Genomic DNA, 142,593 nt, shown 5'->3' on the forward strand with positions numbered 1-142,593 from the left:
AGGCTGTGAGCCTGATGTGGCTGATTCCCCGATGTGGGCTTGTAGCCCACTGCGTGCCTGTGGCTTGGGGTCAGGGAAGAGTCCTGGCAGACAAGAAGGACCCCAGTCGTTGTCACAGAGGTGGGGTGCAGGAGTCTCGTAAATTAACCTTGAACTGCTGGCCCAGAGCTCTTAGACATGGGAGGGATCACAAGAGATCATTTTGTCCAGACGCCCTGATTCTCCCAAATGGAAGGTTTTATTATTGCCATTTTATAGCAGACTCAACCGAGATTCAGAGAGGCAAAGAGACTTGTCCAGGGTCACACAGAATGGAGCTGAGCGATGCTGTCTCTATACCGGCCCCCTGCATAAGCCTGGGAATAGACAGATGCTTGGCCCATTCAATGACCGCACTTTTTGTTTAGGCCGGGAGAGAGGACTCACGATCAACTTCAACCTCTCTGTCCTTCAGATAAGGAAAACTGAGGCTCCCGAGGGTCAGGAATTTGTCTAAGGACATATGGTAAATAGGGCATTCAAAGACTAAAGAAAAGAGCACTAGATTCTAATCTGGGTTCAAATCCCGCCTCTGCCCCTCAGTCACCATGTGGCCTTGCACAAGACTCAACCTTGCTGGGCCTCAGTTTCCCCAACTTTAAAATGGCCATTAATAATGGTGACTCTCCCGTAGGTTTGTGAGAGAACTTGAGAAGGCACAAATGAAATGGTTCCTAGACTCCTGGTGCACACTGGGGTGTCCAATAAAATATAGCTGTTGTCATGGTCATTATAAATATTATTTAACTCTGACATTCTAGAGTCCAAACATCTTTACTGACATGGTTGGCCAAGCCTCCCATGCCCTGCCTGGAGCTCTGGCATGAGAGTTTAAGGGGCCTGGTGAGGCTGATCTCTTCGTACAGCAGGACCACAGAAGAATGGAGCAGAACAGATGAATGGATTCAAAACAGGGCTCCAGAAGCAGACAGGTCTGGCTTCTTCGTTCCCATCCTTTCCCCTCTCTCCCAGGGGCAGGTGGAGAAAGTTCCTTTGGCTTCCACCTCCCAGGTACCTCAAGGCACGAAGGAAGAGAAATGAGCTTCTGGGATGACATCAGATGCAAGCCAGCCCCAAGGGCTAATGATGGGGTGCACTGACCTGGATTTAGGAGAGCAGGGGCTGGGACCACAACTTCTCAGGAGGACTCGGGAACCCTTTGGAGTCTGGGCTCTAAGTTCAGCGTCTGAGCAGCATGCTGAGTCCATGTGTTGATTTGGCTCCTGGCTTAGGGGAAATTACCCACTGCTGACAGCCTTCTCAGACCACCTCCTGAGCAGCCCATGTATATACCCTCAGTGCCCGCTGCCTTCCAGACACACTGTGTACACAGCTTGGGAATTATTTGCACATGTGGGCTCAAGGCTGACTTCAGGGGATTAACTGAATGTGGGTGCTGGGCCTCTCAGCCCAGTGGGATGTAAGCAAGGGAGAAAAATTGTTTACGGAGCCACCTCCAGGGGCTGGAGCAATGTTTATGGGGAGGCACATGGGCTATCAGCCTGATGGATTTGTGCGCAGACTGGATGGCTGGGAAGATATTCAGTGTTTGTGCATTGGAACCATTGCTAGTGGTTGGAGTGGCTTTTATGACCTGAGTAGAGGGAGAGGTGTCCTCTTGCTGGGGACCTTTTGTGGCCGGGAACACCTGCTGGGAAGATGGCTGCAAGGACGGCCAAGTCTCCAAGAGTGGGGCTGGGCTTGTAAGGACGCACCCAATTCTACCTGGGGCTGGGGACAGGCCTCAGGCTCAGTCCTAGGGCACTGCAGCAGCCACATCATTGGAGCCTTCTCAGGACCTTTGATGACGAGTTGATCTTGAGTCTGAGAACGGTGAGGAGCTACTGAGGGATTTTCAGCAGGGCATGACAGGTTGGGGTCTGCATTTTGAAGAAATCTCTCAATCTATTAGGTGGAAAGTAAAATCAGTTGAAATGAGAAACACAGTTAGGAGCCCAGGGCAGTCATAGAGGTGGGCAGTAATGATGGACAGGTTTGTGAGATGTTTGGGAGACAGAATGGATAGGACTAGTTGATAGATGTGGGAGTGAAGGGGGGCAGGGCATTTGGTTTGCTTTATCAGTCAGGGTCTCAGCAGGAACAGTTGACATGATCAAGTAGGGTGATGGGTGAGAGCTCAGTCAATGGGGTTTACAAAGGGGTGACAGCATAAGGCGTGATGCAGCGCCCCCGGATGCAGCGTCCCCGGATGCAGCGCCCCCGATGCAGCGCTCCCAGATGCAGCGCTCCCGGCTCCCGGATGCAGCGCCCCCGGATGCAGCGCTCCCGGACCAAGCAGGGCGCAGAGACCTCTGCACGCCTAGGCTGGGGGGGTTAGAGGAGGGAGTCGTTACCAGACCAGAGATGATAGCTGTGGTCAACCCGTGGAGACCCGGGATGGAGGGAGCTGGGAGAATAAACATCAAGCCTCAATCTCTTCCTGCCCTACTACCCCCTGCTGGCACCTCTCCACCATCAAACCCAACTAGAGGTCAGAGGGCAAGGAGCCTGTTGGAGCGGTTCATACAGTCAGCCTGTAGGCACAGAGCCAGGAGGGGTGTGGAACCTGAGACAGGAGTCAGCAGGGAAGAAGGAAAGGCCCTTTGGATTCAAAGAGTCAAGCTCTAATGGGGTGGGGGTGGGGGTGGGGTGGAGGGGGTGGTGCCTGGCAGTGAATAGTTTGGGGGTCTCCCAGCTTCTCTGCTTTCATCAGCTGCTGTATGTTTCTTGGATCCTTCTGGTCTCAGAGCATGTGGGCTCACCAGATCCAGGGACATAAGCTCCTCACTTCTGCCCACTCTCACACAGACCCAACCTCACACAGGGCCCCCTTCAAACCCAAAGGAAAATGGAACAGCCTGTGAGGCAGCCAGCGGGGCCTGGACCACTGCGGTGACTCAGTGTGAGCTCCCGCATGTGTGGGCGTGGGACCAGGGAGGAAATTCTCTCCTGGACACAGCGCTAATTCTGTCCCAGGGCGGGCAGCCAGGCCCGCGGCTGCAACATCTGCTGGCGCGGTGTGGTTTTGAGGCTCCCAAGTCTCCGGAGCCCGAGATCCAGGGGTTATGACCAGCGGTCTTCCTGGAGCCGTCTGTGGGAGGCTCCAGAGGCGTCTTTTCTCTGTCCTGGAGGGGTGGGGGTGGGGATTTGGTGAATGGGACCAGTTTGGAGACCTGGACAATAGCAAAGACTTCACGGTCTGCAGGCTGCTGGCATGGTCCAGGGAGGCTAGATGCTGCCTGAGTTTGCAAAGTGGAGACTAGTGTCTTGAAGCACCAGCTGCTGACTGAGGTTGTGATCTTGAGCAAGAGTAAATAGCAAAGCTTTTGAGGTCACAGAGTCCTTGGTTCAAATCCTGAGTCCAGGCTCAAAGGCTGTGTGAGCCTAGGTTGGCTGCTCCACCTCTCTGAGGCTCCATTTGCAAATCTGTGCAGAGAGGTTGTGAGTCATGTGATAAGATGGGTAAGGTGCCAGGCACGGTTCTAGGCTCTGGAGACAAACGGCATACACAAGACAAGCCAAGTGTCTCCTCTCTGGCCTAGGGAGGCTCACCTACCCTGGGCCTCAGTTTTCCCCAGCTATAAAATGGGTCTTCTCTGAGAGGCTTTGCAGCTCCTAAAAGCCTTTTGGAGGCAGAGAAAGCTGGAGGAGAGACCCCCGGGCCCACCCAGCTGGGTTGTCGGGGTGGGCTGTGGGGGAGCTGGGAGATGGAGACAGGTACCAGACCTTACACAGCGATTTGCAGAATGAGGGAAGTTTCCAGTTTCTCCTGTTATGTTCCCACACCCACGGCCCTCATAAAGCCCCTGCACTGGGCCCGGGCCTGTTGCCCAGGAGTGGGCTAGTGAGGCTGAGACCGCAGAGACCAGAGGCTGGGTGAGCAGCGCTGGCAGCTTGGGTTGGTCCCCCGCACAGATGACTGAGCTCTTGAGCAAGGGAGGGCCTGCTGAGCCTCTCGGAGGAGAGGGGGGAGCGGGTGGGGGGAGAGGCCTGGGGAAGGCACTGGGGGGAAAGGGTGGGAGACAGGAAAGAGAGGAGGAGACTGAGACAGAGGGAAGACTAGGAGGGAGACAGGAATAGAGGCTAGAGGTGGGGAGACAGAGATAGAGAGAAAGAAAGGCAAAGAGACCCCGCCGGACAAGAAAGAGGGAGAGAGAGAGACAGGCAGAGGCTGGGGGAGAAACATAAGGGAGAGATACACAGAATGGGAGTGAGCCCACCGCAGACTTGGAGCGCCTATTTGGGGGCAGGGCCCGGGAATGACATGGAGAGGATGCAGGAGGCAAACTGCTGCCTGGATGCCCCTCGGCCCCGCTGTCCCCTGAGCCCTGACCGGGACCTGGCCCAGTCCAGCAGGGAGCAGCAGGAGGAGGTGGCACCACCCCAGCCAGCGCCACGACCTCAGGCCAGCACCCTCCTTGCCCCCAGCCTCAGACTGGCCCTGAGTGAAGTGGGTCTGGTGGGAGAGAGCTTGCAGGGTGTAGGGGAGGTTGAGCAGAGAAAGGGCTGGTGAGTGCCCCCGGGTCTGGTAGGGACCCACGGGCTGCACCCCGCCATCCACCAGGGCCAGGGTGCCTGGGCTCCCCATCCTTGAAGGATGAAGGAATGTGCCCGCCCCCCCGCCGGAATCCTGGTACATTTCCTGTTCTGGCCAGTTTGCTTTCAACTCGGGGCAGAGGGGATCTGGTGAGAAATGGCAGGAGCCCTACAGCCTCATCTTGCCCCATTTATAAAATGCATGAATCTTGAATCTATTGGTATCTTGGGGGCTTTCGGAGGTTCTACTGGGACAAAGGCCTGAAGGATTCTGGAGTGTTCCAGGAGGCGAGACACCTCGCTTGGAGGTGGACAAGGAAAGATCCGGTCCCTCAGGTTTGGCAATTCAGCAGGCCCTAAGGCCGAAGCCCTACACCTGCCTGTCTCAGCCTCCTCCTCCGTGTCCAAGGGCTCATTCAACTTACCTTACTCACCTGCGCCATCTGCTTGGCCTTGGGCAAGTTACTTGTGCTCTCTGTGCCTCAGTTTCCTTGTCTGTAACGGTGCCGAGAACAGGGCCTGGAATGCAGTGAGGGCTATGAACATGTTTGTTTAATTAAGCAAATAACATCCGCCTGAGGTTTTGTTCTCTGTAGCTGGAGGAACCAGATGTGACCTTGAGTCCCTGCCCTTCTCCAGCAAAAGGTCTTCATCGGGGGAGTGGGTGGGCCGGGCCATCTGCAAGGGTGTCTTCCCTCTTAACCCCCAGCAGGGGCCGGGAGTACCCAGGAGGAAACCAGCGTCTTGGCTGGGCGCACAGCAGACTGTGATGCTGTAACTTCTGTGGGCTAATCCAAGTTCATTCTCTGTGTGAAAGAGAAGGCTGGATGGACAGCCACTCTGAAGGCCCCCAACAAGTTCAAGGCTGCTCGTTTGACCCTTCGCTTGCCCAGTGTAGCCTTGTCAAGTCAAGGACTCAATGACCCAGGCACGGGCTAGGCATCACCTGAGTAGGAACCCCAGGCAAGGATTTGGGGTCTTTGCATGTTTGGGGGGTTTTCTGGACTCAGGAGAGGAGGGTGGGGATAATTATAACACTCAGTCCATCCTCATTTCCATTGTCGGTCTCTGGAAACACATCCACTTGTCTTATTCTTTTTCTTTGTTGCATTCATTTCTTTTTGGCCCCGCTGGCATTGCCCCTGCCCCATCTGCTCCCACAGAACCATTTAAATTTGTTCAGTGTGTATCTTGTCATTTGGCTATGTTCTTGCAAAACACGGATTGCTGTTTGGCGCGCGTGGCTGTTTGGCGTGTACTGCTGCTTGGTGTGTGTTGTTTTGTGCGTGTTGCCATGTGGCATGCGCTGAGGTGTGGCACGCTTGTGTGTGTTTTCACACGGCTGGTCTTATGGTACAGAGCTCATTTTGCGGCATGTTTTCAAGATGCCTCCACATTGCTGTGCGTATACCCGGTAATCTGTTGTTTCTACCAGCTGCAAAAAATTGCAGGGTGAGCACCTACCTCATTTCACCCAGCCCATCTCCCACTAGTGGACACACAGGGGGCCTCAGGCCTCCAGCCGTGCAGTGGATGCATCTGTGCCCTGCCCACACCCCCTGAACCCTTGACCATTTTCGTGTATGTCACCTTCCTGCGACTCTCACTCCGGACAGCCAGCATCTGTGGCCCTTTGTCTTCAGAGAGCTGGGCATGCTTGGGACAGAGCAGAGGGAAACAATTACTCAGCCTCCTGAAATGTGACCCTCACTGTTTTGAGCCCAGATCACCCTCCAAGGGAGTCACTTGATGCTGCCCCATTTACTGGCCTCCTTTTCCTCTCCTTCAACCCCACGCCTCCATGCTGCTCTAGAACACATGCTTTTTTCCTGCCAGCCCCTGCTCAGCACCTGGCACACAGGAAACTCCTAACAAGCCCAAGTGCTACTATCAGGGGAAACCATCATTTATTGGACTCTGTCTATGTGGCAAGTGCCAAGCTCATTAGAAATGTCATCACAAACTGTCCCCAAACAGCCCTGCAAGGGGTTGCTGTCTTTAGCCCCCACTTTACAGGTAAGGATCCTGAAGCTTTGGAAATGGCCAGAGCTTTTTTGATCCCTGTGCTGCTGATGTTGTTGTAGCTATTAGTGTCATTTTTCATTCTGGGCTTGGGCACAGACCTCTGCCCTGTGCCCCAGCTCTCGCCCATGCTGGGGCTCTTTTCCCCAGAATCCTCATGTGGAGATTTGCTTCTGGAGAATAAGCCCTAAGATATGCCCCCCACATCGATGCTCGTGGGGATCCTGGCAGGCGGCTGGTGCCCTTGTGGGGCCAGCCAGGGAAGCATTGCATGACCTTCCCTCCAGAGCAGGCCCCAGGGCTCCTGGCCTGGGGGCCAGCGCCCACACCTCACTCCACATAGTTCAGCTTTTTAATTCCTTCCAGTCTAATAGGGATAAAATGCTTTAACCTTGTGCTTTTCTCATTTGCATTTCTTTGATCATCAGATTGTCATATCCTGATTTGGGGTGTTTTCCTCCTGTAAATTGCCTGTTCGTGTTATTTGCCCATTTTAAAATTGGGGTTGCTGTCATTTTAGATTTGCAGGAAGGAGTTCCTCGAATATTCTAGGTGGTAATGCCTTTGGTTTTGGAGGTTATAACTCTCTTCCTTCACTGGAGGCAGGGAGTATGTGTGTGTGCTTGCATGTGTGTGAGGACATGATGTACGTGTCAGTATATATGCATGCACCTCTATTTGTGTGTATGTCTGTCTATGTGTATGTGTGTCTCTGTGTGTATGTCTCTCCATGTATCTGTGTGTGTCATTGTGTATATGTCTCTCTATGTGTATGTGTGTGAGCCGTATGTGTGTGTGTGTGTGTGTGTGTGTGTAGCCCACTCTACGGAGGCCTGGGGCAGAGGACAGAGGTCTGAGCCTAAGTCCAGAAGGTAATGACACTAATAGTTACAACATCAACAGCACAGGGATCAAAAGCTCTGGTCATTTCCAAAGCCTCAGAATCCTCATCTGTAAAATGAGGGAGAAAGACACCAACCCCTTGCAGGGTGGTTTGGGAACAGTTCATAGACTTGCCACCTAGACAGAATTATGGTAAGCTCTCAGAGTTATGGTAAATGCAAGCGGACAGTCATCATGACAGCACCGTGTGGCCCCCTGTGACCAGCCAGTAGCGGGTAGTGGGAAGGCCGAGGGCCCTTCCTGGAGAGGATGCTTGAATCTGGTTTTGAGGGATGAATCTCAACTCATAGAAGTTGAAAAGGAAGGGGAAGCTTCTATATCCTGAAAAAAAAATAAGCCCTTTTGATTTCTGGAGGTTGCTGCCAAACAAAAGTGTTGGTAAAACAAGATTTTAGGCTGTTGTTTCAGTTCGTGCCACCTTACCACTCCCACAAAGCAGAGCTCTCAGCCCTCCTGGGGCTTTGACCCAGACTCGGGTGTTTTGAGTCTTTCCCCATTATCCTCACCATTGAGACGAGCTGAGAAAGGACCTACAAAATGCGTCTTAGAGCCTCCCAATCCTGACTCCAAGCGTAGCCTCCCAGCAGCCCAGATCTCGTTCTCCTAGCAGCCCTGAGAGGTGTGTGGGGTGAGAATTGCCATCGTTCCCGTTTTGCAGCTTGCACTGTCGAGGCCCAGAGAGGGCAAGTGACTTGCTCAGGGTCATGCAGCACATCTGCCTCCCACATGTAGGATTCATTCTGCCACCTCCTCCCTGGCATCAGCTCCCCAGCAGCCCTGTGGAGGCCCGAGGTGAACTGTCCCAGGGAAAGGATCACCACAGCTGGCCTGGAGAGCTCTGTCACAGATGTCTCAGAGCAGACCAGCTCTGGGAACCAAGCCCGAATGGGCTGTGAGTTCAGGGTCACAGGCGGAACCAGGGAGCTGAGCCAGGACAACTTGTCTGCTTCCTGGGCTCTCTGGGGACCAAGGGCGGGAAGGAGAGCAGGCTTGCCCCATGCTTGCCTGCCCTCTGGGCTGTGATGGATGATGTGGCTGCAGATGATCCCCATCTGTGCCCCAGACCTCTGCCAGGCCAGCTGGGCTGATTAGAACAGCCCCCAGGGGAAGGGACAGTCCCTAGAAAGTGGGGAGGGTGGACTCCTTGAGGAACCAGGCAAAGGGAAACAATGAGGAGTGTGTCCTGGGACCTCAGAAACACCGAGATCAAACACTGAAAGATGCACTCCACATTCTGGAAAGCAAGGTGGCTAAGAGGACGCTGTACGCTGGAGTCATTGTTTGATTTGAGTGTGAAATTGCTATTGTCTGACCATGTGACATTAACCTCACTTTCTTCTTTAAAAAGGGAGCAAGAGCAGCCCCTCCTGGGGTTGTTGGGGATGTGCGAACTAATGAAATTAAAGCACTTAGTGCAGCGTTTGGACTTTTGGGTATACTCAATTATTATTTATCATAAGGAACTAAAAGCAATATGAAGTATAACTAGTTGTAGACATAAGGACCAACCAAATCTGCAGACCGAAAGGGTTAATGGGGTTGCGGCCTTTAACCTGCAAATGTGACTCTGAGCTTCCTTGAGGCCACGTCAAAAGGGGAAATGAGACCAATTGTAGAACTAGGATTATCAAGAGTAAGGAAGCACTTAATTCCTCAGGGGAAGAATGCTGTTCCTGGTTTTAAATTCTCCAGGGCATTTCTCACCAGGCAGGGGGCTTCCTAAAGGTCCCTTGAGGGAGGAAGTAGGCAACACTGCTCATTAACGAGGGCTTGTACATCACCACAGGCATGATTTTCATGTGGCAGCTGCTTGTAGGGAACTTGAGGGCGACTCAGAGAGGGCAGCTTGGAGGGAAGATCAAGAACATGATGAAGGTCTGGGATCTTCAAGGGTGAAGCTTAGAGGGCTCGGGGTGCGTGGACTGTGGACTGCTCATCCTTCAGGAAGAAGAGGCATCCTAAGAAATGTTTCATCTGGATTCTCGGAAGCCAGGGTCTCGAGGCAGACCGCCTCACTATGTGGTCTCAGGCAAGTCACTTGGCCTCTCTGAATCTCAGTTGTCTCTTCTGCAAAAGTGAAGTTGTCCTTGTAGGGCTGCTGGGAACATTACATGGAATCTTGCAGAGCCCGGCGCTTGATATGTAGTGAGTGCTCAAATAAATGCTGTGTGTCTAGCCTAATATAAATCTGGAGTTACACAAACATTGTTTGCGAGCTTCCTGGCTATGAACAGCTCAAGTGATACAAATAACTAGAATTTTGCCTGTCTTGAAAACTTAACAATTGACAAAGCATCCACTGTCATTTCACACGGCCATCCCAACAGCATGTGGGAGGGGCTCTTATTCCCACTTGAGAGATGAAAGGACTGGAGCACAGAGAAACAGAAACTGGCCCATGCCCCCATGACCTGCCCAGAGCTGGGGAGACAAGTGGTCAGGACCTCTCTGCTCCTCTGGCCTTCCCGCCCTGCTCCCATACTTAGGAGGGAGTTAAGAGTTGAGAGATAATAATAACATCACACTCACCCTCGCACAGTGACACCAACAAGGGACATACTGACTCAATTCCTGGAGAGGTGAGGGGTGAAGGTACACGGACAGGTATGTCCAGAGGAGGTCAGGGTCATGGAGTGCCCAGCCCAGCCTGGCCCCCACTCAAAGAGGAAAGGACATGGCCTCTGACCCTGAGCTGCTCACAGCCCAGCTGAGAGCCAGACATGACGTCATCTGTATCTCTGCAGACATTTGTGCAAAGTGCTCTCTCCGTGTCTCCTTTTCATCCTCCCTTTGGAGTCAGACACTGGTCCATTGGCAATGGGGGGGTGGTCAGGGGAGAGGTGGGGTAGGGAGACAGATGGCAAGACCTCCCTCCTCTCTCCTTCTTCCACCTTGTTAACTCATACTCATCTTTTAAGACATAGGGTAGATGCCACTTCCCCCAGGAAGCCTTCTTAGACTTCTACACTGGGTATGAACCTTGGCTCTGGGCTCCTAGGGGCATCTTGGGCTTGCCCCACCTCAGAACTTGTCTTTCTATCTTGTGCTTTGTAACGGACTCGTGAGCTCCTTGTGGGAAGGGACCTAACAAAGTCATTTCCTTGCCCCTGGTGCCTGCACAGGCCTGGCACAGAGAACACAGATGCACTTGGCGGGGGTCGTCTGTTGAGGCAGACCATGATGTTGAGGCAGTGTGGACCGATGTTAGAGCCCAGGTTCTGCAGACCTGTCTTCCCATCCTGGCTCTCCACCCCCACCTGAGTCTTGTTTTTAGATCATCTTGTTTGAGATCATCTATACTAAGTGCTTAGCACAGCCCCTGGCTTACATGAGAACTCAACAGACGCCACCCAGTTTATCATTAACACCAGCCATGTTTCCTTCAACTATGTGGTGGCTCCTGTGCCCCCATCTTTTATCCACATTCCAGTGTCACAGGAAACCCTCTGGGGATTCCTCATCGGGCACCTCTAGAACCTCCTCCCAGTCTACAGAGTGGGGCAATACCCAAGTTTAAATTGAGTTCCCAATGGAATTTTCCAACTGATTTTATTTTTTTATTTTACATGGGCAGGCACCAGGAATTGAATCCGGTCTTCAGCACGGCAGGGAGAACTCTGCCACTGAGCCACCATCACCCACCCCCAACTGATTTTTATTTAGTAAAAATAAAAATGACTATTATGTAACAAAATATCAAGCCAATGGGATCAAGCCGATTAAGATTCAGTAGTGATTTTATGTGGTGGAAGATTGGAGAGATGTATAATGAAGCATAAATGGACAATATCACTGAGCTGAAGCCTCTGGTTTGGAGCTCATTTGCCATGGTGGGGAGGGCTTGGGGCAGTGGAGTGTCTGAGACCTGGGTTTAAATCCCAGCTCTGTAGCTCATCTATTGTGCATTTCTGGGCAGTGATGATATCACTGGTATTTGTTAAGGTCCTACTATGTGCTAAATGCTGTACCTTCCTGATACTCTAAAGTTCTCACATTCACTCTGCAAAGTGAGTTGTTCCCATTTTACTGATGAGGAGACTGAGGCTTAAAGAGAAGAACTCATATGTCTAAAGCCGTACAGCTGACAAGTTGCACTGGAGTTATGCAAATGGCCACTGCCTCTAAGATCCTCCAAGCTTGCAGACTCTTCAGATTCTCAATTTGGTCTTCCATAAGTTGGAAAAACACCCAACGAGATTGCTATTGGGATTAAGCGAAGTACCAGACAATTGTCTGGCACACAATAAATGTTCATCAAATATATTCATGTCTATCTCTGCACCAGACCATGATAATAGCAGGATGCATGGAATAGATGTTTGAGAATGATGCTCCTCTCTCTGAGCCTAACATGTCACATTTATAAACAGGAGTATTAATGCCTGCTTGGAAGAGTCTCTGGGAAGATTAAATGAGGTGAGGATGGAAAAGTTCTTGGCACATAGTAGGTACTTGGGGCAGCTCCTTGTATTAGCTTACTAATGCTGCCAGAAAACAATATACCAGAAATGGAATAGCTTTTAAAAATAGAATTTAATAGGTTGCAAGTTTACAGATCTAAGGTCGTAAATATGTCCAAACTAAGGCATGCAGAGAAAGATGCCTTGTCTCAAGGAAGCTGATCCAGGAAGGCGTGGCTGGCATGTGCTAGTCCTTGCTCTTGATTTGTTTCTTCCAGCTTCTGATGCCAGTGGTTTCCTCTCTAAGCATGCATGGGCCTTCACTTAGTTCCTCTGGGATACAACTCTGGGTTAGCTTAGCTTCTCAGGGGAAGGCATATGGTGACGTCTGCGGACTCTGCCTGTGTCTGGGCATCTGCTCTCTCTCTATTGGTACTCCAGGCATCTCCAGACATCCGTGTCTCTCTTAGGTCTGAAGCAATTGTTCTCCAAGAATCTGCATCAAACATTATTTACCTTTTAAAGGACGCCAGTAAACTAATCAAGACCCACCTTGAATGGGTAGAGTCACATCTCCATCTGATCAAAGGTCACACCCACAACTGGGTGTGTCTCATCTCCATGGAGATAATCGAATCAAAAGGATTCCCATCCTACAATATTGAATCAGGATTAAAGGACATGGCTTTTTTGGGGGTGCACAACACTTTCAAACTAGCACACTTCTCTTCTATCTTTGTGCCTGGCCTGGCATTCTCAGGGAGTTGCAGTGTTATTGAGCCATCCACACTCTCCCTTGGCACTTCCCAACTCAGACTCATCCTTGGATGTGCTGAAAGGTTTGGAATGAAAGGTCTGACCAGCAGGGCAGGTCAATATGGGCTCGTGTCCCAGCTCCACCACTTCCCGGCTGTGTAACCTTGGGCATGTTACTTAGCTTCTCTGAATTTCTGCCTCCTCCTCTGTAAAATGGGCATAATGATGACAAATCCTATCACAAGGTTTGAGTCCACTCAGCCCTGTGGTTCTTAGACCTGGGTCCAATTGTTGCCTCCTCTTTCTTCCCTGAAGGTGTGTCCAGCTGTGCAGAGGAACTGATTGGCTGAGGACGAACATTGGAGCGCTTTGGATGTCATCACAGTGAGAGGTGATGGACCCTTGCAGTCAGAACAAATCCCTCCAAAGGGGACTATGGGGGGGTACCCTTGACTAGGCAGGAATATGGGAGGATGCCCCAAAGATACCCTTGGGTTCTGTAAACATGGTTAGGTCTAAGTTCCAAGCACCATGGCCCTCTCCTTCATCATATTTAGTCTACTTGCAATGTTTTCCATTCTTTAAGTGATTTTTTTTTGTATGCTGTATGGTGGGGGTCATATTTCATTCTTTTTCCATATAAGTGTCCAGTTATTGCAGCATCCTTTGTTGACTCTTTTCTTTTTTTTTTTGAGGGGGGATGTGTGCATGGGTCAGAAATTGAACTCAGGTCTCCCTCATGGCAGGGTGAGAATTCTACCACTGATCTACTCTTGCACCCCCATTAAATGATTTTTGATAACCGTCTCCACCACTAAACTATAAGCTCTGTGGAAGCAAGGAACAAGTCTGTTTTTGCTCACTGTTCCCAAAGTGGCAGCAAAACATGATTGTCAGGAGTATAGACTCTGAAGCTTGGGTTGGACTCCTGGCTCTGCCATTTCCTCGCTGTAGGATCCTGGGCAGGTAGCCTAAGCTGTCTGTGCCTCACTTTCCACATCTGTAAAATGGGATTTGTAACCTAACCACCTCACTGAATTGTTGCGAGAGTTATGAGAGTTCATCTATGTTAAGCCCTTGGAATAGTGCCTATTATTTATTTCCATAACATGGCATGTCAGGAAACAGTTAGACCACCAGACTGGCCTAGCTCAGAGCCAGGGAGGGCAGTATCAGGGTCAACGGTGCTGGCCAACCTGTTCGAGCCAGTTGCCATCAAGGTGCCCTTCATGACGCCTGCCTTTCCTTGCAGAGATGGAGGACGACGATTACAACATGTCGGCCGCCTACGATGAATATGATGATTTTGGCTCCATCGTGGTTTTGGAGGAGGTGCTTTCGCCAAAAGCCAAGGGGGCCAGGATCTTCCTGGTGGTGGTCTACAGTATCATCTGCTTCCTCGGGATCCTGGGCAATGGCCTGGTCATGGCCATTGCCACCTTCAAGATGAAGAAGACGGTCAACACCATCTGGTTCCTCAACCTGGCCATGGCCGATTTTCTTTTCAACGTCTTCCTCCCGATCCACATCACCTACGTCGCCATGGACTACCACTGGGCTTTGGGGACAGCCATGTGCAAGGTCAGCAACTTCCTGCTCGTCCACAACATGTACACCAGCGTCTTCCTGCTGACCGCCATCAGCTTCGACCGCTGCATCTCTGTGCTCCTCCCGGTCTGGTCCCAGAACCACCGCAGCGTCAGGATGGCCTCCACGGCGTGTGTGGCCATCTGGGTCCTGGCTTTCTTCTTGAGCTCCCCGTCCCTCATCTTCCGGGACACCGTTGATCTGGACGGGAAAATATCCTGCTTTAACAACTTCAACTTGTCCGCCGCCGGCTCCCCGCCGCGGCCCACTCACCCCCGGGGGGAGCCCGTAGCATACACGTGGCAGATGTTGGTGGCCATCACCCGCTTCCTCTGTGGCTTCTTGGTCCCCGCCCTCGTCATCACAGGCTGCTACCTCACCATCGTCTGCAAGCTGCGGCGCAATCGGCTGGCCAAGACCAAGAAGCCCTTCAAGATCATCGTGACCATCATTGTCACCTTCTTCCTCTGCTGGTGTCCCTACCACACGCTCTACCTCCTGGAGCTCCATCACACCGCCGTGCCTGGCTCTGTCTTCAGCCTGGGCTTGCCCTTGGCCACGGCCATCGCCATCGCCAACAGCTGCACGAATCCCATTCTGTATGTCTTCATGGGTCAGGATTTCAAGAAGTTCAAGGTGACCCTCTTCTCTCGCCTGGCCAATGCTCTGAGTGAAGACACGGGCCACTCCTCCTACCCCAGCCACAGGAGCTTTACCAAGATGTCCATGATGAACGAGAGGTCCTCGGTGAACGAGAGGGAGACGAGCATGCTTTGAACCTCACCTGAGGAAGCCCCAGTGGACCCTCCCAACTCAAGGAGGACCAAAGATATGCCTTCTGAAGACCAAAGCAGGGACCTCGCCAGCACACACCGGTGTCCACTACATTTGGCATGGTTTTGAACAATGTTTTGAGCTGGGAATCCAGGGGTTACGATCCCTTTCTCCTAGAGGGATGGTGGGTGGACAGAACATGCCATATTGCTCAGAGCCTTGGACCACCAGCCCATGGGTCTTGGAACACTAAACCTTGAGCAACTACAGGAAAAAACAAAATAATTCTCAAAAGCACTGCCTTCAACTGGGATTGGTGTAAGGCAACAGGATTAAACTATTTACGGTGTGCTTCCCAGGAATGACGCAAACATGTTACAGGTCCATTCTTGGTGTGAGCAGAGGTCAGAAGAAGTGTGATGCAGCTCACACCTTGTTCCCATATACCTATAGTAATGGCTGCTCAGATAATCCATCACTCAAGTCGTTCCTCTGGGGTCAGACATAGTCTTTATTAGACCCCTGTAGAAATATACAGGTTTCTTGGAGAGGGAGGTAACACCTTACCTATGGACACTTGGGTCCACTAATTCAGCTTTCAGATTAGCTGGAAAGACAGAGAACAGGTTCCAAGGGGATGGGGCCATGAGGGTTCTTTAAGAGGGCAAGACAAGTCGGAGGCTGCAATGAGGAAGGGATGGAGAAAGAAGAGATAGGATCTTGGGAGAAGGGTTGGAAAAAGAAAAGAACAGAACCTACCCTCGAACTTCCCCACGTGATGGTGGTTCAGGCCGTAGGTATTTTGGGGTTGGGATGGAGCCAGCTCCTCGTCTAGACCCTCCTCTCACCTTACACTTGGTACCCAAGGGCTGAGAACCATGGCAGGCAGCTTCCCCTGCAGCCCCCACCCCTCACAGGGATTCCCACCCTCCTACCTTCATCCAGTAGGCTCTGGCTGGAGCTGTTGAGAATAAAATACCCAGGGTGGGACTTCTCCTCAATTTTCTCAAAGCCTTGCGGGAGATGGGTCCAAAATACAGCTTCAGGAAGCAACCTCGAAACATCTCGCTGGAAGAAGAGCATGTCCCAGTGCTTAGTCACTGAGCATGGAGCAGGGTCTGGAGCCTGGTTCCTTGGCATTCCTCCTGAGCTGCAGGCTGAGGGGTTGCTCCAGGCACTGAGCATCTACTGGTGCAGCCATGTTTCATGTCTCATCCAGTATCGATGCCTGCCTCTGGCAGAGAGCATCACCATACCATTTATGAATGACAAAACTGAGGCTCATGACACCAACACAGACCTTTGGAGATGCAGAAAGAAAACACTCCCAGGGAAGCCATTTGAAAGGAAAAGCCGTGTGGAAGGAGAAGCCAGGAGAGAAAGCGAGCAGACATCAGCATGTGCCTTCCTAGCTGACCGAGAAACCCCAGACATCATCGGCCCTTTCTTGAGTCAAGGTATTTTTCTCTGGATGCCTTAGTTTGGACACTTTCATGGCCTTAGCCCTGTAAACTTGCAACTTAATAAATTCTCTTCATAAAAGCCGGAAAACCAAAACACAGAAAACAAAAAACTGAGGCTCAGAGGGGGGAAGCAACTTGCCCAAGGTCATACAGCTAGTTAGAGACAAAATCCAACCCTGCCAGACTGCAAGGACCCTATTCTTTCCATTTATTGGGAACATTCTAGACTCTAATGAGAGCCTACATTTATCTAGCTCTTTGTATGCTAAGCACTTTATATGTGTTATCTCATGTATGCCTCACAGCAACCCTGACACAATTATTATTCCCCTTTTACATATGAGGAAACAGAGGCTCAGAGAGGGCATATAACTTCCCCAAGAACACCCAGCCAGTCTCAGCCAGAGTCTGGATTTGAACCCAGATCTGCCTGGCTCCTAATGAGACTGCAGAGTCAGAAAGGAGCTAATGATGCTTGGAGTTTTAACCATAAGTATTAATTCTTCAGCAGATTAATTTGACCATCTTAATGGCCTTTAAACCAGCTTTGCCAACAGTTTTTTAAAATGACCCACCCTGGCGAAGAAAATGCACTTGGTCTCCAGCTCCCTCAGTGTCCATCAACATGCCTCCACTGCATCCCTCCCACCCTCTGCACTCCCTGAGATGTCCAGGGACATCGGTGGGGAGCAAGGCCTGGCAGGAGGCTGCCTCTGTGGCCCCGATGGCCTTGGGGTATCCAAGCCCCTTCATTGTGAAGCCAAGTCTTTCCATAAGATGCAACAGACAGATGTAATGTCTACAGAGCACTGGGCAAGTTCCCCTAGCCACCAGCTGTTTGGAATTGCATTCACTCAGAGACAAACTGTTTCTTTCCTTGTTGGGTCTTTATGCTTATGACAAGGCAGCAGTGGGTCGACCCCAGGCTGGGGCCTCCGACTGGGGGGAGGCGTCTGAATTCGGGCAGTTTGAGCAAGAAGGGAGTTTCAAACATTCCCCAATGCCCCCCCTCCCCACAACCCTGTCACCCCCCTTCCCAGGTTTACAGAAGGGACAACTGAAGCACAAAATGGTGTGGAGCTTGCTCCAGGCACAGAGATAATCAATCAGCAGTCACTTGAGCCTCCTGAGTCCCAGGCCAGGGCTCTTTCTGTGGGCTCCGTTTTCAGTTCTTCCTGGATTGCTTGTAGGCCAGCCTGGGTCTGGGAGCCAGAAATTCATTTTGTCCTTCGAAAAGCTGGGATGCAGGAGCCAGATTCAAACCGGCTGTTTTCCTCCTTGGTGACAGGCCTCACCCCCCCCCCCCCCTTTCTGGCTGCCCCAACAGTCTTCCTGTTGTGACTTCCTTTTAAGCCCCCCATGCACCCTAACAGCCCCTTTGATCCTGTCCTTACTCCTTATGAGAATCTGCACAAGCCACACATACATAGACAGAGACAGACGTGATGGCGAGAAGGAGAAGGGAAGGAAGTGGGAGTGCTGGACTGATAGACTGTGTCCCGCTGATGCCTGAGCCCAGCAAGGACAGAGAAGAAAAAATATGAGGGATCTGAGGCCATTGGAGGCCTTTTTTTGCCTTGCCAAGCTCCCTTGGAATCCAGAGCTAGATAATTCCCAAGTTACATGGAGCTGCTGTAAGTTGTAGGCTCCCTGTCTAGAGAGGAAATGCAGAGTGTGTGGCCTTCGGGCTCAGAAGGGGAGATGGACCCGGGGGCTGGCCAAGTGAGTTTTGCTCAAACCTGACCCCAGAGTTGGCTCTGGTGGGATCTGGGACCAGGATGGGTGAGGAAAAATAGAATCCAATAGTGACAGCCACAGGAGCCCTTTAAATCCATCTCGCTCAGCTCGTTCCCATTTTACAGATGAAGGGACTGAGGTTGTGAAAACTGCCCTTGGAGAAATCTGCAAAAGGAGCTGGTGTTTGCTTGGATGAAAGTGATTGATGATTCTTCAGCTCCTGCCCCTGACCTAACATGTTACACCCTTGCTGGAATTGGGGTGCCCTGGAGCTGTAGTTGCTGAACTCTGGATTTGGGAAGTTGCTGCTGGGAGAGGCATCCAGGACCAGGGAGGGCGGGAGGAACGGGGAAGCCACTTCTACTGTGAGACGATTCAGTAGGAGCCGTGCTTGCTTCTTCCCTTTGAGGACATAGTTTCTTTTGAATAATGAGGCTGAAGCAGGCTTATGTGGCCCAGTACTGGAAGTTCCTGCCACAGCCTCCCCCTTGCCCTGTCCGTCCATCTTGCAGAAGACCAGCTGAGGCTCAGAGGGGTGAAGGAACCTGTCCAAAGTCGCATAGTCATGTTGTGAGACAGCAGGCAAAATCCTGAAATCCCCAACTTGCCGCTTCCCCAGTTTTGAATTTTAAGGAATCTGCATTTTGAAAAGAATTTCCTTCCACTTATTTCATTTTTCTAGCAGCCAAGGATACAAGACGGGTAATGACCTACCCAAGGTAACAGCTTGGAAGACAGGAGAGGTCAAGTTAGTGCTCAGAACACCCACGTCTGGGCTCTTTGGCGCTCTGTCAAGCTACCCAAGGACAAATGTTCCCTTCTACATATCTACCCCCCCATTCGCCAACATCCACCTCCTCGTCCAGTCATCCATCCACCCACTCAGCCCTCCACTCATCCATCCTTCTATCCATCTGTCCATAATCCATCCATCTATGCATCCATTTACCCAACATCCACATACTCACACCCATCCACCCATCTTTTCCATTCATCCATATTTCTATCCATCCGTTCATCAATACACACTTCTATCCATCTACTCACCCATCCATCCACCCACTCATCCACCCAGCCACCCAGCCACCTATCCTTCGTCTATCTATCCACCATTCATCTACTCCATGAAAGACTGATTTAACACCTACTCTTTGCCAGGCCCCGTGGTGGGCACTGGGGATACATACACAGTCTTTGTCCTCAGAGCACGTTCATTCTCAAGTAGTAGAGGCATCCAAATATCAAAAGAAACACAGCCCAAATGGAAAACAGCACACACACATTGAGAGGATCTGACCATGTCTAAAGTCGAAGGAAAGCTTCTTTGAGGAAGAGCCACTCGAGCTGAGCTCTGAAGTGTGAGTAGGCATTCACTCGGCAGGGACACTGTGGGAGAGGGCTGCTCTAGGTAGGGGTAACAGCACGCAGAGAACTGATGTGGGAGTGAGCAGGGGATTGGATGGGGACAGGCGCTGCAGCACAGTAAGTAGAGTGAGCACAGGACCAGACGGGGCTGGAGAGGAGGGCAGGACGAGACTGTTGGATAAAGGGGAAGCCCCATGCAGAGAAGTGACAAGCTCAGACCTGTATATTGACATGATGTCCTGGCTGCTCCGGACAGATTGGAGAGAGGCAGGAGGGGGAGCTGGGAGACAGCTGCAGCAAGGATAGATAGAGCTCTCGAGTAAAAAGTAGGCGATTCAAGAGCTCTTTAATAGCTGCCCAGCCTTCCTCAGGGGACCGGTTAGTGGGAAACCAACCCAGGGCCCATTTCAGCTGCATGGAGACCTCGGTACGTTGCTTTATTGACAGAAATTAATTGTAAATATTATTCAAATTTACCTCCCAATGCACAATTATATGTCTCAAGGGAGCCTCCCAAGCACATAATAAAGCCCTATAAATAATACATATATTAACCTAAGAAGAAAGAGGCATATTAATGCTGCAATTGTAGGGACTGGCTGTGGGGGATTTATGCAGACAAAACTCCAGGGTGGACTTTGGGATTTAACCTTGGAGTCCACCTGAGTTCTCTGGAGGATACTGCAGGGCTCTCTCCCGAAGTGATGGGGATGTTTCCAGGCATGTCAGCAAAACTACCACTCAGGACACCTGGTCTTTGGTGCGACATTGTCCCAATGCATGGGAGCTGGGAATCACTGGAGAGTTTCCAGAAGAATCCCAGTCAAAGGGAAGGCAGGAGATCTTGACAAAACCTGCCACAGGGCAGAAACATGCTATGTTTGGGGCATAAACTTTCCCCTTCAGAATTGTCCTGGGTATGGGTGAGAGATGCTTGCTGTCTGCATCTGGGCAGTGGTTATATGGCTGTTTTCATATGTAAAAACTCACCTATTTGTACATATAAGATGAATGCACTTTACTGCATTAAGTTGTGCCTCAATAAAAGTGGTTTAAAAATGAAATAATGTACAGTGCCTGCAGGAATAGCTTCCTGTTTCCATTGGAACCTTGAACAGAATGGCAAGAGAGACCGAGGTCTCTGGGCTTCCCTCTGATTCAAGAGAGCAACTCAGAGGGGAGTGGCCCCTGCAAGGTCCATCCAAGAGCCTTCCCAGGGGTCACCCCAGCCCCACCCCTGAGTCAAAGGGCCTCTGATGGTTATGACACAGAATCAGGTGGGCTCAGGAGCCAGGTCATCTGGGATCAAACCCCAGCTCCACCACTTCCATAAACTAGGGTTAAGGTTAGCGTTAGGCTCTGTGACCTCAGGCAAGCTACCCAACACTCTGAAGATCCAGGTTTCTCATCATTAAAATGGGGATAACAAAAGGTTGCAGCTCACAGGATATGGTGAGGGTTAGATTTAATGAGATGCCAGGCTCCCAGTTTCATCTAGACATAATTCATACGTGACTTCAAAGATCTGGTCTGTGTTCCTGACTCAAAGGCCTTCCCATATGCTGTTCCCTCTGCCAGCAACACCCTTCCCTCAGGTGCCTGCATGGCTCCCTCCCTCCATTCCTTCAAGTCTCTGCTCAAATATCACCTCCTTGGAGAACCTCTTCTAGACCTACACACCTCCCCAGCTAGTCCCTGTCCCCAGCCACTACCTATCAGATCTCTTGTTTTCTTTTTTCTTTTTTTTTTAAATGATCTTTGATTTTATTTATTTTCATATGGGCACAGGCACCAGGAATCGAACCTGAGGTCTCCGGCATGGCAGGCGGGAGCTCTGCCTGCTGAGCCGCGGTGGCCCGCATCTTGCTCTTTTTTAAATAGTACTTCCATCTGAAATAATTTTTTTGTATTTACACGCTTTGTCTGTTCCTCCTATTGGGAGGTGAACTCCATCAAGGTAAGGACTGTGTCTCTCTGTCCACTGCTGTATGCCCAGTACCCAGAGCAATGCTCAGCATAGAAGGTGCCCACAACTTTTTGTTGAATAAATGAAGGACTAACCATAAGCTGACACTATTTTATCATCATCATCGAGTCTCATGACAATCACCATTACAGTATGCCTTCTCCAAAGTACTTTCACATTTTCCCCACCTCGATTATAAGCACAAACACCTGGGGTGGGGGGGATGGAATTATTCTCCCATTTCACATGTGTGAAAACTGAGACCTCATTAACTTAGTTCAACAGAAGAGGATCCACGGTTCTTTCCTTCGCAGCATAAGGACCAAAGACCAAGGCGGTTTCCATTAAGTCCTTCTATGTCCCTTGGCCTTTTCCTTTCCCCTTTGTCTGATTTATTGCATCCTGAAAATAAAGGAACCAGATGCCTCCCCCTTCCTCCCACCCCTTCTCCTATTGTTTTGTAGTTTTTTCCGGACCAGAAATCTGTTAAGGGTTTGGCTGGTAAAACCATGATCACAAGCTTCCTGTGTTTACCCATCCACTGAGAAATCATGAATGGACGAATCAACTGGGCATGAAGTCTGCACTGGACATTGGATGGTGCTATGACAGGAAAGCACGGCCAAATACCTGGTAGTCCCTCCTGGCCCAGTGGCTCTGTGCTGAGTTGCCTGGCACCAATAGAAGCAGAACCCAGGATCATCTTTTTCCTTGGTTCCCACCATGCAGAAGTTTGGCGCCCATAGAGCAAGCATCTGGATGATTGAATGAATTTCTGGTTTTTCAGAAAGTGGTGGAATAGGGGTAGAGAAAGAGGATGGGAAACGGGCTGTCAGCCTCGACGGGTGGATGGTAACGTCCGGTGAGCCCCTGGTTGATTGCAAATATTGAGGCCACTTCCTAAATTCCAAAGTCTCATTGGAAAGAAATGACTCATGGTGAGGTTTTGGGCGTGGTGTTGTTTCCTGGGGCAATTTCACATCTGTCATCCCATTTCATCCTTTATTAGAAGTTGGATGTTAGGTAAAAAACATCTAAACTTCAGAGATGAAGGAGCTGAAGCCGAGAGGGAGGTCAGTTTCCCAGAATCACACACATACCCATTCATCAGTTTTAATTGAGCATCCATTGCTTGCTAGGCAGCATGCTAAAATCTGGAGATACAGCAGCAGATGCTACCCTTACATTCATGCTCTTACAACTTGGTACCTGGTAGAGCTGGGATTCTAACTCTTGTGTGCATAATTTTAGGGTTTATACTCTTTCACTTCATATGATGCTTCCTGAGTTAAGTAAATTAGTGCAGCTGGAGAGAAAGACTCTCTGTAATGGAGCCTTGAACCTCTTGTGAACTAGAGAGAGAAGAGTCACATGTGGGCTGGAAGTTGCTGAGGTGAGACTGATTCTGGGAGCCAGGATATGTCTGTCAGCTCCAGAGCCCCCATCTCTGATCTCTCGAAATAGGAAAGTGATCCAACCCGATACCTTCCTATAGATGGGCTTCATCTTTTCTTCCTTTGAAAGGACAGCAGGGAAATGGCACTGCTTAACCCAAACTAGGGGTAAACCAATGACGGAATTGCAGACACCAAGGCAGGTTTCAGGAAGAAGAAACTGGGGGTGGGGTGGGGATTTTCCGGTCTCCCTCCATTCTTACCTCTTAGAGTCTGAAATATCCGCTCTCTCTGCTTCCTGGATTCCTCGGGCATGCCACCCTCTTCCTTCTCCTTCAGCCACAGACACTTCAAGGAAACAGTGTGTTCAATTTTAAAGTGTCAAAGATGAAAGGGCCCTTATGGTATCCTGCTCCAGGATACCTGATGGGAAATGAGTGCCAGAACCCAGACTTCATACCCAGCTCCAAACTTTCTCGCTCCACAGTGTGAACCCCCATTCTTTTCAACTGCTCAGTCTAATTTCCACATTTTGGTCCAGAGGCACTGTGATGGTTAATTTCATGTGTCAACTCAACTAGGTATGGTGTCCAGACAAGCACTGGCTTGATTGTTATTCAGGGTATTTTGTAGATGGATTAGAATTTATAGTCAGTTAATTGCACTAGAGCTGTTGCATCTACGATCAACAAAGGAGCTTGCCCTCTGCAATGGGGAGAGTCTCTTCATCCAATCACTTGAGCTCTTAAAGCCAGAACTACAGGATTTCAGAAGTCAAAAAGAATTCCTGCCTGTACCTCAGCCATCCAGCTTCTCCAGGAGAATTCAGCCTCACCTTCATGGGGGTTTCCAACTTGTGACCAGCCCTTCGGAATCTGGACATGCCGATCTCCACAGTTGTGCAAGCCAATTTCTATAACACATTTCTTAATAGTTACAGAATCTATTGGTTCTGTTTCTCTGGATAACCTGGGCTAACACGCACGTCAATCCATGTAAACTTGAGAAGCAGACGAACAGAAAAATCAGTGTATCTGAAAAAGCTGGCAATATAAAAGATATGAATAAAATTCCTGATAGTTTAGGCTGGTTAGCATCAGTCTTCGGACTCACATTCTGAAAGAAAACCAAGCAAAGCTTGACAGAAATAAGATTATATCATTTATGATGCATTTGGCTGCAAGTAATAAAAGCCTCAACTCAAAATGAGTGAAGCAGTAAGGAAAGCAGAGGCTTTCGCATAACAAGAAGGCCTGGAGGTTGGGAATTCAGCTGTTGAAGAATGACATCAGGGATCCAGAGTGTTTCCTTCTCACTGCTCTGTCATTTTCAGGAGAAGCTTTGTCTTCCGGGTGGCATCTCTTCTGGTCATATGGTAGCTTCCACAGTGGGTGTTAGGCACTGCTGTCACCAGCAGCATCAAGCAGATGAGAAATGGTTTGTTTCAGATGTTGCATGGGGATCTCTCCCCCAGCAAATCTTCCCTCACCTCTCTTTGGACAGAGCTGGGTCACCCAGCCACCCCAGACCAGTCACTGACAGGGCATGGGAAATGGGACATCAGGTTCTACCCAGGAGACAGGGGAGAGGAGCTGGCCTTCAAACATAATCAGGGTTGTAACCACAAAAGTGGCTGGGGGCAGGCACCCAGCTGGGTCCCTACAAAGAGGACAGGAGATGTTTCCAAAGGACAATGGATAACCTCTTCAGGTCACGGATTTGACGTCCCTGATAAGAGGAGACAGATATTCTCAGCTCTGAGCAAAAATGGGGTAGGGGGTCCTCTTAGAAATTAAGAAAGGGAAACTATTTCTTAGAAAAATCAACATGCTTTACCCAGAGAGTAACGATTTCCCCTTTTCTTCATATTATGATCTAGCAAAAAGAAAGGAAAAATTAAAGAAAAATCACCTATAAAGCTATGGATTCCCCCAGGGGTAAACACTATTCTCATTTTAGTGTAGAATCTACAGTCTATATTCATCTGTCCATTGTCTAGCAATCTATCTAATCATATATTTATATTTCTCCATCATCAATTATCCAGATCTGTGTAATCTGTGTATCTAATCTACCATCTATCTAATCATCGGTTTATGTCTAGATTCTGTATCTATCAGCTATCTCCGCCTTATCTACTTAATCTATATATTTAAACAATCTGTCATCTCTTATCTAACAAAAAGATTTGCTATATATTCTGATCTATAACGTGTCCTATTCACTTTTTTTTTTCTCTCTGCATGGGCAGGCACCGGGAATCGAGCCCTGGTCTCTAGCATGGCAGGTGAGACCCCTACCTGCTGAGCCACCGTGGCCCACCTTCTATCCACTTTTAAAATCAGGTCACCAAATGTTTCTCTACACAGCATTCATTATTTTTCCTGAATGTTTAGTAGATCTAGGAGAAAGACCACAATTTAGCTAAACCCTTACTGAGGGGCGTTTTTAAAAAGTGTTAGCATCATTATCAGCATCATCATTATTTTAATAATTCCTTGATGGGTCCTCCTTGGAGACCTTCTGGTGCATCTGAGTCTCTGAAGACCAAAACTCAGGTTCTGGGAAGCCAAAAGATCTGATGAACCTGAGCTTTCTGCCCGGCAGCCCAGTCTCCGGGACCCTGCCCCATCCTTGGAGCCAAGGGAAGTAGCTCTTGGGAAGCTCCAGGAGGAGACTGGCCAGCTTGGAAAAGAGGGCATGGTGAGGCAGCCAGTGACCACACTGCGAGTTTTGGCTCTGCCCTTCACCACCTGGCCAGGCAAATAACTATTCCTGTCTGAGCTTCAGTTTCCCCATTCGTAAGATCGGGGTGTAATGGAAATGTCTTATACAGGTGCATGAAGATTCAATTAGATAAGCCACGTAAAGAGCTTATCACACAAATATTATGTGCTTACAAAGTTGCTAGCTCATGCTGTTGTGATGTTCTATTTTTTTTTCTTTTTCCACTGAAGCAATAAGACTACATTTGCTCTGTTATCTCTGGAGGCCATGCCTAATCCAGGCCACTGACCCAGGAGGCTGGACAAATCTGCCTAAATTATGGATTGGGGTTGCAAATTTAATGCTCGCTGCAATTTGGATGTGTGAAGAAAATGTAATTTCTTTGTTTATAGCTGGATCTGGTCTTCTTATGAAGCTGCCCCTCCCCATATTGACAGAAAACAAAACCAAACAAAAATGAAATTAAGCTTTGCCCAGTTTTAAGACTTGAGTTCAAATGATAATATTACAAGTTTCCAAGGAAAGGCTCATCGTCTCCAAGGTGGCCTCATCTCCTGCTTTTCTCCTGGGCTGCAGAGGACAGGGTTTGAAGAGCTCAGGGGAGTGGGGAGGCATCTGGGGCTCACTGAGGGTACTCTGCCCACCCCCCGTCTGAGACATGTCTCCTTTCTCCCTGGGTGCTGCTTGCCCTGCTACACAGCTGGTGGCAAATGATGGATGTCGTGCTTGAGCCCTGGGTCTGGCTGACCGGCTTCCCTTTGGCAACCCCAGAGTTCCAGCCTGCCCTCCACCCAGCTTGGATCGGGGTAATGCATCCCAGCTTGCTGGAAAGTCACCTGGCCCTGCCTCACGCCGCCTGCTGGCTCTCAGCTCCACAGCTGCGCCAAGCGAGAGCTGCAGGGGGCTGAGAAAGCCAGGGGGAAGGGACTGTTCAGGGAGAGCCTACGAAGGGATACCTCTCCAGAAAGCCCTTGCTGCCCTGACTTTGCTGTATCGGGAGAAAAGCTAGGAGAGGGAAAACCAAGCAGACATCCCTGGGTGCTCCGCTCTCCTGAACCCCTCACCCCTTCTCCTTCCACAGTACCCTGCTTCTGGAGCAGGGGTGGTTTTTCTTTTAGTGTTCTATATCATCTTCTGTCATCCAGGGGTAAGCCTCCAAGTTAGTATGGTAGAACAGAGGGATCTGCTCCCCACACTGGCAGAATCCAGGAAGAAGCCTTCATGCGTTAAAGGAAGGGAACAAAGGAATTTGGAAAATCCACTCTCAAGCCATTAGCCTGACTTTAAGGCTATAGCCTTATGCTGCCCAATTCTATTTTGCATGTTAGAAAGAGCAGATCACACTATTTCTCCTCTTATATGACAAATTCTCATCTCCTCCCTCGTAGATAGATTCTTGGGGCCAATTGGACAAAGATCGGGTACTTGGAACACAAGCAATAAAAACCCCTTCTTCATTTCCACAAGAACCTCTTGATGCCTCTGCTGCTTCCAGCAGGCTGTGGGTCCTAAGCACTGGAATAGAAGAAGTCCTACTCATCCTTATTAACTCTTCAAAGTAGGTTTCACTGCAGATTTCAAAGGCAAAGAAATGGAGGCTCAGAGAGGTGAAGGTGCTTGCCTAGAGTTGATAAACCACAGGCTGACCAAATAATGCAGAGATGGGACTTGAATTCAGCTTGGTCTGACTTCTGAGCTATCATGGTACCACAGAGACCTTCATCTTTGGAAGGCTTGGTGTTGCTGTCAGCAGGCTCCTGTGCATCACACTTGTTTCTCTGCTCACTTCTGTGGATTTGCTTACTGGATTTCTGAGAAGCTAGGGATTGGCCAGGGACAGGGTTGGAACAGCTCCTTGGAAGGGGTGGTGCTTCCTGTGATCCCCTAAGGTTCTTAATGTTTCTGTAATAGGATTAGCACTGCTGGGAATCCTGGGCGTCTTCTCTCCTTTCCTGCATCTGTGTCCCTTGGTTCCAGGAGTCAGAATCCCCTCCCAGTGCCTTCGGGGACCACGAGAACAGATGCTCAAGCAGTTTCCCAAATGTCCCCTGTGTGACGCTGTTTGCAGTGGGATCTCTAGGCTGTGCTCTCTGGATTACAGAGGGCTGTGTCCTGCCCGACCTCACTTCACCCCAAATATTCATTGGGAGGAGGGGTGAGAAGCCCCATTTTCAAAGAGGGGGACCCAGGTACTCAGAGAGGTCAAGCCTCGTGCCCAAGCAACCCAGCTAAGAGACGGCGGTGGCTGTCCTCAGCTCAGAACACTGACCTCAGCATTGAATCCCAGGTAAGCAGCCTCTACGCCCTGTACCTCAGTCTCCTCATCTGCAAAATGGAGAGGCAGCATAGGGTCTAAAAAGCAATACTAGACTGGAAGGCAAGAGACTTGTGTTCAAGTCCTGCTCTGTCACTGGGTCTCTCTGTGTGACCTTGGGGAGGTCACTTTACCTCTCTGAGTCTCAGCCTTCCCTTCTGTAGAATCAGGAAGGAAAGGGGGATGAGTTTGGACAAGAGTGTGGTTGGTGGAAGTTAGTGTGCAACAAGTGCCTACTATGTGCCAGGTACTTTTCTGAAAACAGACCTCATTTCATGGAATCTTCCCCAAGCCTGGGGAGGGAGGCATGGCAACGCACGTTTTATAGAAGTGGAGACTCGGGTTTGTGTGTCTCTGCCCTTCTCTCCCCAACCCTCGGGAGGCTTGAGAGAAGCAGAGCTAAGCAAAGAGGCCACAGGATCTTTTCCCTCCCCAGCCAAATCCTGCCCCTCCCTCCACTACCCCCTTTCAGTTCTGCAATACCACCTTCAGGTTCCGGCAGCTGCATTTAATTGGATTTAACTTAATAATTTTATCGATGCCTTTTGGTTCAGGTCACGCAGAGGCCTCTGGGTAATTCGCACATCTTTAACAAACCAAATAAAGAGCTGATGTGCACAAACAAGTCCGTTTTAATTGGATTAAGGGGAGGCTGGGCTTGGGGGGGTGGGGTGCAAACCAGAGGAGCTAGAGGAAAAAGAATTCTTAGTGATGTCAAAGCTTCTGCCTCCTTGGACCTGCCGCCCCCCACACCCCACCCCTAACTCCCAGAGCATTTTGTACTTTGTACAGGGCACTGGTTTTTTTTTGGGAATTAATTACATGTTGTGATTTGTGTCTTTGTCTTATTTCACACGTGGAAGGGCAGCGTATTTACCCCTCCTGCTACACGCCCCCTTGACAAGTAGGTCAACCCACTCATGCGCGTTGGTCTCAGACTGAAAAATGTTCAAGCCCTGGCTCTGTCGACCTCACATGCCCAACTTGAGCAATTCAATCAGTCCGCTCAGCTCATTTCCCAGGCGAGAATGGTGATGACAGTGGTTCTTCTCCCGTAGGGTTGGTGTGAGAATTACCTGGACGCTTAGCAGGTTCACCAAAAAGGCGGCCAGGAAATAGCACGAGCCGGGTTTAGGGACCAGCTGGTGTCCCAGCCACGGACAGAGGCAGCTGCCCTGGAGTGTGGTAAGTGAAAGGTCACCTCGCCCAGCTGGGGCTGCAGGATGCCCTCCCAGGAGAGGGACGCTTCCCAAACTGTAAGGCGCCCGCGCAGCCCCTGGGAAGCTTGTTAAAATGCAGATTAGGACTCCACGGATCTGGGGTGGAGTCTGAGATACTGTAGTTTATCCAGATGCCAGGTGAGGCCAAGGGGGCTGGGGGTGGGGTGGGGGTGCGGGCCACACGTGACGTAGGAAGCGGTTAGAGGGGTGATTCAGACAAGACCCCAGGCCAGCCAGTCGGACTCCAAACCTGCGCTCTTAATTGCACTCTGTTTCCTCCAGAGTCCCCCAGGAAGGGGGGAACAGGTAGCCCCGGGGGTCTAGCCAGGGTGGGGTGTGGATATGGGGGTGAGGGAGCTGGTGGAAAGCGTTCGGGAAGCTCATCACCTGGGTGGGGAATTTTATTGACATTTCTTTATTTTATCTTAAACTCCCAGGTCTATTTTGCAGTTGACTCCACGCTATATTGAAGCTCATTTCTGCGTGTAAATAGCATTCTCCTCCCCGAATAGTCCTCTTTTTCTTCTATTTCCAGTAAATGCGATGCTCCAGGAAGCTGAGGCTTCCCACAGGGCTCCACCCTCTGGAATCACTGGGCAGGGCACCACGTGACAGGCTATTTGGGGGCTGGACTGTCCACCCCAGCCCCCCCACCCCAGCCTGGCCTGAATGCATTAACTTCTGAAAGTGTGTGCCCCGTGGCAGGGCACTGGGGGCTTTGTCTGCACACAAATTCCTGCCTCAGGAAGGACATTCTATAGGATAACTCCGTAGCTGCCTCCCATTGTCTTATCTCTAGAATGGCCTCAGCTTGGAAAACTTGGGTGTCTGAGCTCGGCTTCCTAATGCTCCCATCCTCCAGCAGAGGTGGCAGGCATGCAACAGAGGGGTCAAACCCAATTGTCCCGGGCACTTCCTGGGTTCTGACTGCACTGTATTTGCTGCCATCTCAGTGAGCAAAGCAAATTCGGATGACTGAGCCCAGAATCAGAGGAAGAAAGTTCTGCAAAGCCGCATGGTGAAATTCACAAGGGGAGGCGAAGGAATAGGGCATTTCTGCGGGCTTTGAGAATCTTCCCGATTTTAAACGGAAGCCTCATCTGAAGGAGGTGGCTTTTCCTATTTCAGTAGTTGGGCCACTTGAGCTCGGGGGCTCAGGACTTAGATGTATGTGGCAAAAGCACTGTGTTCTCAGATCCTCAGGCCATCGGGCTGTCGATAAAATACCTCTGTGATTACAAATATGCCTAGTAATCCTGAGGGTTCAGCTGGTAGCGTTCATATCTGTAAGTATATGAGACTGGAAGCATCACACCTAAAGGTTCATGGACCCCAATCCAAACTGCACTGTGTGTGGGGAGGGCTGACTTGTTAACTCAGAAACATGAGAGGATTGTTACACACCCATGCAATCAGCTGCATTAACAGTGGGACTTCAGTTACAGCTCTACTTATTCTGTTTCACATAAATTTCATCACGATAAAAGGAAAAACATAGAGACCGTTGGTGTAACTAGCAGAGGCTGGTCCTCTATTCCGCGTTTGCCTGCATGGGGCTTGGTTTACCATCCTGAGATCAATAACTTGTTTATTTGTGTGGCCGCCCACCATGGCTTTGGGCCATCGGTGTGCGTGTTTCTCACTCTTCTCCAGTTATTTGATTTTCTGGACAAGCTTGCATGTCCTCTCTTTCCTGGGTGCTGCTACCACTTGAAAATTTCATTCAAACAAAAGCCCGGTCAGACTATTCATGGAACGGTCAACCTCAACAAATTTGTATTGCTCTTTTTTTTTTTTTTTTTGGTTCAAGTCCTTCTTTCTTTTTTCTTTCACCTGGGTTAGAATTTCTGGGAGAGTTGGATGGGAGATCCTGAAGTTCCAAAAGGACCACTGGCGCCTCAGCATGGAATGTCAGTGGACACGATGTGGCCACTTGCGCAGCCATGGAGGACAGATCTGTTGCTTAATTTTCCTTTGTGTAGGGCACTGTGTCATTGTGGAAAAGTGATTAGGTCAGGTACAGCCACCACCTGATTGTATGTATATGTTTGTCAAAACTCATCAAATCACGCACCTGAAATTGGTGAATTTTGTTGTCTGCAAACTATGCTTCCAAAAAAACAAAGAAAATATTAAGTCCGTGGTAGAGGAAATACTAATATTGACAACGATCATAAATAATTGCCTTCCATGGATCAGGCACCCCACATATATTAGTCTCATTTTCTATACAAGGAAATTGACGCCCAGAGACATGACACAACGTGGCTAAGGTCACACAGCTGGGAAGTGGCAGAGCTGGGACGTGGGCCCGAAAAGGTGAAAGTAAAGCCCATGAGCTTCCCACGGGACTCCCCTGCAGGCCCCAAAACCAACCTACTGGCTTGGGATTTACATCAATCGCTGGGAAAGAGGCAAGGGTAACACCTGAGGGTCCCTGGTTTCTCTCTGGGAATTAGCTAACAATTACCAAACCTATGCATTTAATGAGGTGGAAAGCTACCTATGATAATAATAATTAGCACTTAACTGGGGCGCTTGTCAACATCAGCCTGCATTTGAGGCGAGTCTATTAATTAAATACTTTCTGCAGGCCTGGGAGGCTGGGTAGGGTGGCATGGCCAGCTTTCCAGGAAGGAAGGTGGGTCCTAAGTCAGCCTCCTGGAATCTCCGGTCAGAGCCGAGCGCTCTGGGTACATTTAGCTGGCCAGCAGGCAGGAAAAGGGCACTTGGTGGCCATCTGTCCTCTCAATCATGGTTTTGACAAAAGGGAAATTAGGTGTGAAATACCCTGGGCCCTGGGCAGGCCCCTCCGTGCTCCGGACCTTGGTTCTGCCACTGCATTGTGTGTGTGTGTTACCAGGCCCTGCCCACCCCCTGGTTTCCCCATTGCTCGGAGGCCCAGCAACCTCAGGGCAGTCCCCGTGCAGCCCCCTGGTTTTACAGAGGGGGAGAGAGAGGCCTGGAGAAGGAAATTGTTGTTCCATGCTGACAGAGGGTGGAATGAAGGGATTTAGGATGGAAGAGTTGCTGACAAAGCAACCACACCGAGGACCATTTCCGCCCTGCCCCTACTTCCCAGGCAGCCTGGATCTGAGGCAGGGTCTAGACAGCTTTGTGAGTTCTGCTGGACAAATAGAACTCAGCAGGGAGTGAGGGTGTGTTGCTGAGTCAACGTGTGAACCAACAGATTGCAAAGGAGTGGGCAAGGAGTGAAGGGATGAATGAAGAGGAGGCGAATGCATGAATGAATTGCTGAATGAGGGATACCAGAGAGGCTTCTAGCAGTTTCAGTTCTTGTTTATCAGCCAGCGTCCCAGTAGGAGAGAGATGACATACTCCGCTTAGGATAGTTAAAGGAGGGTTTCATGACAAAGAGATATTTACACCAGCATTGTCAGGATCAAGGGGGCTGTGGTAATTAGATTCAGTTGTCAACTTGGCCAGGTGAAGGCACCAAGTTCTGTTGCTGTGGTCATGAGCCAATGGTACGTGAACCTCATCTGTTGCTCATTGCATCTGCAGTCGGTTAGGAGGCGTGCCTGCTGCAATAAATGACGTTTGACTTAATTGGCTGGTGCTTAAATGAAAGAGTGCAATGTAGCACAGCCCAAGCAGGTCAGCAGACCTCATCTCAGCACTTGCAGCTCAGCCCAGGCCTTTGGAGATACAGAAAAAAGTCACCCCAGGGAAAGTTGTTGGAGCCCAGAGGTCTGGAGAGAAGGCCAGCAGAGATCACCCTGTACCTTCCCATGTAAACAAGAACCTCAGATGAAAGTTAGCTGCCTTCCCTCTGAAGAACTAACAAAATAAATCCCCTTTTATTAAAAGCCAACCCGTCTCTGGTGTGTTGCATTCCGGGAGCTAGCAAACTAGAACAGGGGCTGACAAGGAGGGTGAGGTGATGCCCAGGAGGCTGCTACCACCTCCGGGCCCAGAAAGAGGAGGAGGAATGGGCAGTTCTTGGAGCAGTGCCTTTATCCAGAGGGAGGGGCTGGGGAATAAAGGTTGTTCTCTCTCCCCTCCTGTCCCCTGGTGTCCTGTATGCTTTCTTCATTGGCTGAACCCTATGGAAGACAGAAAGAGGGGAGCAGCCCCCACAAGTCAGCCTGCTAGGCAGAGCTCAGGAGGAAGAGGAGGGTTGGATTTGGGGGGCAGGTGGACGTTCCCCAGCACCTCCAGGAAACTGACATCCACCTCTGATGCCCCCTCCCCATCCCTTCGAGGCACTTGCAGCAAATCCTAATGAGGCCTTCTTCCTAAAGCGCTCTGTCCCGCTTCCCCCCACCCATCGCCCCAACGCTGCAGGGCAGATTGTACGATTCAGAGGTGCGCCCCCGATCGCTCACATCTCACCTGCTCTTCTTACAATGCGACGTTAGGTAGGGTCTCTGCCCCCTCCCCTTACATCTGGGTGGACCTGTGACTTCTGAGGTGAGGCCATAAAAGGCCATGCAGCCTCCCCTTGGCTCTCTCCCTCCTGAGACACATGCCTTGTGAGCCCTGGCGGCCATATAAGAATTCCAGCCCTGATGCTTCCCTGCTGGAGAGACCACGTGGAGATAGAGATAGCCAAGGAGCCCCAGACATCCTGGCCCTCAGCTTTCAGCACCAAACATGCAAGGGAGTGAGCCTTCTGGAGATTCCAGCTAGCCTTCTGGTGGCCCCAGGCTGTCCCTGCCTAGACTGCAGCTTCATAAGCTGATAAAGGCATAAGCTCTGGAGTCAGGCTGCCAGGGTTTGACTCCTATTTCTGTCATCTATTCCTTTGGTGACTTGGGCAGGTGACTTCACCTCGCGGAGCCTCAGTTTCCCCAACTGTGCAATGCCATAAGGCTGCAGTGAGGCTTCATTTAGCTCATCCACAGAAAATGCTCAGGTTAGTGCCTGTACTGGTCAGCTCTTGATTCATGTCAGCTCTTCTTTATTCATAACGGCCACTGATTTTCCTCAAAGCAACATCCTCCTGTCATTTGGGCCCCACGGTCCCCTATAAAATAAAGGGTTTAAAGACAGTGATTTCCAAGATTCCTTTTGGCTTTGACTTCCTGGCTCTGGGAACATCTGGGCTGTGGCTGGTGTGCACCAATTGAAGCCAGGTTCACGTTCATTTCCTGTTAAGCATCTTTTGGCCCCTGGACCTCTCCGTTGCCAGGAAGTCTGGCTGCATCTTCTTTTTATTCTATTTTTAATATTTCTTTATTCATGTGTTAATACAAGTATGGATGTGTATTTGTTTATTTATTTTTTGCATGGGCAGGCACCGGGAATTGAACCCAGATCTCCGGCATGGCAGGCGAGAACTCTGCCACTGAACCACCGCGGTCCGTCCATCTGGCTGCATCTTGCGCGGCTTCTCGAGGCAACTCTCTGCCAGCGAGGTGGGAGCTGATGGACAGAGACACCCACCTGCTCCCAGCAGACGGTGCCAGGGGGTGGGCTGCATGCTTCCCAGGAGGTCCCGGGGAAAGCACAGCCTGTTGCCCAAAGCCAAGACTTTGATGATGTGCCTCACACTGGCTCTTTCTCCTTTTCCCCTCACTTTTCCTGCTCCCTGGGATTGCCTCTCAGTTAACCTACCTGCACACGAGTCCTTGCCTCAGGCTCTGCTGCCGACCCCAAGCAAAGACAGGCCACGTAACAGATTCCACAAAATCACGATTCACCCTGAAGATGCATGTCGGGGTTTGAGCAGCTGACTGTAGGAAGTGTAGCTATGCAGTTATGAGGTGGTGTTTTACCCAAACCACCAGAATGGATATGCCCACATAAGGTTGTCTGTCCTCTTCAAGGAATTCCTTGTGGCGGGTCTCCCACTTGCTCTGAAGTTGGTGACATTGTTGATAGAAGTTCACGAGTCCTTTTGGGCGTACCCTTCAGGTCTTGCCCACAGGCTTCATGGGGGAAATGGTGCCATGGCCACATTGCTGTGCTGTGTTTTCAGCTCACCCAGGCACCTCTTGACGTAATCATGTCCTTTGTCACTGGAGGTGGCCAGTAAAGGACACTTCTCTCCATTATTAACACATTGAATCTACAACAAAGGGCTCTCTCACTTGAGAAATCTTCTCTGATACCATTATTAATAATAGTAATAGTAATGATATACTATTTGCTTCTTCCCCATGCATATAGAGCATTGCACCTGGTGGACCAACTCCAGGAGCTACAGCCTATAATAACCTCCACCTTGGAGATGAGGAGTTAAGGGTCACAGATGCTTGGCAGCTGGTCCCAGCTCACACACTGGTGTCCAAGTGTAAGTCAGGTTCTCCAACTCCAGAGGAGCCCTGTGCCCCACTCTCTACTCTCCCCACTTCACAGAATGAATGAATGAATGAATGAATGAATGAGCAGCTTCCCTTTTATTGTACTGCATCAGGGTTTCTCACCTCCCCACTGCTGACATTCAGGCTGGATAATTGTTTGTGGTGGCGGCTGTCCTGTGCACTGCTGGGCGTTGGGCAGTGTCCTTGGCCTCTACCCACCAGATGCCAGTACCACTCACTCTTCCTAAGTTGTGAAGCCCCAAAACGTCACTGACAATTATTGCCACCCCCCAACCTGGGCTGGGGGTGGGGGTGGGGTGAGACAAAATCGCCCCTGGCCGAGAACCACTATATTAGAAATTGGGGTTTGACATTTGGTTTTCATCAAAGATTGGGTTCCACTGCCCTAATTTGGAAATCACTGGATTACATGATTTTTAATTTCCTAATTTAGGCCTGAAGGGGACTAAATGCTCCTGGAAACTATAAGCACAGTTCTGTGTGAATGTGTGCAAGTACATGTACATTTTTTTTCTGAGGGGAGAAACCAAGGTTTGCAACAGATTTTCAAGCTGGCTTGAGAATCCCCTTTATGCAATTCCTTCCTAGAATGATGTTCAGACTTAAGAAGTTTTAAGCCCCTCTTTCTCTTCTATTTTGTGCCCCCACCCACATTCAAAATTCCCTCCTCCAATGCCATAATGAAAGGGTTTCCAGTCATTCCTTCCTCCCCGGCAGTCTCACCTTGCCTCCATGGGCTGAGGGGCCGGAGATGGAAGTGGGGAAAAAAATTTCTATGGAACCACTGAGCTGTGGAATAAGAGAGTCGTGCTTGGCAGTTGCCATGGAAACCTATAAACCAACATTGCTGCGAAGAACCCAGAAGCAACCGCCCACCAGCCCCCCTGCTTGCTCCACTGGGGTGTCCTGGTTTCTACCCTCACTGAACCCCATGGGTCCTCAGCCCAAGGGGCCAACTTTTGTCATGATTTTTCTTCCTTCTCCCCCTTGCTGCAGTACTTTCTCCTGGCTGGATGTACCACCATCCCTAAACCCTTCCCTGATGCCCTATCATAGTCATTAGTTTCAGGTGTCAACTTGGCCAGGTGATGGTGCCCAGCTGTTCTGTTGCTGTGGACTTAAATCATCAGCATGTAACTCTCATCTTTGGCTGATTGCATCTGCAGCGGCTAAGGGGAGTGCCTTCTGCAATGAGTGATTTTTAATCTAATCAACTGGAGGCTTTAAAGGAAGAGTCAGAAGAGTGCTCAATACAGCTCAGTCACTCAGTACACCTCAGCTCAGTAACTCGGTATGCCTCGGCTCAGCGCTCAGAGCCAACACTGCTCAGACCCAGACATTTGGAGATACAGAGAGGAAATGCCCCAGGGAAAGCTGTTTGAACCCAGAAGCTGAGAGAGAGGGCCAGCAGACATCTCTGTGTGTCTTCCCATGTGACAGAGAAACCCAGATGAAAGCTGGCTGCCTTTCCTCCAAGGAACTGTAAATTTGTAACTGACTAAATCCCCTTTATCAAAACCTATCTATCTCTGGTATAAGGCATTCCGGCAGCCTTAGCAAACTAAAACACCCTGCCAGACCCACTTCTGGTCTTGGCTCTGATATAATTTCCCCCCTAAGATTCAGTGATTAACCAAATTAAAGTCCAGTTCTATCACTTTGCTGAGTGATGTTGACAAGGTACTTAATCTCTCTGAGCCTCAGTTTTCTTGACCTATAAAATGGGGGAATAAGAGTCTCTGCCTCCCAGGGTTCTGGCAATGATTCCGAGATGTTATGCGTATGATGCCCCTAGCACAGTGCCTGGCATATAATTAGTACTCCATAGATACAAGCGATTATCATCCCATGAGTGATTCCTCATTCCCCTTTCTTTTTGGCCATTTTCTGAGTAGGTGGGTCCTTCCATTCATTCACCCCAAAGCTTTTGAGAGCGAAGAGATTGGTGGATGATGTTAAATGTCACTTCTATGCTCCTTCTTTTATTAGCTGAACTTTGCTCACCACCTAGGCTTTGTCAGGCACTGTGTCAGGGAGAACATGGGAATCTAGAGATGAAGACATGGCTTCTGCCCTAATGGAGCTCTTACCTTGGTGGGAGAGAGAGACACACATATACCAGGTTACCAAAGTGATCAAAATAGATTCCCATATCCAGAGCTGTTATTGGGAAGGTGAGACGAGGAGGTGAACCCAGCCTTCACAGTCAGGGGAGGCTTCCTGGAAGAAGAAGTGTCCTAGCCAGGTCTTAAGGAGGGGATGATGCTAGCCAGGTCACTAAGACATTCTATCAGAGGGGAGAGTATGAATGAAGACATGGAAAAGACAAGCTATAACAAGATATGCATGCCTGTGTGCGGAGTGCTGGTAAATACTTTACAACCGGCAAGTATCCTGATTTGTAATATTTGCCAATTCCCGTGGTGTAAATACTCACACTATGGCCAATTTCAAGCTACCAATGTAACGTTACGGGACACGAATTTGGGAAGCGATGCAAACAAGCGATTTTGTGAGACAATACGAGTAGGCTGCAGCCCACCCTTGGCTCTGGGGATCCGGTTGGATTAAAAGCAATTCAATATAACTGGAGATAAAATTCAGGGCAGCTAAGGGACTCACTCAGGCTCCTGCCAGGCAATTTGTAGCTTATCTCTCAATATCCTTCAATACTCCTTGATTCACTTATTCAGAAACTCATCAAGCATTTCCTTAGCACCTATTATCCGTCAAGTGCTCTGCTAGTTCCAGTGATACATAGATCACACCGCATGAAAAGGCATGGCTGCATGGATGCTATCAACTCTCTTTTGTATTCTCCGGCTGCAGTGGTGCCAAGAACGGGGCCAGTAGTTACCAGCAAGTCCATTGTAAACACAACTTGGCCCCACAGTAAACCTGTGGGATCATTCCCTGGCATTCTCCTGCTATGCAGCCTCTTATTGCAGTGCTTCCCATACCTGGTTGAATATGAGAATCACTTGGGAAGCTTTTGAAAGTACAGACTGACTCCTGGGTCTCATCTTTTTGCAAAATCTGATGCAGAAGATACGGGCTAACTCTTGAGCATCTGTAATTTTGGAAGCCCCGGTTTACTTTGATAACAGTTAGCTGCCTAACTCAGGTCTCTGAAGAGGGTTTGGCCCCTGTGTCACCTTCCAGTGTCCTCTTCTCCCCTACCTCATCCCCCACTTGAGGACACGCACATGTCCGGGACCCACCAAGTCCTACCCTCTCTCACTCCTGGCTGATTGCTCCTTCCCTATAATTGTTTAGCAAATGACTCCAAAATACACAAAAATTATTTTGCTGTAACACATTCCATTCCATAATGGCTGTTCATTTCAATTAGCTGTCAGGGGCCTGAAATAGAGCCTCGTATCCCTCCAGATAAATCACCACCTTTGTTTGAAATTGGATTTAAGGCAGCCAGGGTGTGAGGGGTGGGGCGAGGGGATAAATATTGGATCGTTTCTTCCTGCTTGTTGTTCTGCCAGTTTGCTCTCATTTCCATGTTTCTCCCTCTGCACACTGGCAGACGGCACACTGTAAATTTGAGTGGAAACAGTAAATGTGCAAATGTGACAAATAAACATGTTGCTTTTGCGAGGACGGATATTATTATCATCCAGATTTACAGCTCTCCGTGCCGGCACGTTTTATGGCTTTTGGGGGGAAGTTGAAGATGGCTTCCACAATCACACGGATCAACTTTCTGTCCCCTGCCCCATCACTCCCTTGGAGTCATTTCAATATCAGCGTGGACAGAGGACCCAATTCGTCTCTCTGGAAGTGAGTGCATCTTGACAGGTGTTTGCTTTGCGGACAGTTATTTATAGCTGCAAAAGCTGTCATGCCATGGGACAAGTTTGTCTCCCCCCCTCCCTCTCCTAATTTCTCTAAAATTGAACATACGTTTGTTTCCACAGTGGGAAAAAGTGCCAAATCAATGATTTAAACGTCTCTCTCGCTCCCCACCTCTGTGCTCTCTCCATATCCCACCCTCTTCTGATTCTTCTATCTCCTGGACAGTCTTTGGATCATTCCCTTGTTTGAAGTCAAGTGCTGTCACCAACTTTTGGGTTGCCCCGAGCAAATCGCCACGTTCCTCTGAGTCTCTCACCACCACCCCCACCGCCCCCGGGTGTGCTTGTTTTCCCATCATCTTCGTTGCCAAAACGCAGGGAGAATTGAGAGATATTTCTGTCTGTTTCCACCTTCCCTCCACCATTCTTACGCCAAGGAGAGGGTGAACTCTTGGGGAAAGGAAGCGATGACAGCGTAAGGCATCTTTTCCTGGCTCACTTGCTCTCCACGCCCTGTTCTCCGTCTGTCAGAAGATGCCCAGTCCCTGGAACCCTATTCCTTGAAGCCACCTCCCCTCCCCATACCCAGAATTCACCCCAGTCTTTCCACTCCATCCTCCCCTCTGACCCTAAGCCCTTCCACATCTCACATCTCAGTGCCCCCAGATTGCCAGGCGCTGATGGTCCCTCGCCACAGCCTCCTCTCAGCAGGGTCCCTAGCGCTTTGGCTCCTAATGACTTCCCTTGTCTGCAGGGTGGACTCTCCCTCCCTCTTTCTCAGGACTTCCTGCAGTACCTGAGGGATGGGGCAGCAGCAGCGCCTGCCTGCAGATTCTGTTGCTAAGGGAACCACTTCCTTGGTTACCCGCCCGGGTAGCATTTGTCTCACTGTGTCTGGATCCCGCTGAGTCACCCCCACTCTCCAGGAAGACAATGAGGAGTCTGGAGAGGACGACAGGGGTAGGGTGGGGTGGGTGGGAGGGAGGGAGAAAGAGCAAAGCCAGAGATCTCGGAGCTCAACAGAGAGAGGTGGAGAAGGACTCACACAGACACAGAGAGATCAGGAATGGGAATAAACACAAAAGGAAGGAGAGAGAGAGAAGAAAGAGGTTGAATGAGCAGCAGGAGGAAATAAAAGAGACTTCAAAGAGGGAAGCTGAGAGTAGGAAGCAGTGCCAAGAAAAACATTGAGAAAGAGAGGGGGGATTGGGAGAGCAAAAAATAGTAAGGAGAGAAAGGGGGAAGGGAGCGGGACTGGGCCCGGCAGGGGGATGGGCCTCTACAGGAGCTCCCCATCCCCACCAGTCTTTGCCTCATCTTTCTCGCTCTCCTGCTTCATCCCTGGAGATGTACTGGCAGCTCTGCGGGTGCAGTCAGTATATACTGGGCCCGCTTGTTCTCCTCCAGCCCTGGAAGTGCAGAGGTGGGAGGCAATGGTAGGGGGAGAGTCCAGGTGTTCTGGCCTCCAACCCAGGTGTGTCTATGCATGGGGTCCACTGGGATCCCAGGCTTTCCTCCCTCCTCAGGTGCAAGGGCTCTGTCACTCTCTGTGTGTGGAAGGAACTTTACAGCCTGGCAGGGTGCAGGGGGCATTGGCCTCAGCTCTTTCACCTCTCTGCATGACGGGCTGGTCACTGTATTTCCTTGGTCCCCAGAGTTCATAATCTCTGCTCTACCCCCTCGTGGGATTGGTCAGCAGAGACCCAAGTCCTTTTCCTTGTTTGCCCCGACAATATCTCCCCAAAAGCTTTTAGATTACTTACAAGTACCTGCTCCGTATCTGGTAAAATGCGAATCTGCAGGAGCAAGGATTTTTGTTTGTTTTGTTTTGTTTTGTTTTTAATCCCCAGAACCTAGAGAAGTACCTGGGCCCCAGTAGGTGTTCAGTAAATATTTGTTGCGCGACTGAATGAGTGAATGCTGTCTCCCAGCTCTGAAATAGAAAGATTTGACTCAAGATGACTTACCAAGTATGATAAAAAGGGCAGGGAGTGGCCAAGAAAAGAAGTTACCAACTGCCTTGGTCCCTACCTCTGGCCTAGAGTGCTTTGGCCCCTCTCTCCCTGGGTGATCTGTAGGTGACGACATGGACACGGCGTAGAATCTGAAGGGCTGAGCAGGGGAATCCAGGCGAGTTTCGGGCTAGATGCTTCATGGCTTTTCTCACTCTGGCCAGGGAGGAGACGGTTAAATGGAGAACATTTGGAGAAGTGGAGGAAAACTGGCAAATTCGTTCAGGGCTTAGTCTAGGACCAGTGTCAGGGGTGGATGTGGGCACGGCGCAGAGCTCACAGTGAGACCAGGTTCAGGACTGAGCACCACCAAGGCCAGCACTCATTCAGGGCCAGGACTGGGGCTCAGCCTATGATCAGAACAGGGTTTGGTCTGCGATAGGGATGAGGGCTCAGCATGTGGCTGGGATCAGGGCTCACGGTGAGACCAGGACCCCAGATGTGTGTGTGACCAGAATCAGGGCTGCTGCCGAGGAAGACTTCTCCGTTTGCCGTTTGGGGCCCAGTGCCAGAGCTCAGCCTGTGACCTGGGCCAGGGCTCCGAACAACCAGGACTGGGGCTCAACCTGTGAAAGGGATTAGGGCTCAGTCTGCATTCAAGATCAGAGTTTAACTGTGACCCAGGATCAAGGCTCTGGTGTTGGGGCTCAGTCTGTCATCGGGATCAGGGCTTGGTTTGAGATTAGCGTCAGCACTCAGTCAGTCATGCCAGGATGGTTTCTGTGAGCCAACAGGAAGCCCCAGAGGAGAATATCCTTGCCCTGAGTCCTGGGATAAGTTCACTCTCCACTTTCTGAGCCCTTCCTTCCTCTTCCTCCTGCAGAGGCTCCAGGATAGGGGAGAAAGCCCACGCCTGCCTCCCAGATTCCCTAAGTACCCTTGTCCCAGTGGCTAGAAGCCACCTCCCCCTCATCCCTTTGCCTGCCCCACCTCTGTTCACTCCCCAGCCCCTCACTGTCCACCCAGCAGGATGTAATACCTTGCCCTTCCCTCTGGCTGGAAAACAGTCCCCGGGGCTCAGGCACCTCTCCATAGAGGCCCTTCCTCGGGGTAAGGGAGAGCACCCAGGGCCTTCCTTCAGGGGTACTTGGAGATTTGGAACCTGGGACCCACGTCCATCTACCAGGGAACAGAGGGCCCTGTTCTGTCTTCAGCCTGTACATCTGTGGCACAGACATCACATTCAGGAAATCTCTCTCTCTCATGCACACACACACAGAATCACACGGACAGACAGACATAAATGGGACACCACCCCTAGATAATCTCTTCCATACCCACGCAGGGACACTTGTGCAACACTCTACTAATCTCTTCCTACCACCATTCCACCCTCCCCCACCCGTTCACAGTCACCAAGGACAAAAGGTTCATGGAGAAGACATGCCCTCCACAGACACAGCTCCCCAGGCATGCGGGCCCCACACCAGCCATTTCCTCCGGCACATGGGCACCAGCCCACGTGCGGGAACCCATGTGCACACGCTAAAAAAAAAAATGCACCAATCATCACGCCGACTTGGGGGGTACAGTCTTTCATATCCCCCAAGGGAGCTGAGCACGGAGACAGTTTCACACTCAGAAGCACAAGAGCCGTGCGCAGACACACACACTCAAAGGCAGTCCCACTGCCCACCTCCTCCCGCTCCCACGTGCACACGCCCCAGAGAAACACCCCATTGTGTACTCGTGTGCACAACACTGCCACGCAGGACGATTATCAACAAAACTGGCATTTAATGATGGTGTGGACCTGAGAGTCCTCAGAGGCTCATGGCCCGAGGTGACCATCAGCAAAAGAAGTGGCCCAGGCGTAGGGCGCAAGGGTCCCAGAGAGCCCTGACCTCCCGGCGGGAGGGGTGGCCAAGCTCTCCACCACTTCGCTAGAGAAAGACTAGAAATTAGCCTGGGAGGAAAGAACCCAGGTACAAAATACATTCAGAGCCCCCCTGGCTGGACCCTGGGGTGGGGACCCAAACCCTCCAGGTGAAGGAGTCGGGAAGGGGAGCCCAGGTCCAATCCCTGTGCCCTTCTCTCTGCACGGCCAGGTGCCAAAAGTATTGGCCAAATTCCTCTTAAAAAAATATATCTCTTTACGCTAGCCTCCTCCACAGGCTCTTTGCTCTTTGGAAGCGAGCACATTCCTGAATCCCAAGGCTTCAGAGGGACTGCCTGGGAAGGCCACTCCGGAGAGAAGAGCAAAGAGGCTGTGACCTATGGCTTTTGCATCTATGCAGTAAGGGGAGTTAGTGTGGGCGCCGGGCTGGGGCTGGCTGTGAAGCCAAGGTGGGGGAGGAGCCTGGGAAATCCTTTGGTTTGGTGTCTCAGCAGCAGGACAGCAGCGTTTGTATGGGAATGACGAGCCATCCCATCCACCCCTCCCTTCTAGGGCAGCGGGGACAATGGACCACGGCCGAGGTGGAGCCGTTGGCCCGGGAGAGGGATGGGGTGTCCGTTGGGCGCGGCTCCACTCGCATGGAGCACTCGGCGTATCCCGCCTGGAGAGCAAAGGACCCACTTGCGGGGTCAGAAGGGCAGTGTAAGAGCAACACGTGGGGCCCCACGAGGGTGAGATGTGATACCGGGACTCTCCCTCTCACACAAATTCTGCACGTGACTTGTGACCATGCTGGGGTGCTGAGTGGCCTGTGGGTGCCTGAGAAACCTTAGAAGGGAGACGAAGGAACCCGAGGTCCCATCCTGGACCCAGAGGGGAAGAAAAGGGCGGGAGTCTAGCCCTGACCAGACAGTCTCTCGGAAGCAGCGTGACCTGGGGCAGGCTCACGGTTCCAGTGACCCCACGTGGCGGTCCCCCTTAGCCCACCGCAAGCACCACTGCCCCTCCGCCCTACCCGCAAGGCCAGACACCCGGGGCCAGGAAGGAACTTCCCAGCACTCTTGCTTCGACACTGAGCGTGGTCTGAGCGAAGCCTCCCTGCTAGTGCTTTCGGGTGTCCAAGCTGGGTTCGGCTGGGTGGAGGAGGGAAGGGGAAGCTGTGCAAGCTCAGTCCAGGGGGAGGAGCTTCTGGGTCCCTCTTACAGCAGCCGCTTTGGCAGCCACCTCAAGGTCCTCAACAACTGCCATTGGGCCCCCCGCTTGTCGCGTGGACACCAGGGAGCCCTTCCTCCTGCTGGGGGAACACGGATGGGCGAAAGAGGTGGGGGCCGGGACCCAGGGGACATACGAGTGTCCTCATGGCGACCGCGCGGCGCGGGGAGTGGTAGGGTGGGGGGGTGCCTGGACGATTTCTCCCCTGGAGCCCCCTTTGCCATGCAGGAAGCTCAGTGAACTGCGGCCAAGGCATGGTCCCCACACCAAAGAGAGGATTGAGGGGTGGGGCTCACCGAGGGGCCTCGAGCCCCCTGCTGGCTCCGGGCTCCCAGCCCCGCCCCGCCGAGCCCTCATCTCGGGCAGTAGTCGTCGGGGACTCCCGTGAGGTTCCTGCCTCTGAGCGCCGCGTCCACCGTCTTGATGTAGGCGGCGATGGTCCTCTGCATGTCCGCTGTGTACGGGTCGTACTCGAGCTTCCTGAGCCCTGAGCGCTTGAAGTTGCCGTCCTTCTGGCTCTCCACGCACAGCAGCCGGTCCTCCCTGACCGCCACGCCCAGCAGGCGCACCATGCGGCCCAGCTGGACAAACAGGTCCTGCTTCAGGTCCTCGAAGTGCACCACTAGCACCTTCTTGCCAAACTTCAGCCAGTCCAGCGTGTGGGTGGCCCACCAGGGGGCGTAGTTCCTCACGAACTCCGGCCACTCTGTGGAGAGAGGAGGGATGGGGGTCAGGGGAGGAGGGAGTTGGGGGAGGAGGGAGGAGGGGAGAAGGGAGGAGGGAGAGGAGGGAGGAGGGGAAGGAGGGAGCCGGAGGAGGAGGGAAGAGGTGGAAGAGGAAGGAGGAGGAGGGAGGAGGAGGAGGGAGGGGAAGGAGGGAGCTGGGGGAGGAGTGAGGAGGGGGAGGAGGGAGGAGGGAGAAGGGAGTTAGGGAGGAGGGAGGACTTGGGAGAAGGGAGTCGGGGGGAGGAGAGAGTCAGGGGAGGAGGGAGCCCGGAGGATGAGGGACTCAGGGGAGAGGAGGGGGTCAAGGGGGAGGAGGGAATTGGGAGGATGAAGTTGGGCGGAACAGGGGAAGGAGTCAGGGAGAGGAGGGAGTCAGAGGGGAGGATCCTCTTAAATCCCTAGACTCACTGGATTTTTCCCACTTCAATTCTTCTGACTTAGCCCCTTCCTTCTCTTTGGGAATAAGAATAACACTGTTTAGCTGAAGGGATACAGACTGTGCAACAGGACTAGATACAAAAACTCAAAAATGGGCAGCACAATAATACCTAATTGTAAAGTAATCATGTTAAAACACTGAATGAAGCTGCATCTGAGCTATAGGTTTTTTTTTTTACTATTATTATTACTTTTATTTTTTTTCTCTATATTAACATTCTATATCTTTTTCTGTTGTGTTGCTAGTTCTTCTAAACCAATGCAAATGTACTAATAAACGATCATGCATCTATGTGATGATGTTAAGAATTACTGATTGCATATGTAGAATGGAATGATTTATAAATGTTGTGTTAATTTCTTTTTTTTCTTTGTTTTATCCCCATTTAACAAGCAGGGAAACTGAAGCACAGAGAGGTTAAGTAATTTGCTCAGGCCACACAGCTAAAAAGTGGCAGAGCCAGGATTTGAACCCAGACAATCTGATTTCAAAGTTCAAGTTTTTAAGCACCAAGCTATCACGCCTCTCTGGGTAGTACTAGCATCTACTCGGATGATAATAATAGGGTCACTGTGCAGAAGAAATGGAAAAAGTCTATGAAGTTCTTGACCATGGGTTCCGTCCCCAGTAGGTGCATTCTGTACAGTACAGTGCTGGCTGTCATTGTTTCTGTCACTATTCTGTTCTCAGGTCAGGTACCACCTCCCCTGACTTCCCAGGCGCAGGCAGGTACCTCCTTTGGCTGCACAGCTGCCTCTGCTGCCTTCTCACTCCACCACAGCAGAAGTCACACCAGGCTGCCCCCTCCACTTAGGGACCTGCCTCCCCAACAGACTGGTGTGCCTTAGGGCAGGGTTCGAGCAGGATTATTTATAGTGTCATCTTTTTATTTCTTTATTAAAGAAGTTGGGAGTTTACAGAACAGTCATGCACAAAATATAGGATCTCCACATACCACCCTATTATTAACACTTAGCATTGGGGCGGAACATTTGTCAAAATGCTCAACAATTGATGAAAGCACATTTTATAGTTGTCTGTGGGCTAACTTAGGGATCATTGTTTGCATAATGTACTTCTATGGCATGGTGTCATCTTTACAGATTTGTTTCTGCCTTTCTTACTTTTTATTGAAGGCTCATATACCATTTATATTTGCTGTTTGTCTATTACCTTGTCATGGAAAAAGGATGGATTGTCACTAAGTCAGGAGGATGTGACGGGGATTGTCTGGCTTGGAAGACAGGCTGCATGGAACATGGGGGAATCCCTTTGGGGAGCCCTGGAGGGGGTCCTCAAAGAAAGAGGCAGCCAGCCCCTGGACCTGCTGAAACTATGATTGACGGAGAAGCTGGGAATCATGGAGTAGACTGTGAACAGAGAAGGGGGACTGCAGCAGGAGTTCTGAGAGTCACAATGACAAGTGGCTCAGAAACCTAGAACTCAGACCCTTTGCTTCTCAGCGGGCAATACACCCAGCAGCCTTTAGAGGGGACATCAAGGAGGGATTTGTTTATTGGACCAGAGCCAGTGAGTCCCCTAAGCTATGTTGGGAGGCCCAGTTGATTCTTACTAACTAAATCCTAGTCCTCTGAACGGTGATGTGTATCCATTAAACTCATTTAATCCTAAAAGTTATCTTGAAAGAAAAAGGATTATTATTCATGCATCACCAATGAAGAAACTGAGGCTCAGAGAGGTGAAGTGACTTGCCCAAGGTCACACAGCCAGGAAGCACCATCTACGTCAGACCTGCCTGATTCCAAAGGCCTCAGTCTTTCCAAGGCACCAGCATGCTCCTCCCCTCTTTCTCCCACTGCACCCAGCAGGGGTTCAATAAATGGTTGTTGAACTAAATTGAAATTCCCAACCGCCAAATTGCGATGTGATAAAGGGCTCCTCTTTCTTTGCAGAATATAACACAATCTGTGGTGCAAGCTCCTGCTTCTCACTCTCCCTCGGAACACCAGGGCTGCTTGGAACATATTTATGCTGGTGACAAGGATATTTTTTTATTCTTAAAATAGATTATATACGCTGTATCTGGCTAATTGGGCTCGTACTGTTATAATGGGTTAAGACCAGATGTATCTGAGTGATTAAAACATTTCTGGCACGTGTATGGCCTGCTTCATGCTTTCGGAATTCCCCATTCCGGAGTCACCTCGCAGTGTCCTGGGGAGGCAGGACAAGGGCTGGAGAAGCCGCAATGGGTGATGTGCCTGCTCAGCCAGCCACGCACAGATCGGGGCTTCCAGGCTTAGCACTCTCGACCATCTCAAGCGGTTGCTGAAGTTGGGTGGCACGGTGGCCCTCGAGGAAGAGGAAAGGCCGGTCTGCATGGCGGTGGGAGTCCCCCAGGTAGTGCCAGGTCTCCTACCCATGGATACAGTTGGGACGGCAGCTGATTTGCAACCTGGCTGGTTGCAAACCTCCCTGGGGAAACCAGGCTCTTTCTCGTGAGGAGGGGGATAGGACCGTGGGTGGCCTGAGCACCTGTGTCAGGTGTGTGTGTGGGGGGGGGGCGGGACACATCATGTGCATTATTTCATTCTGGGATCATAGGAATCAGTAGCCCCATTTTTCATGGGGAAGATGAGGCTTAGAAGCATAAAATTGGTCCAAAGCTGGGGACATCTGAGACAGGATTTGAACCTGCATCTATTCCACACTGAGCTTGTCTCCCCTCCCACTGTCATTCTAGCAAACCCTTGAGGAGTCTCTGATCTCAACTGCTCCAGCACTCTTTCTGCTCCAGGTCCCAGGGAGCTTCATTCCCGTCTACTTCCTGCTCACGTAGCCTTCAGGCCGTGGGCTATTTTGGAGTCGAACTGCCAGGGATCGAAACTCAGCTCCTCTCCATATGAGCGAGATGACCTTGCACAGGTGACTCGATGTGCTCGAGTAACTGCCTGTCTGCAGAACGTGACCTTGCTAATAAGACCTACCTCCTTAGGGAGGCTGGGCAGACTGAATGAAATGAGTTGCAAAGACCCTGGTTCAGTGGCTGGCACATAGGAGGAGCTCAATAAACATTGGCTACTGTTCTGATCATTCTGGAGGTTGTTGGCTCCTCAGCATCTTCTGAGACAGCCCCACATGTCCTGTCATTTGGGTCAGAGCTTCCCTCCAAAGCCTCCTTTGATGTTTCAGCAGCAGGTGCTTGCCCCTCCCCCCTCCTCACCCCTGGCAAAGCTTCCTTGCAGTGAGGCTCCTAAGTTAGTGCATTAAAAAGAAGAAGAATGCAAATTAAAAACAAAAGCCTGCAATTAGCACCAGATTCCTGGTAATTGATCGCTGCCTTCAAATTGGGTAATAAAGGCACGAGGAGTGATGGAACGTCTGTAATGAGGGCTGGTTCCGCCGGAACTGTCACACCTGTGTACCTGGCAAGGCACGGACCCCCCCGGGCTGCGTTCTACCTTCTTGGGGACGGGCCTGATTAATAGCTTAACTGTACTTAATTCTCCACGGAATCATTAAACACAGTATCTGTTTCATTAAACAGATCCAGGACAATTCACCTTGTGTAATCATATCACATAAAACTTTGCTTTGGAACCACTCCAGGGAGATTGTAAAATTAATGTCACGGAACCAAAAGGGGGGTTTGCAGGAGCCTCTGCCCAGCTATATTTGGGAAGGGGACAAGGGCAGGTTGGGGTGGCCATGCCCCACGACTGGGTGACCCCCTCCTTTTGTGGGGATGACACTCGTGTTGGAGGCTCTTTGCGTTCTAAAGCAGCGGTTCTCAAACTCTCAAGTGCACACAAAGTACTTTTGCACACAAAGTAGCAAAATCTTGCTAAAATGCAGATTCTGATTTAGTTAAGACTGAGTTAGGGACGGAGCCAGGCTTTTCTGATAAAACTCCCAGGTGTGCAATATTTCTAGACATGACACTTTTGAGTAGCAAGCATTTCAAGCAGTGGTTCTTAAGCTTGAATGTGCATTGCAACCCCTGGAGGGCTTGTTAAAACACAGGTTGCCCAATCACATTCGCAGAGTAGAAGATTCCGCGGGTCTGGGACAGGGCCTGAGAATCTGCACTGTAAGCAGCTCCCCAGGTGCTGATGATGCTACTGGTTCACAGACCCTAAAGCAAGGGTCTCTAATTCAGATGCCTACGGGGGCCCGATAGTTCATGCAAATGAGAGAAATGGGCTGGGTGGGGACTGTGGGGGGCTGGGTTCCTTGGGCCAAGGCTCTCAGCCAGAGCCTCCTTGAAGACCTGGGCCAGGCCTGGGAGGAGGCAGAGGGAAAAGGCCCCTTCCCCATCCTAGATCAAGGTGAGGGCCCCAGAACCCAAAATGAAATGAGAATGCCAGAACCACCCCTTTCCCACAATCGCTTGGTTCAGCCTGTCCTGATTCCTCCCTTAGCATCAGTTTGAAAGCTCCTGGCTCTTGAATCAGGACAAAAAGGCGAGGTGGCTGCTAGGAATCAGGACAACTGTCTGAACCTGCAGGTGAGGAGAACCTGTGAATGCGCCAGAAGGGTGGCGACCCCACAGCCCCAGGTTCAGAGTGAACACCTGGGGCTTTAGGCAAGCAACTTGCCCCTTCCTGGGATGGTTTTCTCATCTGTGAAATGGAATGTTCCTGATGATTATAGCAGCCTTTCTTTCTTCCTCGGGTTACTGGAAAGTTGAAATGAGATCGTGCCTGCTAAGTGCCTGGTCAGTGTGGACTTCCAAGGGTCATCCCCTCTCTTCCTTTTCACTCGGGGTGGCAGGATGCCTGGGAGGTAGGGGACTAGGGCCCATGTGATCTTTGCAGGTCTCTGCCTCCCTCTGGGCCTCAGTTTCCCCATTAGTAAAACGGAATAAATCCGTCATTCTCAGCCCTGTCTGCACCTTGGAAGCAGCTGGGGGGCTTCAAAAAAATACCAATGCCCAGGCCCTCCAGAAAAGAGGAACGGGCAGTGGGATTTTGTCCATGCTTCTCTGGGGATTCTCGTGTGTCGCCAGGGCCGATGACTGCTCAGATGATCTCCCAAGACAAATGGATTTTCTGCTTCCTGGAAGGCGACTGCCATTTGCACCTAGAGATTTCTCAGCCTGGCCCTGACTAATGCTCATTTTGGATTGTTCTATGAATAAACAATGCAGAGGCTTCTTTACTCCTGGGAACAAATGAAATAAATGTCACCACCTGTCCAAGCTTCCATCCCCTCTACAGGGGTGGGGGGTTGGGGGAGGTGAGGGAGAGGGAGGGACAGACAAGCCCCCTCTTGAATGAAGTGGGAACCCAGGGCCTCAGCCGGTCAGGCAAGCCCAAGTGTTCCCGTCAATGGCATCAGTGTCGAGGTCACATTGTCCTCGCCCTGGTTGGGTCCTCTCTGGGGAGGGGCAGGAGCAGTTGGGAGTGAAGGGGGGTGGAGGGGCAGGTAAGCACCTCCCGGTCTCAGGTGGGGCAGCCCGGAGGCTGGATGAGGTGGGGACGTGGGGGCGTCTACTGCCTGCCGGGGCTCCGGGCTGGGCGGTTTGGAGCCCCTGATGGACGCCCCCTCATCTAACCCACCATCATAGCGCAGCGCTTAAGGACATGCCCTCAGGAGCAAGATTCTTTGGGTTCAGACCCCAGCTCCACCAGTTAGCGGAGGTGCTCTGGGGCCTGGGTTGGGCCATCTGCCGAGGGCAGATGGGGGTGTAAGAACTGAACCCTGTTGAAATGCTCAGTAGCTGTGACCCTCTATATGGTAATGGAGAGCATCATGGGGTCCATATGGGTTTTTTATTTTTTTATTTTTGTGCATGGGCAGGCACTGGGAATCGAACCCGGGTCTCCAGCAGGGAAGGCGAGAACTCTGCCCCTGAGCCACCGTCGCACCATATGGGGTTTTGAGACTCAGAGACATTCAGGAAGATTAAGCAGCCCTCACCCCTGACTTGAGAGTTCTGGCTATTACCCCGGGGCTGCCTTTGGTTGCAGAAACGTGACAGCCTCACACAGCCCTCTGTAATACTGAAATTATCAGCGTGAAGGCTGAGACCTCATCATCTGAATGAAGTCGGGGGGTGCTTGGGCGCCAAAGCTTTACTTCCCAGCTGTGTGACCGAGGGCAAGTCACTTGACCTCTCTGAGCGCCCCACCCCAGAGCTGTTGAGAGCGTTCACCGAAACCACGCTCTGGGTGGGAGCTCTTAGGACTGCATGGGTGACCTCGTGGTCACACAGCCAGTCAGCCCCTGCCCCGGGGATGGACCCAGGGCTCCCAGGACAGGGCTCCTTCACCCGATTCCCGGACAGCTCAGAGATCAAGCCCAGCTGACGGCGCTGTTGGAGGCGTGGTGGGTGGGGGGAAGTGTGCCTGCTCTGCCTCGCCGAGGTGTGGGGTGCAGCCCTCAGATGGCACGGCTGCCCGCCCTGGCCCCCCCCTGTCCCGAGGCCCCGCCCAAGGGCCCCGCCCCTGGTCCCCTGCCCCGAAGCCCCGCCCCTGGCCCCCCGCCCTGGGTCCCCTCCCGGCCCGCGCGGTACCTTTGCCCTTCCAGTGCGCGTTGGCGGCGAAGCCGATGTGCCCGCCGTACTTGCGGTTGAACTCGGCCATGAGGGCCTTGTAGGGGTTCCGGATGAGCAGGATGGCGGCGTCGAAGGCCTCGATCTCCTTCTGGCCGCTCTCGTGCGTCTTGATGCAGATGGTCCGCCCGCTGCGCCAGTGGTCTCGCTCACCTTTGAACCCTTCCCCACCCCCGTCCCCAGCCAGAGGTGAGGGCACGTGGCGGGTGGGCTGGGGGAGGCCAGAAGTCCACCCCACCCCGCTTCTGGACCACCCCAGGAATCCTCATTCATTCATTCATTCATTCATTCACTCGCGTATTTATTGAACGCATACTGTGCGCCCAGCACTGTGTTGGGAGCAGCAGAGAAAATGATTTGCCAGAACATCCCTGGGTCTCACTGTCTTTTGGAAGCAGATTGTCCAGAATAATGACACAAGTAAATATAAAAGCACCGCCAGGGGTTAGTGCTACAAAAGAGGAGTGTTAGAGCTCAGAAATGTGAGCCCGGCCCAGCGGCGGCGTGTAGGAGGATTCTTTTTGGGTGGCGTGTATACCTCCTGCCCCCTCGGTGTGGGGCTTGGCCTGCAACTCGCTCTGGCCCAAGACTCGCTGCTTTTACCTCTGCCACCACCAGGACAAGGACATGCCCTGGGAAGGCATTCATTTCCGGGGGTGGAAAGACCTTGGAACAGACACGGACCCAATCTGCAGCCTGCGGCCAGCCCAGCCAAGATCACTGGCCACTGACAAGTTGGGTGGAAGGATGAGGAGGAATTCACTAGCCCAAGAGAGGAGGGAGGGGAGGGTCAGGTGCCAGCCTCCCACGGTAATGAAGAAATGGGCACAGATGATGGAGAGCAGAAAGAGAGAGGGGAGTACGAGGCTGGAGAGGCCTGTGGGGTCGTGCTGCAGCTTTCAGCACTAGACCAAAAAGATCAGGCAACCCTGAAAAGGGTTTAAGCAAAAGGAAGGAGGGAAATGATCAGGTTTTCGTTTCAAAGGCTGAGGAGGTGAGAGGAGTTCTGTACAGCTGGAGAATGATGGAGTAAGAGGTGTCCACAGTACTGGCTCTGTGCTGGGTACTGGTCTGAGCCCCTGACATATCTTAGGCAATTCAACCCTTGCAGCAATGCTGTGAGGGATTTCATAGATGAGGAAACTGAGGCACAGAGCGATCGAATAACTCACCCAAGGTACAGAGTTAGGGTGCGGCAGAGCTGAGATTCAAACCCAAACTCTCCAGGCTCCTAAGAGTGTTTTCAACCCTCCATGCCTCCCCCCATCACGAGAGCTCAGGCATTTGGACACTATCTTGAAGACCCAGTAGAGACATCATTGTATTAGGCCTTTAAGATGCTGGGTTTCCAACTCATTGAGTAACCCTGGATGTCATGTCAACTCTCTGAGCCTCAGTTTCCTCACCTTTAAAATGGGACCATGCAGCTTCTCTCCCTCAGGGCTGTTGTGAGAAATCAATGAGGCAATCAGATGTCAATAAATGGCAGCTAACACAGAATGGAAAAGACCCAGGGTGAAATCTTGGGCTGAGAAGCCACCTGCCTCATCTAGCCTTGGAATATAGTTTCTTCCTTCCTGGCCCTCTCACAAAGACTCCTAATGCTTTGTGCCTCTGGCTTCTAAGGGGGCTGAAGGTACAGGAAGGCAAGGTTCCTACCCCTGTTTCTGAAGACAGAGGTCTAGAGAGGTGCAGTCCCCTCCCAGGGCCACATGGCAGAAGAATCAGGAATGAAGTGTGATTGTTTTGAGTCAGATCCCATCCTGGGACTTGCTAAGTCAAGTTTCCTGTGATGGGACCAGCCTTGCAGATTAGCACTGGCCCATGCCCATGAGAAAATCGCAACCGCTAGCCTTTGAAGCCAGAGCGCTGTGGGAAACACTGCCTCCTGAGGGCAGTGAGGACTGGGGTATGAAGGCTGGCGAGAGCGCTGGGGCCATGCGCGTTGGTTCATAAGGCATCACGGGGGACAAGCTCATGTCCCAAAGCACGGCATTCCATTCGTAGAGCTCTTCACAACATGGAAAAAGGATGTTTCTGTCTACGATTTCATTTTCCTTTACCAACATCCATTTCACCACGAGCACAGCAGGGGGTGTGCAAGACCCCACAGAGATTCTCAGAGAGGAAAGATAAACGGTCAGAGACATGGCAGAGTTGTCGAACTACGTTAAATCAGCGCTGCGCGTTTTGAGACCTAAATCATGTTTCTCTTCCTTCTCTGATGATGTTGACCTAGAGCAGTTTACATCAAGATAATAAATTAAGCAATAATAATGTCAAAACTATGAACACTCGGAAAGAGCTGCTCCAGACTCCAGAGTGGGACGACCCTTGCTTTTTTCTTAAGAGTTAGTCTGTAAGGAGCACTGCAAATGCGTGAAGGTGGGGACAATTCTGTTTGGTGGAGTATCTCCCAGAGAGGAAAGAATTCTGTCTGGAAAGAAGCCTTTGGCAAAGCACATGGGAGGTTTGCATGGGGCACAACCAGTGGTTGTTCAGCTGTCCTCTAAGATGGCCTGCTTGGGTCCAGGATGCAAGCTTGGGCCAGAGCAGAATTGCTGAACGGCACTACCAGGGAGACTTCTTTCCTGCCCTCCTCCCACCCAGCACCTCCATTGTAGAAATGGGGAATATTTAAGTCACGTCACTTTGAGGGTGCACCTAAATGTCCACTTATCTAGCATACCCACGTGTCCCCCAAACTCCAAGGGGCTGGACAATCATCCCAGGATTTGGAGAAACAACCCTGTGGGTTCAGGACCAAAACAGAGAACAAAATGCAATTTTCCCTTCTCTCCCCTGACCCCCAAATATCACAGCTGCCTATGCATTTTGCAGTTAGGGAAATCAAGGCACAGAGAAGGGAAACGGCAGAGAACATTTCTTAATGCTCTGGTCTTTATGGATGGAAGACACTCCCGGCTTCTAGTATGGACACTGCCAGAAACAAGGGGATTTGTTCTGAGGATGAGGTAATCCTCAGCATTTCCTGCTCGGTCTCAGCTGGGCTGAAAGGCTGCCTCGTCAGGCCCCGACCCACATGTGGGTCTCAGCAGCAGCATGGATGAACCCTGCCTGACTCTGGCAGATGCCATCCTGCCCCCTCTCCTCCCTCAGAGGCCACAGGGCTGGGGGGACCCTGAGGTGGGGAGAGGGACAGAGAGAAGGGAGAGATGAAGCCAAGAGAAAAAGGGAGAGGGACAGGAGGAGATGGAGGGGAAGGATAGAGAAGCAGACAGATATCTAAAAAAAAAAAATGCTAGTACTGAGAGAAAGGGAAGGGGGATGGAGGAAAGACAAACAGATACAGAAATAAAAGAGGACAACAGAATAAAAGAAGGGGAAAGAGACACAAAGAGAGCCAGCACAAAGACACAGATGGAGAGAAACAGAGAAAGGCAGAAGTACATAGGACAGCACAGAGGGATGCAGAGAAAGACAGAGGTGGGCACAGACAGACAGGGCAAGACAGACAGACAGACTGAAAGTCTCAGATAGGTAGATGGACAGACACAGAAAACCATGCTTCGGGAAAGGTCAGCCTCACTGGGTAGGGGAAAGAGAAGACAGAAGTAAAGTGGGCCACTGATTCTGGGAGGGAAGGGGTCCATTCATTCATCATTCATTCATTTTTACTCAACAACCTTGGTAGGGCTGGTCCTTAGCTGGGTGCCCAGGACACAGACAAAGGGAGACAAGGTTGCAAAGAAAGTGGAGGAAGGCAAGAGAAAGTCAGGCAGTTCATCAACCTGCATCTTAGAGAGGAGGAAACCGAGGTCTCCAGAGGGCGGAGAATGCATCCAGTTATCCAGCAAATCAGTAGCAGAGGCAGAAAGCACCCCAGGGCTTAGGCAAGTCAGCGAGACCACCTCATCCTATAGAGCCACCCCTTCCAGGCCATGACGAGGCTCCAACTTAGAAACAATGAATGTCGTCCCCCCATGTCTAAATGTTCCCCTCCACTGGCCCCTTCTCACCACCTGCCCCCCTTGCCTGGACCAGCCGGCAGCCTGCTGAGGGTCCCCCAGTCCAACCTCTGCAGCCACAGGGATACGTCAAAGCTGCAAGCCTCAGCACCCACTTTTCTACCGAAAACCCCTCAAGCGTCCTCCCCACCCGCCTCCCCCAAGGCTCAGAAGGGCATTCCAGGTGCTTTGCCATGCCCCGCCCTGCTGTCCTCTCCCTTACACTCCTAAGGGAGTCTTAGGGGTCTGCTAATTCCCACCCCCATCAAAATATCTGTATCCGCCAGTCAAGCTGTGTCACTTCTCCTCTGCCCACGCCACATTGTGGCCTCTCTCTGGGGTACCCTCCTCTCTTTCGGGGAAGCCCTGTCCATCTCCTGTGCATAACCCCCCAAGATTGAGTTAGAAAAAATATATAAAACCCCTGTTACGGTGCTGGGCCCATCACAGACATTCGATAAATGCCCACAATTAGTAGCATTATTAATAGTGATGTGACTGTTTCTAACAACAGAAAGGATTGTGACAAAGGGACAACCCAGGTGTAAGGAGGCTGAAGGAAAAGGGTGCCTGGTCTCCATGCCAGAGGCACTGTGAGAGAGGCTTTGTTCTGAGATGTGAAGTGCAGGTTTCCAGGCAGATGGGCCAGGGGGAGAGTGGAGCTGGGGACCAGCATCCCAGGGAGAGGAGACGGCCTGTGCAAATGTCTGATGTGTTTCTGACTGCGAAGAGCTCATTGCATCTGGGGTCTAAGCTACAAAAGGGGCTGCAGAACCGTAGCTCAGTAGGGGCAAGCAGGGACAGAGCAGTCACCCCTACCTTTGGCACCATTTTCCCCACCCCCAACACCCTAACACTGGGGCTTAAGAAATTCATCGAGTTGAGCGTCTTCCCTCAGTTCCTTTCCCATGGTTGCAAAGGCGATGGGGTGGGAGGGTGGAGCTTAGGGATTAGCCAGAATTGATGGAGGCGGCTGGGGGACAGGGGGTCCTCTCTTTGCCTGCACTCCACTGCCAGGCTCTGAGCTCTCAGGGAGGACTCATTGTTCACTGCACCTGCTCAGGCCACAGAAAGTATTTTTAAACCCCTAATGAAAAGGCAGCTGTACTAAAAGCCTTCGCAGCCTGTGACCAGCTCACGAACCCCTGCCTTTCACAGTGGGACCCGAAGGCGACATCCAGTAACTAGACACAGCTTGAGGCGGGATCACTGCTGTGGAGGGCTTGCAATTTCTTTCTTTCTTTTTTAAAAGCAAGGTAAGATTTTAGTAGACATCTCACTCCATTAATGATCAGTTTTTGATATTCCCTAACACCAGAGTGTGCAAAAGGCAGGGCAAAAGGCCAAATTCTTTGGGTATTGTGGATCTGGAAGTAAGAATACTGGTTTCTTAGACTAGGGAAGAGGGGCTCAGCCCTGGTATGCACTGGGATCACCTGGGGAGTTTTCATTCAACACTGATGCCCAGAACAAATGCCCAGATTTCCATGTAATTGGTCTGGGGTGAGCCCTGGGCATCAAGATTTTAAAAGCTCCTGGGTGATTCTAATCCCACATGACTTTCATCACATAACTTACTGTCCTGGTTACCCATCATTAAAGAAAATAAAATATATTTTCCCCCAAGGGCTCATATATATCATGTCACACACATTATCTTAATGTTTTCAAACTCTCTGTGAGTTTGGTATTAACATCCCCATGCTATAGATGAAGGAATGAAGGCAGAGAGGGGCACAAGTGCTACAGCTGATAAGGAACAGATTTCAGACTTAAAATTTGATCTCCGTCTTGAGATTCAGTTTCCCTTTCCCTGCAATGAGGAGGTTGGGTTGGATAAGAGGTGGCAGATACCTGGCCACTGCTCCCCCTTCCACACCCTCAGCAGGCATTGCTTCTAGATGAAGGACCCTGGTTTCTGTGGGAGAACAGAACCTCAGGATCCTTCTTAACACATCATCTCAGGCAGGGGTTGATGGGAATTAACACGAGATTAAACCACTTTGGGTCCCTGAACTAAGCGATTCTATTTGTGACACTCTGTGATTCCGTGACTATGGCTGCTGCCGTGGCCATGAGGTTCAGGTGTGCGGGGCCGCAGCGGGGTGCTTTTCTTACTCGCTTCCCCCCACCACTGCCCCAGGATAAGCCAGAGAGCTCTCAGAGGGGGCCTGGGCTCCTCCCAGCAACTCCCATAAAGGCAGCGCAGCCGAGAGCATCAGAGCAAAGGCTCTGTTCACAGCCAGGCTGGTCGCAAATCCTGGTGTAAGTATGTAACCCCCTCAGAATATGGGACCTTGAACATAATAGCACTCAACAAAGGACAGCTGAAAGCAAAATGAAAAAGGAATACATAGATAACAAGTATGTCTTTTTTTCACCCTCAGAAAGACGTGCTGGTGGCTCTCCCTGAGCTGGGGTTCAGGGATGGCTCTCTGTCCACCCCAAGCTGTGCCTGGCCATTGCCTGGCACCCAGGTCGTCGTTCTCACAGCCTACATTTAGGAAGCTCTTACTATATGCTAAGTACGCCGCGTGTATCAGCTCATTAACCTTCACAACAACCTCACGAGGTACATACCGTTAGCTCTATCTTGTCTATGACAACTCGGGCCCAGAAAGGTACAGTAACTGGCCTAAGGTCACACAGCCAGGAGTGGTCTTCAGCTGCTCTGCAGACACAAAGATGCAGGGCCAAGGGCTGCTCCACACGGAACTCAAACCCTTCACAGGCAGAAACCTGGCTCCCCTGATATACCTGCCGTGCCCAGGGCACAAATTTATACCCACTGGGCATTGCATCCATGGTTTCTAGTTCCCAAGTAATAAGCCCCAGGCATTTCTCACCTGTGTGATGGAGCAAAAAGGCTATGGACATTGGAAGCAGACAACACTAGGGTGCAATTTCCAAAGAGTTACCATGGGATTAAAGAAGAATGCAGCATTTGACACATAGTAGGTTGTCACGAGAATTGCTTGTGGCAATCTGAAATGGCACGAGGTGCCTCGAACACAGTTGGGGCTCCATAAATGCCTGTTGGGAACCCAAACTTAGGAAGCACACCTAAAGCATGGTGATGTTTGGTAAACACAGATAAACAAGAAATAAAGTGGCCTGCACAACAAAAATTGCTGCCTCAAATGTAGATAAGACAGCTAATGAATGGTAAGTACTCAGTAAATGGCCCCAAACCAACATAGTTTTTGTACCTGGCATAGAGTTTTGGGTCAATAGATGTCTGTGGCGAAGCACCCAGCACCCAGCAGGCGTTCAAGAAATGTTTGTCATGACCTTATGGAGGGAAGGTCCCAGCACATGTAGGGGCTTGATAAAAAGATTAATATTGAACTGATGCACGTGAAACACCCAGCACACGATGGTCAAAATGTATTTGTGGGAGCTGAGTGCAGGGAAGGTATTAAGCACATGGTAGCGTTCAGTAAATGTGACCAGGTGAGCTGATGGCACTTCGTAGGTGCTCAGCTAGGGGTATTTTCCAAGCCCTCCCCAGTGGGGACCTTCTTGAGCCCACATGGCCTCCTGCCCCTGCCCTTTCTGCTCCCCTCCTTCTCTCACCTTTGTTGTAGAGGGAGCCATCAAAGTAGTAGCTGCCAGTATAGAAGCCGGTGGCCAGCTCGATGAGGTGGCGAGCCCACGTGTTGCCTGCTCCCGGGAAGCTGGCCAGAGCGATGAGCTGCTTGGACTTGGCTGGCAGGAATCTTCTGTCCATGCAGCGGTTGTCTGCAAAGGTTGGGGCACGGCCAGGGGTCAGTGGCAGGGGAGATGAAGCCTGTCCAGCAGGGACCAGGGTGTGAGTACCATCGATGTCATTTCTTAGCTGTGTGACCCAGGGCACAAGAGGAAAGCGTCCCTGGACCTCAGCTTTCCCACCTGTAAAATGGGGGTTCCTCCCTCCCAGGGTTGATGTGAGGGTTAAGTGAGATAACGTACAAAGAGTGATAAGTGCAGTTCCTAGCACACGGTAGGGGGTTCAATAAAGGCCAACTGGGATGATGACCTTCTCCCCAGTCTTAGTTTCTCCCCTGGCACACAAAATTTGGTCACATCACCCTCACCCTTTCCTCCGGCTTAAAACCTTCAATGACTTCCATCTTCACATGGCCACGTCAGAGGTTCTCGGCCTCCAGGCTCTCTGGGGACTGACACTTGCGTGCTTCCAGCCTCATCCCACTCACTCACTCACTCTTCTAACCCAACCCACTGCCTGCTAGCCAGCTTGGTGCCCCCTTACTTTCTTTTCTGAGCCCTGCCTCCTCTGAACTCAGACCTCATTCATGCTACCCCTCCAGCCTTCATTGTCTCCCATGTGCCTGTGGCTGCTAGGTTGCTTCTTATTTGTGCAATCATTTGTTGAGTTAGGAAACCCTACTGGTATTGCTCTTGATTCTCCAAAAACTTCACATAATATCTGGCACATAATGGGCACTCAGTACATGTTTCTTGGATAGATGGATGCATAGGTTGATGGGTAGATGGGTGGGTGGGGACGGATGGAGGAGTGCATGGATGGACAGGTGGATTATACTATTATCTAGTTTGTAGGGCTCCCATGAGGATTTAATGAAATGAGATAGTTATTTTTTCCTCTAGCCCTCAGTTTCCTTATCTGTAAAATGGGTTGGAAACAGGTGAGTGTAATTCCTTGCTGAGGTTGTCAGAAGGGTTAAATGAGAGAATGCACTCAAAGTGTCAGCACTGGACTGAGATGCTATTAAGTGCCAGCGGGCTGCAGCTCTTAGTTTTCTTGTTACGAGCCAGCCATCCAGCTCTCTTCTCCCACCATGCCTCATCTGTTTGTTCAGAGAACAGACTTGGGAGGAAAATAAACCAAACAATAACTGAGTCAGAGCCAAGTAGGTATCTGGGAAAGGTATTCATGGGAGCACATTCCAAAAAGGAGTCTGATGTGGGAACTGTCTGGAACGATGGTTGTGCTTTAGGTTTTGATAAGAATGTGGATAAGCCAGTTGTCACTGAAGTGCACACTTCAAATTTGTGCATTTCCCTCTGAAAATGCTACTTCAAAAAGTCTGAAGCAGATACTGAATTCTGGCTAATGATATGCACACAGCAGTGTTCAGCAGTGAAGTGTACCGATGCCTACAATTTATTGGGAAATCCGTGAAAAATAAGATGGGGCTGACCATGGAGAAACAGAGATGCAGGAGAAAGCACACCGAGAAAGTTTAGCAAATCTAAGGAGTGAGTATGCGGGAGTTCCCTGTGCATGTCCTCCGACTTTTCTGCAGGCTTGACACTTTTTCGTAATCTAATATTGGGAGGGGTAAGGGACTCAGCCTCTTCATTTCCTCTGAAGACAGAATTCTCCATTCAAACACTGTCAGGGAGGCTGAGGCCAACCTTGAGGAAAAGGCTGTCATTTAAAGCACTAAAAAGAAAGTTGATTTGATTCTTTAGCCCCATAAATAAAAGTAGACGCTGGGGACAGTGTTGTATATAGCTTTGGAATCAGTCAGACTTCAAATGACATGGCCTCACTGTGTGGCTTTGAGCAAGGCACTTTGCCTCTCTGAGCCTCACCTGTAAAATGGGGCTAATAAACCTTGTAGGATTAAATAGGATAATATGGGTGAAGTATATGCAATGTATGTTTAGAGGCTGTGGGTAAGAGTGCACGGAATCATGGGATCCAGACTGCCGAATTTGAATCCCAACTCTGCCGTGTCCTTGGCTGTGTGATTCCGGCCAAGCTACTCAACCTCTCTGTGCAGAGTTGCCTCATTTGTAAAATGGGAATGATAACAGCACCTGTGTCATCAGACTATTGTGAGAATTAAATGAGATAATCCAGGGAAAGGGCTTAGTGTCCGGCACACAGTAGGTGCTTGATAATTACTTAGTTCCTATCAATATGACTGAAGGGCTTAGCATATAGTAAGTGCTCAGCTAGTGACAGCCACAGCGGACAGGACTCTGGGCAGCCTGATGAACCAAATGACCCAAACATCTCCAGTATGGAGGGACTGCAAGTGTGACATAGAAAAATAGAAGAGCAGTGATTGCCTGGGGGCAGGGCACCGGGAATGAGCAAACTCATCAATTAGGGATTCTTTATCTGCTGTTGAAAAGGCCCAAGTGTCTGCTCTGCTCACATCAAAGTCGTTCATGGCCAAGGGACAATTAATCTGTGTAGGACTCTCCCCACAGGGTGGAGGCAGCACAGCTCTCCACAGACCAACCAGCCCTTTCCCGGAAACTCACGCACGCTCATCCTCGCCCTTTACGTTCCTTGTTGGTGTGCAAACAGACCCAAGGGCCACACTTGCTAAACACATTCCTGCTCACTGGGCTTTTGGTGGGACTCCTGCCACCATGGAAGTAGCCACAGTTGGCCACGACTGTTCCCCCTCCCCGCCCCCAATCCGTCAGGCCAAACAGGCGACAGGCTATGGGTGGGGCTGTCACTAGCTCTTACAGCATCTACGTGCAAACCGGAAAAAAAGAGCCTGTTGTGTCCTCCAGCTGGTTATGCTGCCACCCCAGGGAGCACAGTGTGGCAGGCAGAGCATGGGCTGGCTTTCGGGGCCCTGCGTTGCCCGCAGGCCTTGCCTCTGCAGTGCCCAGCCCGCCCAGCCTGCTCAACCATACAGGGCAACCTGCTTAATGCGAGATGGGGATGAGGTCTGGCCCAGTGGTGTCTTGTTGGCTCTCCAGGTTTCAGAGGTGATCTTCACACTGGGTGTAGAGGTTTCTAGCAGGGCTCCTGGGGTTAGAGACCTGAAAGCAAATCACCTTCCTAGATGTTTAACTGTGGCTAGCTCCCCAGCCCCTCTGAGTTCTCTCATCTATAAAATGAAGATGACATGCTCTGGCCTTAGGGTGCTGTGGGGTTTTTACCTCATCAATGAGATGAGGTGTGCAGAGGGCTTGGCACGGTACCTAGGGCACAGCAGGTGGTTGGTATATTCAGATACCGGGGTACTCCTTCAGGGACAGCCCTCGGGCTGGGTGTCCCAGCAAGGCCCCCCTGCCCCCCAAGAGGACTCAGAAGTATACGTTTTCATCTAGAAATTTTATAAACATTGTGACTTCAGGCCAAGTCCCTTAACCGTTCTCAGTCTCAGTTTCCCCATCTGTAAAGCTGGGGGATTGAATGAGAAAATTCACGTGGAGGACTTAACACCAGGTCTGGCACAGAGTGAGTTCTGGAGAAACCCTGAGCGCTGCCAGCGCCACCAGAACCACCACCCACCACCATCATCATCATCACAATCTCCTAGCCCCGAGGGGCGGAAGGGGAGATAAAGGGTGCGTGTGGGCTCTAGTGGCAAAGGGAGAGGATCTCAGTGGACGGGACAAGTGAGAGGAGGAGAAAGAAGAGGAGGGAAGAAGGATGAAAAAGAGCAAATGAGGAATTTATAGACAGGTTTGCAGGACTGGAAGACTCCTTGGCGATCTGCCTTCTACAGCCTCACTTTATAGATGGAGAAACTGAGACCCAATAAGGAGAAGAGACTTCCTCAGGGAGCCAGTGGGAGCCTCGGGTCTGGCCCCCTTCCAATCTTACTGTCTCCACTGTAGGAAAGGAGCCATCAAGGGGGTCCTCAGAGATGAGCGATAGAGACGAGGGTCATCAGACCTCCCCCCAGCAATGCCCTCTCCCGTGGCCCACCAGGCTCTCTGTACTGGGCAGGTCCACCAGCCCTGCCCTCTGCCCTCTGCCCTCTGCCCTCTGGCTGGCACAGCTCTTGCTGATGGGTTGTGTGGACACCTCTGGAAAGGAAGGGGGCACTTAAGGAAACACCTAGGGATCTTCTGGGGGGCGACCCGGCTTACCTTGGACCTGCGTCTGGTACACGATGAAGTAACTGGGAGTCCCGCAGCTCTCAAACTCCTCGGCGCTGCATTTCTGGGCACAGAGCTGTTCATCTTCCCGCTCGTGGAGAGGGAATCGGGTGGTGGGGAAGCCACAGTGGCAGGCGGTGCCCGCGAGGGCTGCCAGCGGGTACTCCTGGGGTTGGAGTGAGAGAGGAAGAGGGCACTAGATCCCCGCACAAGCCCCGCTTCCGAAGGCGGAGTAGGATGTGCATTCCGGGCTTCTCCATCCTGCTGCCCCCAGCTTCGCCAGCGAACTCCACTTTGACGATTTTGTCCCTCTTGTAATATTGCTTATTAGTTTCCTTTAAGTCAACCCGCATCTCAAAAGTTACATTTCAAAGGACACTTAATACCACTGCCACAATTGGACAAGTAGCATCTCCATACCTGCAAAACTGGAAACCCAAATCCTATAGAAACAAAACAATGTAATTAAATTCTAATGCCCGCCCACTCTCTGAGCCTGGGGTGGGCTCCATTTGTCCTGCAAAAGGAAGACTGGGTAGCAAAGGTGCTAAAAACACTCTTGCACCGAGGGGAGACTTTCCCCTGAAGGCAGGTCTTGGAAGAGAACTGAGAAAGCAATGACAGCCTCACTTTCATGTAATGTCACCACTGTGAATCCTCCCTGGGTCTGACATTGATACACATCCCACGCTTTGGGCAAAGCTGTCTGAAACCTTTCCTCCCAGCCAAAGAGGATGCTGATAGCTAACACGAATCCAGAGCCTTTGTTGGGGGAGCGGCTCCTAATTGCTTCATTTGTTCTAGTGCTGGGCTAAGGCTAAGCCTGAGCAGGGCAGTGGAGAGTCCTTTGTCTAATGTGCTTTTAAGCCAGACTCACAGCCCCAGGGTCTCTCCAGTAGCTGGTTCAGGTTTAATATGATAACAAAACCGAGGTCACGCCCACGTGGCTGAATCCAGAGAGCTTTGCCACAGTAGGTCTGGTTTCTTTCTGACAGGTATTAAATATTAAATGCAGCACATAGCTTTTGAGCAGAGAGGGAGGGGCCGATAGACACAAGTAGGACAGCTTGGGCCATGAGTGATGACATTTTATAATTGGTGACCTATTTTTGGGCCTCTTCTGCCACTTGGCACGGCAACTGTAAACCTGTCCAAGAGAGAAACATCCAAGCCGGATGCCAGACTCAGAGCAGGCGGGGTGGGCATCCAGGAGGAGGGGTGAGGTCTGAGCACTCGACTCTTGCTCTATTTCCTTCTTTAAGAGAGGAGGCATAGGGCAGGCCCCTAGCGAATATACTAGGCCATCGATGTTGTTGACTTTGAATCCCAGCAGGAAGCACCGTGCCTGGCACATAGTGGGTCCTCACTTAGTATTTGCTGAGGGAGTGAATGAAATGCCCAGAGCCTTCCTGTGATATGGAGGGGGCAATTCTCTGGACACTGGTGCAATTAGTGCATCTTGAGGAAAGGGTGGAGCTCCTTAGACCCTGTTGAATGCCAGTTATGGGTCCAGCTCTGTGCTGGGCACTGACAGGATGGGGTGTGGTTGGCACAAAAAGTGTACAAAGCACAGCCCCTGTCCTCAAAGAGTTTAGAGCCTGGCTGGGGAGAAAGGATGAACATAGCTTCCTATCAGCCTGAGAAAGGAACCCAGAGATCATCTAATCCAACCACCGTCTAATGTCCAAAGTTCTAGAGGCTGTTCCTGCCTGGTCCCCACTTTCATACCTCCCATGATGGGGGACTCACTCTGTCCCAAGGTAAGATTGTCCTTTGCCTTTAGCTGTTGCATCTTCAACGCGTGCTTTTAGGCCCAGTTCAGAGTCACCTCCACTCCCGAGTGTCCTTCACTATGAGAACATACTTCCTCGGGGGGTGGGAAACCTAATGGGCATAGCCCTTGGACCCACATGAAGCAGTCACGGCCCCCTCCCACTTCCCGGGTCACAGGTAGTGATGCCACACTGATAGAACTGTAGCTTCTCTGGCCAAGCATCCCTGTTCTTCAGCCGCTCCACGTAAGACATGGGTCACCACCACCCTCTCCACTGGGTTGGGTCCCCCAGGCTTCTGAGAGCAGGACCCTGTACTTACCTTCTCTGTGCAGAGGTCCACACACCTGTCCACGGACATGTTCAGCATGACGGCTGTCACAGGCAAGGCCTGGGAGAGGTTGTCGGGCCTGCGGAAACAGCCTCGGAATACAGCACTTCCATCTGGGGAACCAGAGGGAAGAGAAGCAGTCAGATCTAGACTCTGAGAATCACCTATGTAAGGAAGCTCTCATAAATTGAAGCCCAGAGAAGGCAAGAGCAGTGCCCATGGTCACACAGCAAGACAGAAAAAGCAGCCACCTTTTCTGCTCTAGGACAGGCCTGTTCATAACCAATGAGCTAGATAATCCCAAGAAAGTTCTCCCCAACCCTGGTGTATTTGTAAACAGTCCAGGCCACTGAGATGAAGTTCTTCCTGGGCCCCCTTATCCCCTTTTCTGATTTCTGTCAAAATTCCTGCTCCCAGTTTCTTCATTCTCAGAGGGGGGAACTGCCTATTGAGGGGAATGACACATTCCATGGAGGATTTTCCATGCTCTTGGCAGGAGAGGGCTGAGGGTTTGAGGATCAAGGGAAGCCAAGAGTTCAGGGCTGTCCCGCCTCTTCTCACCAGCACCTCCCATCGTCCTGGGCTGTAGGAGGAAAAACGTGGGTCTCAGGAACTCGAGGCACCCAGAACTGAGCACCTATAAGGGACTGATATGTTGGCGTGACAGGGGGTGGGGGTAGGAGGGAATCCCTTTTAGCTAACATAATCCTGCTGCATGATAGAAAATCTGGAGGCAGCTTCCACCTCTTTAGTAGAGGTTCCCTGAAAAAAGTATCCAGAGATGCTGTTTTAGGTGGGGGTCACTGGATGCCAAGCCTGAGACGTGTGTTTTATTGAGGGTATACTCCCAGGAGAAGGGAAGGGGCTAAGCAAGGACATGACCTCCGCTGGAGCCCACCTTCAGCCACATCCCATGGGGAGCTCTGGAGGGTAAACTACACTGAAGGGCTAGTCCCACCTTAGGGAAAGGGGGCCAGCCCTGGCCTCACGTGTCTCAGAATCAGCAGTTATGTGGCTGTGCACTGCCCCCAGGATGGGGCACAGTCTCCCAGGAGAGGCTGCCCCTGTTGGGCCCAGGGCAGTGGTTTAGAGACGGGCCCAGCTGCGGCCCTTAGCAGCCAACTTCAGTCCTGGGATTTGGGTGGGCACCCACAGCATCTGCTATGGCTGTGCACAAAGACTTGATCAAAAAGGATGTTCACAGGTGGTGTAATGGTGGCTCAGTGGCAGAATTCTCACCTGCCATCCTGGAGCCTGTCCATGCCAAAAAAAAGGCTGTTCACTGCAGCATGCTTTAAGACTAACAAGTGAAAGACTGGAAACAACCTAGATGCCCAATGCTGAGATGCTGGCAAATATAGTATGGAATAATAACACAATGACATTCTATGCACACCAGCAAAAATAGTGGAATTAAAGATTAGTTTGGAGATGTAAAGATGAGGCTCAGGCTATGAGGTTAAATAAAAAACAGAGAATATAAACTTTACATATTATAAAATATCAATTTTTGTAAAAAAAAAAAATGTCCATGCATCCCTAGAGAAAATGTATAACACCAACACATAGTTATCTCCGGATAGTACGATTCTGAGCATTTGTTTACTCCAACTTTTTTGTAAAACACTTTTCTTTTTTCTTCCTACATGAGTATGTGTTATTTACGTAATGGAGACAAAAAGTAAAATGTGGTCCCTGTCGAGTTTATGGAAAGCCTACGTACACTTAAAATTGGGTTCAGTTGTCTCTAAAATTTAAATTACATACACCTTGCGGATGCACGCGATCACGTAAACCAAAGGACGCGACCATCAGAACCAGGAAAGACAGCTGCCATTTGTTGAGTACCTTGTAGCCTCAGCCACACCGCTAAGCACTTAAGACCCAGCATTTCCTTTCAACTTCCTGTAAACCCTGCAAGGTTCATGGGAAACTCACCCTTGACAGATGAGAGTTGCGGGGTTTAGAGAGGTGAGGCGACATGACAACTGAGAAGCCACTGCAGTCCCACCATGGGCCCCTGGCAGCCTGAAGTGGGTCACTGCACAAGCAAGTTGAGTAACCTACGAGGATGTCAGGAACTTAGCTACATGCATCGTTTCCAGAGCACATCTCAGGCTCCTACACTTCCAGTGTCCCTCTACTTTCTCCAGCTCTAGCCCCAGCCTGGTGAGAGAGATGGGGGTGGGGGTGTGTGTCAGGGTGCTGCTGACTCGCTGTGTGGTTCCTCCAGGCCTCAGTTTCCCCACATATAGGGTACACTATGCAGTGGTTCTCAGGCCCACTTCCCAGGGAAGCATCCCTGGTGCCTGGCCTCCAAAGTGGCTTGGGGCCTCCTTGGCACTTGGAGGGGGCGGGACCAGGACGTCCACATATTACACAAGGAAAGCCTCCCCCCTGCAATAGGGAATTGTCACTCCCCAGATACCACTAGTGTCCGTGGAGAAGCACTGGACACTCTCCTGCCCTGTGGCCTGGGGTGGTCAGAGAGAAACCCCCAAGGTCGTCAGTCACCCTGACGATGACTGAGTGATGCTTATAGAGTGGGCCTCACAAGGTGAGGACAAGCAGAGAAGCCACATTTCTGAGCCATTCGTTTAAGGCCACAAGGTGGGATGCCCAAAGCGGTGTAGATAAACCCTCACGTAGCCAGAAAACTCAGCAAGCCAGATGCCCCCAGATGCTCCTGCTAATTCAGGTAATGAGATGCTGGCCCTGCTTGCAGAAATAAAGCGGCTTGTCCTCTCTCTTGGGCTCCACAAATGCTTCTTGAGCACCGGCTGATGCCAGGCTCCGCACTGGGGACTGGGGATGCATTTAACCCTCAGAGCAGCCACGTGTGGTCGATGCCATAGCTACCTCCATTTCACACATGAGAAAACCAAGGATCGGGGACATTCCCTGGCTTTCCAATGTCACAGAGCTGTCAAATGACGCAGTGAGATTGAAGCCAGCTTTCTCCGTGTCCAAAGTCCAGACTTTTCCAATAATAATAATACTTATTATTATGATCATGTGCATATATTGGTGTCATGATATCCTCAGTTTCATTTCAGCCTCTGCGTATCGGTCATGTGCCATCTGCCAGGGATTGGGCTGAACCCGGCACACTCACCGTCTCACCAAAACCTCATGCTCACTCTGGAGGTATAAGGATTCCCATTCTTCAGATGAGAGGACTTATATGAGCTGAAGGCTCATTTATAAGAGGCATTGCTGAGACTGGAGCCTAAGCCCTTCCTGAACTCAGAGTCTGGGACTTCCCACTCTTCATTATATTATTGAGCGCTGTGTGTGTCCCAGGCATTATGGGACGCGCTTGAGATACTTCAATGAACTCCTCTTAACTCCTACAAGGCAGGTCTCATTCTTGCCACTATACAGAGGGGGAAATCAAGCCCAGAGGGAGGAAGTGAAGCGCCCAAGGTCACACAGCTGACAAGTAGCACAGTCCTGAGTCCAACCCAGAAATGCCTCAACTCCAAGCTCCCCCACTAGCCTGGGCTGTCCCTCTTTCAAAAGCTGCCCCAAGGCCTTGCTTTAAGCATCTTCAAAACACTCTGACTTTTATATACTTCTCTTGTCCTTCATGTTCCCTCCTCTTTTAACCACGGATCATTCAGAAAGTCATGGCTGGCACTCTGGAGCGGCTTGACACTGGAGTCTTATCCTCTACCACCCCCCAAATTTCCAGATGGTGACCCTGAGCCCCCAGAACCCAAGGGAGGTGACTGTGGGCGGGGCGGCGCGGGGGGAGGAAAAGCCCTGGTTCATTGTGGGATCTGAACCTCATCCTGCAGGCTGGGTTCTTTCCCGGAGTCCTCTCCCACCACCCTGGTGGGATGTGAGAGCCCCAATACAGATGTGAGCTGGAAAAGGACAGAGTCACGCCAGCAGGGGTGAGGGCCATTTGGGCGCACATGTGGGTGAGTGCTTCTGGCGGCAAGTGACCGGGGAGGGAGTGACAGCCGCTGTGGGCCTGGCCGTAACGACGGCGTTTGGGGCAGTGGGGCATGAGACTCAACGTGTGTCTACCTCTGTGCACGTGGTGTGTGCCTGGAGCTGTGCAAGTGGAAGGGGGCATGTGATGGGGTGACCGTGGGTGCATCAGGCACAGGTGTGTTCGGCTGTGTTTGCGGGGGTTGTGTGATCATGTCTGCCTGTTTGGGCATGAGGATGCTGAACGCTGAGAATGCAGAGGTGACTCCGTGGGCCTTGTTAATCTGCAGGTATGTGGTTCTGAACACATGGAATACAGGATTCTGTGTGTATCCACCTGTCTGTCCGGCCACACGGCAGTGGGCATGTGGCTGTGAACATGTGTTTGATTGGGAGCTTCTGTATATAACTGCATGATTGTGCATGGGGCTTCTCTGAGGTTTGGGCACATGGAGACAACCCCCCAGGGGCTCTCTCTGGGTTGTGGCAACCAGTTAGTGAGACAAGGATGCCTCCTCTTCTAGTAGCGGATGACCCTCAGTCAAACTCCCACTGGACCAGCTCAGTGTCACCATGGGTTGGGCATTTCCCAACAGTCCCCCAGATAGCCAGCACCTAGGTTCAAATAAAAACATTTGTTATCACGGTGCAAGGCCACTGCCTGCTTGCACCAAGATCAGTAGGAGGGGCGGGTCCCTGTGCTGGAGCCCAGCCAGACTGAATGTGTCTCTTCCCAGGAGCTAAGAGGATAAGGGATCTTTATACTTGCTGCCTACAGCCAGGGATGCTGCTGACGTTTGTCCGAGTGCTGTGTACAACAGTGAGCCTCCCAGCAGAGTCTCTGTGGAGGAGTGTGTGTATCTGACTGTAGGTATGTGACCCGCTAAGTGCACCCAAGGTTGTCCTTTGGGTCACCTGCTGTTAGGAGTCACCTTTGCATCCTTTGCAGACATAATCTTGAGTAACTGAGCACACTGGGGTGTCACTTAGGGTCCCCTGGGCCTACATGCTCTTCATTTGGGCTTCTTTGGCCAAAAGTTCTGTTGCCCCAGTCCCTGCCACCTGGCACATGTCTCTGGGGCTTAGTCGGCTGATCTGGCCACACTAGCATGTGTTTCCAGATGGTCTTGAGGAGCCCCAGCTCTGATGGAGGCGCTCCCAGAAGGGGCCCTCCAATCTGGCAGCATATCAGAGGACTAGGGTATTTCCCTGGACCCACAGGTTCAAGACGGAGAGACAAGCTGCCCTTGCCCAGAAACAGAAGATCTGCAACTAGGAGACACAAGGTCTGGTTGCGAACGTGCTGGCTGGGTGTCTGCAGGTCGCTTCTCCCCTTTGGAACATGGCATCTTTGCCTGTAAGAGGGGAAGCTCTCCTCCCCACAGTGCCCACGGCAGCCCTGCCCTGCCTAACTCTCTGACCACGGGCAAGTTTCCTCTTCTTCGGAAGCCTCAGCATCCTCGTCTCTAAAATGGAGGCATGAATACTAGGTGGGCCATTCAAAGATGGACGTAAATGAGCTTCATGAGCTGTGGGTATGGTGGAGGGGGCAGGTAACCATCTGTGGACGTGCCTCCTTGCCATTTGTCCTTAGACTTTAAGAAGTGGAGGACCCTAGTATCTTCCCCTGGGATTTCTTCCTGCCTGCTTAGAAAATCAAGAGACCAGACTGCAGGGGTGGAAAGAGGAAGGAAAACTCTGTAAGCCGGGTTCTGCCCAGATCAGTCTCCCTTTGACATTTAAGCATGTGCTAATGAGTCCCTGATTCTCTCAGCTTAGAGAGGAGGGCCGAGCTGAATGCCTGGAATACCAAATAAAGGGAGGTCTTCGGAGGTCTTAAAGGGCCAGGGTGGATCCAAAGTTACTGCTGTGACTCTGGTCAGGGCGCCTGGTGGGGCTGGCAGTGGGGAGGAGAACGTGTTTGGGGAGTTGTTCACATGTTGGATGGAAGGTCTGCCTACAGTCTGGCCCATTCTGCTTTGGGGGTGGAGCGAGTCCACGTGGAGACACAGAGGGCGTCACCATTCCCAGCAGAAAGTTTGGAGAAACTTCCGAGCTGGCAAGGGAATGGTTTCACCTGGTTTCCAGGGATCTGTGGAGTGCTTTGGAGGCCATTTCTCTCACAGATCACCCTCCACTGTGATGTGGTGATCTGAGCACAGAAAATACACGGTGCCCACAGCATTTAACCTTCCCACTGCCCTACTTCCTCCTCCTGGTTCTCTCCATTCGTGGTGAGAGGCTCTTTCGTCTCTCATATCTGAAAAATAAAAGAGAAACGAAGCAAACCAGGGTTTCCATCTCTGTCTCTGGGGGAACCCAACTTAAGACACCTTGGTTCTTTGAGGTTCTCTTGAGCTCCCTGACACTCTCCTGTGACCAGAAGAGTTTTGGATTTCCACAGCAGTAGGCAGATGCCTCCCTGTTTGCAGAAATCTCTGCTGCCCAGAGGAAAGCACATTGGCTTTAAAGTCGGAGGAGCCACTTAGCTGTGTGCCCTTGGACAGGTGTTTTCACTTCACTGAGCCATGGTTTCCTCATCTGTAAGTGGGGAAAATAATATCTACCCTGCACAGCTGTGGCAGAAATCCACGCAATAGCATCGTAACAGTGTCTGAGACATAATAAGTACTCAAAGGCTGCACACTTCCCTTTTCCAATGCTGTCCATGATGTGTGAGAGGGGTGGTTTAAGCCCCATGGAGTACACACAGTTAGTGTCCCAACAGGATGCCCTCAGCACTCACCATCCCAGGACAGGCTGGGGGTGATCTACTGCAACCCCTCATAGCTCTCTGCCTCAGGGGCTGTGAGTTACAGGCTGGACTTGCAGGGAACTAATCCCCCTCCAGGAACCAATGATGGGTGAGAGGTAGATAAATAGAGCAGCTCCCTGTCCTTCAGGTGGGACAACTCTGAAGCATGCTGTACACCATCTTTCCGAGTTCCCCAGTGGGGTTAGGCTTTAGTTGCTCTCAGTAGGGACCTGCTGTATAAAGCACCCTAGACTGGGTTCTTTTCCTTCCCTGTTTCACTTTTTCACTCCCCTACAGGTGTCTCCTGGGATTTTCTCCCAAATCAATCAGGGTTTACATCTTTGCCTCTGGGGCAACCAACTCAAGACACCCTGGTCCTTTGAGCAGCCATTTTTTCAGTTCACAAGGAAAATCCTGCATCCAGTTCAGGACCACAGCTTTTCACAGCTTGTAGTCTGCACGAACAGTGCCCTCTGGAGTTGTGCAGGGCACAGCCTGCAGGCCAAAGGGGCAGCCTTGGGTAGTGGTTTGTTTGTTGTTTTTCTGCATGGGCAGGCTCCAGGAATCGAACCCAGGTCTCCAGCATGGCAGGTGAGAACTCTGCCACTAAGCCACCATTGCATCGCCCTGGGTAGTGCTTTTTAATGACCAGCTCTAACTAAATGAAAACGACGAAGGTAATGAATGACAGCTGCTCACTATATGACAATAGTGCTAAGTGTGTTACACATATTTCATCTCAATTAGTCTTCACGGACAAAGTCCGAAGTAGGTAATACTATTATCCAGAGACTTTGCAAAAATTCAAACACTTCTCCAGGTCACACAGCTAGCGGGGAGCAGAGCTGGGATTTGACCGCACCTCATTTAACATCTCATCCTCGTTTCCCCACCTTTCCACTATTGTGCAGGAAGCCTGCCCAATTCTGACATGGTTGGTGCTCCAGATACCCACACCAGCTACTCGCATTTCCCAGAAACCCACACAGGCTCAACAGTAGGGGTCTGGGAATCACAAAAACCCGTGCCCCACATTCTGACAATGTCAGCTGCTCATTGCAAGGCTAGCAGGGATGGTGCCTGACCTCAGCAGCCTGGGCTTTTTACAAGCAAGAAAGGAGCAGAGCAACTGTTCATCAACCCTCTTGGCTGGGGGCAGATGAAGAATAGCCTGGAACCAAATGCAAGTGTCTCTGAAGTCCTATCATCTCTTTGTTCTGGGGCGTCACAAAAATGAGGTAAATGTCACCAGGCATGAGCTTAAAGGCAGGCGTGGAAGAGTTCTCGGTTTGAAAGAGGCCACCCCCCCACCCCGGGGAATTAGGCCAAGCTCTACTGCATTAAAGATACCAGCGAGGAGGAAAGGCAGTGAGCTGGGAGCCGTTAAGGGCTACCTCTAATCAGAGAGAGATTGAATTACACAAAGGGCCTAACCATCCGAGGAGAATTCAAACCCGCTATTTTTAGGCATCACCAAAAGGCTCCTGCAGACTGCTGGAAACTCAAATAGCTTGAATTGGGTGCTGCCCAGAGTGAGTCGGGGAGTTTTCATTTTAGGAAGAAAGGGGCACCACTACCACTCCAAAGCAGGCACTGCATGAGGTGCCCCTCTAGACTTAATCTCGCTTGATGGGCTCAGCAATTGCAAAAGGTTAGAATTGTTCCCATCGTGCAGATGAGGCACCTGGGCTCAGACAGAATAAGTGGCTCTGTCAAAGTCAATATATCAAGTAAGGAAGAGTGTGGGAATAGAATCCACGTCTGTTTGATTCCAGAACCTACATTGCTCCCGTTGCCTTCCTGGATTCTGATTAGAAGAGAAGAGCAAACCAATTCTCCCCCATCAGGATGCAGAAGGAGAAAACTTTTCTAGCTATCATCCTCTTGGCTCTGCATTACCGAACACATCGAGGCCCGGATGAAATAGAAAATGCAGACCTGGAATGGGAGGCCTCGGGGCGTGATTCTTCCATCCAAATGTGAATTTCTCTGATCTCTGAGGTCCCTCTTGCTGGAATTGAGCATCAGTAAACAGAAAGCACACGCCCCATGCAAAATTCCCCATCTGACTTTCAAAGACAAAAAAATTCACCAGAACCAACAACATACACAAAATCCACTATGTAAATGGTGAGCCATAAATTAGGGTTCTATATATTTTTTTCAGCAACACTGTAAGCTTCAGAATGTTTTACCAAGGTGGAAAAGAACCAACAAAAGGAAAAGGTGCTGAGCCTAGAGAGAGGTTGGCCTGGATTCCTGAGGGTTTTAGGCACCGCAGAAGGATGGTCAGCACCATGGACAGTCACCCGTGGGACACACAGGTCTCGCTCAGGGTCATTCTAATGAGCCTTGCAACCTCATTCTTGCAAGACTCTTTCAGCCAGATGAAATTTCTTACAACCTCCCATAAAGCCACAATGTTCTCAAATCACTGGCAGGTCTCTCCCCTGAGGAGGAAAGCTACACCTGTTGGCACATTTAGCAAGCTGCTGTGAAAAATGTAATCTGACCAAGAAGGAAATACATCTCTCGGTTCTCTATTTGTAACGAGGGCAAATAGTCCACGTGCCTGAGAGTCGTGTAAAGGCAAAATTGTGGGGTGCTTGCAGATTCTATCACCTCAAAAACACGTAGGCCGGCTCCCTATCCAAGGCTGATGCCCCACCAGACTGAGGCTTGGGAGATAATAGGCTTCCTTTGAATCTTCAGAATCATTAAGATTTGCTGCTCAGGCAAACTCAATTAGGACACAGAGTTAATACCAACTAACGACTCTCCAAATGGAATCTTGTTTCTACCATACCTTTTTTTCCTGGAGTGTTTGCTTATTTCTCTGCCTGCTGCAACAAAGGCTAAAGTCATGTGCGGTGACTTCCAGATTGCAGGCATAGGAAACTGAAGGTGCCACTGGATCAGAGAAAAGACACTGGGAGATTCCACATTGCAGAAGTAAAACAGAAAGAGCGGGTCAGAGGAAGCAAGAGTTAAACTGGAGCCAAGGAGTTTCCCCACAAGACAAAAGATGAGGTCCTGAGTCTATAACAAGAGCTTGGTATTGTAGTGGTGAACTTCAGAATTGGGAGTCTAGAATTAGCCTGGGTTCCAGCCCTAAGAATCACCGTGCTCTTGGGAAAATCCTGCCTGTCCACCATTTCCTGAAGTTGCCTTCGGCTTCTGCACACTCCATCACTTTGTCTAGATTTCTATTCCATTCCTTGATGACTTGTCTTGGGTTTGGTTATCCTCCCTTTCTCTACCAGGCAAAACCCTTTGCATCTTTCAAACCCCTAATCACATATCTTCTCCTCTCTGGAGCGGACATGACTTTTGTTCATAGCTAGAATTCACAGCTTTCCCTTTTCACCTGAAATCTTCTTAGAATGAGACTCAGCTCAAACGTGGCTCCCTAGGTTCCTGCAGACACAGCCCCATAGCCCCCCACCCCATTCTTTAACTGGTCCCCGTGTCTTGGGTTTGTCTCCCCATTAGATGGTGAGCTCCTTGAGGGCAGGGATTGTGCTTTATTCTCTACTGAGGCCCTTCGCATTGAGTCCACCGGGGAGTTCATCGAGTGGCTGTCGTTTGAATGAATGGTCCCAGGGCTTTCTCCATACACCGTTGCCATCTGGGAGCTCACCAAGAGTCCTACCATGACTCATCATTGATCATCTGTCTCCTTATCCAAGCCACCTCCATTCTCATCTGCCATGGTAGCTTTGATGCTAATAAGCCTTAGATTTCCTCCTGGAGACTCCAGACGAAGATTCCCAAGGCTTTGAACCCAGCACGATGGCGAGTATGCGCACTGCCTTTCAGAACAAGTGTGGATGTAGAGAACCTCGAACCCCCCACTCTCAGCTGAAATGCCCTCACTCCTCCAGGCATAAATACAAGGATGACTTTCTCAGATAGGGCAAAATAGAACTCAAGGTAATTTTGCCACTGCAAAAGTGGGCAAGATGAGTGCAGGTGCATTCCTGCCAGTCTCAGGGGCTGCTCTCACCACCACTCTCCCAGCCCTCCTGCTGCTATAAGCACAAAATCTACCTTATTGTAACAGAATCTAGTGATATTTGTGTACTGAAGCTTACATTTCAGCTGATTGAGAAAGACTTAAAGGTCCATGAGAGAGTGTTATTTTAATAGGTGACCACAACCTTGAAAGAGAGGGACAGGGAGAAAGCGAGACAGAGGGACAGAGGGACAGAGAGCACATGAGAGTGCGAGCATGACCAGCTTATCCAGCCAATCCGAACATTGACCGAAGGCCTGGCTAATGTCGGGCTAATGACATAACACAATCCAATCTTGTTTTCCATCTTAGCCTCATTCACTATGATGTTTTACTAACCGCAGCTTCCCTTCTAAATATCCCTGACTTTAACGCCAAATCTTCAGACAGCCTAAGTGTTACCATGGAAATAATGTAAATATTGGTAAAGGGGCTCAGTAATGAGAATTAATCTGTCACCAAATTAAAAATTCATCACACTCACAGCCAAACCAGAAACCTGCTGCATGGAGATTCTTGGATGTGGATTTTACACCCTGCCTTGGCCCTTTCCCTTCAGACCCCAGTGAGCTGAGTTAAAATGAAGGGAATGGTGGACGATATTCCATTTGTATAAACCAGCCACGTGCAAATTGACAGCACGGCTCGACCCCAGCACAGAGCAGAGGTTGAACAGATCTTCAAAATGATGGGAATTAAAAGCTGAACACACCATCAAGCAAACCAACAATGAATTTTATAAACAATAGAATTCACAGGAAGAAGCCTTTCTCTGTGCAGACAGCTAATTTTCTGCCAAATCTGCCTGTCTGGGCAGGCCTACAGCCTGTGAAGCCCATGTCAGCTCCATTTACTCAAAGTGAGGTGCACAACCCCATTCCTAGGCATATACCTGGAGGAACTGAGAGTGGGGAAAATAATGGACATTGGCACACTGGTGTTTATGGAGGCAGTGTTCATGATTTGCAATGGATGGAGGTGGCCTAAGAAGTACATTGACTGATGAATGGAGGGGGCAACTGTGGTGTACACATACAATGGACTAAAGATTGGCTGCAAGAAGGAATGAAGTTGTGAGGCATGCGACCAGGTGAATGAACCTTGAGAACAGTATATTGAGTGAAATAAATCAGAAACAAAAAGACAAACATTATCATGCCTCACTCATGTGGAGGAACCACAATGTACAAACTCAGAGACGTGAAGTTGAGCGCATGGGTTATAAGTGAAGGCCTACTGTAAAGGGTCCTAGATTGTAAGCTCTTACAGCAGGCACATCTATTCCAGAGTTGTAACTGTTATTTCTCAATTTTGAGGGGCTGAGTATAACCTGGTCATTTCCTGGAACCACGTGTATTTGTATGACTGAGACTTAGAATTAGAGCTCTGTAGCCTTGGAAGTCAGCATTACCTTATAGAATAACTGTTCAGAAAGTTGAAATAGTGATCAGACTTCAACTAGAGAATGAAGCTGATCTGGATAGGACTAAGGTAAATCAGAAAACAGGGTAAAGGAGGGTATGGTCTATATTTTAAAACTTCAACTTCTGTGAGAGACCAAAGGAAGACAGGTTTATTTGGTGCAAAATCTATATTTTTGGTAGTGCACTAACTACTTTAAATTGCATGGGCAGTTTATTTGAACATCGTAATTATGTGGAATCTTGACTAAAAAGTGAGAACTTGTTGGTGTCCAGGTTAGTGTGATGCCCTGATACATCCCAGAGAAATTTGGGCAGAGAATAAAAAAGTCTTTTCAAAGTCCCCTTGAGGGCCTGGGGAGAAAGGAGGAAATATTAAAATTTCCCACTTGGGGAATTCCCGATATTCTTGCAAGCGTTGGCATCAACCAATTCAGTAGGCTGAGTCCTTGATCTTGGAGTTCAACCCTATGAAGCTTACTCGTGGAAAGGAAAAGTTAAGCCTACTTATAATTTTGCCTAGTGTCACACCCAGAGAACCTCTTTTGTTGCTCAGATGTGCCTCTCTCTCTAAACCAACTCAGCAGGCAAGCTCACTGCCTTCCCCCCTACATGGGACATGACTCCCAGGGGTGTAAATCTCACTGGCAACATGGGACAGGACTCATGACTCCCAGGCACATGCAGAGACCTGGCATTAAGGGATTGAGAAAGCCTTCTTGACCAAAACAAGGGAGAGCGAAATGAGACAAAATAAAGTTTCAGTGGCGGAGAGATGTCAAATAGAGTTGAGAAGTTATGCTAGAGGTTATTTCTATGCATTATATAGATATCCCTTTTTACTTTACAGTGGATTAGAATAGCTAGAAGGAAATACCTGAAACTGTTGAACTGTATTCCAGTAGCCTTGATTCTTTTTTTTTAATTTTAACTTTCTTTGTTGTATAGTATAACATATATATAAAGTAAAGAAATAAAAAAGCAATAGTTTTCAAAGCACTTTTCAACAAGTAGTTACAGGACAGATTAGCCTTGATTCTTAAAGACGATTATATAACTATATAGCTTTTACAATGTGACCATGTGTTGTGAAAACTTTGTGGCTGACATTCCCTCGATCCTGGTATGTGGACAGATGAGTTAAAAAAAATAAGGACAAAAAGTGAATAAATAATAGGGGGGATAAGGTGTAAAAAAAAGATTGGGTAGATTGCAATACTAGTGGTCAATGACAGGGCGGGGTAAGGGATATGGGATATATGAGTTTTTTCTTTATTTCTTTTTCTGGAGTGATGAGAATTCCAAAAAGGATCATGGAGGTGATTGCACAACCATGTGATGATATTGTGAGCCACTGAGTGTCTACTTTGGGTGGATTACATAGTATGTGATATCTCAATAAAAATATTTTTAAAAAGTGAGGTGCACAGATCAGCAGCCCCCTCTTACCTGGGAGCTCCTTAGACATGTAGATTCTCACCCCAGACTTGCAGAATCAAAACCTGCATTTTAACAGGATCCCCAGAGATTTGCAAGGGCATGTGAATTTGGCAAGGCTGACCAAGGAGTGAGAGCAGTGGCTGTAGACTCCTGTTCCTGCCTCCAGACAGCATCAGAAGGATAACCAGGAAAGTGTAGCCCCTCCGTCTTGTGTGTAGCCCCTCCGTCTTTTACCAACCCCTTAGATTTTTTTTTTTGGTCTGAGGTCACCTGGAATTATGCTGCAACCTCAGGCAGGGTTACTGAAACTATTTAAGCCTCGGTCCCCCCACTATAAAATGGTTATAATTAACAATGGTAATTACCTAAAAAGGCCGAGGGGAAGCTAAATTAGGCCTGCAATGGGTTTAGGAAGAACAGCTCTTAACTGTTTTTAACACCCGCCCCTCCAGCATGGAATGCTGTCCAGGGAGTCTCCTGTCCTCTCCTATTTGCTCACCTCCCTCCAAGCCCTGCTTTGGAAACTGAAGAATTTTCCCCACGAGATTCAAACCACAAGCGCTGACGTGCAAGGGAAGGATTCTCTCTACGGGACCGTTTAAGGGGTAGGCTCTGGAATCGGTTTAAAGCCTGGCTCTGCTGCTTATGAGCTGGGTGCCACTGTGCCTCAGTTTCCTCATCTGTAAAATGGGCATAGGAAAATAATAGGGTCATTCTGGAGCTCAGATGAGCCGATCCCTCTACGGCGCTTAGAAAGGACAGTTTGGTATCGTCCTTGTCCTCAGAGAGTCAGGAAGGAGAGGCCTTACTCAGGCTCAGCGCCACATGGGAAGAAGTGAGCATAAGGGGTGCACCCGACACAGGAAAGGAGGCTAAGGAGGGGAGGGAGAGAGGATGGAGGGGGGAAACCTTCAAAGTCACTGGAGCAAAGGGCTCTGCAAGGGCTGGTGTGGGAGGGGAGGCTGGGGCGGGATCCTGGTGGCCTCGAAGGGACAGCGAGGGCTTAGGGAGCGAGGGGTGACAGTGGAAGGTGCGGGGAGCAAGCGTGGGGGAGGGCCCAGCCGCGGGCGGGGCGTGGGCAGGGCGGCGGCCGACTCACGTACACCTGCGGACGGACTCCTGGGCCAGCTGCAGCCTGTAGATGGAGAGGCGGTTGGCGCCGCCGCACACGTTGCTCCGCTCGCCTTTGCACTCCATGTCGCACTCGGCCTCGCTCACATTGGCCGCCTGGATCTTGTGGCCGCAGTAGCACTCGGCGCCGAACTCCAGCCCGGCGTACAGGTAACCCCTGGGAGAGGCGGTGGTCAGGCCCGGCGGCTGCCCCGGCAGACCCGGGCTGGGAGACCTGGGCTGGGAGACTCGCCCACCTGGAGACCTGGACACCGGAGGGCTCCAGGGGGCAGGGAGACCCCAGGGGAATTGGGGAGACCTCTGAGGAGTGGTGGGAGATAGGGGACAGGAGACCCTGGGGGACAGAGGAGACCCTTTGGGGAGAGAGGAGACCCTGGGGGAGAGAGGAGACCTGGGGGACAGGAGACCCTGTGGAACAGGAGCCTGGGGGACAGGAGACCCTGGGAACAGGAGACCCAAGGAGATCTGGGGAACCAGGATGCTCCGAAGGACAGGGAGACCCTGAACTGCATATAAAGAGACCCCAGGATGGGTGCAGGGAAGTGGAAGGGTTAGGAGGCCTTTGTGTGTGTGTGTGTGTGTGTGTGTGTGTGTGTGAGGTGGGGTGGGGGTAGGCACAGGGAAGTGTGTACTGGACGGCCCCGGGGAACAGGAGTCACAGGAAAGAGCAGCTCCCAAGGGAGTCACCAGCTGCCTTCCTCCTGCCCGGTGTCTCCCACCTGCTGTACACCTCCCACAGACACCGTGTCCACACTCACACCCACCTCCAGCCGTGTGTACACTTGTCTACACACACGTGCACACACACACTTGCAGGCACAGACACACTCAGAGGTGCACACACACACACACACACACACACACTCACACCAGATCCCAGCTGGAGACATGAGAGATTCCTGTCTCAGAGTCCTTTACTCTAGGAGACAGTCATCCAGGGATGAGGCTTCCGCGTCCCGTAGGGGAGCTGGCGTGGGGGAGGAGGGATGGGGAGCCCAAGGAGAAGTCAGGGACTCTTGCATCCCACTGGGAAAAGGCAAAACTGGGGTCACATACCCAGTCAAGTGAAAAAAAAATTGTTCCCTTATAAAACAAAACAAAACAAAAATAACTACCCTGCCGCCTGAATCACCCAGACACCTCAGGGTTTTCATTTTTTTCTTCAAAGCCCTAAAAAGGATGCTTAATGGATATCCACTCTGTAAACAGATGGAAAGGGCATGGCTTGCTCTGATTGAAAGGTGAGAAGGGACGAAAGTAGAACGACCCATGAACCAGCCCCTCGACCACAGAGGTCTCCGAGGAATTCTCCAGAACTGCCAGGGCTCCTAGAGCAGCAGCCTAAAAACCTCCGGTCTTGCAAAATGACACCAAAGGGAACTGTCAGCTCGTGTCCTGCTCTGGACTGCCTGGTGCTGGCTGGAGACATGCCTGCCCGGACCCAAGCCACTGCATCCCCAAGCTACTCAGGATGGCACCTGGCTTCACCCTATCCCCGTGCAGAAGGGACCAAAGCAGCTTAAATAACGGGCATCTTGATGCTTGAACCTCACTGAAGTCCTGGGGTGGGGGTGGGGGGCGGGCCTCCTCCTTCCACCTGTCTGTCTCTGTCTCTCTGCAGCCCTAGTTCTTGGGTGTTCTTGGGGCCCCTCCCCTGCAGTGGGACCCGTGGGTAGAAGCAACCCTTCCCAAGCCAAAAAGCCCAGCGGGTGTCATCTCATCAATTCCAAAGCAAGAGGCAGAAAGAATGCCATCTGAAGTGAGGTGGACCTGGGAGGGGCGGACCCGTCCAGAATGGGGTTCACCGGTTGCTGGGCCAGGGAAAGGATGATCAGGCTGGGGGACCCTACTGGTTGGAAGGTGTGGTGGTTTTACAGCATGACCCCAATTCTGTACTACTCCTTCCTTCCGGAGGTGGAGCTTGGTTCGCATCCCACTGAGTGTGGGCTGGGCTTCGTGACTCACTTCTAAAGGACAGAATATGGTGGAAGGGACAGGAAGCAACTTCCAAGACCAGGTCCCACCATGCCTTGCAGCCACCGCTGCTCCCTTGTACTGCTCACTCTGCAGCCACACGGAGAGGCCCATGCAGTGAGGAACTAAGGTCTCCGGTCAACAGCTGTGGGCTGTGGGCATGAGCTGTCTGTCCTGCCTTCAGATGACTGCAGCCCCTGCAGCTCTCTTGAGAGAGCTGAGGCCAAATCTCCCAGCTAAATCCACCCCCAAAGTCCTGACACTCAGAAACTGTGAGATAATAAATACTGTTGGTTGAAGAGGCTAAATTTGGGGATTGAAGCAAAGAAGGAAAATGGAGGCAGCCTGGTATCCTCAGGGTGGCCGGACAGTCCCCAAGAGGGCCCCAGACTTTTGGGGATGAGAAGGGAGGTGATCTCTCTGCTGTCACCTTCACCCCTGAAAAATGTCTTCTCCACAGGGACCTTTAAAGAATCAAAGCAGACCGCGTCGTCATGGATGTCGGTGGTGTGGCACAGTGTGGTGAGTGTCATTTAATAAATGTACACTTGAAAGTGGCTGAAGTGTGAAATTTTGAGTGGTATGTTACTACAAAAAAATAAATAAATAAAAACAGACAAGCGAGCAAACAGAACAGATCGTGTCTCTCCCCAATGGCTTAAAACCCTCCAGTGGCTTCTGTTGCACTTGGGACAACATCCAGATGGCTTAGCTGTGCCTACAACCCCCCTGCAGCAGAGCTTCTGTGTCCTAGGGGCACGTTAAAATCACCTGGGATCATTTCAAGCATGCCAACGCCTGCCTGGGTCTCAGCACCAGGGAGTCTCATTTAAGTGGGTTGGGCGTCAAGGGTCTGCCCAGGTGAGTCTACTGTGCACCTGGCCTTGAAAACCAGAGCAGTGGTCCTCTAACTGTGGCCTCTGGACCAGAAGCATCAGCACTGCCTGGGAGCTTCTTAGAAATGCAGATTTGGGGGGCTCCATCGCAGACTTGCTGAGTGAGAAATCCCGGGGGTGGGGTTCAGCCATCTGCGTTTCAATGAGACTCCTGGTGATTCTGATGCCTGCTCAACCTTGAAATCCACTGCTCCAGGTCTGTCCCCTCTGTTCCCCCCACTAACGGCTTCTCCATCCTCATCTCCCACCTTTCCTCCCTTCACCAACTCTGCGGGAGTCACCCTGGTCCTCCTGTCCTTCAACACGCCAAGCTTATTCCTGCTGCCAGGCCTGGGTTCTGGGTCTCGGATATGCCGTCTCTGCCATTCGCGTGGCTCGTTCCTCCTCGCCCCTCGAGTGTGAGATCAAAGTGATCTCCTCAGGGCTGCCATCTCCTGTCACCCCTTACACCAGGCGCTATCCCAACACTCTGTTTCATTTTCCTTTTTGAAGGAGCCTTTAAATTCTGTGTTTTATTTTTAAACAAGGCTTCCACTTCTAGAACATGAGTCCCATGGGGCAATGAGCCCAGGGCTCTTGTTCACCTAAAACCTGGGGCAAGGCATATATGCATATGTGTTTAATAAATATTTGTTGAATGAATTTAGCCCACTCCCCTAATTAACACTGTCCAGTGGCTCCCTATTGACCTCCAGGTCAAATCCAGATGCATTCGTTGGCATTCAAGACCCTGGATTAGTGGGTTTGAGTCAGCTCTGAGGCTTCTCCTCCTGACACTCCCTTTGGATCCTCTGTGCACCCTTATACTGGCTACCAGAGTCCCCTGAGTAGTTCAGAATATTTCAGTTCTAGCTTCTGAGCCTGCTGCTAGTTCTGCCCTGTTTTGACCATGTAGAAAACTCCTACTCATCCTTCAAAACTCTGGCTCAAGGGTTCACCTTTGTAATACTTCCTGAGCCCTCCACATGAGCCCACCATTCCTTCCACCTTCACAACCCCCCCCTTGAGCTTTGTATAACACTCCCAGCCCAGCACTTCACTTCTCCATAATTCCCTGTCTGTGGAATGGGGATCCTAAGAGCTCATGCCTGATAGGGTTGTTGGGAAAATTAAATGAGTTAATATTTGCAAACAACTTAGAACAGTGCTTGGAACATGGCGAGTGTTTGATAAGTGTGAGCTGTTGCTGCTATATTGTCCATACCTGTTCATGTATCTCGTATCCCCAACTGGAGGCTGAGGCCAGGGGCTGTGGATGACTCATCTCTATATCTCCAGTACCTGAGCAGCCAATAGCTGCTGAACCTAATTGAATTCCATGAATAGACAGGTCCTACTCATATTCTAAGGCTCACCTTGCCTGACTCCTCCACTGAGAAGGCTTCCTGACACCCCAGACAGGTTAGATCGTCCTCTATATGTCTGCACTGCTTGTGGTAGTTCAAGCTCCGTCCTCACCTCATGATGTAACCCTTTTCTGCTTACTCGTCTTCTTTTTTCAGGCTGTGAGTGTCCTGTGGACAGTATGGAATTCACCTCTGTCTCCCTACAGTTTGACAAGTAAATTAGTGACGCAACGTCACCCAGGACTCAGAGTCTTTTCCAAGTTGGAGACATCCTGGGCTCATGATTGTAATGGTGGGTCCTTCAGGCAGCTGATTAGAAAGGACACAGTGTTTCCTACCTAGGAACAGAGAAGAGTCCCTCCCTTGCCATCCACTTGCCCATTTCCCCAAGTGTTCCTGCTCCAGCTGTACGCTGAGGCCAGCAGAGCTTGTGGACTTCTGGGGCAGTGGGCTGGGAGACTGAAAGGAAGCATTTTAGAGGCTTCTTCACAAGCTATCGCAAGGTCAAGGAATCCAGGGGAAGGAGGGAACCCATGAGGCAAGGGGAGAAGATCAGCTCAGTCCCACAGTGCTCGCAGGGCACCAGTCCTGGCCTCTCTGCAGCCCAGGCCTGAACTCAGGGTCCTGCCCCTGCTTACCAGTCCTTTGAGGATGTGTCTACTCTTGGAAAATCACCCCCCACCCCATGCATGCTCTAATCAAGAACATCTTCGTTGTAGATCAGAAAATTCTGCATGGGTAGGTAAGTGTGACTCTCTGGAAGAAAGGCAGAGGGCTACTGAGAAACCATTAAATGCCCCCTATTCTGAACCCCCACTTCAACTCACCAACCTCTTGCTTGCAGGCTCACACCTGTATGCACACATACGCCCAATTGTGCTTTTCCTCACAACCTTGAATACATTCAACACAATCTCACACGTTCAGCGATGCAATCACAGGCACTTGCATTCACAAACACAATTCTGGACTCTTGCATGCACAGTCATAAAGACCCATTCCCACCCAGAGGCTATTATTTAGAAATCATTAAGTATTGGCATTAACTTCCCAAACAGCCAGCTAACCCTGCACACCAGCAACACTCCAGTACCCTAAAAACTCACTCCCAGAAACAGTCTCACACAATTACACGATCACACATTCCCACAGGACACGTGCACACACGCACACATGCACACCCTACCTTGTATCACCCTTTCCTGTGGCCATGTGCTCACATTCCAACACACTCTTGCATAGAAAAGCAAAGAACACCACAGGCAGGAACCCGAGAAGGAAGGGTCTGGCGTGAACCAAGCTTGGGATGTTAGGGCCCTACCGTTCGGCACAGTTGTCCTGGCAACGGAAGACGGTCATCTTTTTGTAGTCGAAAAAGGACACGCCTCGCAGGGCCCGGCTCTGGGTATCATCCAGGTAGCAGCCAATGTACTTGGCTTTGGAGAGAGAAGAAAAGTCAGATGTGGCTGGGGGACGAAACTGATAGAGTTACAAGAAGAAGCCTTGCCAGTGTGACTCTGGCTGTGTGGCCCGGGTGATTTTTTGGTACTAATTTCTTCCTCTGAGAGGAAAGCCGGAAACAAAAGCCGGAAACAAAAGCCAGAAGTTCATTGGCCTTGTTAGAACCTACCTGGTCTAATGAGGGAAGGGGAGCACAATGGGTAAGGCTGAGGGTCCTGGAAGGGACCCTTCTCCTGTGGCTGGGGTGACAGCCACGCCCCTTGGCTCTGCTGGGGACAACTGGAATGCAAGCCAAGGTCACCACTAGGCCCCAAGCAGAACTTCCTGTGTCTCCAAGGATGAGACTCATATTAAGGCATTTCCATAGCCCTTGACCTTGGACAGTATGCTACCGTTTCTACGAGCTGATTTAAGATATTTAGTTTTCCTTGGAAAATTCACTGGACTCAGATATCTCAGGGTCTACGTCCTCATCTCTCATCTGTCACTTCGTACTCACGCTGTAGTGATTTTAAGCTGCTTAACATCTCCTAGCCCTAGCTTTCTTCATCTGTAGAGTGGTGATAGAGATAACTTACCCAGTGAGGTTAAAATGATATGGGCACATGTTTCTATCATAGTGTCTTGCATATAATAGCCACAAAATTAAGATGAATAGAATGAGAAAGTGGCCATTCACCGTGCTGCGTAGAGCTCTTTACAGTTTGTCTATGTTGTGGGCCAAGGGGAAAGCTTCCATCCAAAGGAAAATTTTAAATTGTGAAAACAGTCCTCTAGCCATAAACCACACACTTAATTTTCCTAAAGTAGTTAACATGCCCCTGTACTTCATGGTAAATAGCATCTCTGACATATGTGGACAGCACTTCATAGTTTATAAAGTATTTTCCCATGCCTTCTTAAAATTACTTTTGTTATTATCAGTACTTTATTATTTTAGACCGGGCACTTTAAGTATTCTATGCATATTTCCTCATTGAATCCTTACAATGACCCTATGAGGTAGTCCTCATTTTATCTCTACTCTACACAGAAGAGAAAACTGAGGCCCAGAGAGGTTAAGTCACTTGCCCAAGGTAACGCAGGTTATAAGTACGGTGCCAGAATTAGCCCCAGGTCATCTGGCTCCAGAGTCTATGCTGTGAACTACTGCCTGCTTCTGCTTGAAATCAGGATCTCTGCAATGACCATGTGGAATGAAAGCATTAGTATCCTCGTGCTTTTCACTTAGATGACTGATCCGAGGCCCAGTGTGGATAAATGTCCATAATTCAGAACATAGTATATGTTCTGGCTAGTAACTAGTCAGGTTACTTACATCCATCCTCTTTTCTAATGGAATTAGAAGCTAAGTCATCTGCCTTAGTTTCTACAGTTTGTAAGTGTCTCACAATTTAACACCAAGTTTGTCCTTCTACCATTTTAGCCTCGGTATCTTGGGGAAAGTTCCATTTCCTTCTGGCCCACATCTTCAGAGTCATAAAGCGTCACCCCAAGACCCGATGGGGAGGATGCTCGTGCCCCAGCCTTAGAGTTGGATGCAGGTAACTTTGGGGTTCTCACCTGGGATGACGTTTGGTGCATTTTGGCTACATCTGGAACAGTGAATTATGTTAGATGAGTAGAAAATTAAATGAATGGCAACGAGAGTGCATGTGTCCAAACTGACTGTGAAGTGAGGTGGCGGACGGTTTTGGGCACTGGTCATGTCTTCACAGCACCCCCTTGTCCTATTTTTCTGTTAACGGCTCTTACCTGCCCTGACCACATGGGAGATGCTGATCTTGGCGGGGCCAATTATATTGTCCATCCCAGCAGCCACAGCGAGTGGTTCAGGGAAAGGCTTAAGATGCTGTCTTTGGATTCTTACAGATTGGAGCTGGGGGAAAGAAATCTGTTTCCCCTGGGTTAATGTTGGCATTTTGTAAGCCCAAAGCTGCCCTGGCACCAAAGTCAGCCCATGAAGGAGGAGAAATAAGCTAAGACAGAGACATGCAGAGATGAGCGTTAAAGAGAGAGAAGGTCCCGTGTCATTTGTTGAAAAAATCCAGTCCAGCACAAGGTAAAATCAACCCAGGTATCCATCATCAGATAAATGGATATATAACACGGGGTACTTAACACTAACGCAAAATGTTAATAGTAGGGAAAACTGTGCAGGGTGGGGAATAATGTTATTTATTTATTTGCAAACTTAACAACTGTTCTAATAAAAAAAAGGAAAGAAAAAACAAATGAAAAAAAAATGTGGTAGCTACTCACAAGGAAATAATACCTAGCTGTAAAGAAGGAGAGAAGTTCTGACACATGCTGTAACATGAATGGACCTTGAAAACATCACGTTGAGTGAAATCATCCAGACGCAGGTAACGTAGGATCTCGCTTATACGAAATATGTAGAATAAGCAAATTCCATCGCGATAGATAGTAGATACAGGCTACCCGGACTGGGACGGGGGAAGAGAAGGGAGAGTTATTCCTAAATGGGTTCAGAGCTTCTGTTTGAGGTGATGAAAAGGCTGGAGTAATGGATGTTGGTCGTGGTAATACAGTATCTTGAATATAATTACTGCCACTGAATTATATACTTGAAAGTGGTTAGAATGGGAAATTTCGTGTTATATCTGTTACTACACAAAAATGTTAGAAAAAATAATTCAGCCTAGCACAGCCCTTTCTGCAGTTTGATGAAACAATGAATACACGTACTCCTTAGCTTCAGCTGGTTTGAGGTGGGTTTTGTCCCTTTCCACCAAAGGAGAGCCGACCCTCACACACTGATGCTCAGAGAAGCCAGTGCCTGAGTGCAGGGAGTGGTGAGGATCTCAGACCAATTCGCACACTGGGGTTCTGCCCCAAAGCTGCCCCTCCCTTTCCTGTACCTTACCCAGTCCCAGCCTGGTGGAGGGACTCTCTGTGCATCGGGCCTTGGGAAAAGAGCTGGGGTTTGACGATAGGTTCATCTGCCCCCAAATTTGAGCTTGCAAATGCCGCACCACCCCCTTTCTACCCTCCCACCAGGCCAGGAAAGGACATCTCTGCGTGAGATGTCTCTCACGCAGAGATGTCAAAGGCTTGTTGAATGAACAAATGACTCTTTGTTTCTTTATCTGTCAAGAGAAGGGAGACAAGATACACGGTTCTTCTGTAATGCTGTGGAGAAGCGTGGTGTGGACACACGGTAGGCAGGGCTCTGGGCTGGGACAGGAGTGTCAGCTTGGTTTCCCCCCAGCCCTGGGCACTCTTCAGTGCAGGTCATGGCCTGCACTGTCCTTCCCTGTCCCTGGACTTCTACCACCCTCACGAGCTCATCAGCGTGGTTTCTGCCAACCCACTAAAACCCTCTTGGGCCATTTTCTCAGGACCCCACCTTCAGCTCCTGCTTCGGGGACAGCAGAGGCTTCTGGAAATGAGGGGAGGGTCTGGTGTGCAAGCAAGGCCCAAATCATGGGCCACTTGATTCACGGCCAAGTTCACACAATCCATCAGCTCGTCTCTGCAGCGATTCAAATCCTGCTGAAATGGCAGAATCACGCCGGCTGGGGGATTTATCTCCAGCCAAGGGTGAGCCGGGGAGAGAGTGCACACATCGGGAAACAGCCCTCCTGAAGGCATATTTGTTTTCTTTGCTTCTCTCTTTTGCACCCATTAATCTACGCCTTCGTAAAATTTTGCTGTCTTAGATAAAGGTGATTTGCTGAAAGCGTAACTAAACATGAAACAAATTTGTAGGCCTGTTTATTTATTGCTTGCAGATAAATTCACAGACCGGGAGGTGCCGGGAGAAGGGTTTTGGAGTCCACGGGACCAGTTCTGAGCCTGGCACTGCAGTAGATCTGAGGTTCTGTTGAAGCTCTCTGAGGTACAGCGCTCCCATCTGAAAAGTGGAAACACAAATCCTCCCGGGGTATTAAAGATTGACGCTAAGGAAGACTCATCTTGGTGCTGAGCCCTAGCACAGAAGCTGGCATTGACTCGAGATTCAAGAAATTGTTCTCCTCCTGCGGGCTGTCTCTGCTGTCCTGGAAGGTGAGTGGTCCCTTCAGCTGACCGCTGCAGTGCCTTGTGCAGGAAGTGGGATTTCCTGCTCGTTCCTGGGTTTCCCTGGGGCAGAAGGGATGTACACTCCTCTCTCGTCAAGACCTGCAGATTCCATGGACTCAGCTACTATTTCCTTTCCCAGGGCACCAGCCATGAGACACTCTCAAGACTGAAATGGGGTCCCCTGACTTATCTCATCATGACAGCTTTCTAAATCAATTTCTAAGCGCTGTATTATTTTCCTAATTGTATAGGTAACTTAGGCTCACTGTAGGAGATTTTTAAGAAAATGAAAAAGTGCTACGAGGAGGATGTAATATGATGTGTTTGAAAAAACAGGAGGCGATACAGCAGTCATGGCAACTGTTGCTGGACAGTGGGTGGGCTTCCAGTCCATTTTTATTTTCGTCTTCCTCTTTTTCTATGTGGTTTTCTACAGGAGCAGGTGCGACTTTGATAATGAGGGAAAAAGGTATCTTTTAAAAATAACATTTGTCTTTTACCTGCCTGTCTTCCCTCAAATATTCCTTGGGGTAAGAATTGAATTTGGACCATCCCCCGTCTCTGCATCTCAGCCCACACGTAGCGGGCACCCAGGAAACATGGAATGAGTGAATGCATGAATGAATGGAACTGGGGATTCCATATTTTACGAAAGAGAGAATAGAACTCACTGGTTCAGAATAAAGGCTTTGGGGTCAGGCAGACTTGGGTTCATGCCTGTGCTGCTACTTCATGGCTGTGTGACATTGGGCAGGTCATTTCACTTCTCTGAGCCTCATGTATGAAATGGGGCTCAAGAATTCTTACCTGATGTGAGATGGAAAGGAAGATATGGGAGTTCAGCCCCGACATGGGCAGAGCCTCAGTAACCAGCGGTGACTGCATCTTCAGCAGGAGGAGATGCGAGTGGGATCACTGATGTACCCTCCAAACTTCAGATTAAATCCCCCCAGCTCCTCCCTCGTACCCTGGCCACTCTCCCCTGCCCAGCCCACTCACCCTGTAAGCTGGGGGAGCAGAAATGGCACAGGCTTTGAAATCAAAGTGGGTTGGGCTCTTGGCTTTACCCTGGACAGCTGGGTGACCTTGGGGAAGTCACACCACCTCTCTGCACCTGTTTTCTCCTGAAAAATTAGGATATTAATAATAACAGTTGGCATGTATTAAATGCCTACTGCATGCCAGACTCCATGCTAAGCCCTCTCTGAACACAGAAGTGGGGTGATGTAATGGTTAAGTTTTAGGTGTGAGACTCAAACCACCTGGGTTATGATCCTGGCTTACCGCCTTCCCCCAGCTGGATAACACTGGGCAAGTTATTCAACCTCTCTGTGCCTCAGTTTCTAGCAGCATTTACCTCATTGGCTTGCTATGACGATTATGTGACATAAGATGTAAAATGCTTAGAACAGCGCCTGGTACATAGAGAGCATACAACCAATTTATCTTATGTAGTAACCACAACGGCCATCTGAGGTTAAGTAGTTTTTATCCCTAGGAGAAAAATGAGGCTCAGAGAGGTGAAGCGACTTGCCCAAGCATGCACAGCCAACAAAATGCAGAACTGGGTGGGGTTCGAACCCTGAATTGACTGCTCAAAGCATAGGCTTTCACAAGCCTGTTTGTGAGGTAAAGGACCTAGGAGCCAGTCCCATGCAGGAAATGAGGCTTCCCACCCAGCCCTGTGAGCCAGGGTGCAGCTTCTACCCCGCCCCCTCCCAGGTTGTGCTGGGTTCTGAATTGTTTGCAGCTTAAGTCCCACATCACCGCATCAGGCAGAGCCTTCACCGACTTCACAGAAGACCAAATGCGTTTGGCATCAGGTCAGAGACGCGTCTCGTTTTTATTAGCGCTAATCTAATATGTTGTCTTTCCTCACTGAACTCTGCATAAGTTAATCAAGCACAGGCTGGATTTGTGTTTTCTTAATAATGCCACCTGATTTCAAAGGCTGCCTGCTGAGAGCCCTGGGCTTGGGGCGCCTTTCTTATTTTTTCTTCCTTCTCTCTATTCATTTTTACAAATTTTTTAAGATTTCTGGGGGGTAGGGGGCTGGCTGGCATGATGTAGGAGAGTCACGAACTTTGGAATGAAACAGAGCTGGTTTTCAACCTCAGCTTAGACTTTGGGGAGACGGCCCCACAGATGCTGGAGAATTGGGTGTGGGAGAAGGAGCCGTGGCTGAGAATGTCCCATTGGTGTAAGAGTGGGGGTGCCACGCTCCAGGAGTGCTGGGGACGCTGCTCAAGTCCGGCCTGGCCAGCCCGATGGTGCTCGCCGCGGTGGCCCACATTGTCCCAGGCAGTCCCTGCTGGGGGTGCACACCGCCAACCCAGAGATCCTGCGCCCTTCAGGCCCCTGGGGTGGGGGGCACGGCGCCCAGTGCTCCGGCTACGTGTGGGGCGAGGTTCACTCCACGGCCACGTTTCACAGGCGCTGCAGGCAGGGAGACGCCCCTGACCGCCAGGGCGGCAGGGCCTACTCAGGCTGCATCCTGAGACCCCGGGGCTCCGAGCATGCCCGGGCCATGTTAAAGCTCTTCTTGGGAGGCCACCCCGAGCAGGATATCTGAGCTAATAGTGGGGGGGGGGGGGGGAGCGGTGGGTGGGGGCCCTGCTGACGGCGTCCTGGGCTGTTGTGAGACCCCGTCAGGCAGCCCTCATTCAAGCTCGGGCCGCTGGCCTCCCAGTGCCTTGGGTCCCAGACTGGAAATGGGGCAGCCTCCATGCGGGTGCCCCAGGGTGGGGGCAGGGAGGGGTGAGAGGGGCTGTATCTTCTCTCCCTTAGGTGTTCATGCTCAGTCTCCAAAATGCCCTCTTTGGTGGTCAGCAGGGGTTATAAAGATCATGTTCTTGAGGTGAAGGGAGAGTACCTTAACTCTGCTGTATCCAGAAGTGCATGGAACCTTGAGTAGGGCATGAGATTTTGTAGGTTTGTCCAGAGGGATGCCCCGATAAATCCCAGAGTGCTTTGAACAGTGAATAAAAAAGTATTCGCAAAGTTCCCTTGGAGGAATGGTGAGAAAGGGGGAAAATTCAACTTCTCCAAGTGGAGAATTCCTGATATTCTCACAAGCAGTGGGGACAACCAAAGCAATAGGCTGAGGCCCCAATCTTGGGGTTTGTTCACATGAAACTTATCCCCGCAAAGGATAGGCTAAGCCTACTTACAATTAGGCCTAAGAGTCACTCCCAGAGAATCTTTTTTGTTGCTCAGATGTGGCCTCTCTCTCTCAGCCAACACAACAAGCAAACTCACTGCTCTCCCACTCTCTACATGGGACATGACTCCCAGGGGTGTGGACCTTCCTGGCAACGTGGGACAGAAATCCTAGAATGAGCTGGGACTCAGCATCAAGGGATTGAGAAAACCTTCTTGGCCAAAAGGGGGAAAAGAGAAATGAGACAAAATAAAGTGTCAATGGCTGAGAGATTCCAAACAGAATCGAGCATTTATCCTGGAGGTTATTCTTGTGCCTTATATAGATATCACCTTTTTAGTTAAGGTGTAATGGAGAGGCTGGAGGGAACTGCCTGAAAAGGTAGAGCTGTGTTCCAGTAGCCATGTTTCTTGAAGATGATTGTATAATGATATAGCTTTCACAATGTGACTGTGTGATTGTGAAAACCTTGTGTCTGATGCTCCTTTTATCTACCTTATCGATAGATGAGTAAAACACATGGATTAAAAATAAATAAATAATAGGGGGAACAAATGTTAAAATAAATTTAGTAGATTAAAGTACTAGTGACCAATGAAAGGGAGGGGTAAAGGGTATGGTATGTATGATTTTTTTCTTTTTATTTCTTTTTTTCTGAATTGATGCAAATGTTCTAAGAAATGATCATGATGATGAATATAAAAGTATGTGATGATATTGTGAGTTTTTTATTATATACCAAGAATGGAATGATCATATGGTAAGAATGTTTGTGTTTGTATGTTGTTATGCTTAAAAAAAATAAAAAAATTAAAAGAAAAGGAAGAGGGCGTTGTACCAGTGCATCCCCCACCCCTGGAAGCGTTATTAGTTACAAGGTGGTTTGAAATGCAGACATTAAAAAAAAGAGGTGTGGGGGGTTCTCCCTGGCATCTTAAAAACAACAAAACAACTATTCCCTGCAAGTGACTTCTTTCTAGGTCTCAGTTTTACCATCTGTGAAATGGGATAACAATAGTCCCTAACTTATTGAACTGTCATGAGCGCTAAACAAAATAACGGAGCAGCATAGCAAGGCCTAGCACAGGGTCTGGCGCACAATCCCTAGCAGGTAGGGATCCTTTAATAAATATTGGCTATTACTATTACTAATGACAGCTACTATTCAGTGACCTTGGATGTGCCCTGAGATGTGATAAGCATTTTACTCTTTCAGACAATATGTGAAAAGTACCTAGGACAGTGGCTGGCCAGGTGCTCGGGAAGTGGCAATGATAATAACCGTAGTAGTGGCAGTGGTATTTAATGTTTCCAGCAAAGGGAGGTGTTGTTGGTTTTGGAGCAATTGTGCCCCCAAGGAACTCCTGTTCTCTCAGGGGTCCCCCAAGCCCATGCGTCCCCATGCCTAGATGTTAGGGAGCATCAAGGAGGAGTGTCTGCTCAAGCCTCGAGGGGGGTTGGGGGACAATTTCCTGGAGGTGAGCTAAGTTGAGACCAGAAGAAAAGTAGAGATAAACCTATAGAGGCTCTCCAGGCAGAGGGAATTCATTCATTCATTCATTCATCAAACCCTTCATCCATTCCCCAAGTAGGAACTGAGTGCCATCTTTGTGCCTGGCGCTGTCCCCAGTGCTGATGGAGGCAACCAGGACAGGCAACATCCCTGCCCTCGTGGAGCTGGCAGTCTAGCGGGCAGGCAGGCTGTCAACATGGAAGAAACCCCATAAGATGCTTTCAGATGATGATAAGTGCTATGATGAAAATAAATAAAAATCTGGTTGTGACCAGGTAGGAAGTGGGGCTACTTTAGTTAAGACAGTCCAGGGAAACATCAATGGAAAGGAAAAGTTTGACTTGAAACCCGAGGAAAGAGAGGAAGGGAGCCATGCAAAGATCTAGGGGAAGAGCATTCCAGATGGAAGGGGTTGCATATACAATGTTCCCTTAGGGGATGGACTTGGTGTGTCCAACTGACAGCAAGATGGGGTGGGGGGAGGTGATACAAGATGCAGTTGAAGAGGTGGTCCATGGAAAGGAGACCAGAATTTGTCCTAAGTGTTATGGAAGCATAACTTAAGATGCAGACTTGTGACAACCGTGGGGCCTTCAAAATACCAGATGGAGTTTGTAGAGACCTGGTGGAGATGGGGCTTGATGAGTGGAGAGGGTAGACAGCAAACCACGGCCATATCAAGATTTCCCCATTGATGCAGCTAACTCACCCATGCCCTAAGATGGGCTTCTTTCCCTAGACAGACTCAAGGAGCATTTCATAAACACCTCTGAGAACCTATGTACCAAGCATTGGTCTAGATGCTTTCAGGACCGATGTCTCAGCCTGGAGTGGGGGTGGAGGCCAAGGATCATTATTCCCATTTTAGAGATGACAACACTGAGGTGTGAGAAGGTGGAGCCAGTTGCCTAGGACAGCTAACTGGTTGATGTGGGACTGGGATAGGAATCCAAGTCCCCTGATCTGGTCTTCCACCTCCCATCTTCTCCATTGCCTCCCTAAGAAACTGGGTTCTTTAAAAGGGAGAATTCTAGGAAATCCCTGAGGGTGGAAAGGGAAGGTCCTCTATATGGCTCTCGAGCCAGGAGACAGAGAGGGACTGGGACAGGGAAATGTGTTCCCCAGGACAAGTCCCCCTCCTTTCACCCAACTTCCATGGTGGGAGAAGGGGCTTTTCATTGGTTGAATCACAGTGGAAGCTGGACATGTGGCAGGGAACACAAAGGCAAGCGAGATTTTCCTTCTGCCCTGACTGGTGGTTGAGTCTCCCAAACCATCTGGCCAGGGTTTCCAAAATGTCCATTCGTGTTAATCACACGCGTTGCAGGAGTTGCGGGTCCCTCCCCGGTACACAGGCCAGAGGAGCAGACGTCAGGGCCTCTGGGAGACAGTCACAGAGAGTTAAGCATTCAGACCAGATGGGTCTGCATCTGAGCTCCAGCGCTGCCACTTACCAACCTCTTGTGTGGACTTGGGCTAGTGCCTCCCCCTCTGCAAACCTCAGTCTGCATCTGTCAACTGGCCACAGGATCATATCCCCTGCTCAAGCCCACGAAGTGAAGTGAAAATCAAAGGAAGTGGTATGCTCACAAAGAAAAGCTCTATTTGATTGTGGAAAGCTAAGCAAACACAATGAAATACGCCCAGGGCAGTGATGCCCCAAGAGCCATCATCACAGGACCCAGCGTGGCAGACTGAGAAGCTGAAGTGTGACAGAGCAGAAGCTGTGCCTCCTACTAGCTATGTCACCTTGGCCCATTACATCACTTCTTGGTGCCTCGGTTTCCTCATCTTTAAAATGGGAATAATACCACCTACCACACAGAGCTGTTGTGACAAGTAAATAATCCCGTATGTGTAAAGTGCTTAGAACTGCCTGGCACATAATAAGTGCTCAATAAATGCCAGCTGCTTTCATTTTCATGTGTGCTTAACAAGGACCAGGAAAGACTGTGGGGGAGGCTCAGACTTTGAACTCCATGGGTCTGGATGCCATTAACAAGCTGTGTGACCTTGGACAAGTTGCTTAACCTCTCAGCTTCAGTTTTCTCCCCTGTGAAATGGGGATAACAACGAAACCTACTCAGTATCTCTAGTCATAGCCAAGGGATGGCTGGTTCCTTAGACACTGATTACCACTGCCCCCTCCCTCCTCCTCAACCACCCGTCATCCCGAGGTGCTCACCCCCTCTTACCTCGCTCCTCCTCCTTCTCCCGCACGACCCTCCCCTTGAGGGCTCGGCTCCAGGCGCCCCCGTAGGCGCCCAGCTTGGCTCGCTCGTTACTGTCACTGTCCTTGCCCTTGAACCAGGGTCCATACCTGCGGGCGATGCTCGAGGCTTCCCCTGGGTCCCGGAAGCCCCTGCCCGGGTGCAAGTCGCCCAAGAAGGGCAGCTCGGCAGCCTCGGCCGGGGCGCCCGCGGCAGGGCTGGCCTGGTGCTGGGGGACGGCGGGCTGGCCCCCGAAGCTCGAGTGCAGGAAGACCAGGCTCCCGGCCGTCAGGTAGAGCGCCAGGAAGGTAAAGAAGCGCACGGGTTTCCGGCGAAAGTACCGCTGGAATTTGAACCAGAGCTTGGCCATGGCGGGACCATTCCGGACTGGCTCGCTGGGGCTTGGCTGGGAAGACCCGGAGAGGATGGTCTTAGGGATGGAAGCCCCGGGAATCCTCCTTCTTATTTCTTCTGCCAAGGTGACTGCCAGGACCACGGGAGATGGGGAAGCCCGGAGCTTGACTGAGGCCCGGAGAAGGGAGAAAGGTCACCACCGGCCCTGAGGTCAAGTTGACCTTTTTTGGGCAAAAACAAAGGGTTTTGAGAGACAGGACACTCTGGAGTTGGTCCCATTTTTCTACATCTACTTCACCTTGGAGAGTTCCCAGAGGACTTTGAAAATATGCTTTCAGTCGGAAGAGGATCCCAAGGGTCACCGGTCACATCTGGCGCTTTCTCAGAGCTCCCTGGGCCTGTCAGGGCTGGATCATTTCACCGAGGGCCGTGGTTCCGGTCTCCTCCCCAGCCGGGGACCAAGCTCTGTGTGTCCTCCTCGTGGAAACAGACATGGGTGAGCTTCCATTCGCTCTGGCATCGGGGCTCACCTGCAAAACAGCAAAGACAGACATGAGATGCGTCATCACAGAGGCACAGAATTTGGAGAGTTCTTTAGCATCCCCAAGGGCATAGAGGCTGGAGAGGAGAAGGAGCCACAAGTGGGACAAAGCATACTTGGAGTGGAGTCTAATCCCGAATCTTCTAAAACACTGTCTTTTTTTAATCTTCCATTAAATCAAGTTGGAAATTGTTGGGGGACTTGAATCCTACTGAGCCCTAGCTTTGGACAAACTCTGTCTCACACAAGCACAGGTTCTTGCAGGCAGGTGGGATACCTTGTGCCACATCTCCTACATATTTGTCAAATTTATAGTAGTTCATGGGTTACTTTAAATCCAAAAAGTACTTCTTAGGTTATTGCTGAACTGCCTCATTGACTTGGATGAACCTAAACCAGATCAAATCCATTCTTTTTTTCTCCCCCATTAAACATTTAGTGAGGACCTACTATGTGCCACGCATTGTTCTAGGCACTGGAGGCAAAGCCGTGAGCCAGGGACACCAAGTCCCTGCCCTCGAGCAGCTTATGTTCTAGTAGGAGGGATCCAATACATACCCCTCCCCCATGTGGGTCATTTCATTTATTCTCCTCGCCTCTCCTATCACGGTACTATTTCCCCCACTTTACACGTGAGAAAACAGGCCGCAGATGGTAAGTGGTGGCACTGGGATTTGAACTCAAGACTGTCCACACCCAAACTTGATCTCTTAGCCACTGTCTTTGGGACTCTCCTCCTATTCCCCTGTGGTCCAGACATCCCTCGGGAATTCAGAGACAGCCCCCAAAGCAGCAGCCCGATCTCCACAGCCTCTGTTACTCGCAGCCGTTCACACCTCTCAGAGCACAACCTGAGAGCAGGCGACCCAGGACCACCCAGGAGGCTGGTTCACCGTGAGGACCCAGGACTCTGCATCTAGAACTGCCGGCGGAGTGGGAAACCTTCAGGTGATGGAAATGAGCAAAGAAGTTTGAGAATCAGCCTTTTACCAGCAAACGCTCAGGACCATCAGCCAAGAGGAAACTAGAATACGAAGTGGGAAGAAAGTAGAAGGGAAATTCTAATTGACTCGTGCTGTTCCATGGAACCGCCAGCAGGGGGCTCCAGGGCAACCTTAGGCAATGCATGGGCTTCAGTCATCAGCCAATGGATGATCTGAGCCTGGGCAGCTCCTCCTAACGCAGGCAGCAGGATGGGAATTTAGCTGCAGTTCAAGGTAGAGTCTGCCGATCCCCTGTGTGCTTCACCACCCGTTCAGCAACTAAGCACTGAGTACACAGTGTTCTCCAGCCGAAAGAACCATCCATCCATCCAACCACCCATCATTCTTTACTCTTTCCATTAACCCACCCACCCACCCATTCATTAAGCCATCCGTCTAGCCACCATTAATCTACTTATGAATCAGTCCATCTGTCCATCCATCTCTCCATTCATTCATCCGTCCATCTGAACTGTACTGGCCCATCCTCCCACCCAACTGTCCACCCATCCATTCCTCCATTTAGTTAAATAACGTGTGCTGAATATCCATTGTGTGTGTAATTGGGATACAGAAATAAATCAGAATCCCTGCTCCCAGAGAATTCAGAATCTATTGGGGGTAAGCAGCAATTCAAACCATCGCTATACTAGATAAACAATGATAAATCCTACAGTGGATGTTTGTACAAGCTATAGAATAGCATGTTTAGTAAGCACTTATTATGGGCCAGAAACTTTCCCAAATACATACAGACTCTCATTTAACTCATTTATTTCTCATAACAATTCTGAAGGAGACATTATTATCTGCATCTGTTTTGCAAAGAAGGGGCATGAGGCTCAGAGAGGTTAAGTAACTTGTCTAGGGTCACACAGCTGGCAGGTTGGGTTTTGAAACCAGGGCCACCTGACTTCAGAGCCCAGACTCATACCATGTATCCACACTGGCCTTGTGTCTCTTCGAGAATCTGATGACTCCCACAGACACATGCCCAGTAATGAGCTTTTGCACACGAGCTCCCATTTTTGGCTCACAATGTCTGGGGGTTTGTGATTCCCAGATGAGAAGCCCTAGAATACAGGAGCCCAGGGAAGATATTGTCTGCAACTGCCTGGGCTGATCAGAGAGGACTCTCCCCAAGGTGAGAGCTGGCAGCTCTTGCAAGAGCAGTCAAAATGATTTGGGTGGAGAAACAGCAGAAGGGCATTCCTGATCGAAGGCGCAGTACACACCAAGGGCAGACCACTGGGGTGGAAGGAGTGGAGGGACTCGGGGGTATGGGGGGAGCACGGCTGAAGCAGTGGGCAGGTGCCAGACCCTAGAAAGCCTTGACTGCCAAGCTCAGGGAGCCGGACAATGTTCTGATGTGTGCATGGGACCCACCCAAGGCTCGGGGTCCCATCGACACTTTAGAAAGATGACTCTGATCGGGTTGAAATCCTCCAGGTACTGGGTGGCACTCTCTGGCGTTCTGAGCAGATCACACGCGCGCGCACATATACACACACACACACACACCAGGTGTTTCTGCAGCTGTGCCAGGGCAAAACCAACAGTTCTCATGGCATGAACAGGAGCCCACCAGCCCTTCCAGAAGCATCCAGCGAGAGCATGGGCTCTGGAGGCAGAAGTACCTGTGTACGTCTCCCACCTACCCACTAAGTGACTTGGGCAAGACACATCAACTCAGGTCCCTCACCTGTAAAATGCACCCCCCCAAATATATATATATATATATATTTGTATATATATTGCTAGGAGTATTGAATTTAAGAGTGTAGGAAGAGTGCCTGGCATCTAGGAGGTGCTTGAGGAAAGCTTGCCCCTGTCCTGGGCACGGGTGTGCAGATTTCACAGCCATTTGCTGCAGCAGCGCATCTGCTACCACGGAGATGGTGGCGCTTTAGGCTGTTTATGTTTCCTGTAGCTTTTTGCCTCTCTGAGGATTTTCTGGGTCTAGTCCTTTCCTGTTGTTCCTTTCTTGTTCTTTTATATTTCAACACATCTTTTGTCTAAGTGGGCGCCAAATGGGTTTTAAGAGGATAATGAGCTCATTAGAAGTTGGCAGGGGACCGAAAGAAGCTGAGACACTGGTGGAGTGGGGAGTGGAGGGGCCCGGGAGCAAGGGGCTGTGCCCACTCCACCCCTTCTTCCAGAGCTCCCCCTCCTCCCCGGAGCCGAGCGCACCATCCTCTCAGTCCCGGAAGGGGCAGGAAGAACCCCAGGACATGTGTGCCCCATGCAGGCAGGACTGTGTCTGCTCTGTCACTGCTCTGTCCTGAGCTTCTGGCACATAGTAGGTCACCAAGAAATGCTGGCGGAAGGAATGAGAGAAAAGAGTCAAGGGAACTGGGCGCCTCAGGGCTTAGCAACCAGTGACGTCCTCAGAGAACTGTTCATTCGGGGCTCTGGGGAGGCCGCATCTTGTATTACTCAGCTCTGCGGGGTCCTGGAGCTCGGAGGCCCCTGATAAGTCACAGCCCACCTTCCCAGGGGAACCCAGAGGCCCCTCTGCCTCCCATCCAGCCGCTTACTGTCCCTTTCCTCTCCCAGTCTCTGTCTGTCTGCATCTGTCTCTCTCTCTCTTTTACCTTCTGCCCTCCCCCCTCCCTCCTTCTCTTTCCCTTTTAATTTGAGGCAGTTACTCCATGTGTGTCTCTCTCTCTCTCTCCTGTCTTTCCTGGACCTCTCTCCCTCTCTCTCACTATTTCCTGTTTCACTCTCTGCCTCTCCATGTCTCTCTCTCCTTCTCTCGCTCTCTCCTATCTCCTGTTTCTCTCTGTGTGTCTCTCCGCGACTCTCTCTCTGTCTCTCCATCTCTCTTTGTCTCTTTTCCCACTCTTTCTCTCTCCCTCCACTCATCAATGCCACCCCAAAGGGAAATGAAGGTAACTGCCACCTCATGAGCACCTGTCCTGCACCAGGCCTGGTGCCGAAGTGTTCGACGAGCGTGTTTTCACACAGCCCTCCCATGCTGGGCAGGCCTGACGGCTCCTGCCGCCCCCTGAAGGTTCACCATGGCCTCGGGGGCCCTGCCCCACCTCTCACAGTTTTTGTTTGCACAGTCCATGTCAGGGATCATGATGGCAGTGGCCTCTCCTCCTGCCACAGGGGTGCGTGGCCTGGGCAGGGGCCCTCCCGCTCTGATCTGCAGTTTTCTCTCTATAAAATGGGTCCATCACAGAGAACCCACAGGGCCGAGTCCACACATACCAAGAGTTGGCTTTCTTTGCCTCATAGCCTCTTCATCTGACATGTGATCCCTCGGTGCCTCAGTTTCCCCATTTGAGGGGGGAGCAGACGGCCCCCTCCCTGGACTGACCAGATTCTCCACAGGGTTGAGTGCAAGAAGGGCAAGGAGGGTGGTGTTGGGTTCCCACATGTCCGAGCATCAAAGTGTCTAAGCACAGCCTATTTTTCGCACCAGCAGGAACCTCTGGAATCAAGCTGTCAAGGATAAGACAGGCGGACAGAGCTGTTCTGGGGAAGGGAAAGAAGGAGGCAGAGCCACCACGCTCTCCGCTTCCAGATTCCCAGTGGCAGGTAGGGCAGGACGGAAGTCCATGGGGCCTGCCTCCCTTGCCCTCTACAGCCCCAGAACCTGGCTTGGGGGAAGAGGCAGGTTGGAGGGATGGGGCAGTCCCAGTGACCGGCTGAGCCCTGACTATCCAGGCTTGGCCAAGAAATAGCTGTGCAGAAACCGGGTCCCTGTAGGTTTGGTTGCTTCACAGTTTTGGGTAGGCTACCCATTAGGGAGTCTCTCATAACTGGAAATCCCAACCTGGAAGGGCAGATTTGGGTCTTGGCCTTATGATAAAAAATATCAGAAATCAGTACAGAGCACCTTATTCGCATTGCACCATGTAATCTTCACATAATCCTTCGAGGTGGGTGTCAACCTCTCGGTGCCTCAGTCTCCTGTATTTATTGCAGAATAAATATGTTTATTTATTGTCCTAAGCTTTAAATGACTCACTAATGCAAGGGCTTCCTAGGTGTTAACTCTTACCATAACTATTTGTAGATAATGTATATGGTTTTGCCTGCCTTTTTTTGCAACCCTTTTTCTGGTATAAAGACGCCGTTTTCATTTGTGGAGTGTCTCCCTCCTCAATTTTCAGTTTGTGTGGGTTGGGGAGAATGGATCCGCCTCACCCATTGCTGCAAAAACTCTCACACTGAGACATGTACACAAGAATTTATGAAGGCTATGACTATGGATAGGTGTGCTGGTTTGAATCTGTGGTGGACCCCAGAAAAGCCATGCCAGTTAATTCTCTTTCAATATTGCTGGGTGGGAGTTTTTTTATTGTTTCCATGGAGATGTGACCCCCCTATTTGTGGGTGGGACCTTTTGATTAGATGGTTTCCATGGAGATGTGTCTCCACCCATTCAAGGAGGGATTGCTCACTGGAGCCCTTAAAGAGGGAACCGTTTTGGAAAAAGCCTTAGAGCCTATGCATCCAGAGACCTTTGGAGATGAAGAAGGAAAACACCCCTGGGGGAGCTTCATGAAACAAGAAGCCAGGAGAGAAAGTTAGCAGACGTCACCGTGTTCGCCATGTGCCTTCTCACTTGAGAAAGAAGCCCTGAACATCATCGGCCTTTTTGAACCAAGGTATCTTTCTCTGGATGCCTTAGATCAGATGTTTCTATAGCCTTGCTTTAATCTGGACATTTTCATGGCCTTAGAACCGTAAGCTACCAATTTAATAAGTTCCCCTTTCGAAACGCCATTCTATTCCTGGTATATCGCATTCCAGCAGATTGCAAACTAGAACGGTAGGAGACACACACTCACACAAATTAGAAGTGATATTTCTAGATCTGGTTCCATATGTATCTCCAACTATTCTAGGTAATGCCAATTTGTTTTCCAAAATGGCCAATTTGTTTTCCAACTCCCTCTAGTAGAGTACGAAATTTCTCGTTGTTCCAAGTACATGTCCACACTTAACATTGTCAGCCTTTCATTGTGGCCAGTGTGGTAGATCTGAAGCAGAAGCTCTAATACCCCACCTAGAGAGTCAACCTCCAAATTCCTGTGTCTACAGCTCTTTGCCTGAGGATTTTCTCAGAAACCTTGGACAGATTCTATGCCCTCGTGCCTGGTAGGCTGGGAGTGTTAGGGAATTAACATTTGGAAGCAACCTCAATCAAAGACTGTTGGGAATCAGAGTAGAAATATCCCAACTCCATCACCCTTGGAGAGAATAACTCTGAGGCTTATGATTGCATAGGTTTCCTGAGTTTCCCTGGTGAGATTTAGCCTCAGTCACCTTCAGTGGTGGCTGACTCGATAGAACACCCTTTTTTATTGGTTCCTTCCCTTCCTGTCTCACTGCCCCACTCAGAGGAAGTGCCCCTCACTTCTTAAACTAATCATAAAGGATACTGATTACTTGGAATGTGCCATGAGTTATTCAACCCTTTCCTTATCATTGCATATGCAAAATATTACCAATTGTCTCCTTCCAATTAAGTAATGCTACAAAAAACATCCTGGACTTAGATCCTTTGTACAGATCCCAGATGGTAATATAGGGTGCCCCATCAATGATGAGAGGTAGGTAGGCTTCTAGCCATTTTACCAAGGAGGAAGCTAAGGCTCATAGAGCCTTCAAATAACTTGCCCGAGCACACAGCTAGGAAGAATCAGAGCATGAATTCAAATACAGAACTGTCTGCAACTCAATGCCCCGAGACAATGATCTCAATGCAATGGTAGAATCCACCTACACTACCGGGACCGATGGCCTCCTCTCTAACCCACTACACCTCCCAGCTGTACCCCAGCCTCACTGGAAGGATCCTTCCTGAGTATGGAGACATGGAACACCATCCCTAAACCAGGTATTCTAAGGCACAATGACCCCCGACTCTTTTAATCAAAGTCTCTTCTCAACCTTCTTGCTACTGGACCAGCCATTTTAAAGTGAAGGACATAGCGAAATAGCCTGAGAAATGCTACTTAAAAATGTAGGGAATCTTGTGGCTTTTCCTTGTAGTTTTTAAGGATCCACCATTTTATTAACCCAACCAACCCTGGGAAAAAGCTCTTGTGCCCCCAAATGTGGATGCCCTCTGGGACACACCCTTCCATTCACAGATGTGCCATAGTTTAATGATTGGGCTGTCCAGTGATGGATATGCAGGTTACTTCCAGTACTTTGTAGTACAAAGTTGCAATGGGACATATATATTTAGTTTCTGGGTCAAAAATGTGGGATTATTGAGTCAAAGATAGTGCATATGCGTGTTATGTGCTCACAGGGCAGACTTTGATACAGACTCACGATGACAGCACATACTGGCTCTTGCTCACACCCCCACCTTCCTGGAAGAGTCCTCAGAGCCCCCACATTTCCTTCCCTCTATTCCCAGGAAGAGGACTCATCCACCGCCATCCGGTGCTCGCAGCTCACCACCTGTGTCCATTTTCATTCATCATCCCCAAAACTCAAGATAATAAATGGGAAGGCAAAGTGCCATTAGCTTAATGGCCTTTAACACCCAGCCATCTGCCATGATGTAATTAAATAAAAAAATCAGAGGGAGCATATGGTGCCCATTATAAATAAATATTAAAATTTCGTTTCCCTGGGTAATGACTGCAGTGCCTCTTGTTGCACGGGTAAACTTTATGACCATCTTCACTTGTTGTCGGGAAGCAGGCTTGGCCACAGCATGCGGGAAGGACTGACATCAGGAAGGAAACATGGAAAGGCTGCAGACCTGGAGGCAGGTACTCGTGCCTCGGCCACATGGCTGAACCTCTCTGAGACTCAGTTTCTCACTTGCAAATGGGACCGATCTGCCTCACTGGGACAGTGTGAAGGTTAAGTGGATTACTATGTTTAAAATACGTGGCACCATAATAACAGCATAAGCTAATATTTACTGAGCACCTACTATGTGCCAGGGGCTCTATGGAAAAGGTCCCATTTGCTAGCTTCGCTTTACCAATGAGGAAACTGAGGCTCAGAGGGGTCGAGTCACCTGTGTAAGGTCACACAACTAGGAAGATGTGGAACAGGGTTCAAACCCAGACAGTCTGGCTCCAGAGGCCGCCCTCTGAACCATAGGTTAAGCTTGGCCCACCAGTTTCAACATGAAACCGTTGACGCCATCTTTGGCCAACTGGAGAAAAAGCATGTCCCCCCTTCTTATGACAATACCATTTGCTCAGATTCCATCTCAGAAAAAGAAGAAGGGTTAATGAGTTGTTGATATGACTGGTGACCACCCAAAGTAGGTGTGGAGGATGCACTCTGGGGGGACTCATCTAGGCATGACCTCAGCCCCTGCTCACAGGGGTAGATCCCAGTGACCACATTGGAACCCCATAACCCTGTCTGCTGGCATTGAGGCGGCCCAAAGGTGGGCTCAGATCTAAAGCCTGCCAATCAGTTCTCACCCCAGAATATGGAGTTGGGATTTGACACACTCTGGGGTCTGCTGAGTCCTTGGACTAGGGACCTACAACCTCTAGTGCTACCCTCATATGCCTAGAGAAATAGCAAAAATCAGCCTGCAGAAGAGGTGGATGAAAGATGAGCAGAGAACTTTGGAGACAGAGCAGCCCACAGGCCAACCCCCCAGGGTGATAGGATTAAATGAGAAAGTGTGGGTGCTTTCCTTACTGGGGTGGTGGGCACACAATAAGGGATCAATAAGTGTTAGCTACAGTTAGTCTTAAAAGGGCAACTGTATAGTTGAAAAAGCAGACTCAATGGGGAGCCCAAGCTCTGGGTGGGGGCAGGGCAGGCTGAGTTGCAGGAAGGACAGACAAGAGTGCATGGAGGGTTGCCCCCTGTCCATTAGTTGGATGAAAGGGTCCCAAGATGCAGATCACCCTCCCTGCTGGCCGTGCCCCTGTCAGGCAGCTGGCAGCCTTCCTTTGAGCCCAGATGACTTTCCCCTCCAAGAGGGACTTCAAAAGAAAGGCCCTAAATCCCTATCATTAAGCCATCTGGAGTCATCCTTCTCCCGGAGCTGCTGTGTCGTGGGTCAATTAGTACACATTTGCACTGAGTTCCTAAATAGTTGCTAATTGGCTGGGGGAGATAATGGATAGTTTTGCTGGTTCTGGGCAGGATGTTTACCCACAGGGGCAGATCTACAGTGGGTGGTGGAGATGAGGGCAGAAAGTAGGAGGGAAGGGAAAGGATGGGATGGGATGGGATGGGATGGAACAGAGTAGAATATTACGGTGAATTACATGCCGTAAGGGTAAGTATTATTTTGCTTTAGTTGTGTGAGTGTGTGTTTGAATCCTGCATCGCACTGCAAATTGTGCATGCATTCCTCACTGTGCATCCATTACAATATTTGAAAGCCCTGCTGATGGAGGACAGCGGGGGAGAGCTACATCAGCCTGCGTGGTCACAGAAGACCCTCCAAGAAGAAGATATTTGAGCTGAAATCAGAAACATGAGAAGGAGGCAGGTATAGGGAGATCTGGGGCAAGAAAGTTCCAGGCAGAGGGAAGGACAAGGCACAGGCTGGAAGTGGGCAGGGGCGTGGTGCCTTCCTGGAACGGGTTGGTGGGCGAGGACAGAGTGGTGAGAGGGAGCAGGGGAGTGGGCAGAGCGGCACCCTGCAGGGGCTCGTGCATCCTGCCTGCGGCTGTCCCTGACTGCAGTGTGACCCACACCTGCTTTCTAAAGTGCCCAATGAGGGGTTGGGGAGTGGGGGGGGGCCCAAAGACCCTTCCTGTCCCTCATGGGCTGTGGTTATGTCTCCGTGGTTCCTGGAAGCTGATCTGGGGACAAGAAATGTTTGTAGGTGGGCAGAGCTGAGAAATGGCCAAGCTTCAGACACTTGGCAGCGGTGGCTTAGGCTTTCTGGGAGGGACTTGGACTTAATCCGACCCGAAGAGCAGACCTTGGACTTGACTTGATGGTGCAAAGCGTGCAGAGCCCATGTAGGAGGTGAAGAGGCCGATCCTTTTCTATACAGGGGCCGGCAGACTATGGCTGGTTTTTGTATAGCCCTCCAACTATGAATGGTTTTTTATTTCTAAGGGTTATGAAGAAGAAAAGGGAGAAAGAAAAGGGGGAGGAGGAAGCTGCAACAAGAGACTGCGTGTGGTCTGCCAAGCCTGTAACATTTACTATCCAGCCTTTTACAGAAAGGGTTTGCCAACCCCTACTTACATCAACAACAGAGGCTGGCAGCGGCGCTAACAGGGAGAAAGGGGCCATTGAGGAAGATCACTCTGTCTATCCCCAGAGCTTCCAGTCACTGTAGTCACTCAGCATCTTCCTTAGTGGGTGACAAAGAGCTGGAAGGAAGACTGGAGATCGTTGCCTAGTGAAACAATCTCCTGGAACAGAAGGGGAAACCACGGTCCAGAGAAACTCAAACGTCCATGTCAAATGCCACCTGTGAACCTGGACCCCAGTAAATGTTCAGTGATGCCACAGGACTCTCGAGTTCAAAGGGCCCTCAGGAATCAGCAGTCTGAAATCTTAAAGACGTGGGGCTCAGGGAGGTTGAAAGAGTAGCCACCGTCACAGAGTCAGGCCTAGGGACAAGCTGTTCCAGGCCCAGGCCAAGTCTTCCCAGGGCACTCACGGCGCCCTGCCAGCTCCCGCCGTCCACCACCTCCAGCCCGAGCAATCACCACCTGCCGGCCCCACGCTGACCACACCGCGCAACTCTAATCTGGGAGTGGTAAGAGCTCCCATTGACATCGCTTCCTCAGAGAGGAATTTTCCACCAGGAATTTCCCCAGCAAGAATAGCTGTCCTTCCCCAAAGTACCAAGCCCAGTTTTCTTGCCCAAGTCAAAGTGGGGGAGTAGGCTCTGCTTCCCTCTTTTCAGCCCCCAGGTTCAAGCTCTCCTCCCTCCTGGAACACCCTCTGCTCTTGGAGAGCTGGCTGCCCCTACAGCTGGCTCAGAGCAGGACTAAACGTGGGCTCACAGCCTGTCACAGCCCTTCACCTTCTGCAGGCCAACTTCCTTGTTTGGCAGATGGGGAAACTGAGGCCCAAAGGGGAAGGGGAGAGGCACCCCCAGTCATGCAGTGACTCCAGGCCTCCTGGGTCCCACCCAGCCTTAGGCCTTGGTGCCCCCCTGGGAAGGAAGAAAACTAGGTGAACTACTGTTTATTTTACACCTCCTATGTTACCCGACCCTTCCATTCGCATTGTGTGATTGACTCTTGTGCTGCTTTGAAATGATGTGTGTATCCTAGAAAAGCCAGGTTTTAATCCTAATCCCATTTTATAAAGGTAGCTATTTCTTCCAATCCTATTCAGTACTGTATGTCTGAAACTGTAATCAGATCATCTCCCTGGAGATGTGATTTAATCAAGAGTGGTTGTTAAACTGGATTAGGGGATGACATGTCTCCACCCATTTGGGTGGGTCTTGATTAGTTTCGGAAGTCCTATAAAAGAGGAAACATTTTGGAGAATGAGAGATTCGGAGAGAGCAGAGAATGCTGTAGCATGAAGCAGGGTCCACCAGCCAGCGACCTTTGGAGATGAAGAAGGGAAATGCTTCTCGGGTTGCTTCATGAAACAGGAAGCCAGAAGAGAAAGCTAGCAGATGATGCCGTGTTCGCCATGTGCCCTTCCAGATGAGAGGAGCCCTGACCGTGTTCACCATGTGCCTTCTCACTTGAGAGAGAAACCCTGAACTTCATTGGCCTTCTTGAACCAAGGCATCTTTCCCTGGATGCCTTAGATTGGACATTTCTATAGACTTGCTCTAACTGGGACATTTTCTCAGCCTTAGAACTGTACACTAGCAACTTATTAAATTCCCCCTTTAAAAGCCATTCCATCCCTGGTATATTGCATTCCACAGCTAGCAAACTAGAACAACTCTTCCCAATGGCCCTACTTGGCAGGTTAGTGTTGTTCTCGTACCTTACAAGTATGGCGTTCGAGGTCCAGAGAAGTCAAGAGTCTTGTTGGAGGGCAGAGCTGGTGAGTGGCAGAGAATGTTCAAACCCAGTTGATCCAACTCCAGACCCTTAGTCATCACCCCTATAGGATGTCCCCTCCTGCTGCAGCCCCATTCCCTGACCTCTGACCCTGGGGTCTCTTCTCTCAGAAGGGCCAGTAGGGGCAGTCCAGAAGCCCCCCCCTTCCAGTTCTCAGAGCTGGCACCCATGCTCAGGGAGCCTTTCTCCCTTATCTGCTCAGAGTCTGTGGAGCAAGTCCGTGCCCCTCTTGAGGTTCCTCAACTGGGAATGAGGTGACAAGCCCCTTCCCCAGACCCTACAGCATCTTCCCCACACCTTCAGAGGTCCGAGGAGTTTCTCCAGCATCCACCAGAGAGCCATCCCACCCTACAGAGGCAATCACGGCCAGCAACCAACTGATGCTTCAGGCTTTTGGCGTCATCACAACATGGAGAAGGTGGCATGAAAGCCTGTGTATGCACTTGTACCACCTACATTCCAAAAAGAGGCAGCTTGCATGAACACCCCCCTCCCCAGGCCTCCCACCGCCTGCCCCCCCCACATGCATATGCATCCATCCCTAGTTATCCATCCTATTTACAACACAAAAATCCTTAAACCCACTTCACAAATGAGAAAAACCAGGCACCATGGGAGTTGCCCCCAAAATACATGTCAGTGATGGTTAATAAAACCAGAAAATGAATCTTCTAGCTCTGGGCAAACACAGTTTCTCATCACCCTGGACTGGCAAATGAAGAAACCAGCACATGACTTTAAAAGTCAGACCAGGGTTTTTCAACCTCAGCCCTACTGACATTTTTTTTATGGAAAAATTCTCTGTGGCAGGGGGAAGGCTGTGCATTGTTGGATATTCACGGCATCCCTGGCTTCTACCCACTAGACGCCAGTAGCACTCACCCCCACACCTGCCACCAAGTTGTGACGACCAGAATTGTCTCAGCAATACTCTGGCTGTCACTCTTGTGAATCAGTAGAGGAGCGGACGGCAACCTGCTCTTGGTCTTAGAGCCATTTCACTCCAGATTCATACAGTTTTGGTCGAAGGGTCCAGAGCTCAATTCTAAGCGTTCATTCTAGTGCTCTATTATAATAAGTTCCACGCTGGACCCCTGACTTCTAGATGTCTCTGCTGGGATGCCAGTGTCAGGTTCAATATTAGAGGGGTTGTTTTTGATTCTGAAATTCTCTTCTAAGCACCCAAGATTGTCTCTCCTCCCATTTCGAGGTTGATATTCTCCCTGGGAGACAGCCACGCCTCGCTGCCTTCCAGTGACCAGAGACGAGTGCTCATGAATTATCTATTTCGAGTCATCTCTAAATTGCTCGGCAATTACTGAACACCCAGGGTCAGTTGCCTGGGCCAAGAACCTCCTCATTTGGTGGACAAAAACAGCTGGAAGGAAACACACTGATGACAGAAAGATGTTTCCTCTTCGGGATAGGTTTAGGAGTGATTTTTTTAGGTGTGTGTTATTTTGCTTTTCTGTATGTTTAAAAAAATGTTTCTGCAATTAGTTGTAGTCTGAAAAGAGAGAGAAAGCTTGGGGTTTTTTGTGTGTGTTTGCTTTTCGCATGGGCAGGCCACGGGGAAATGAACCCAGGTCCGGCACGGCAGGTGAGAACTCTGCCACTGAGCCACCGTGGCACTGCCCGAAGCTTGGGGTTTTGATGTCAATCAGACCTGGGTTCAAATCTTGGATTCATCACTTAACTCTCACCAAGAACTCAAGGCAGCCTCTCCACCTCGCTGAGCCTCTCCTCATCCACAAAATGGGACGAGCATAAAGGCACCTGGTGCAACCAGGGCGGTGAAAAGGATTAACTGAGGTCGGGCACTTAAAACCTCAGCCCTCATTTTCTTGTTCAAAGCAAATGCAGACAAACATGGGATGTCAGAAAGCCCGAGGTAAGGAAGGCTTAGGATCACCCTAGTTCCAGACCTGCTCAAGTCCAGCCACTTAATAACTCGAGTCTCTGGGGATACGTTTTCAACTTATGAAATGGGCACCTCGTGCCACTTCTCAAGCGTCCCCAGCCCCGGGCGTCCGGCACCAGCAGATGTCCCGCATTATTATTACCGGACTCCAGGGGACCGCCGAGCACAGCGCAGAGGCGGAGGATGAGGTAGGGGACAGGGACGGGGCACAAGGTAGAACCGGAGGCGGCGTCTTATCGCGCAACTTATTTCTGATTCTTTTTTAAAAAAGTCCTCGCCAGCCTCAACATTAATAGGTCGTTGCTGTCACGGCGTCTTTAAATTTAGACAAGCAACCCCCACACAAACACGCGTCCGCCCACACAGCCCCAGGAATAAATCGCCCCCCGCGCGGCAAGGAGGAAGGTCTTTCTGCTACATCCAAGGGGGGAAGAGGGAGGCCGCGGAAGCCGGTGTGACTTCAGGTCAGGTCCCTGGGGCCAGGGGAGCTCCTCTGCCTTCTGTTGAGGACGCTTCCTATTGGAAGCACTGTACAAGGAGTCAGGACACTGGGGTTCTCAGCCTGGGCTGTGGTGTCACTGGCAAGATTAGGAAAATGAAGCAGGGGAGGGGGGTGGTGGAATTGGGGACCACAAAGCTTCCTGGTTTCACCCACACTTGCCAGCAGACAGGCTGGGCATCCTAGGTGAGCAATGCACCCTCTCTGAGCTGGGGTCTCCTTGTCTGTAAATGAAGTGGTCTCGGGGGGCTTTGTGGGCATGAGACTTGTGCAGTTGCTTGGGGACCTGGGCTCAGAAGGGCTCCACGCTTGGTTTAATGCTCTGTCAAAGTGTTTCTAACAAGGAGCCCTGTACTGGGCCCTGTGAACTATGTAGTGGGTACTGGCATTGAAGGAGGTGAGTGACTGTGAACATCCAAGCCCCAGGCTCTTTTGGGGACTCAAGCTGTGGTTCTCTCCTTCCTTTCTCCTCCTGTTCCACCTATCAGTGCATTCTAGTACTGTGTGGCCTGGGGCAAGTGGATTACCCTCTCTGTGCTTACAGTTCCTCCTTTGTAGAAAAAAAAAAATCAAACCTACAAATTGCCTTAAAATTTCTTCTGGTTCTTACTTACTGACCCCCATCCCCTTCATATACGAAATACAATTCGCTCATTCATTCATTCAACAAACATTCACTGAGCACCAGCCACAGGCCTGCCCTGAACCAGAGGATCAGTTTAAGGGGAGAGTTTATGCAGCACAAACTGCACAAATCCATCACCTCTGGGGGCAACATCTTCCTCCCTCAATTCAAGAGATCTGTGTATCAGTCTGGGGTCCAGCATGACAGCATGCTTTTTTTCTTCATCCAACATTTATTGAGTATCTGTTGTGTGCCAGGTGCTGTGGATAATCCTCTGAAGATGTGTTCCTTGCACTCAGGAAGATGGCAAGACCTTATTTTATTTTATTTTATTTTTTAGCTTTTAAAACTGTTAGAGTTGGTATTGATTTCAAGCATTAACAATTATAATTTCACTTACTGAGCTTCTAGAAACTTGAAACACATGGTTTCTAATGTTCATAATGACTCTGAAAGGTGGGTGTTATTCTTCCTATACTAATCAGGTGAGAAACTGAGGCCCAGAGAGGTCAAGTGACTTGCTCAAGGCCACACAGCTCGAAGTGGCAGAGCTGGGAGTTTAATCCAGGGCTGCGTGGTTCCAAAGGGCTTTTGGCAACACTACTGCCTCTTATGAAGAAGTTTTACCTCCCCAAAGGGAAAATGGGCTCCTTAGAAGTGGTGACCCTGCTTTAGAATAGCCCTTTCATCTCCATGGCTCTCTTTACTGCTCAAGAAGTGGCAACTCCCAACAAGACCTGGTTGACCGCCTGGAGCACACCTCTCCTGAAGGAATTCCACCTGCAAATGCCAGTCCAGTCAGACAAAGGGGGGACCTTTTCTGTACCCGTCTCAGAGCAAGTTGGTCCCTGAGGGCTCTGGAATCAGAGAGAGGAGAGTTTTCAAGGCCTGAGAAAGCCCTTGGTACTTAGCCACTTTGGGCTAAAGTTTTATATCCCATCTGGGATCTGACTTGGCCTTTTGAAATGATTCCTTTAGGCAATTCAGGGCCACCCTGTGATCCTTAGGGAAGTTGTAAAATGGTGGTTCTCAGGTGTTCTCAACCGGGGGAGTGCAGGGGAAGTCCCTGGAGGGCTTGTTAAAGCACAGATCGCAGGGTCCTGCCCCCAGAGTTGGTGATACAGCGGGTCTGGTCTGAGGTCTGAGCACCTGCATTTCCAACAAGTCTGGGGACCGAACTTTTAAAACCTCCAGTCTAGACAGTTAAAGCAGTCCAAGGGGACGTGACTGCAGGAGGCTGTGGAAAATCAGGATTCCTCCCAGCCTCTGGGATCAGAGGGACTGAGCACAATTTAACCCCCTTTCTGATCCTCAGTTTCCATGTGAGGTGAGCGTTACTTCCCTCACTTCCGTAGTGATACCTTATAACAGTGATGACAAACTAACACTCCGCGGGGCTTTCCTATGTGCTCTGCAGGTGCTTCGGATTTTTTCTTTTTTTTTTTTTTGTTTAATGAGGGATAATTACATATGATAAAAATGCACAACACTTAGGTATACAGGTCCTAGGTGTAGGTGACAGAGCCAGGATTTGAACCAGGGGGGTGGTAGCTCTACTCATTATACCTACTGCTTTTCATATTCACAGGAAGTGCCCAATAAATATAATCATGGTGACTTTAATGAACAACGAACTGTAACCCTGGGATAGGTTCTGGGCTGGCCTTCTACCACATACCTCATCAAACCCTCTCAAGTGGTAAATGTTACCATCGTTACTCTTTCATAGAGGAGGAAACTGAGGTTCAGAGTGGTCACCTGAAGTCACAGGGCCAGTGAGTGGCAAAGCTGAGATCCAGTGTGGCTGCTTACAGAGTCTATATTCCTAACCACTGTACCCACTGCCCCTCGCCAGGACTGCTAAGTGGGGCACTGGGACAGTATTGCCCAACAACCTATATTTTAATGAAAACCGCAGTGAGAATCCACAACAAGCCCACTAGAGTGACTCAAGGAGAAAAAAAAACACAACAATTCTAAGTGCTGACAAGGATGTGGAGCAATTCGAACTCTCACATATCAGTGGTAGGAACATAAAATGGTGGAGCCACTTTGGAGAGTATACACTCAGCATCTGACCCGGCCACCTCACTCCTAGGTATTTACCCAAGAGAAGCGACAACCCTGACAACCCGTGTTGGCCCAGAAGCCCGTGTGTGAATGTTTTTAGCAGCTTTATGCGTGATTGCCCAAAGCAAAACCACCCTTCAGAAGGTGCATGGACAAAGCTGGGCAGCATCCATACAATGGGGTATTACTCAGCTATCAGAAGGAACAAACTATTGATACACAAGCTGGAACCAATGACTCTTAAAGGTAGTACCCTGATTGAAAGACGTCAGATCCAAAGGGCTACATGCTGTAAGATTCCATTTACACAACATTCTAGAAAAGGCAAAATTAAAACGGATCCGTGGTTGCTAGGGGCTAAGGTGGGGGGTGGGGGGATCGTCTACAGAGTGAGAAAGGAATTTTTGAGGGGAGTGGAGCTGTTTTCTATCTTGATTCTGCTGGTGGTTACACAACTGTATGCATTTGTCAAAACCTGCAGAACTGCAAACCAAAACAGGCTAATTTGACTGTAGGTGAGCTATATTAAATAAAAAACGAAACACCACCATGCTTTTCCCTGCTGTGAAAGGGATGCTTGCAAGAGCATCAACAGCTGCTCACCTTTCATCTCTGGCCCCTGGGATGTTCACCTGGAGGAAAGGGATGGCTCAGCCTGGGAAGGATGGTCTCCCAGAGCACCTGGCTCCCCACGTGCCAACCCCCACCCCCTCACTGGCACACTGCCTGCTCTGCTCCGGGAGCAGAAATATTCCCCGGTTGTTTCTGCTGCGAAGTTCCAGCCACAGGGTTCTCTCTCCATAGGCAGCTGCCACCCCCTGTTGTGTTTACATAAAAACACATTTGCAAAGGGATTTGTTTTTACAGTTGCCTCTGCCTGGGTTCGAATAAACGTGAGGAGGCTTGATTATCTGGCTGCAAGCAGCTGATAGGAGAAGGGAGGCTGAGGGCCGGGTGATGCTGCCTGATGCTTTGGCCCCGCCCCACGAAACTGTGGGGTCTCAAAGCAGATGGCTAGCGGAGTGCTCGCTGTGCATGTACCAGCATGTCCCGCCCTCGCCACTACTGATGTTTAGGGACAGATGATTCTTTGCTGGGTGGAGGTGCATTGCAGGATGTTCAGAAACATCTGTGGCTTCCATCCACCGGCAACCCTTCCCAGTCATGACCATGGCAATTTTCTCTAGATTGCCCAATGCCTCCTGGAGGGCAAGACTGCCCCAGTAAGAACTTCTGGTGCTTGCGGAGATACACACGTACAATCCCAGCTCATCATCTCCCTGCCCTCCAAGACTACCATCGGCACCGTGAACAGAGGGGCTCTTAACGCACTGCCTGGCACATTCACATTTTAGAGGCTCAAAGACATTTTGGGGAATGACAAAGCCCTGGAAGTGGGGGTGACACCAATGGTCACTTGCTGCCTTGTGCTGGAGGGCGCTGTCCAGGAATTCCATCTAGCTCTGGCCACTATGTGTGGAACCACACCACGTGCCCACATCACCTCCCCGAATCCTTCCAGCAGCTCTAGGTGTGGGGTCTCTGATTATCCGCATTTCACAGATGAGGAAACTGAGGCACTCAGCTGGTAGGTGGCAGAGCTGAGGTCTGTACCTAGAAACATCTGATGCCAGAGCCCAGTTTCCTAATTGGCACACTCAAAAGCAGCTACCGCCATAAATGCTTTTAAAGGACAGGATGGAGAATAAATAGACGCAGGCACGTGTGTCTACACATGTGGGGAGGGGATGTGGAAGCAAAGCAGAGAACATGCCAAGGTTAGCACAGCTAGGCATGGGGACTTTGGTACAAGAGAGATCTGGTGTCCAAATCCTGCTCTGCCACTTACCAGCCCTGTGACCTTGGGCAAGCGACTGGGCCACGGTTTCATCATCTGTAACACAGGGATAATAACAGTACAGCACGGGGATTTCATGAAGAGTAGAGGAGAGGATGCTGTAAAGTCCTTAGTGGAGTCTGGAATATCGCCCAAGCTCAATAAATATTGATTTGATGAATGCACACAATACTTGAGGAGAAAGGGCCCAGCTGAGGTGGAAACTGGAGACAGGGGTGAGTTTATGACTCGTCACCCAGCAAGGCAAGGTGTTTGCATCCCAGACAGTCCCTGCCCCTCCCCCCCCCCCCACTGAGCCAGGAGCTGTTCTCAATGGTCTCCTCCAACTGAACAAAATGAAGGCTCCCAATGTGTGCTGGCCCATGACGGTCATTCAGGAGGACGGCTAAGAGGCCCGCTCAGGCCCCTTCACTGTGGGAGTCGGAAGGACGCTGTCCCCTTGGAAGCTGCAAAGTCTAATTCTGCATCCTTGAACCTTCTCAACAGACCCAGGGGATGGTCAGCCCAGCAGGACAGGGCGGCTGCCTGAGACCTGACCTCTGCTCAGGCTGCGTTGCGGGAAACAACGTGAGGCCCCGCCCTCCCCACCAGGCCCCGCCCTCCCCGCCAAGCCCCGCCCTCCCCACCAGGCAGTGCCCTGGGCCATGGAAGGCTCCGCTTCTAGGCGTTAATCCTGGAGCATCTACGTCTCCTGCTGAGCAGCTGAAAAACTCTTTGGAGCTTCTTTTCAACTGAAAACAGTAATTTGTCAGTGCTCACAATGAACAGAGCAGATGGACTGGCACAGTTCAACCATAGCGGGCCTTTCTCACAGCCCAGGATGTGTGGGCTCAGCAGCTGCAACTGGCTGCTGAAGGGTCTGAGCTGGAGACAGGAGGAGAGCACACTTGGGACAAACTGGGGCTTTTAGAGTCAAGGAGCTGAAAGGATGTTGTGCCTGCCTCGGTTGCTTGTAGCTGTGTGACCATAGACAAGTGACTTAACCTCTCTGATCCTATTCCTCATCTTTAAATGGGGATAATAAGAGAACTGTTATGATAATCTGCAGCAGTGATCCAGAGCAACGGCACAGTGGTCAGGAGCCTGATGATCTGGTTCAAATCCAGGTTCTGCCCTTAACTAGGTCCTACTTGCTGTGTGTCCTTGGGCAAGTTGCCTAACCTCTCTAGTCATCTGTTCACCTGTCTGTAAGATGAGGAGATTGAATATGGTCCACTCTCCCCCTCCCATATTTCCAGGTTCTTAGAGGTCCCTGAAGGCTGGAGATGCTCCACTGGGATAGCTGATGTCAACAATCACAACTGCCCTTGTCGGGATGTACACTTGCTGCTGGACCCATGGTCATCAGCATTGTCCACATATCCTCTCATTGACCTGCAAAGAACCCCATGAGGCAGGCACTCTTATCACCTTCATTTTGCAGACAAGGAAACTGAGGTCCAGAGAGGGGAAGTGACTTTCTTGTTAGTGGCTGAGCTGCCATTTGCATTCAGGTCTATTTGACTCTAGAGCTGAAACTCATAAGTAAGCTGTGAAATTGTCTCTGTTGATTGGAAGCTCTAGAGCAGTGATGTCCAGAAGAAATAAAATGCAAGCCGTAGGTGTAATTCAAATTTTCTAGTAGCCTCGCTAAAAAATAAAAAAAAAAAATAAAAAGAAACAGGTGAAATTCATTTTAGTAATATATTTAATATAGCTAACTGTGTGGGCATCCACTTGCAGACCGGGAAAAACATCCAGATCCTTCTGAGTCCGAATCAGGAAGCATCACTGCTGCCACCCCATGGCCTCGTTATGTGGGAGTTAAGCCACTTGTGTCTCTGGCAGCCAGGCTAGTCCAGTCACTAGGTGACCTTACACCATGAGCACAGGAGCTCCAGCCTCTCCCTGCACCATGGGCCCTGCTGGGGGCTGACCATCCCCAGTTGGCTCTGGAGCCCATTTGGCTTTGAGTGATCCTCTGTGGCCAGCCTTAGCCAGGGGGTCCTTGTGCCTCAGAAATTGAGATGACTAAATGAGCTTCTTCAAGCCGGTAGGTAGTGGGGTGAGGGTCCATGCCCACCTCTGGACTCCACCTCCGTCATTCCTAGCTGGGAGAACTTGGGCAAGCCTCTGCCTACTGCTGGGTGAAATTAGGGTCATGACAATACTGCCTTCTTCACAGGATTGTCGGGGGAGTGGAATGAGGAATACAAAGCACGCCTTTCACCTCCTGAACACGTACATGGTGCCAGGCATTGGCTGAACATGTTACAGACGAGTGCTATTTTTATCCCCATTTTACAGATAGAGAAACTGAGGCTCCTGGAGATGAAATATCACACCCAGCATCATACAACTGGCAAGGGGTAGGTTCAGTGATCCTAGATCCTTTCTCACAGGTTGGTTGTGAAAATGATTAAATAAAGTAAATGAAAGCACTTTGAACTATGCTTGGGTACACAGTGGGTGCTCCCTGGAGTTTGACTCCCATCATTGTCGACACCGATGACGTCACCAGTGATGTCATACCCTGGTCATCACTGCCATCATCATGACGTCACGTCATCATCATCACTTCTTGTCTCCCCGTGGACTTTGTGGGCAAAAAGCACAGTGCTGGGCACAGAGTTGCTGAGCCTACCTTGAGCGAGTTTCTTAACCTTTCTGAGCCATAAATTATGTTAAACTCAACCAATGGCACAAAAATACAGATCAAGCTGAAAGCTAACTCTTGTTTGGAACCCGTGCACACATACACAGGCACATAGGCTTGCGAACACACCCTGGAGATTTTCTTCGGCCGAGGTACACAGCCAGCACCCAGCCCTGAGAATGTCTTTGAGGTGAGAAAACTAGGGTACCCACCCTAGGTCCGGTGGAGTTTATTTTTTTTTCCTTCCCAGTACAAGAAATCTCAGGGAGCAGAGACGCCATCTTCAGCTTCTTGGCCACCCATCAGGGAGGATGCCAAGTTAAATAAGTCCTCTCGGATCTTTAATGTGCTACTCACACAGAGGGGACCTTGTTTGGGACGTTTTATTTATTTATTTGTCAGCACCACTGTTGGCCAAATTCATTCAGAGTCACTGCAGGTCAAGCTGTGGCCAAAACAGGGAAGGGCGTACTCTCTGGACAGCTTTGCTCTCACCAGGGGTGGAAGCCTCCCTTTGACTCCGCCCCTCCTCCACCCCCCGCCGCCCACGCTGCTACACTGTTGATGATTTAAAGCCAGTGACAGGGAGGTGACTGTGGAAGCACATGCAGCAGATCTGTAGTACACAGGGGTCTGCTTGAACTCCAAGGCTCCGGGCGGGTGGCATCAGGAGAGACTGGAAAATGGAATTTCAAAGAAGGAGGGGAATTTTGGTACCACACAACCCTGATATACAGGAAGCCTCCCAGCCCCAGTTCGCGATGGCCTTTCAATCTTGACGTCTCTGTTGATGCCTGCAGACAACCTGATCCGGCAATTCCGTAGCCTCAGCGGGACCAGGGGAACCCCCTAGAACATACATGAATGAGGACATCCGTTCAACAAGGTTTGCTGAGCATTTGCTATGTGTCAAGTGCAGTGCTGGATGCTAAGGTATAGGAGAGAATGGGTCAAAATCCCAGTTCTATGGCTCCTACACAGTAATGGAGAATGTGAGTGATTAATTTTCTGTGTCAACTTGGCAGGGTTATGGTGTCCAGTTGTTTGGCAACGCTGGCCTAGTTGTTACTGTGAAGGCATTTCATGGCTGGCATTAGCATCTACAATCAGTTGACCTTAAGTAAAAGAGATAACCTTCCATAACACGGGTGGACCTCCAATCAGCTGAAGGGCTTAACAGCAAAACCAAGAGTTCCAGAGACAGAATTTCTTCATCAGGACTTCAACGCAGAGAAACTGACTCCTTCAATCCTGCCACACTGCTGGGGTTTTTTAATGGAAAATCTATCATTCCTTTGTCTGAGGAAGCTGGCAGGGCATTGGCTGATTGAAGCCCCAGCATCCTTTTGCCCCTTGCCCTCCTTCTCCCAGAATTTCTTTTGCAGAATTCACATCTCCTTTAGCCAATGAGCTTTGAGTGACGTTGACTCCGCCCTGAACTCCAAAAGTGGGTCCTGATTGGCAGCCCATTTTCCTCTCCCACCTCAGGGACTGCTTCAGGAACAGGCAGGTGACCTGAGCAGAACCAATGAGACTTTGGCTGGGAGACAGCAGTTTTAGCTTCTTATGGATTTGGGGATTCGGGAGAAGTGAGCTTGGGGTACTGGGGTCCTCTTGCTACATCAGGGGAGCCAAAGCTTAAAGGTAAAACATCTGACAGATGCAGAGAAATTGAGGTCTGATAGTTTTCTTTGAGCCTGGATCAAGCCATACCTGAAGCACGTATACTTATGTCTTTTGCTGTTTGTGAGCCAATGTCAATTCTGTTCTTAGAAAGTCCATTGAGTTGTGTGCTTTTCCCCCCCCCCCGTTTCAACATAAAAAGTCCCAACTGATTCAGAGCTGTTGCAGAATTCCTACACAGGCTCACGAACACCTATTGTGTGGGACATGGGGAAGAGCAGGCTAATCAGCAGAAACCTGGGATGAAATGGAAGGTGTGTGTGTGTGTGTGTGTGGTTTGAAATTTGAGATGACCACAAACCCAAGAGGCAGAATCAGCTTTACAGAAACTTTAAAGGCAGCCCGTGGCTTCCTCAAGAAAGAGCAATTATAATTCTTTCCATTAAATACCTGGCTAGTATATGTTGTGCATTATCTCATCCTATCCTAAGCGCTCGATGGGGTAGGGGTGAACATTCCCATTTTACAAAGTTGCAAACTGAGACCCAGAGAAGGGAAGTGACATACCCAAAGGCACACAGTGAGTGGACAGCAGGACTGGGCTAGGACTGAAGGGGAACCCTGCCCCTTATCACATCCCCAGCTCCCTAATAGCAGGCACCCTGGGGAGAATCCCGTTCTCCCTCCAGTTGATCTGACTTAAATGTCTGCGAGCAAATGACAAAGTGTGTGAAATTCACCAGGGCTATTTTCTCCACTTAACCTTGGCAGAATCCCAAGGGCAATAAACACTCCCCCAGAAAGGCAAGAGGACTTTGCTGAAGCTAACAGATGAGTTTGCTTGGCAGCAGGAGCCCTAAGAGAATTGCAATGTAGAAATGTCCTGAGCATTCACTCCCCCGTCCGGCACTGATCCTTAGCGACAAGGCTCAGATGGTGCCATAACAATCAGAATATCAAGAGCCGTCATTTATTGGGTGCCCATAGGCCTCTGAGGCAGGTGCTATGGTGGCCCCATTGCACAGATAGGGAAGTTGAGGTCCAAAGAGGCAAAGTCACTGATCCAATATTATGGTACAAGATGGAAAAAAAAAACAACAAAGATCTGGCTTCTAGACTGGGACACTTTTCAACGCAAAGGTGTTTCATTGCAGTGCTGAACAAAATTCAATCACAAAGTGAGAGAAGTCATTCTCTTTGAATTTTCTTTCAACCCTTTTATGTCTAGACGAACATCTCCGTTTGGTGCTAATAGATCTTTAAGGCCTCTTTAAAACTTGCCAATCTGCCTTCATGGCAGAGAGAGGCCTCAGGCTCAGAGCCCAGGCAGATAACGGCATTTATAGTGATTAACCTCTATTTATGGCAAATCATATTGATTTCATATTTGCAGGAAAGTTAACTTCTTAAGCAAACAACTTTCAGTAAAGCAAAAAAGTAAGGTCATAAAGAGAAAAATAGGTGAACCATAGGGGAAGATGTGGCACAAATTATGAAGCTGGTTTGCTGTTCCACTGGCCACACCCTCACTGGAACCTAAAATTCTGCCTTGTCAGCTCAGCAAATGTGAAAGTCCAACACAAAAGGACAGGGCATGTGGAAAGGAGAGTGGGGGCTTCTCTTTTCCTCCCACTCCTGTCTAAATTCCACCCACCTGAAACCTCAAGTCGGCTGACAGAGGCTGTCCTGGAGTGGGGTGTGGGGAATCTGTGGGCCTCTGGGCTTAAAAGCCTGGTGATGGCCTGGCCCGGCCTGCCTGCTAGTCCCGCAGGGAGATGAGGATGGAGCTTCTGGAAAGCTGATGTGGGCAAGGAAAGTGTTCCAAGGTTAGGTCCAGACTGCAGAACTGGCAGTCTCTGCTGAAGTAAACTCCCCTTGGGCAGGCCATTGCAACGCCCCTCCCAGGGATACTTCCTGGGAGCAACGCGTGCTTAGACCCACCCGAGACTTGTACAAGAACGCCCTGGCAGCTCTGTCCATCATGGGTCCAAACTGGAGAAGCGACTTGTTACGGGTTGGATTGTGTCCCCCCAAGAGACCTGTCCGAGTCCTAACATGCAGTTTTGTGTATACGACCTTAGTTGGCAGTAAGGTATTTGATGATGTCGTTAGTTAAGATGAGGCCAGCAAAAATGAAGGTATGAGGTATGCAATGAGTTGAATGAAGCTTGAAGACAGTATGTTGCATGCAACAAGCCAGAAACGCAAAGACAAATATTATAATGCTTCACTAACTATAATGTACAAACTCTGAGAATTGAATACAAGAGCTTACGTTGTCAGGTTGGGGCCTATTATAAAGGTCCCTAAACTGTAAGCGCTTACAGCAGTCACATCTATTCAGGAGTTGTAAGGGTGACTACTAAATTCTGAGATACTGAGCTCTTTGTGTATAACCTGGTTGTTTCTTGGGGCTTTGGGTATTTGAGTGACACTGGAGACTCAGACCTAGAGTTCTGCAGCGACAGAAGTCAGCATTACCCCATACAGCCACTGCTACAAACACTGAAAAAGTGATCCGACTTCGACTAGAGATATGAATGAAGCTGATCTGGGTAGAACTAAGGTAAATCAGATTAGACAGTAATAATAATAATTGAGTGTATTTTAAAACTTCAACTTCTGGAGGAGCCCAAAGGGAGATGTTTATTTGGTGCAAAATTTATATTTTTGATCGTACACTATGTAATCTGACTTATATGGTCAGCTTATTCAAACACCATGAATCATGAAACCTTAAATAGGGAGTGAGATCTTGTTGGTTTGTATAGGATGGTGTGACGCCCTGATACATCCCAGAGTAGTCAGGGCAGAAGATTAAAAAGTATTTACAAAGTCTCCTTGAGGGTCTGGGGGAAAAGGTGGAAATATTAAACTTTCCCACTTGGGGAAGACTTGATATTCTCACAAGCATTGGGGACCAGCGATTTGATAGGCCAGACCCTTGATCTAGGGGCTTACCTTTATGAAACTTATTCCTGCAAAGGAGAAGCTAAGCCTACTTATTGTTATGTCCAAGAGTCACCCCCAGAGAACTTTTCTTTCTTTCTTTCTTTTTATTTTTTATTTAATTTTAAATATATATATAACAACAAACACAAACATTCTTAACATATGATAATTCCGTTCCACATATATAATCAGTAGTTCACAATATCACCATATAGTTGCATATTCATCATCATGATCATTTCTTAGAACATTTGCATCAATTCAGAAAAAGAAATAAAAAGAAAACAAAAAAATTCATACATACCATATCATACCCCTTACCCCTCCCTTTCATTGATCACTAGCATTTCAATCTACTAAATTTATTTTAACATTTATTTCCCCTATTATTTATTTTTATGCCATATGTTTTACTCGTCTTTTGACAAGGTAGATAAAAGGAGCATCAGACACAAGGTTTTCACAATCACACAGTCACATTGTGAAAGCTGTATCATTATACAATCATCATCAAGAAACATGGCTACTGGAACGCAGCTCTACATTTTCAGGCAGTTCCTTCCAGTCCCAGAGAACCTTCCTTGTTGCTTAAATGTGGCCTCTCTCTCTGCAGGCCAACTCACTGCCCTTTCCGCAATGTGGGACATGACTCCCAGGGGTGTAAATTTCCCTGGCAATATGGGACATGACTCTAGGGGATGATTCCGGCATTGTAACATTGAGAAATCCTTCTTGACCAAAAGGGGGAAGAGAAATTAAACAGAATAAAGTTTCAGTGGCTGAGAGATTTCAAATGGAGTCAAGAGGTCATTTTGGAGATTATTCTCATACAATATATAAAATATCACATTTCAGTTTTCGGTGTATTGGAGCAGCTAGAGGGAAATACCTGAAATTGTTGAACTGTAATCCAGTAGCCTTGACTCTTGCAGATTACATAACTATAGAGTTTCTAAGGTCTGTCTGTGTGATTGTGAAAACCTTGTGACTGACCCTCCCTTTATCGAGTGTAAGGACAGAAGAATAAGAAAAAAAAAAGATAAAAAAATTAATAAACAATAGGAAGGATGGGATGCTTTGGGTGTTCTTTTTACTTTTATTCCTATTTTCTCTTTTTAAAAAAAGTACAGAGTTTCTGTTTGGAATGGTGGAAATGTGTTGGTAATGGATGATGGGAATGGTTGCATGACTGTGAGCATAATTAACGATACTGAAATACATAACTGAATGTGGTTAAAAGGGGAAACGTTAAAAAAAAAAAAAAAAGATGAGGCCAAGTTGGGCGAGGGTGGGCCCTTATCCAATATGACTGGTGGCCTTATAAGGGGCAGAGAATTGGACGCAGACGATTGCAGCAGGGTTTGAAGATAGGAAGAAGCAAGGAAGTATTCTCCTCTGCAGATTTCAGACTTCCAGCCTCCAGGACTGTGAGCTCTTAAACTCCTGTGGTTTTAAGCCACCCAGTTTGTGTTCCTCTGTGGCAACAGCCCTAGGAAACGAAGACATAACCTAGATGCCCTTCAACAGGAGAGCAGATACAAATGGAGCGGAAAAGAATCGAACTTCTGATACATGTGACAGCGTGGATGTAGATGCCTCTCACAGACATAACACAGAGAAGGAAGCCAGACTCGAGAGAAAAGACACTGCGTGGCTCCATTTATACCAAGTCCGCAGGCAGGCAAAACTACAGGGACAGGGATCAGGAGAGTGTCACCTCGGGGAGGGGGAGGTGTCAACCAGGAGAAGGGGGGAAAAACTTTTAGGGTTGATGATAATGTTTCTTATCTTGATCTTGATGACTGGGGCTCTATATACCTTTGTAAATGTTTGTCTAGCTCACCCTTCAGAGCTTGTACTTTTCTAAAAAATTTGTCAGCCAACCCCCAACCCCGGCGAAAGATTTGGGATTTAACAAAAGTATACACAAATGAAAAACGATTAGATGCAGTGGCAATGCCCATCACTCCTTTACGGAGCCCCCACTGGGATTTCAAACAGGCAGTCCCTTATGCGTCTGCATATCTACTCATTCATTTGTTCTTTGTTCGGTACCACCGGACAGCCACTTCTTCATTCACTATCTCTCAAGACTTTATGCTTTTAACACCTTTTCTTTGCTTTCTCGCTATGTTGAGTGTATTAATTTCCCTACCGCTGCTGTAACAAATCACCACCAACTGAGTGGCTTCAAACAATGTAAATTTATTCTGCTCCAGTTCTGGAGGTCAGACTTCTTAAACTCAAGGTACTGGCAGGGCTACATCCCTTCTGGAGGCTCTCGGGGAGAATCCCTTTCCGTGCCCTTTCCTGCTTCTCGAGGCTGCCTGCATTCTTTGGCTCATGACCCTGGATCCCCCCCCCCCCACACCGACATCTGCTTCTGTCTCACGTCTCCTGCTCCTGCCTCGGAGCCTTCTGCCTCCCTCACGTCAGGACCCTTGCGATGACATCGGGCCCACCGGATAATCCGGGAAAATCTCAAGACCCTTAATTTAATCACACCTGCAAGGTCCCTTTGGCCATGCAAGGTGACCTATTGGCAGGTTCTGGGGATTGGGGCATGGACACCTTTGGGGACCATTATTTAGCCCACCGCACCGAGAAAGAATAGTGCAGGCTTTTTAAGAGCAAAGACATAGGAATCAGATCAGACCCTGTGGAGTTCAGATAACTCTCCTTCCGGTTCACTAGCGTCATATCCTTGAAATCTTGAAATCTCACTTTCCTTTGGCTTCCTGGGAGGAGGAAGTGAAAGGGCAGGTAAAACGGTTCGCACGGACCCTGGCACCTGGTAAAGGCTCAGTAAATAGTCTGTGTATTCAGTGGTGCTCAGTGAATGAGTGATTCTGATGATAAAGGGTACTAGTAAGTGCCAGAATCTCAGGGCTGAAGACTCCAGAATGCGTCTCTGAAGGGACCCCAGGTCTGGGCAGGGGGCATCAGAGAGGACTTGGCTCCCACTCCCTCCAGAGGGTGGAGAGAAGGAGTTCTTCAGGGGGCTGGGGGGAGGGATTGAGCTGCATTCCTCCCCTCCCCCCTCCCCCATAGAATAAGCACCTCTCCTTTTCTGGAGGCTGCCTGTTGTTTATCAGCAATGGAATTTCAGTCCACGATTACCTCCCACCTCTGTGTGACCTTGGGCAGGTGACAGTCCCTCCCTGAGCCTCAGTATTGTCATCCGTGGAATGGGAGGGTAGCGATGATGCGGCGCCATGGTTAGAGTTAATCAGGGTGACAGTGCCTTGTGGACACCTCAGTGAATCCTGCAATCGAGGGGTCTCATTATTTTCATGAGGTGGAGATTTCATTTTGCAGACAAGGGAACTGAGAGGCCCAGAGAGGGGAAGTGACTTACCCAAGGGTCTTAGTTTGCCAGAGCTGCTATGACAAATGCCACATACAATGGATTGGCTTAAAGAGCAAGCATTCATTGTCTCAGGGTTCGGAAGGCTGGAAGTCCCAGATAAGGACATCGGCGAGGTCCTGCTTTCTCCCGGGGTGGGAAGCATTCTGACGTGACTGTCCTGTGTCACCTGGTGCTTGCTTTCTCTTGCTCTCTGGGCCTGTTTTTCTGCTTTCTGCTGACTTTGGGCTTCTACCGACTGTGCCCGAATTTCTTCTCTTTATGAGACCTCCGGTCATATAGATGAAAGCCCATTCTGATTCCATTTGACCTCGTCTAAATAGGATTGACGAAGATCCCTTCCACAGATGAGTCCGCCCCTTAACAAACAGTAACGTCTTTAAAGGTCCTATTTACAAATGGGCACTCACCCACAGGAACAAGGCTGAAGAACTGACCGTGTCTTTATGGGGGACACGACTCAAGCCCCGGCAGCGAGTCACACAGCCTGCTTGCTAGAGGAAATCTCCCGACTCTGACCAGCTCTTGACCCACCACAGGCTGCCCAGGAGTCACTGGGCCAAACAAACCAGTCCTAGAAATAACAACAACTAGAGGCACCCCAGAACACCCCTTATTTTGTGCCAGGCTCTGTGCTAAGCCCCTAAATGCATCACGGGGTTTTCTTACAGCAGCTCTGCAATGTAGATTGGGATTAACATTTCCATTTGACAGATGAAGCAACAGGTTTGGAGAGGCGAAATAATTCACCCAAAGTCTCAAGTGGCAGCGAGATCCGAAATCCAGGCTGCACAACTTCAAACTCCGTTCCCTTTACCGCCACGCCCTGCCTCCTCCCCACGCACGCTTTCGTCTGTCCTCCTAGTAACCCAGTGACATGGGTTCTGTGACTGTCATCACTTTACAGGATGAGGAAACTGAAGCTCAGAGAGGCAATCGGGCAGAGCCAAGGGTTGCACAGCTTGTCAGTGGCAGAGCTGAGATTTGAATATTGGCATCTAGCTCCAAAGATTGTGCTCCTGATTATTTTCTGCTTCTGTGGAATCCTGGGTTTACAGAACATTGCATTAGGCTGTGTCATATTGTGTTGTATTGCATTGTATCATGCTATACTATGCTATATCATATCATATTCACATCATATATAGCTACTGAGTGACCAAGATAGGATTTCAAGCAACCCCGGATCTCAGGCTCTGAAGTGAGTCCTTAGAATCGGCCTGCCCTTCCCCACCCATCTCACCAGCCACCCTCCTGCACAACTCACGGAGGTTCATTTCATTTTGGGTCTTCAAAGAAGCTGCCTCCTTGGCAGCCGGCACCCCTAGTCCAGCCGAGCCCCTAGATTAACTATGAAGCTGCAATGAGTCGCAGCACTCGTGTCGCCGTGCTGGGTCTAATATCTCTACTAGGGACCCCAGCCAAGCCCCTGCCCATGGGACCAACTTCCCTTTATCTCTCAGCACAGGGGGGACCCTCAGAAGCCCCCGCAGCCAGAACTGCCGCTCCCCCTCATGCTTTTGAGTCTTCGGATCCAGTTGCCTGCCGGGGCAGTCTGTCATGGAAAAAGTCAACACTGAGAACAACAAATGATGGCAGGGTCCTTCCTCCCACACCGTGCTCCCCGGCAGGGGAGGCTGCAGCGGCTGCAGGGGGCTCACCGGGAGGGATCTGGGGGAAGACCCAGCTTCCTTCTCTGGCCGAACCAACCCACAGCCCAAGAGGAGCCACAACCCCCACCCTCCCTCACGTTCAGGCAGCCCTGAGCAGTCCCAGTAGTGCCATCAGTATCACTAGATCATTTATTCAGCACAAATATTGTGATATCACTGATATCACATTCATTGATATTCATCAATATCATTGAATATTCATCATTCATCATTCAGCAAGAGTTGGCTGAGCACCTACTATGTGCCAGGCCCTGTGCATTGGGGATGCAGGGATGAGCAGGACAGAGTCCCTGCCTCCACGCGGCTCGCGATCGAGCAGTCAGAGGCACCTGTAATATCTTGGAGCCCCAGGGGAGCCTCCTTCCTCTCTGCACCTGGGGTTCTTGCTTCTGTAAAAGGGCACAGCAGGGGTACCTGCTTCATAGAGTTTGTCGTGAGGACTAAATGAGTTCATCCAACTAAGGGGCTGAGATGGCATCTGATACACAGAAAGCACGATTAACGTGTGCTGGCTGCTGTCATCCTCAGGACTGTGATGGGGCAGTGGAGAGCGCCAGGGAGGGGGGTGAGATGTTAAGGGTGACACCTGAGAAGATGGTACCAGGATAGGGAAAGGAAATGAGACAGAGGGAACAGCAAAGGCTAATGCTAATGAGTGGGAAAGAAAATGACTCATTTCTGGGACAGACAAGAGGCACCAAGGGCTGGAACGTGGTGAGTTTTTATTTTATCCCAGGGGCAGTAGGGAGCCACAGAAGGTCTTTGAGGAGGTGAGGTGATTAAATTTGTATTTCAGGAAGAAATTCTAGCTGCAGTGTGGAGGGTGTTACGGGAACCCAGGCAGGAAACAGAGGTGGTCTGGATCAGAGTAGCTGGAGGGGAGGGTATAGGCAGAAAAGATGCAAAGGCGGTAGCTCGTGGGCTCTACTTCCATGAGGGCAGGGATGGGGTCCGTCTTATTCACCGCTGACTCCCAGTGCCTAAAATGGCATCAGGCACATAATAGGCACTTAGTATTATTTGTGGAATGAATGAATGTAGAGGGAGAGGAGGAAGTTGAGTGTGATAGCATGATGACTTGTGCTATCAAAGAGGAACACTGGGCCCAGCAAGGAGATGAGGAGATATGGAGGGCCATCTTGCATATAACACCCCCTTATCCTCCAAGAGAAAAGCATTGCCACGTCCATTTCCCAGAGATGGAAACAGAGACCCAGAGAGGCAGAGCAACTTGTCCAAGAACACACAGCACTGACGGGGCAGATACTGGGCTCTGCCTCTGGTGCTCTTTTGACCATTCCTCAGTTTGGTCCTGGGCATCAGCCCCACCCAGAGGCCTGTTGCGGTGGGGAGGAAGCAGAGAGCACACTCAGCATCCTGCCAGGCTGTATTTCAGTGCTTAGAGACTCAGGTGTTTCCCCAAAGCAAAAAAATTTGCAATCAAGTGAAAGGGTTGTCTTCGCTTCTGACTGTGTCTTGGGGTGATGTGCCCGTGAACCAACCAGTCTCCCCATGCACTCACCACCAGCCCCCACCCCCACTCCTGGGAAATTTAATCTCAGGGTGTCCAGTTCCCTGACACCCTACCAGGAAGGAGATCAGTGGGAAGAGACTGAAGCATTAACATCAATAATTGACCCAGAGCTCTGGTGGTCCTGGAAGGACTTGGCATGCAACCCCAAGGAAGAGATTGTCCCTGCAGAGCCCAAGGGAAAATTCACCAAGTGCAGGACACTGGCTGACGCGCGTCCAGCCTCAGGCAGCCCTGTGGCTTGTGCTCACATGGCACTGAAGGAGCCTCAAGTGGACTATAGGATCATTTCTGGAGGACTTAATGCACATTTGACGTCCCTGTATGTTTCTCTCTTCCCCATCTCTAGGAAGTGGCCAGGCCCACCAGGATGCCCAGTCTCAGGGCTGTTAACAAGGCAAGAAACAGAAGCATCCCATGAGCCACAGGCTATTCTTGGTTTTTCTTGCCATGTTCTTTTTCTTTTTTGGCATGGACAGGCTGCTGGAATCGAACCCGGGTCTGCGGCATGGCAGGCGAGAACTCTGCCACCGTGGCACCGCCTGCTATTCCTGGGTTTTAAGGGGGTCAGGGCAGGATCGCAGACTCAAATGCCTACAGGGGCCAAGGCAGGTGGAGGGGCCGCATGGAGGCTGATGACAAAGAACGGGTGGGAAAGCCCATCCCTCTGGAGGGGCAGGCCTGGTACTCAGTTCCATCTCAGCATTGCTTGGGATGTCCCAATTTTTCAAGAGACGATGGACGTCTGAACTTCATGAGTGCCGGGAGGGTCATGGGGAAGAGATGGGGGTAAGGTAGCGATTTTTCTGAAACAGGGAAGAGACAAAGGTCACTGACCAATCTGGGAGTGTCCAAGGGCAGCGGTTAGACCCTTGTTTCCAGAAATACCGCCCTAAAATAAAGGTCCCCTGCCCTCTTCTTGGCCCAAAAGTAACAGTTTCTAGACTTGGAGGAAACGTGCAGGATGGATGAATGGTTTATGTTATTTCATTTTATTTTTTATGGTGATCAGGTGGACAAGATAAGGCCCTGGGGAGATCTGTCCATCCTGGGGTAAGGCTCTCCTGCAACGACTAAAATTAAGTTTCTTGCAATCCAGTAAGGTAGAGACTCCAAGTCTAATTTGGATTAATTTAAAGAGACTTAAGAAAGTTGATATTTTGGGCATGCATGAATTTGTGGACTTAAATAGATTTCTTGATACCCGCTACCATTCGTGTCCACCCAAGCAGAATTCAGCAAGCTGTCAAAAGAGATTCTTAAATGTGTTAAGCCATTAAACACATAGACAGGGTCAGGATTCCATTCTTAGAAAGGCTCTGCTCAAATCCAACCAAAAATCATCCATTGATCCCTTTACTATCAGGTCCAGCTTACAGGGAAATGAACTTCTATGAAGCCCCTACTATGCGCTTCCTAACTCTTCCACTACATGGCTGCTCTGAAGTTACCTGGTCATATCTGGAAGAGCCAAGAAGCGGAGCTGGGACATTCCTGGCTCCAGACCATGTGATGCTATAATAAAATGTAAAAATAAAAGATAAAATTCCCATGAAATTCAAAAGCATTTTAACAGCAAGGTACTGTGTACCGTTCGCTTCTACTCAGATATTTTATTAGTTCGAAGAAAAGTTTTTCATATGTTGATTTTCTTCTGAGTAAGTACATGGCTTAAAAAGCAATTACTTTATAAGGCGTTTGTCACATATAATCTAAACAGGATGTAAGCAAGAGTCTCTGTAGAGTAACATAAAAGGAGATTGGCAGAACAATATAAATAATATAAATGCTATTTATTGGCCTGTCATGGTTTTTAAGCCAAAAATATAATAACATGGACATCACCAATCACCTGCTGAAACTGTCAGATTTCCACTTGATGATCTTGAATCGATTAAAAAGGAAAGGGTAAAAAACAAACAAAACCCATGCTGTTCTCTAATGACACAGTGCATTGTCCCTGTGACTGGCTTTGTTAGAAGATGGCTCAGCTGACTATTCCTCTAAGCTGCATTGTGAAACGGCATTGTTGTTGACTGCTGAAAAGTGGAGAAATGAAATGATGAAAAAAAAAATCCTATATATTTTGCTCATGTGGGATTTTTGGAGTTTTGGCAAGCACATAGGAAGCATCTCAAAAACAGTCTCAAAATATTACATTCGAACAATATTTGAGCTACACCAGATGGCTTGTTGATGCAGAACTGTGGGGGTGGGTGGGTGGGGGTGTTATATATTTCAAAGAACCTGACATGTGCCTCGTACATGGGGCCTCAATAGCTCCCTACACCCCCTTGAATGGCCAGGAAGGACACGGGTTTTTATGGGGTTCTCTACATGTGCCCCAGACATCGTGGGAGGTGTGACGATAACAATATCAGTAGTTATGGTTAATTTTCACGGAGCAGTAACCATGTGCCAGACACTGCGCTATGCACTCTCCATGGATTACCTCACTTAAATCTCACACCAGACCCCATTAGTAGGAATGTTACTTTCCCCATTGTACAGCTGAGGACACTGAGGCTTGGGCAGTAACTTGCCCACACAACCACACAGCAGCTCAGAGCGGTAGAGATGGAATTTGGACCTTTGCCTGCCACTAAGTTTTCTGGGATTTTCCGGTCTTAAGGGAGCCCTTTGAGCCAGTGTTGATCCCTTGGGACTGTTCACACACATCTGACTGCCTTTTCTTCCATCATTTAGTCATTCGACAACCAAATACATTGAGTCCTTATTCCAGGGTTGACGTGATGGCTACAAAGCTAAACAAAATTCATTCTCCATCCTTAAGAGTCACCACTGATGTGTGCCTATGGTGGTAGGTGAGGAACAAGAACAAGGAATGGAGGTTCGGCATAGGGGGAGCCCCTATGATGCTCCAGATAGCACCCCATACTCTAGCTTTACTCCATCTACATCAAAACTCGCCTCCCCAATGCCTCAGTCTCTCATCACGAATGTACTAATGGGCTGAGAGCAAAACTGTATCATGTCTGAACTGGAGAGGACCTTAGGAATCTTCCAGCCTAACCCCATCACACAGATGGGAAAACTGAGGCCCCAGGAAAGAATGCCACTTGGCAAGATCACAGAGCAGGACCAGAACCAAACCCAGGTCTCTTCACTCCTATCTCAGTATTCTCCCCATAACACTCTCCTGCAGGCTGTAGGCTGGGATTTGGGGTCTGATCACCATCCAGTAGGCATAGTTGCCTTTTAACAGGGGACTCCAATACAGGGATCCAGATTTCACTGCCATGTGTTCTGTGAGGTGCTTTCAGGTGGCCCACAAATAAACTCTGCTTACAATTTTAATAATTATGCAATCATTTCAATGGGACTAATTAGAAAAATTATAAGTGAACATTAAGCCTTGATTTCACATGTAGTATCACTTCGGATGAAGTTGAGTAAAGCAGTGAGTTGATTTAAAGCCCATTTATAGAGGAAACACGCAGCTCTGGGGCAATTCTTGAAGGTACAGCAAGAAGTGTTGGAGCCTGGGAACATCATTAATCTAAGAAAGAGACGTTAATGGGGAGATTTTGGACTCCTAAGATTGCAGTGGGAAGATAGTTTCCCTCTGAGAAACTTCCTAGAAAAAAGGGCCACTTCCAAAGATGTCACAGTTCCCAAACCCTGCTGTGTATAGGGCTGTAACCTCACGTGGCAAAAAGGACGCTGCAGGCATGATGCAGGTAAGGCTCTTGACATGGCAACATCACCCAGTGTCATCGATGTTATCACAAAGGTCCTTACAAGGGAAAGGGGGCTGGAGGGTCAGGGGAGGGGGAGGGGGTGTGGCGATAGCAGCAGAGGTGGTGCCACTGCTGGCTTTGAAGACCCAAGGGGGTCGAGAAGCTGGAAAAGGCAAGGAAGTGATTTTCCCCGAGAGCCTCCAGAGGGAACTCAGCCCTGCAAACACTTGGTTTTAGCCCAGTGAGACCCACTCGGGACTCTGAGCTTTGGAACCTTGAGACATCAAATCCGTGTTGTTTTAAGCCATCAAGTGCATGGGAATTTGTTGCAGCGACCATAGGAAATGAATACATCCCTCATCATCTCTAAGCGGCCACTTACCCATTCTGGGGACACCCGGGGCCCTGCAGTCTTTACTCCCAGCCTCAGCCTTCCCTCCTTCAAGAAGGACGACGATGCCTTCAACCCATTGCTACAGCTGGGGGTGGAGCATTGCGCTTCACCAGACTAAGGAAACCCTTCCAGCAGCCGCCCAGCTAGGCATCAGCTCGCCCTCGCTTCTCAGCTCCTGCTTTTGTTTCCCGTCCCTCCCTTCTCTCCATCTGGGTGATGAATGCTGTGGACCACAAAATGGGTTCTCTGGCTTCCACTTGAGTTTGGCAGATCACCTGCAGGACATAGGACGGTGGCTAGAGAACCTGTTCCCCTGGCTGCCTCGGTCTCTGGCTACTGTCTCCAGCTTCCTGTCACTGCTCATGCCCGCTGCCTTGTCAGGCTTAGGGGTGATGCCACTCCCCCCCCCCCCCCCCCCCCCCGTTGCTGACAGACACAATGGAAGATGAAAACACGGCACAGAATAGTTAAGTAGCTTGTTCCAGGTCAAGAACGAGGAAGTGGTCGAGCTGGTGCTGGGTTAGCCCAGAGGGTGCCGTGATGGCTGGTGGGCTGTTCAGGGCCAGGGAACAGGCTGTACTTATTTATTTTTTAATTTGAATTTGTTGCCAACACTTAACGACTTGGAGCTTTCAAACACAAATCCCAATTTCCTGCTTCTCTTGCAGGGGAGCAGCAGCCAGTAAAGTTCCTGAGTGCTCTGTGGGTGCTAACTCGTTTAATCTTCTACAGCAGCCCTACCAGGTAAGTACCAGCACTCGCCCACTTTCAAATATGGGGAAACTGAGGCAGAGAGAGATGAAATCGGTTATCTGGGGTCACCCAGCCAGCAAGTGGAGGAGCTGGGATTTGAACCTATGTGCATTGGCTTGAGGACTGCCACCCCCATCCCGTGGCAAATGCTAAGCTACATCTGCTCGGGTAAAGCCACCCTTGGGGTGTGGGAGGGGCTCCTCACATTGCCTTTGTCTGCACCAAACGTGCCTCACGTTACCTCCCTGGCCCCCGGAGGCATTTGAGTTTGCAGTCCCTTACCTGGGCTCTTCTCCTGCTGCTGAGCCCTGTGTCCCTGGGACGGGCCCAGCCGGTTCCTGGGGGTCACCTTTACCCTAGAACAGGCTCAGCCACCCCGAGGGGGACTTGGCCCAAATCCCTAACACGGTGCAGCTGAAAACACCCTGCTCAGGGCTCAGTTACCCCAACATCACCGCCCGCCCCGGCCCCGCGCTTCTCCCGCCGCCAAGCACCGGGCTGGAGCGTGGGGCAGCCCGCGGGTCACAGCCGGGCGCCCAGGGACGTCCGGGCCCTTGTCCTCGTCGCTCCCCGCCCTGCCGCAGCCTGAAAGGGGCCTCTATCCTCCCTCCCTGGGCACCGCCCCGATGGGCGCGCCCGCAGGGAACACGAGCCGCACAGAGACGCTTTCTCAAAACTCTCTGAAATCGGAGCAGGCCCGGCCTTTTTCTCCCGCAGCACGGGCATGCATGCTGGGTTTTGTTTCTCCTCCGGTTTCCTCCGAGCATCTTGGGGGAGGAGAGCACGACTAAATGTCCCCATTGTGAGCGGAACCCCAAGCGGTCCCAGAGCGCCCAGCACAGGATTTTCCCTTGGGGCTGCAGCGGGGGTGCGGGAGGAAGCAGGGAGCTAGCTAAGGGAGTCGTTGGAGAGAACCGGATTGACCTCAGAGGAGTGCTTTATTACTTTCTAGGGAAAAAAAATGAGAGATGGTATCTGGCCACAGACAGCAATTAATTGACCATTAGCCTATGGAGTAGGTTTTCATCTTTTAAAAAGTCCCAGAGGTTAGAGAAGAGGACCAGTCCCAGGTAAGGCCCCGGTGGAGACCCAGCGAACTAGGCCCCCCGGGGAGATGCTTAGGCGGCCACGTGGACAGGAAGCACTGGGCAGGGTAGGTCTGCACGCCAATCTCGACAGTGACTCTAACTGCCTGTATACATCTTGGGCAGGTCCCTTTCCCTCTGGGTCTCAGGCTCCCCAGATATAAAACGAGAGGGTGGATCTCAGCCTGTCCACTCTGATCAAAAGCTCTATTTGGTATCGAGAGTCGCATGCATTGTTCATTATCTCTTCTGCAGCCACGTTCTTCCCTCCTCTCCCCTGACAGAACCTCTATGTTTGAGGGGTGGGGGTGGCAACTGCCAAGTCCCAGGAAATATATTATGACTGATCCAAACCAGTGCTTTTTCAACCAGGGCTCAATTTTGCAACCGACGGAACACTGGACAATGTCTAGAGACATTTTTGGTTGCCACAAACTGGAGGGGGAGAAGGTGCTCTTGGCATCTAGAGGTCAGGTGTGCTGTTCAACATTCCGTAAGGCACGGAATGGACCCCACAGAAAGAATCATCCAGTCCAAAATGTCGACGGTGCCGAGGCTGAGAACCCCTGTGCAGATGGCAGATGTGTCGTTAGACCAGTCGATCAATCAATAGGATGTCACAGGAGGGAGGGGCCTGGGAGCAGGACACAGGGAAGGCAAGAGAAGGGGCCCCAGGCAACCCTTGAAGGGTGACCACACTGGGCCTCGGCCAAGCAGGAGCTCAGCTTCTTTGGGGCGAAGGTGGGGAGGGGCACCAGCCAGGCAGGGCCTGGGGCAGGGAGTTCAGGGGATCTGGGGAGAAACTGAGGCCCTAGGAAGGACTGGGAGCAGGGCCAGGCCACAGACCTTCCTGAGGCTTGGCTGGAAGGCTGCTTCATGGTTCCAACTAGGGTTTTTTCTTCCAGACTTCTTGGGAGAGCCACACGGAGGTCTGCCCCACGCGTGTGCCCACACACAGCCCCGGAGGCTGCTCCCCTGGCTTGGCCCCTGGACTTCTTCTTTGTGCTTCTGAACCCAGGGTCAGGGTAGGGTTGGCGGAGAGGACATCAAAGGCAAAGACAGACTGAGGAGGTCCCAGATCCACCCCCAAGCCTGCACGGAGCACCTGTGCACACCAGGACCTTCCCACCTCCCCTGTAACGCCCCCTCCTCTGCGCCCTTGCTGCTTTCTCCGTTCCAGCCTGACATGCTGTGTTTCTGCTACCCTCCAGTCCCTTTGCTTCCAGGAGCCTTTGCTGAATTCTCCCCTCCCTCCTTTGAGGCTCCCCACTCCCACTCCCTCCTCCATTCTCTCCTCACCTGCCAGGGGCAGCCCTTAAACAGAAATCTCATGCCGCCATCCCCCTTCACCAACCCGTCCTCGGCCCCACCCACCCAGGGCTCCCCATTGCCTGGTGCTCGCCTGACCCATAAAGCCTACCATGATATGACCCTGCACGGCCCCTCAGCACCCCCTCAGCCCCACTCCAACTCTCCCCCCACCGCAACCCCCACCCGGCCACCAGCCACAGCGCACCCCATTCGCCTCCTCAAACACCCCAGGCCTCTCTCATCTGTCAGCGACACCATCTCCATCTCCTCCCCAATCTCCAACCCCGCCTGACTCTATTCTCGCAGGGCTCAGCTCAGTGGCCACCACCTCCTCCAGGAAGCCTCTTTGGGACACCCATGCCTGGGATGTCACCGCACCCTCTGCTGCCTCTGTCAAAGTGCCAATCGCACCAGATAGGGACGAGCTCTGGGGGGGTGGAGGGTGGGCGTCAGAAGCCACCTGTTCACCATTCAAGGGCGAACCTCCATCCCATTTGCCTGAGACGGGCGGGGGTGGGGGGGTGGTTCCCAGAACGCAGGGCTCTCCCTGCCAAATCGGGGGAAATCCCAGGCCAAATGAAACCAATCATTCGCCCTAATGATATCTCTGCTGCTTAGTTAAGAGAGCCCAGCCCTGGGTCGGCTCAACTCATATTTGCAGAACGCATGATGAGTAAGGGATTTACAAATGTTTCTTAAATGGATGGATGGACGGAATAACATCATCAATCAGTTATTAATCCGAAACCATTAGCCAGACTTCCGGAAGTCCTTGGCTGACCCGAATCTGCCCTGATTCGAGCACCAGCAGCCTATAAAATCACAGTGTTTCTGCTTCCCAGCCAGGGCCCAGATTCAAGAGCATGGAAAGGGACGTCTGGACCGCAAAAAGCAGCTGAGACAGGCAATCGAAAGACCTATTTCTTTTGGGTCTGGAAACTCAACTGCCCCATCTGAGAGCTTCAGGGCCCTAACCTAGTCAGCTCAGCCACGGGTCCCAGCCCTGTCATCTGAACCTCCGTCCAGAACAGGCTTTATCTTCCTGTCTTTATTATAGACGCTACAAAATTACAGACTTGAAAATGCTTTTGTGTTTCATTTTTATCTCTCTTTCTTGTTTTCTTTCCTTCTTTTCCCTCTTTAGGGCAATTAACCAGCCATCCTTATCACTTTCTCAAAAAAAAAGGGGGAGGCTAATTGTGTCCTCTGGGCAGGCAGCCACTGTGCCAAGAAAAAAGGTGCTCAGATTGTTTTCACACATGTAAATGTGGACCCCCTAGGGGGGCTTATAGGATAGAGGGGGTACACCTACCGGGAGGATTTGTTGCACTAAACTAGAGAATGACCTGACTTAGAACAGAATGTCAGAGAATATTCTCTGTGCATAAGAGATAAGGATGCTGGCAGGGGTCCCTCCAGAGGTAATTATCTGTGGGGACACAGGGGATCTTTTTATGGGAATCACATCCCCACATACAGAAAGAAAACACAAAACAAAGAAGTACAGTTTGGTGAATTATCCCACAAGAAACAAACCCGGGTAACCCACATTCAGGGCAAAGAAATAAAATACTGCCAGTACCCTAGAAGTCTCTCCTTGTGCCTCTTCTAATCGACACCTCTTCTTTCTTCCCCACTCAGGGTGACCTCTACCCTAAGCTCAGATCCCTAAACACTATAGTTTAGTGTTGCTTCTATTTTGAGCTTTATAAAACCAGAATTATACAGTATGGGCTCCTTTGGCCTGGTTTCTTCTGTTCAGAATTATTTTTGCGAGATCCTTCCTTTTGGGGCATGTAGCTCTAGTCCATTTTCACTGCTGTGTACTGTTCCTTAGAATGACTGAGCCTCATCTTTCCTATCTAGTCTACCATAACAGACATTTGGGAAGTTTCTGGTTTTTGGCCATTACGAGTATTATGGAAAAAAAGAACATATGTACTCATTTCTGCTGAGTGTATATTTTGAAGTGGAATAGCAATGATAGGGGGTGTATCTTTGAGCTTTAGTAAATACTGGAAGTTTCCCAAAGCAGTTGTACCAATTCACACTCCCACCAGCAGTGAATGTGAGTCCTAAGACCCCCTTTGAAACTTCATCATTAAATCCACAACTGTTTGTTGTATGCTTGTGGCAGGCTCACAGTACAGGTGCTAGGAAGGATGCTAAATACGGCACAGACAGTTTCCTGACCCCTGTGGACAGTCTGGTAGAGGTGACACAGGTTAATAAAAGCACCACACACCGCTGTGATCACTAATCCTGAAAGCATAAAAAGGAGCTTGGAGAGCACATGGCAGAGGAGACCCAGAGGAATTCTGAGAATAATTCTTCCCCAAAGACCAGAGGAAGGAGTTGCAATTAACCATATGAAGAGGAGCAGAGATGGAGAAGGAGGTGTGCTAGGCAGATAGCATAGCATGTGCAAAGGCCCTGAGGTAGACAAAAGGAGATGTGTTTTATGAGCAAGATAAAAAAATGCCCAGAGAGGTCAAGAAAGCCTCATGAGATGGCACAGTAAGCCAGCAGCAGAGCCTGGCCAGCACGCAACTAAAAGATTTTTCGTGCCCATGTGTGCAGCCATGTGTGACTACAAACAGGTGTCCTTAGAGGACAGGGCCTCTGCATCAGGCAAGTCCAATTTCAACTCTCAGCTCTTCCATGTCCTAGCTGTACAACCTTGGGCAGGTCCCTTCCACTCTCTGAGTCTCAGTTTCTTCAGCTGTTAAAAAAACACAGGATAGGGCAGACCACAGTGGCTTAGCAGGCAGAGTTCTTGCCTGCCATGCCGGAGACCCACGGTGTTGGTTTCCCAGTACCTACCCATGCAAAAAAAAAAAAAAAAAAAAAAAAACCCAGATAATGACAATAAAGCCATAAACCAGGGCTGCTGTGGGCTGTAAAGGGGGTAGTCTTGGAAACGACCTTGCACAGAGTGAGTTCTCAGTAAGTATAAGGAGCCTTGTCATCCTCCTGCTTCCAAACTACTAGGGCTGCAGTTTTGCAGGAGAAGCTAAGCTTTGTTGAGCATCTACTGTATCCCTGGAGCCTCCCTGGGAGATAGGAGCCACAAGGATTCTGAAATGGCAGCTAAGAAAACTGAGACTCAGAGAGGCAAAGTGCCTTGCCCTCTGCCACACAGTGAGAAAGCAGGAGAGCCAGGACTGAACCCTCCCTTGGATGGAGGGACAGCAGCTGAATTACCTTCTCAGCCTCTGCAAAGGAAGTTTTTTTTTTTTTTTTTTTTTTCCAGAAAATCAATAGTGTGAAGCAGGAAATCAGAGAAAACATTAATAATCCCAGGCAGCAGAATGAACTGCTTCTAAGTGGCTGTTCTCAGTGAACCCCATCCTCAGCACTAGTTACAAATAGCACAGCTCAGAGTAAAACAGTTGCTCCTGTGGATGTCAAAGGGAATGCAAAATACGTGAAGAGGGAGGCCCAGGTTTCCGGAACCATGCACCAGTGTGTCTTTCGAAGTCACCTGACAACACGTGCTCGCTGTGGATCAGACAAAGCACTCTCTGAGTCCCCGCGCTGGGGAGACTTGGCTTTACAAGAAGTGCTCCGACTCAACCCACAGGCATGTGTGATTTGCACTGTTTTAAAACTGACTCACGGGTGGCCAACATTTACAATTGGGCAGATTTTGCATAAAACCTTGGAATTTCTTTTTGCAAGCAAAATTGGAAATCTGGTCACCTTGGGCTCCTGTTCTCACCTGGTGACAGTGGGCTGAGCTGGCGGCAGCTGACCCCTGTAGAAGGGCACAGGCTTCTGGTTTCCAGCCGCCCCTTAGCTCTGTCTCACTCCTGCAGGACCCACCTGCCCCTGGAGGCCTCTGGGTTTGGGACCCATCTCTACATCCTCAGAGCCATCACAGCACATAACACGACACAGGAGATGGAGGTTTGTTAGGGAGCAGCTGCTTACATCAACCACAGCTGACCAGGGAGGAGAAGTGACCGGTTCAAGGTCATTCAGGCATCAGCAGATGTCCAGGCTAATCCTGGTCTGGGGTCCCTTCCATTGCCCTGAATACCTGCTGAGCCCCAGGCCAGTAATGAACGCAATAGTAGTAGTAGTAATTATAATACTAATAGTGATAATAGGTAGTACTTATTATAATACTAATAGTGATAATAGGTAGTACTTATTGAGTACATTGCATGCTACAGCTGGTGCTAAGCACCTTGTATGCCAGATCTCAATCTCATTTCATCCCCACAACAACCCTTTGAAGCAGAGTAGATGGCCTGGCTTGTGGTTTGCTCGTTTTAATCTGATCAGCATTCATTTCCCCTTCTTTGGTGAACTGGGTCCTGGTTTACCTTTGAGGACCTCCTCCTTTCCCACTAGCTCTTTTTGAGACTCCGGAGATCACAAAGGGTGAGTCACCCTCTGACTCAGCCTGGCCCCTGAGCACAGTCCATTTCCCTGGCCTGGGACGGGTTCCAGGAGGCCACGAGCTTCAATCCTAGACTTGTTAGAACTTGGCTTGCAACTGGCACA

The 142,593-nt window shown here is 50.1% G+C and overlaps 2 protein-coding genes and 2 long non-coding RNA genes across 8 annotated transcripts; 3 read left to right on the forward strand and 1 right to left on the reverse strand.

The window, feature by feature from the left end:
• The first annotated feature begins 13,378 nt into the window (after positions 1 to 13,378).
• On the forward strand, positions 13,379 to 20,652 carry CMKLR1 (chemerin chemokine-like receptor 1). Its single transcript, XM_077160123.1, has one exon. It carries the CDS (start codon positions 13,911 to 13,913, stop codon positions 15,018 to 15,020), a length of 1,110 nt encoding a protein of 369 aa, XP_077016238.1. The 5' UTR covers positions 13,379 to 13,910; the 3' UTR covers positions 15,021 to 20,652.
• Positions 20,653 to 40,155: 19,503 nt separating this feature from the next.
• On the forward strand, positions 40,156 to 47,640 carry LOC143682294 (uncharacterized). 3 transcript variants are annotated; one of them, XR_013175071.1, is made up of 5 exons: positions 40,156 to 40,259; positions 43,426 to 43,547; positions 43,701 to 43,850; positions 44,790 to 44,953; positions 47,438 to 47,640. It is a non-coding gene; the product is annotated as an uncharacterized LOC143682294 (long non-coding RNA). The 3 variants fall into 3 exon arrangements; XR_013175070.1 differs by having other exon boundaries at positions 43,426 to 43,850; XR_013175072.1 differs by lacking the exons at positions 44,790 to 44,953; positions 47,438 to 47,640 and adding an exon at positions 44,131 to 44,493 and having other exon boundaries at positions 43,426 to 43,850.
• On the reverse strand, positions 44,605 to 98,068 carry WSCD2 (WSC domain containing 2). Its single transcript, XM_077159106.1, has 8 exons — positions 97,230 to 98,068; positions 86,178 to 86,292; positions 80,613 to 80,797; positions 65,931 to 66,052; positions 63,828 to 64,002; positions 59,586 to 59,750; positions 52,003 to 52,203; positions 44,605 to 45,066 (listed from the first exon to the last, which is right to left on the reverse strand). Exons 1-8 carry the CDS (start codon positions 97,612 to 97,614, stop codon positions 44,714 to 44,716), a joined length of 1,701 nt encoding a protein of 566 aa, XP_077015221.1. The 5' UTR covers positions 97,615 to 98,068; the 3' UTR covers positions 44,605 to 44,713.
• A 36,533-nt stretch (positions 98,069 to 134,601) lies between these two features.
• On the forward strand, positions 134,602 to 139,162 carry LOC143682295 (uncharacterized). Of its 3 annotated transcripts, none has more exons than XR_013175074.1 (5): positions 134,602 to 134,710; positions 135,601 to 135,676; positions 136,638 to 136,755; positions 137,676 to 137,906; positions 138,924 to 139,162. It is a non-coding gene; the product is annotated as an uncharacterized LOC143682295 (long non-coding RNA). The 3 variants fall into 3 exon arrangements; XR_013175075.1 differs by lacking the exon at positions 138,924 to 139,162 and adding an exon at positions 138,388 to 138,917 and having other exon boundaries at positions 137,676 to 137,795; XR_013175073.1 differs by lacking the exon at positions 137,676 to 137,906.
• The last annotated feature ends 3,431 nt before the right edge of the window (positions 139,163 to 142,593 follow it).

The sequence above is a fragment of the Tamandua tetradactyla genome, chromosome 5 (assembly GCF_023851605.1).
Source record: "Tamandua tetradactyla isolate mTamTet1 chromosome 5, mTamTet1.pri, whole genome shotgun sequence".
Taxonomy (NCBI): domain Eukaryota; kingdom Metazoa; phylum Chordata; class Mammalia; order Pilosa; family Myrmecophagidae; genus Tamandua; species Tamandua tetradactyla.

Coding starts and splice junctions, on each gene's coding strand:
- CMKLR1 (XM_077160123.1), top strand. CDS start 13,911: ATGGAGGACGACGATTACAACATGTCGGCCGCCTACGATGAATATGAT.
- WSCD2 (XM_077159106.1), bottom strand. CDS start 97,614: ATGGCCAAGCTCTGGTTCAAATTCCAGCGGTACTTTCGCCGGAAACCC. Junction 80,798..86,177: donor CAGGACAACTGTGCCGAACG/GTAGGGCCCTAA, acceptor CGCCTCTCCCAG/GGGTTACCTGTACGCCGGGC. Junction 45,067..52,002: donor CGCGCACTGGAAGGGCAAAG/GTACCGCGCGGG, acceptor CTCTCTCCACAG/AGTGGCCGGAGTTCGTGAGG.